This window comes from Pezoporus wallicus, unplaced genomic scaffold (assembly GCF_028554395.1).
Source record: "Pezoporus wallicus isolate ANWC-B61680 ecotype Strahan unplaced genomic scaffold, APGP_CSIRO_Pwel_v1 contig_8806, whole genome shotgun sequence".
Taxonomy (NCBI): domain Eukaryota; kingdom Metazoa; phylum Chordata; class Aves; order Psittaciformes; family Psittacidae; genus Pezoporus; species Pezoporus wallicus.
Window position 1 is genome coordinate 22,615 of NW_026641419.1, and position 144,179 is coordinate 166,793.

The window sequence follows — 144,179 nt, forward strand, 5'->3', positions numbered from 1 at the left end:
TACTGTGAGGATGGTGAGGCACTGGAATGGGTTGCCCAGGGAAGTTGTGCACCACCACCTCCATCCCTGGCAGTGTTCAATGCCCGGTTGTACGAGGCCTTGGGTGATATGATTTAGTGTCAGGTGTCCCTGCCCACAGCAGGCGGGTTGGAACTAGATGATCTTAAGGTCCTTTCCAACCCTAACTATTCTATGATTCTATGATTCTATACTACCTGCAATATGTCAATGAAAGAAGGAGCAGTGAGACAATGTAGCTCGTCTCACTGTGACAAACAGTGATCAGATCAGATGTCATATTTTAACCACATAAGGGGAATTTAGGGCTCATTTTTATTCTTTCTCCCAAGGGGAGCCCTGGGTCCCTGTATCACTGAAAGGCAGGCCAACAGCTTCACTCATCCATGCTGCTAACTTTTTTCATATTCAGACAGGTGTATACGGAATAAAGAGGTGTATCCACTATCGTCTAAACCATTAGGTACTAGTTATATGTCATTATTAGCAAAGTTTATTGTTGTAGTTTATTTGATAACATGTTTCTTTATTGTCCTTTCCATTCCTTTTTACCTCAGCTCCTACCTTTGCCCCTTATGTATATACTTATCCCTTTCCCTACTACAGTGGGTATTTTATTTAAACTTCCTTTAGTTTTAATTTCCTTTTCTTTCTTAACGGCTGGGACAGTACAGAAGCTGTATTTTAACGCAGTTTACCCATGGTGCAAAGCTTTATCAAAAGGCAAGTTGTGCACTGAAAATCCAATTTGATTCCAGAAAACATATAACTGAGGGCTTTAAATCCATCAGCTGAAAAAACAGGCCTATGGGCTGATTCTTAGCACTTATACAGTTTTTTTGTTGGCCACTCAGCACCAAATACATGCTGTTACATAAAAGAAGAAAAGAGATGGAAAAAAAAAAAAAAAAAGGACAACATTGAAGTCAATTCCAAAGTTGCTACTGAAGAAGATGGAGTGAGGATTTCATACTTAATCTGCAACACAGTGACCCTCTGATGATTCGTGTAACAGCTTACTTTTTTCTTCTCCAAATTTAAGGAACGGATGTTGCTAAAAACTCAGAAGAAATTTGGAGTTGCTGCTTCCCAAATAAGCTTCCTTCTTTTAAGCCACCACTTCTTGGCATCTTGCCTCATTGTGACTGCTGAGGATTGAACCCAGCAGGAACTCAGGCATAAGAGTTCTGTCAGATCATGCCTCACACAGGGCTCTTCCCGCAGCAAACACAACATTTTACTGCTGCTTCTGTGTAGGAAGGTGAAAAACAGAGTACCATGTCTTTTGGAAAATGTTACTGGTGCTCTAGAAGTGATGAGAAGAACAATTCAAAAAAGTTTCCTTTGGAAATGTCCAGGCCCTGATGGCACCCACAGGCCTTGATGGCCCTGACCAGCTTCACGTGGGTCCTCCCCTGCCCATGAGCCCATGAGCCCCATTTCAGCTTAGAGTGGGGCTATCCATCCCTGCCTGGTCTGGGCTGAAGAGGTTGTGCTGAATCTTCCACCTCTGACTCTGGCCCTGCCTCCTGGACCTATGCTGTGGGCAGCCTAACTCTTGAATGGCTTCTGTGGTCATAGGCTGCAGCTTGCTTCCAAGCCTGCCATGTTGTAACCTTGTCTCTAGTTGTGCCTCCAGCCCCTTCTGCTTTAGCTCCTGACAGGAGCCCTGAATGGCTCCTGGCCCTAGTTCTTCATTTCCATATCAGGGGCTCTGCCCACAGTGGTCAGACACACAGCAGTGAAGGCATGGCCTGAGCTGGGGTCACCCTCAGGACCCAGCTCACCCTCCCATTGGGAGTAAGCAGCTCTCATTGAGCTCTGACAAGTGAAAAAAGCAAGAAAACTATTTATATTTGATTATGAAGAGCTAGTCATGTTGATTCTTTATGATGTCTCTGAAGGAAGCTAAGGAGTAAGCTTACTTGAAGCAGCAAGACTGCTGTAGGAAGGACTTGCGGTGAGTGGCTAATGAGAAACGAGATGCTGTTAAGTCTCATTAGCATCTTTGCAGGTAATCTGTCACCACTGCTTGATATGGCACATTCCAGGCACAACCCAATCCACACCTTGAAAAACATTTTATAAGGCTCATCAGAGGAAAACTTATTTTATTTATCTCTGCATGCATAGAGTTCAACAATTTGGTTGAACTACAGAGAAGTGACAACTGTTTATACTCACTGGAAGGTACTGTGAGATTACAGCTCCTTGAGGATCATTAACGCTGTTGTCTCTACGCTGAACTTGCACTGTCTTGTTTTTCAGCCTTTATCACTCCACAGGTTACAGACTTGAGTTTAGACAGTAAATACCAAGGCTCCTGGAAGGAAGGAGAAGCACATATTATAACTTTCATTAAACCTTCACACTGAATGCTGGCAATCTACAGGTATGTAACTTTCTCTCAGGCTACCATGCCAACACTTTTTTTTCTATCTTTTCTTCTCTTCCCCAGTACGTGTTTGAGCAGCAATGACCTTTTCCATGTCTCTAAATACTGTCTTCAAACTGCTAGGAGCCAGCACATGAAATAACGTGGCTTTTTTGGGTACAGGACTCTTCCAGAGAGTATTCATCAGGCTGATGTGCTTTGCATTTTGAAAAGTAACTCTCAAATGTATTCTGCTTAGAATACCTTTCCCTAAACTGAATAAGGTGAGCAGATGCAACGCAAATGCACATCACAACATTCCCAGGGAAACTAAACAGAACCCGAATAAAAGCTGTATTAAAACTGAGCAAATCTAATGCAAGGTTTTTTGCTGCCCTAGGCAGATAAAAATTGCTGTCCTCTTTCCTTATCAGTACACACTCTCAAAATTTTCCACCCTGCTCTATGCAGCTGTTACCTCTTTGGGCTCTGACAGATGTCCTCTGGCAAATCTTGTATGGATATCTAAATCCTCAGATATCTGCACTGTCCCTGTGCCAGTAGCAGCAGTGGGAGAAGGGAAAGTGTGTTTATGTTTCTGCTGTCCTGATCAATAGCCGTAGGTATCAGTGTGAACCCGAGCAGTAGGCAGCCTAATAAACTGGAATTAACAACAAAGGAAAAGATTATGCCTCAAAAATTATAATATACTTGAAACACTGTTAAAAGCTTGCTCTTATTGGGTCAGTCCTTGTGCATTCAGTCTCTGACCCTCAGTGACCTCATTTACAGAATACACCCCTGACATGACTGTTGAGGAATGCCAGCCTTAGAACTGATGGAAGGAAAAGTGTCATGACACACATAGGACACATACAGATGTCAGACCTATGTATAGATTCTGGTTATATGAAACAGGCTCCCACTTGCATATCTGCAGACTCAAAACACAATGACTTTTTTTCCTGAGCTACCGCAGACTTCTCAGAAAAGTTCCTTGAAAACAAAACAGTTGATTTCTTCTGAAGCCTGCAGGGTCTTCATCAGAGACTCATTACAACACAAAGTAATGGATTTAAGCACAGGTATTACTGGCTGTGAAGAAGAGCAGAAGGGCAGTACATGCCTTCCACAAGCAACATGTCATGAAAAAAAATCAATTCTAATTCTGCCACATTTGTAATTTCAGTATTATTCATATTCTAAATACAGTCTGTAAGTCTGTGAGCTTAAAAGGCAATTGCAGATTTTATTTTCCAGTATTTCCTCTAAAAGTGTCAGTGGTTTGGGTTTTTTTCTATTATTCTTACCACATCTTGCAATTTTTTCAGAGTAACCCTATGGAAATTATTTTTAAATATGAATTTAGAAACAGCCTTAGGGAAATGTGTGGTTTAGAATGTGTGAGACAGTAAATACAAAGAAAATATTTCATCTTAAAATTCAGTATATATGTTTTCCTAGCAAAATGCACAACTCTTAAAAATACACATATTAAATTTGCTTTTCAGCATTATTTTGTACCAGGAATACACATAACAAGGAAGGATTTTCCTTTTCCTTTTTTTTTTTTTTTTTTTGTTTTATGCTTATTTACCGTTAAAATATTGTATATGCAATTTATTTATGTAAGTTTAGCATATGCATGTTTATGCATATCCATTGATGCTTTTTAAAAGAAGGCCTTACAGTACCAGGAAGACACATTAGTCACAGGATAGATTATCAGAAAATCTGACTTATTTAAAGCTGTCAGCTTTATGTTCAAGGCTGCATCTAGTTTTTGCCTGTAGACAGTGAGTCAGAAATACAGCCAAGCCTGCAGTCTGTATAAAGGTACACAGGTCACAGAACACTTTCCCTCCCAGGACAGCAAATCTCTCCTTTTGCTGTCATGTTGCTCAGTGGCTGACAGCGTTAAGTCTCACAGACTGAGGTGATAAGAGCTCAGAAAGGCAGACACATACTGTGTGGTTTTGGTGTGAACATTAACTTGTGCACAGACTACAGTCTTCTGTGCATTTCAGCAAGTCACTGAGGAACATGCTTCTCCTGGGTTAGTTACCTTTCAAGCTCAGAGGACATGGTCTATACCAGAGGCTCACAAGCTCTGACTCTGGGAAGAGAAAGCATCCAGCAGAACAGAGCAATTCGTGCAATGCAGAGCTCTTGTCTCCAGCTGCTTTCATTCCCATACCCTTTCATCTAACAGAGAAGACCTTTAAGTGAATAAACCACAGCAGCCTGAAAAGCAATCACTTAGCAGCTTAAACAAACCTAGATTGGGTGACTAGAAAGGAAGGTGGTTCAGGAGCTGGACCATTTGAAAGTTAAACTTGCTTAGTAAAAAAAACAGTAGATGTTTTTTGGCTGATCCCTGTACCAGTGAATTATGCGAATGCCTACTGGAAGGAGGTGCAGGAACGCATGTTCCTCTCTACCCAGGAGAGAAGACAGGACAGCAGCATCTTAGCCTAGGTAAGCTTTGACTGCCACAAAACAGTTTGACTTCCAAGATAATTTCAGACAACACAGATCTGATGCTGCTAGCTCACAAAGGGGAGATTAAAAATCCTGTGCCAAAGAAAAGAAAGGTGAGCGTGCAGATGGGGGAAGCAAAGAAATTCCATGGGACCATAACAGCACCAACCTAGCCTGACTTCAGTCGTTATGGAGTTGCACACTCAAGTTGTGGTTAAGTGAACACCTTAAGCCAGTAGAAATAGACACTGCTGACAAAAGCAGCAGCTCTGCTCACCACCCACCCCCTGCCCTGGTGCTGGCACAGACATTTCTGCTGCCCTCCAGCAACTCTTATCAAAGAATTGATCCAGGTCAAAAAAGCAACTTTTTTTCAAAACAACTTTTTTTTTGTACCAGAACATTTGCTGTATTTTTCATAATACAGTGCAAATTCAGTGCTGAGCTGTGGAATTTTTGGTACTTCTCTAATTTTGCACTATGTCTATGAAACGAGTACATTTACATGGCCTCCACAGCAAGAGCTCTGTGGCTAGAGTTGATAACAAAACTACATATAGAAGTAGTACCTTCCTGTCATGTGCAAGGAGCATCTTTTAAAGATTTTTTTAACATACATATCCTAAAATTTAACAGCAATTAAAAAAAAATCCATTTGGGTTTCTACATTAGAATGCAGTATTAAAAGATAAGACCACATGACATCAAACAACACAACTATGTATTTGCTATAACTGTAAGCATACTTAAGGCATTTTATACTGATTACTTAATCCTGTATACTTACACTAATTTCACTGTGTTAATGGTCCAGCACATTTATTACTTAGCTATACTCAGTTTCATTCCTCAAGAATGTACTTAAATAGTATTAACACAGTCTATGTACAACATATTTAATTTTTGTTATCTATACAATTCTCCTTAGGTAAAAAAGCAGGAGGTTAGGCAGTGAACTTTGAAATGAACTTGCACAAATAGGTGACCTATATTTGCCAGAAAGTTTTCATTGTTTCTTCTTTATCTACAGATAATTTTAGCATGTTCTGTACTTTCCACCTACGTGACTTCCACTCTGCAGGAAACAGTCCCACATAGGATCACAAGACATTATATTTTCTGTCTCAGATGTGTATGATATTACTTAATGGAATGTGCATAAATCAAATGGTACATGCTTATACGTACTGACAATAAGATGTGCTTTTCTTGATACCTTTGAATGTAAAGATATAATCTTCCTTATGCAGATGCAAAGGATTTTCCAATGGACCCTTTTTTTCCCTGTAGCCAGAGGCAGCTCTGAGGAGGAGCTCTGTAAACTTCAAACTTCTGCGTATGAACTCAGACTGGCTGCAGCTACCTGCTGCCTGCAGGTATTGAAGTCACCTCCACACAGCTGACAAGTGAGCACAGTGCCAGGCACACCTGATGAGTTTGCCCAGGAGCAGCCTCTAAGCAAGATACAAGCTGGTGGTCAAACAGTTGTATGGCGAGCTGGGAGGCACGGCATGCTTTATCTTCAGCCATGTCAGAGACCACTCTTTCTTCACAATATAGAATATAGAAGAACTTCATGCTTGATATAGATAGACATATAAATATATAACTCCATAACTATAAAACTTCACCTTGAATTTCTGTATCTCAGCTCCTCAAATTTTCAATATACTTTGGAAAAGTTACTAGGCACTTCGCAAAGTTCTCATAAAATCCTTCCAAGCTTCCTAACTCCTGTGATTTATAGCTGTATGATTGACCATTCTTTAAGGGTCTGAACTCCAAATGTAAGACCAACAAACCTTTTCACACTGGGTGGTTCATTAGTTTGAATAAACAGTTGAACTGTTTTGAAGTCTCATAGTATTAGCAAAGAGAAATAAATGTTCCTTTTAATAACAAAATACATTCTTTAAGACTATTTCATGCCACAATCTATTTTGCAATTTGGGCATCTTAACTGCATCTATACAGTCTGACATGCTCTTTAACTCTTAGTTTTAAAAAGTTGCAAGTTAGTTACAGTCAAAATCGTTATACCTATGACTGCATATCTATGTCTATTTGATGGCATTTCAACCATTCATAATCTCAGAAAATTACTGTTGTTATTGCTTAGTGTGTTTGAAGTCTTCCATTTGTTTGTTTATCATTCAGGCAAAATGTATACACACATTAACTTAAGCCATAGCTTCTTTTTTCCAGTAGTATGTCAGAAATCAAGTTGAGGCCCTTATCCATTATTGTCTTCTCTCTATGTATCAGATGTACAATTATCATAAGACACAAATTATGTGCATCAGCGAGAAAGTATGTTATTTCCTACAAAAATAGCTGTAAGTGGGTGGATGGCTTTAGCCATGACTGAACAAACTAATTTGTAGTATAGTATAGCACTGAGCAATCAAAGAGCAGATTTGGAAAGCCTCCAATTGTTTGTGCTAATGCTGCGTGGGCTGCCTCAGACTGGGGAGATATAGAGTCTGGAATTCATAAAAATTTGCTTTCTCTTCTCTATTTGGCTGCTTCTTTCAGATTTCAAATGAACCTGGTGGTTACTAGGCCTGACATAACACCATTTTAGAAACAGCATATGCTGGAAAGGTTTGGCGGTAATGAAGGCAGGAATAAGCAAGCCATGATGAGTTGTGGGATTCATTTCAGCCTTTCCAGCCATCATGTTTGCAGAGTGCTATCCATGCTGTAACAGGCATTTGCAGGATGCTCACACTTCGTTGTGATTAAGTAAAACATCTGAACTCCAATCATGAATCAGGAAATAATGCCCTTGAAAATCAACTACTGGTTAGTACAGTTATATCCAAGTACTCTGAGAGTGTCTGGCTGCTCCTGAGCCCCCACGGGCTAAATGGCTGTGCAGGCACAGGGAGCAAGCAGAGTGGCAGCTGTTCCACATGGGTAAACTGAAGAACCCACTATCCTAGAGCTATGCGGAATGGAAAGAGGTCATGGGAAGCTCTCCAAGTACTTAGAGAAATACAGAATCAACTAGGTTGGAAAAGATCTTTAAGATCATCAAGTCCAACCTTTGCCCCAGGATTGCCAAGACCACCACTAAACCATATCACAAAGGGCCCTGTCTGCATTGGTTTTGAGTACTTCCAGGGACGGTGATTCTATCACTTCCCTGGGCAGCCTGTTCCAATGCCTGACTTCCATTTCCATTAAGAAATGTTTCCTAATAGTCAGTCTAGTTCAGCATGAGGCTGTTACCTGTTGTCCTATCGCTTGTTACTTGGGAGAAAAGATCAACCCCCACCTCACTACAACTTCCTTTCAGGTAGTTGTAGAGAGCACTCAGCTCTCCCCTGAGCCTTCTCTTTTCCAGACTAAACAACCCCAGTTCCCTCAGCCATTCCTCATAAGACTGACTCTCCAGACGGTTCTCCAGCTTTGTTGCCCTTCTCTGGACCTGCTCCAGCACTTTGCTGTCTTTCTTGTAGTGAGGGGCCCAGAACTGAACACAGGATTTGTGGTGTGACCTCACAAGTGGATAATCACTGCCCTGGCCCTGCTGGCCACACTACTTCTGATACAGGCCAGGATGCTGTTGGCCTTCTTGGCACAAACTGGCTCATGTTCATCAGCTGTCAATCAGCACCTCCAGGTTCTTTCCCGCCGAGCAGCTTTCCAGCACTCTTCCCCAAGCCTGGAGCATTGCATGGGGGTGTTGTGGCCCAAATGCAGGACCCAGCAGTGAGCCTTGTTGAACCTCATATCATTGCCCACAGCACATCCCTCTGCAGAGCCTTCCTGTCCTTCAGCAGACCAACACTCCCACCCAGCTTGGTGTCATCTGCAAATTTACCACGGATGCACTCAATCCCCCCATCCAGATCATCAATTAAGATGTTAAACAACACTGGCCCTAACACCGAGCCCTGAGGGACACCACTAGTGACTGGTCGCCAACTAGATGTGATGCCATTTACCACCACTCTTTGGGCTCACCCATCCAGCCATTTCCAACCCATCGAAGAATGCACCTACCCAGGCCATGAGCAGCCAGTTTCTCCAGGAGAACGCTGTGGGAAGGAAGTGCTTTACGATGTCACGTAGGATCAGCTGCTCCATGAGCCCAGAGGAACATGTCAAGTTTCAGCAGACACCCCCCAGGGCGGCGGCTGACACCGAGGGTGCCCGGTCAGGTCTGCCCTAACAGCCGCCACACACCAACGGCCCCGCGCAGGACACAGCGCCGCCCCGCGCTCAGCCAGGAAGCAGCAGCGGCAGCACCTGCTGTGGGTGCGCGTGCGCGACTTGAGGCGGTCGGAGAGGCGCAGGGACCACGGGAGCCTGGCGGCGGGAGCGGCTTATAGCAACGGTCCAGGGCCGGCGGGGAGGTGGAGTTCTGGCGGGTCGGGGCCCTGGGTAGGGACGGGCAGTGGAGGGCAAGAGGCGGGTGTGTTTTTCCCCGCTGTTGTGCAGCGAGAGCCCGGAGCCTGGCACCGAGCCGAGTAGGAGGTCCCCTCTGCCCCCCCTCGCGGTGGCAACGCGTCCCGGCTTCAGCGATGAACCGCTCTCTTTGGACCTTTCTTGGAGAGGGCTGCGTTAGACAAGGACACAGAGGCAGCAACTGCCAGTGAAAGCTTGGGACGCTTGCAAGAAAGGGCTTATTTAAAAGTAACGATATTGGAACTGCACTTGTGCAATGAAGCCGTTAGCAGGAGTGGGATTCTGTGACACTGTGCTTCCCTGCATAATCAAACCTCACAAAGTTCCGTGCAGCATCTCCAGAGAGATTCTGTGGAAGGTAATTTTTCATTTTACTGCAGATGATGTGAGATGGCCTGTTCCCAGTGTGTGGGCTAACAGTGTTTGTTAGGATGTAACTCCTCTGTAGAAGCTTTTCTGTTATCCCAGGTCACCCCGTACAGAATATATGCAGGACAGAGCTAGAAAATTTCTCTTAAAGTTTTAAGTCTGGTTGAGAACTTTCATATTCATAAGCATCTTGAGAGTAAGGACTGAAACTAATGTGTGGCTTCATGAACAGTGTCAGGAACACAGAAAGGTTACTTTTACTCCTAATAGTCCCGGCCATGTATATGCTTTTCAGATTAGGATGTTTCCCAAATTGCTGGCTTCAGGTACCCAGCATTCCTGTGTGGACATAATGAAATTATTTTCTAGATTGAGTGAGTTCTGTAACCCGGGGTGCAATTTTTTTCTGCTACAGAAAATATGTTATTCATTGGTATAATGTGCAAAGAGCTCATGATGGTTAAAAATATATCCCATTTGCTTCTTTCTGTCCTCTTGATGGCAGTCATCCAACTGTTTGCTGTTAGGGTAGATGGACATGAGTATTACCTCCATCTCTGTGGTACCTGGGCTCAAGATCTGTCCACTTATGTTCACATAAAAATGATACAAAAGCAGACACTGAACCGAACTAAAGCAAGGAATGATCTTTCTGGAACTTTCCCAGGTATTCTTCACTGTGAAATGCCAAATGCTCTGCTCCTGGCTCCAAAGTTTTAGTGGACTACACATTAATATATAACCAGTCAAAAATGGGCATAAAATTTCCTAAAACATTTCCTTCTATTGTCAGTCAAAGAAAGAAATAATTCATTCACCACAGCCCAACAATGTTCACTGAGACACAGCAAAGACAGCCTCAGGTTACTGAAGCGACCTAGTTTCATCCTATATATTCATCACAGAGCAGCATTAAAAAATTCTCTGACAAGTCAAAGAAAGACTGAAATTGCAAGTGGTTAAGTAGGAAGTTTTACAGCAGGAGGAGGCAGCCCAAATAACACGATTGCTTTTTAAAAAATATATTTATTATGATAATATTTAACATTACAATATTTTATATTATAACATTTATATTTTATATAGTATAATATATATGGGGTTTGGGTATTTAGAACATGGGACTCAATTTGGAGTCCAGGTCTACTGGATGCTGGTGAAATAGACATGGGGAAGAGTGGTTTTGGTATGAGGCTTGCCAGGCTGGTCAAGAAAGCTTTAAACTAGATGTGCTGGGGAAGGGAGACATCATTCCATCCCAACACACCCAGTCAGTTGCCAGCACCTATAATAAGTGCTCAGAGCAAGGTAGAGATACTCCAGCTGCTCCAGCCAATGAGCCGGCTTCAGCTGGAGCTCGGCTCAGATGCCTCTGTGCAAACGCCTGTAGTATGGGGAACAAACAAGAGGAATTAGAGATGTGTGCACGTCTACAGGGATACAATAGGTGTCACAAAAACATGGTGGGATGGCTCCTGTGACTGGAGTGTTGGAATGGAAAATTACAGGCTCTTTAGAAAAGACAGGCCAGGCAGACGGGGAGGGGGAGTTGCTGTTTATGTTAGGGATAGGCTGGAGAGTATGGAACTATGTCTGGGGACAGGTGATCAGTTAAGAGTTTGTGGGTAAGGGTTAAAGGGAGAACAGCTATGGGGGATGTTACTGTGGGGATCTGTTACAGACCACCTGATCAAGAGGAATCTGTGGATGAAGCGCTCTGTAGACAGATAGGAACAGCCTCATGCTCGCAGGCCCTTGTCCTCATGGGTGACTTCAGCCATCCTGGTATCTGTTGGAGGGATGGTACGGCCTGGCACAAGCAATCCAGGAGGTTCCTCAATTGTGTCGAAGACAACTTCCTTCTGCAAGTAATAGAGGAGCCGACAAGGAGAGGTGCCATGCTTGACCTGCTGCTCACCAACAGGGAGCTCGTTGGAAATGTGATGCTCAAGGGCAGCCTTATTTGTAGTGACCATGAGATGACCTGCTTAGGAAGGTTCCATGGGATATAGCCCTAGAGGGCAGGGTGGCCCAGAACTGTTGGTTGATATTCAAGGATCACTGGCTGCAAGCTCAGGAGTGTTGCATCCCAACCAGAAGGAAGTGCAGCAGGAGGGCCAGGAAACCTCCTTGGATGGATAAGGAGCTGCTGAGGAAAATTCAAATGAAAAAAGAGGCTTATAAAAGGTGGAAGCAAGGACAGGTGGCCTGGGAAGAATACAGGGATGTTGTGCAGGAAGCTAGGGACCAGGTTAGGAAAGCTAAGGCCCAGTTAGAATTAAACTTGGCTAGGGATGTGAAAGATAACAGGAAGGGATTCTATAGGTACATTCCAAATAAAGGACAAACTAGGGACAACATGTGCCCTCTCCAGAAGCTATCAGGAGAATTGGCTACCCTGGATTTGGAGAAGGCTGAGGTTCTGAATGACTTCTTTGCCTCGGTCTTCACTGGCTAAGGCTCTGACCACACCACCCAAGTCTTGGAAGGCAGGTGCAGGGACTGTGAGAATGAAGACCTTAGTCCCATTGTATTAAAGGATCTGGTTCGAGACCATCTTAAGAACCTGAATGTGCACAGGTCCATGGGACCTGATGAAATCCATCTGCGGGTCCTGAAGGAGCTGTCAAATGAAGTTGCCAAGCCGTTGGGCATCATATTTGAAAAATCATGGCAGTCAGGTGAAGTTCCCAACAACTGGGAAAAGGGAAATATAACCCCCATTTTCAAGAAGGGGAAAGTGGATGACCCAGGGAGTTACAGACCAGTCAGTCTCACCTCTGTGCCTGGCAAAATCTTGGAGAGGATTCTCCTGGAAGGCATGCTAAGGCACATGAAAATCAACAAGGTGCTTGGTGACAGCCAGCATGGCTTCACTAAGGGGACATCCTGCCTGACCCATTTGGTAGCCTGCTATGATGGGGCTACAGAACTGATGGACAGGGGTAGAGCAGTTGATGTCATCTACCTGGACTTGTGCAAAGCGTTTGACACTGTCCCACATGACATCCTTGTCTCTAAATTGGAGCAACATCAATTTGATGGATGGAACACTCGGTGGATAAAGAACTGGCTGGATGGCTGCACACAGAGAGTTGTGGTCAATGGCTCAATGTCCATCTGGAGACCAGCAACGAGTGGCATCCCTCAGGGATTAGTGTTGGGACCGGTCTTGTTTAACATCTTTGTCGCTGACATGGACAGTGGGATTGAGTGCGCCCTCAGCAAGTTTGCCGATGACACCAAGCTGTGTGGTTCGGTTGATACGCTGGAGGGAAGGAATGCCATCCAGAGGGACCTTGACACACTTGTGAGGTGGGCTGATGCCAACCTAATGAAATATAACCATACCAAGTGCAAGGTCCTACACCTGGGTCGGAGCAGTCCCAGGCACAGCTACAGGTTGGGCAGAGAAGAGATTCAGAGCAGCCCTGCAGAGCCAGCTTCAGTGTGCGCTCACAGCCCAGAAAGCCAACCATATCCTGGGCTGCATCAAAAGGAGGGTGCCCAGCAGGTCGAAGGAGGTGATGCTGCCCCTCATGAGACCTCACTTGGAGTATTTTGTACAGTTCTGGTGTCCTCAACATAAAAAGGACATGGAACTGTTGGAACAAGTCCAGAGGAGGGCCACGAGGATGATCAGGGGACTGGAACACCTCCCGTATGAAGACAGGCTGAGAAAGTTGGGGGTGTTCAGCCTGGAGAAGAGAAGGCTGCGTGGAGACCTCATAGCAGCCTTCCAGTATCTGAAGGGGGCCTATAGGGATGCTGGGGATGGACTGTTCATTAGGGACTGTAGTGACATGACAAGGGGTAACGGGTTAAAACTTAAACAAGGGAAGTTTAGATTGGGTATAAGGAAGAAGCTCTTTACTGTGAGGATGGTGAGGCACTGGAATGAGTTGCCCAGGGAAGTTGTCCACCACCACCTCCATCCCTGGTAGTGTTCAAGGCCAGGTAGGACAAAGCCTTGGGTGATATGGCTTAGTGTGAGGTGTCTCTGCGCACGGCAGGGAAGTTGGAACTAGATGATCTTAAGGTCCTTTCCAGCCCTAACTATTCTATGATTCTATGATAATATATTGAAAAACCTTGAGTAGTTTTTATCACTGTGCTAGCAACGGACAGTTCATGAGTAAACAGTGGTTCCTTTACATACCTGCATGAACTGATTCTAGTTTGTATGGGAACCAGGAATGCAAGGCCGACACAGTGCCTTATCCAATGCCATCAGAATCATCCCAGCTACTTTGTATCCATATTTCTATCCTGAATTTCCTCTGCTAATACCTTAGGAAAACTGTCAAGCTGTAACCATTTTTGTACTGTACTGATGCAGATTTTAGTATGTTGGATAAACGCCATTACTAATATCCTTCTGAGGCAACCTGAAACGTATTTTTTGTTGGGGATTCTGCTATCATCCCAGCCTGTGAGCAGCTAAGACACGTCTGTGGTATAACCCTGAAAGTAGCTGTCTTGCTTCATAGCTGTATGCAGGTGAGGTTGTGGAGAGCCCTCTTGTAGTTCCACCCTGCACTTTTCTGTTGCCAAGAGAGAGCAGAACAGGTGACTTTCCTGGTATCTCTGCTGTGAAGGTTTGTTTAAGACAGTATTTTCATTATGAGAAAGATTATATGTTGGAAACTTTCATTTAAAGGCCTGGTTTAATCTTGTAGATTCTGGGCTGTCTAGCAAATATTATAAGGGCTATGAAGCAAGATCTCTATGGAAAGAGATATCTTTCATCTTATATGATGATTTTATGTGAAAGCATTTCTTGCCTTCCTGGTCAGGCTTTGCATCTGGAAGGGAAGCACTTTTTGTTATATAAAATTCTTTTGTGTTATATGTACAGAAGGAAATTTGTTTGAGAAAGAACTCTTCCCACATCTACCCACCTCCCACATAGATGGACTTCAAGGAAAAAGCTTTTAATAAAAGTTGATCTAATTGGAAAAAAAAAAAATCCATCTTTTCGTCCATTCTTCTTTTTCCTCAAACCCTGGCAATAGAATTACCTCAATTCTTAAACTGAGAAAAGCAAAGTCACAGATAATGGCTGTGTTTTGTTAAATTATTACTTTAAGGAGATCATCTGTTGTTTCAGATATTGCCCTTTGTTAGGAAAAGGGAATGTTTATCACTTAGGAGGATGAGTCAGGTAATACTAGATGTGCTAAAGACTGCAGGATAAATAGCATCTATACTGCTGGTTAACCTAATAGCTACTGAAAGCGGGGTTCAACTGGTCCTTTAGAATTGTTGTCCTAACAAAAGCAAGGAATCAGGGTAGGGACATATTGGATAACCCTTTAATAAAACCAAAACAAAAACCATAAACGGTGCAAGCCAGTGCCAGGGCTTTCTTTTGAAGCTATTCAGAACAGATTTGCAAATGCATTGTTAGAGTGTGTTCAACATGGAGAAGAGAAGGCTTAGGGGAATCTAACAGCAATGTGCTAATACCTACAAGGAGGTTATCAAGAAAACGGAACCTTGAAGTGGTGCATGGCAGAAGGATTTATGTCAGTGGCACAAATTGAAACAAGAGAGGTTCAAACTGGATGTAAGGAAAAACATGCTCCATGAGGACAGTCAGGCAGCGTGGCAGCAGGCTGCCTAGAGGAGTTATGCTGCCTCCGTTGTTGGGGATTTTCCAACCCTGATCAGACAAAGCTGAGCCTCACAGCTGAGCCTGTTTGGGGCAGGAGGTTGGACTAGAGACCCCCTGAGGTCCCTTCTAACCTGATTTACTCTAGGAATGCTTAGAATTACAAACTTATCCGGGTATGATTACTTTGTGTCGTAACAATTTAGCAGAAACATACTTGAAGTAAATTGTCTTTTAGCTTAATAAAAGGATTTTTAGCTGATGTGGGCTATTGACTTCATGTCCAACATCAAGTATTTGTGCAAAATATGTTAGTTTTTAAGCAGAGACAGTGGCATTACAGTAGAAATGTTGCAGAGGAGAAAAACAGCTTAGAAAGAAAATAATAATGAAAAATATATTTTAGAAGAAAACAATGGAAGACTGGTTCATTACCACTGTGATTTTTTTTTCTTTAATATACATGTGCAAGACTGAAAAGGGTGGAGTGACATTCTGTAGTACAGAGGCACTCCTGTACAGAGGCAGTGAAAATATCTCAGAGAGAATTAAAGGATCCAAGAAAAGAGAGAAATCTTTGCTTCATTATATAAAAGTGAGGTAGTAATACTTGGTGAACAAGTAATATAAAATTATTATAGGGATTTCTCACTTGTTAAGATGTCAAATTGATTAAATTGGTATTATGTAATTAGTGTCCTAGATCTGTTCTTCTTCTATACACTTGTCTTGGAATCGTAACATGAAACTGATACCAGAAAGAACTTCTGACAGCATTGTAAAATTAGTTTTCTCTAGGTGATACACATTGAACTGAAGATCCAAAACTGCATTTGAAAGAGAAGGGTGTTTGGTCCCACTAGCTACATTGGTATCCTGCCAAACAAAATATAACCATGTCGCCCATACTCTGAATTAGCTATGTGTTATTAGACCTACTTATTATTTGATGTGCCAGGTGTTAAAGGGGTTTGTCAGTGGCATTTTGTATCAAAAACAATGCTGACAGTTTATTTTTTTCCTTCTCTAGGAGGAAATGATGTTTGGCTAAGTGGATCCTCTAGCCCAAGACTAGGGTACCTGATGAAGCCAGCTTCACCATGGTGCTCACTGAGGAGGAATAAAAAGCAGAAGCTGCAGGAATTCATACAGGGGTGAATATTCTTCTCTTCAGCCATGTCAAACCCATTCCAATTTTGTACTTAGTTTCTCAAATATGGAAATAATTTGAGCTGCAGAAATAACGGTCACTCCTGAGTAAAGATGCAACTTTTTTGCACATGGCTTTCTCCTCTCTTTTGCATTTTTATAAAAATGGTGTGACAGAAGAACATGTTTGCAGCAGCACATTATATAAAATATTTAATTTTTTATAACTTGATTTTAAAATTACTTGGTGCTTGGCTTAACGTTCTTTTCTTTAGCACAGATCTCTTACCTGATACTGAGAAAGTCAGAAGAGTGCTATATAGCACACTAGAAATTCTAAGATATATGCATAGAAGTGATTTTGTGTTTATACAGAAGTACAATGTATAGTCAGCTGTAAACATTATTATTAAAAGAGAAATAGATTTAATTCAGCTCATAATTGAAGGCATTGCTAGCCCATTGATGGCATAGTATGTTTTTAAAAATCTTATACTTTCATAAGAGTAGTTGAACATACACATCTTAATATTCTTTCTAGTGTAAGTTCATTGATTATTTTTTTTTCCCCTAAATACTTGATCTGACAAGGCTAAGCAAGTTCTTTCAACTCCAAGTTGGAATTACATTTTTCTTTCTCCAAGGAGAAGTTTAGCATGGAAGTAAATACCATGATATATTCCCACTGAAATGGATTCTTCTTTTTCTACTGCTGAGGGGATGCACCTGCACGCTAATTTGGACTGTCTTAGTTATTGTGTAGTTTTTTAAATGACACCAAAATATTTACTACCCACCAACAAGAAATACCCAATTTAACTAAATATTTGTGGACTAACTAAATGAATTGAGGACTAGGATCAAAAATAGGCAGTTTGCTTCATTCTTATTGAAATGGACAATAAACGGAAGGTAATTTACAAAGCAAACACAGTGAGAAGTGCATGATAAGCCTTTAAGGCTGACTGATAATTCTGAAAGAGGTGTTTTGTGAAGAAAATTGAGTTTGAGTGGTGGGCATTATTTCTGAATCAGACACCTTTATCCCTGAGTGATGTTAGGTAAGAGTTGAGCAGCTGAATTATGTATTACTATCAAATAAATATTAATTTCTTGCATGAAGGACTAAAATACTCTTTTAATTAAAAACAAGATGTGTATAGATCTTCCAGTAGTTTTCATACTTTGCATATCTACCAGATGACAGCAATATTCTTTCCCCAAATACGATTTGCATCTTTTATTAGACTTTGATGTTCCAGATTTCTCAAAAATAGAATAAGGACTGTGCCACACTACTTTTACTACAAGATTTTTGGTTTAGTGTACAAGTATGGTATTCCTGTGCACATCAAGTAGGTTATAATGTAAACCTGTATATTTACATAGTATAAAATCACTGTTCTAATAAAGTAGCCTTCCATATAGATAAACAAAAGTCAGTGTTCTTCCCCCATATACATAAGGGTTATGTGGCCCTGAAGGTCACCTTTAACAGTAGTATATTACAGAGATTTATCTTTTAGAATCAAGGCCTTTTCTGCTATTTCTGCAGAAGATGATCTGAGCCTATTTTTATTACAGTTCCTATTCCATCAAATTTGACATCTCTCCAGAGTACACACTGTATGACAGCTACATGGAGCAGAATCAGTCCCTTACTTCTCAGCACCTGCTTGGCCTTGTGCTCTGTTTTGGGTAGATGCTAGATTGAGCACTACTTGCTTCTATGATGGACCCATTTATGCTGCAGAAGCTCTGGCTCAGAAAAAAAGCTTCTGAAAGGCAAATAATTTTTCCCTGAATTAAACCAAGTGTTAGAGACTTATGATGTCTTATGATGATTGATATGATTTATAATATAAGTATGTGAAGCTACCATACAGCCTTTTTCTCCAGGTCATTTCCCAAGATCCTCTCTAACCAGTCATAAACTAAGGCACTGCAGTCTGGCATCAAAAATCTGCTGTGGAAAATAGTGCAGAAGCCAGCTGCGCAGTGTTTTTCCATAGACATGGAGTTTATTCATTAAAGGAGATCTTTAAAGCAGTGATCTGTTTTTAGTGAATGAAAGGTTATCCTCAGTTACTATTGCATATGCACTATACTTACGGTTTTAAAATCTTGTGAACAGAAACCTTGCACTTGAATGTGCACCAGGTACTTCCTAAGATACTTTAAAACAAGGGAATTTTAAAGACAAACTGGACTGACATAAACATAAGAATTACTGGATTTTCTTCAAAGTTGGGTTTGAGTATTACACTTTAGAAGCCAACAGATTTTTAGATTAAAAAAGATTCAGGTGTAATTATTCCTAGTAACCCTGTTATGCTTTTTTGGATTTTCAGTCCCAAATATATCAACTGGTTCTGATAAACTTGGCAATAAAAACAAACAAACAAACAACACCTCAACACCTTTAAACTAAGATTAAACCTTCTGCATGTCATGCCTGAATGTTAGAGAAAGCTATGGATGAGTGAACTGTGGAGAAGTAATTCCCCTAATTAAAACCAAATAAAAAAACGCTTTTATTCTTCTATAAAGAAGTTGACAAATGGAATCTCTTTCTATTTAGTTTTGCTAAAAAATAACTCGGAAGAGGGCCCCTTGTAACTGAAAGAATGAATTATTCTTTATTTCTCTGACTGATTTCCATTCTAAAATTTTCAGAAAGTTATAGTAGGCTTGAAAAACTAGATAGCAAAAATAGCTGGTAGAACAACATTTATGCATTTGGCTGGTAGAGTTTGTGACAAGACTTTCATCAGGTGAACATTAATCTCAAAGAGATTAAATGAATAGTCAAAACCAACTATGCATCTGCTGTACTCAGTCTGTAACCACCACGCTTACTCTAACTGGGTGAATACTTATAGTGAATTCTTTTTACTGGCCTTCTGGTTTCCTACTTCAGAGATGCTACATTACTTTATAACAATCTTTGAGAAATTCTTTATGGCCTAACTCTTGATACTCATATGCTGGGGTTTATTACTTTCCTTGCTAATCATTGTAAATATTTTAGTTTTATCTAATTTTTCTAATCCTACAGATCAGGAAACTGTTAATGTTCAAAACATGGAATTATGTGAAAGTTGATTAACTGTGCTGTGAGCAACTAGCTCAGCATAAAAGAATGGTAATGACTTCAAAATGATTCTCTTAATATCTAACAGGATATGCTTATAAGCAAGTAAACTATATTTTATTATAGTAATTAGGGACACTTGTAACTAAGATGTAAAATAAAAATGAACAATGATGTAAAAAATGACTATCGGTTATATGTAATCTTTACAATTTTGCCCTACTGTTCATAAATTACAAAAGATGCTCAAGAGCATTTTATATGCTCTGTGTGGAAAAACAGAGCTCATAGTTGCTTTGTCTAAAATGCCTCTTAAACCTTATAAGCAATAATTTGTAAATTTGAAGACTGGTCATAAAAATAATCTCTATCTTTCACTGTCAAGAACATTTTTCAATAAATTATTTACAAGCTTTTTCCATTAATTAAAAATACTGACATTGCTTTGCTTATAAACTAGCTCGATTATGCACCAAATAGGATACTATGCCCTTTATGATAAATTTATATGCATGATATACTGAAATACAAGTTTATGCTAATTTTGGAAAGAATATATTTTAGCTTTCAAAGGAAGCCCACTCTCAAAGCAAATCTCTTACCTTGGTCCAGAACCAGGCCTGTCCAACGCTAATCCTGATCCCTTCCAAATTTTTAAATTCTGTTGAGGGGGCTGGGTTTCTGTCAAGAGCTGGGAATCCAGCATTCTGCTGAATGCTGGCTGTGTTGCCACTGATTTCAGGTTTGAGTATAACAGGACATTTTCAGGACCGATGAATTTAGTCCAGATTTCTGATGATCCTGTAGCCTTCATCAAATCTGATGGCTGGCAAACAGGTCACAAAACATCACCTCTGTGAATAATAACAGCACAGTCACCAAATAATAAACACAGACACCATAACTGACAGTTATAGCACATTATCTTATTCAGGGAAGATAAACTTTGATCTTTTTCCCTTAGCCCTGATGGTTTTAGTTGCTGTATCAGTTTCAACAGACTACACAACAATCAAGAGGTACACCTCTTGATTTTGACAGGGTAATTGAAGATCACTTATAAACTTAAAGTACTCTTCTTTATCGCCCCTTAACCACAATTTTTATGGAACACTTCTGTAAAATGGAACTTCTATAAAATGGAACTGTCAGCAACCTGTATATGCAAATTCATCTTCAAATATTGCAGGTTTTAATATGCTTAATTTCAAAAGAAGTCTTCAGTTGTTTGAAGGTAACAAAAAATTCACAAAAGCCATTTTTATTTGAATACTGACACTTGTAGAAAGCTTTCGGGGCTTCAACACAGTTTTAGCAAAAGCATAAATTCAGCAGTTAATTTTCTGGAAAGATGCCAGTCTATCATCTTCCTTCTTGAAGCATAACCAAAATCCTTTCAAGTCTCCAAATCTCTGTGCTCAAATCCCCCAAAATACATTGTCAAAATGCAGTGATTTGAATTCAAATGTGTCAAGGAATAGGCCAGCAATAACCAAGTGGACCAGAAAATCTTGAACCAGTGTTGGAGATTAGCCACGTTCAAAGTAAAACCCTTTAAGCAACCAATCTTTCCATTTCCAGTATAGTCATAGTGAGAAATACAGATTACAAATGTTGTCTCTGTTGCTCTGCAGAATGACCCTGAGGGCAGGATCAGAGCTACACCAACCATCTCTTTGAACTTGACTATTGCAGCATTTCTGTGGTTACTTCTAAGTGATCCCACTGGTACTAAAAGAAAAAGAAAACTGAAGCAGTCCTGGTGCTTTGGCACCTTTACCTGCACTGTAGATAAGATGTGCCAGTCAGTGAAGCTTCCCATCTGTCCCATCCAACCTTCCACTGATGACCTTAGGAATTAAAAAACCAATAATCTACATTTCATCCATTATGCCTGTTGCAAAATGGCTTGCAGTTTGAATGCTTGCATACATCAGACAATATGAATGCCAGCAAAGAAAGTAGTAAGCTAAATCCTTGCCCAACTTAAGTCTATACCAGTGCTCCTACAATGAATAGATCTAACATTTAATATGATGTTAGATCAAGCTGCTGAGAGCAGTGACACTTAAACTGGGGGCTGTTGCTAAAGCTGCTTTTTTCTACTGATGATTTTTTCCCCTAAAGATGCATAATAGATGTGGTAAATACCAGCTGGCAGTAACTATGCCAAAACCAAACAAACATCATCAGCCAGATCTTCCCAGGAAGGTCAGTGCTGTAAGTCTTCTTCTCAACCACAGTTGTTTAGCATTGTTTATCATATATTAATATTCTGAATTATTTTATCAGTCAGAATTATTTTTCTATTTTAGGCTATGAAGTTGCTTTTCCTCCAGAAAGAAAATAAGTGAATTACATTTATGTACAAGTCCAGCATATTTAAATACTTTCAGGACTGAGCCAAGCAAGTCATATTAAAATATCAAAACAACCTTTATCAGTTGCTTCTAGAAGGCCATGGCAGATTTCCTTGTATTTGTTTTCTTCCTAAATTCATTGTAACACTTGCATTAGAAATAACACAGCCCCACCCACAGCACTCCCATTTAATTCCAGCTTTACAGGTACACTTCAGAAGGTATAAAGTTTAATTAATGTGTCCCTGAAAGAAGCTTCAATGATATACCAAAGGTCACTGATGTTTTCAATAGGAATGCTTTCATCCTAATGAGAAGAAATATGAATGTATTAATTGAATTAACTGAAATACATTCATTGCTTACTCTGAACAGTCTCCTTGGTGAGTTATTGTCAGAGGAGCGCAGGAATGTAAGCGATCAACAGACTATGATAAAGAGCTTCAAATTCAACTGTTAATACATCAGTTTTTGTCCTATCTGCCATTTTGTCTATGAGCAAAATCACAAGCACTTTCCAACATCCTTAAATAAAAGTGTCCTAGGCAGCTGATTAAATTTATATCCCAGTGCAGGAAGCAAGATGGGATCCCACCCCTGCAGTAGGTAAGTAGGTAAGTCATAATAATAATAATAATAATGCTAAATTTAAAAGACATATGCCTACAACTTGAGTTTGAGCACAGAAATTAAATGAAGCTTTCTTTGAATCCCTAAATATATTTGTAGCATAAATTTAGAAAGATTGATTTGGAACACTAAAATCAGGATTTGGTCTGACATATTACAGGTAGTGGGAAACAAAGTTGATTTACACCAGTTGTGTAGGAATGGACAGTGGTCCTTTTAATGTCTGCCAAATACACAGGTACAAGTTGAGTGGAGATTCAGAGCAGCCCTGTGAAGAAGGACTTGGGAATATTGGTTGATGAGAAACTTAATATGAGCCGGCTTCAGTGTGCACTCACAGCCCAGAAAACCAACCATATCCTGGGCTGCATCTAAAGGAAGGTGACCAGCAGGTCGAAGGAGGTGATCCTGCCCCTCTACCCTGCTCTCATGAGACCTCACTTGGAGTATTTTGTACAGTTCTGGTGTCCTCAACATAAAAAGGACATGGAACTGTTGGAACAAGCCCAGAGGAGGGCCACAAGGATGATCAGAGGACTGGAATACCTCCTGTATGAAGACAGGCTGAGAAAGTTGGGGGTGTTCAGCCTGGAGAAGAGAAGGCTGCGTGGAGACCTCATAGCAGCCTTCCAGTATCTGAAGGCGGCCTATAGGGATGCTGGGGATGGACTATTCATTAGAGACTGTAGTGACAGGACAAGGGGTAATGGGTTGAAACTTACACAGGGGAAGTTTAGATTGGATATAAGGAAGAAGCTCTTTACTGTGAGGGTGGTGAGGCACTGGAATGAGTTGCCCAGGGAAGTTGTCCACCACCACCTCCATCCCTGGTAGTGTTCAAGGCCAGGTTGGACGAAGCCTTGGGCAACATGGTTTAGTGTGAGGTGTCTCTGTGCACGGCAGGGGGGTTGGAACTAAATGATCTTAAGGTCCTTTCCAACCCTAACTATTCTATGATTCTATGATAAGTCCCCCACTAAGGTCCTGCTTAGCAGACCTGCTTTGAAAACCAAGTTTCTTGTGTTCCTATTTCCCCATAAAGGCCAATCCTGCCCCAGATGACCCAAGTTTACAGGAGACCTCTATGCTCCCTTCTTCCTGTCCATTCACTACTACTCTCGAGTATTCACTCCCAGTTGAGTTGCCAGCTTCCCTGGTTTAAATATAATTTGTTTTTCCTACCTGAAAAAAAAATGCATAATTTATAAAAGGAGAACATAAAATGAGAAAACTTGCAAAGAAGCTTAGAGCAGGAGTTAACATGTTCAATTTTTGCAGGTGACTATAAGGACTATCATACCCTGTTTAAGGACTTTCTTGGCAATTTAGGGCAAATGCATACCATTTATATAAAAAAAAAAATCTTTGAGAAAAGGCAAAATTAAACATAAATCAAGAAAGGCTTTTTGCAGCAAATGCATTTTGTCAGCCAAAATGATGGCTCTAAGCTGGAAATGAAAGCCCTAATTACTAAAAGCTTGTTATCTGAGAGTTTCCATAGGGTTACATGCTACATCTTGATGCAGGTGGCTGGCACAAAATATTCTCTAAGGCTGCTATTAACACTTGCTTGAATTTTCAGCATGAATTCTGGCTTCATAATGACTAGTTGTCTTACTAATTTTCTATCCAGTGGCAAGCATTGATAGGTTTAATTCTCTATTTTGACAAGGAAAGCACAAGAATTGTTTTTTTTGTGTGTGTCTGGGTACTTTTTTGATGTTGGTAAATGCCTTCTGTCCTGGTAAATTAGAAAAGAACTAGACTGAAACAGAACTTTACGAAGAAAAAGTTATGAGAATTAACAGAAACACTAAGGTTCATACCTAACTGAGGATTCATCCAATTTTTTCCATCTGTGCAGCTAACGAGAACATAAATGTACTGGATAATTTTTTCTAAAGCAAGAGGAAAAATATTTTACACTAGGTAGACTCTTAAAGCTTTTTTACCCAGCTAAATCTCAGCAACTTTCAGAAAACCAGTGAGCAATACAACCAACACTTACTTCATGTGACTCCCATCTCTAAAGGACAGTCATGTGAGCAGTGGGACATTTTGCCGAGGCATTAGTTTTTCTTTGTTTCAACTTTTCCTGCTTTTTTTTTTTTCCCCTGTAAAACAGAACTATGTTTTATCTGTAATTTTTATTTTCTTTAAAAAAGAGCTCTGCTCAAAAAAAAAAGGTGGATCAACTGAAAAAATCAAAGTAAAAAAAAATTGTAAGACAATGGAGGTATTAAAAAGAGTGCTATATCAGAAGAAAGATAGAACCTCACACTTTTCATATTGGTCTTTTTTCTTTACACTGGATTTTTCCATCCTTAACTACTCATTTGTGCTTGAAATTAAAGTAATATACAAACCTTTACTGAATGAAAACAATTGATGTAAAAGAGTGGCCTAGTGGTAATTTTTCTAATAAAAAGCCACATGCCCTCAACCACGTTTCCAAGTGAGGATACAAATGTCATGCAAGAGAATACACAAGTGGATCTAAAGAAAAAAATATCTGGATATAATGGGTCACAGGAATTTTTCCGTGTGCTAGTTCACATCTCTACAGAATCTGGGAAATAAATTTCCGAAGAATCAGCAAAAATCCCAACCATTCGAATATGCTTGTTCACAGGCTGCAGCCGAAACTCTCTCTTCCATCATATCTTGACAGTAGTTCCATTTCAGACACATTCATGAGGCGGCAGCAATCCTTTTAGGTCTTGGTGACCTAATTTGTTTTCCACACATTAACAGTTTCCTAGATGGGCAACTAGATATAATAAAGGACACAGCAGCTTCATCATTATCAGATGTGTATTCACCATTCTTTGCCTACTTACTCGAAATGTTCAGCTTATGCCAAGTTTCACATACATATTAGTTCAAGACTTGCAGGAGCTGAGTCTTTCAAGCTTTGAAGACCAAGGCAGGGTACAGCCATAAAATCATAATACCCAAATGATCTAAGGCCCAAACATCTACAAGGTAGAGCCCTAAACCAGTATTTGTCACTGTGTATCTCTGGGTCATTACTGACTGAAAGCATACTTGCATACTTAAAGGCAATGGGGTAATTGTTTGGATTACTCAGAGGACTACGCTGCAACGTTGACCCGATTGTGTACCTTACATAACTCATAGTCTTGCTAACCCACAAACTAAAAGGTCACGACATTATTTCAAAGTTACTAGAACATTCAGTTTTTATTCCCCACCCCCACCCCCCCACCCCCCATCCTTCATGATGCAACCATAGCAAGGCAATTTTGGCTACTCCTCTGTTCTTTATAAATCTGAAAATATGCCCCTCTTTACATATTATCTGCAGCTAACAGACGAAGCCCTTGTTACTTGTACACTTTCAAAACAAAATTGTTTTATATGATTTCTTACACAGAAATCTCAGTATTGTAGATTAACCTCAGCCTTAGCAATGAGGTCTTTACGTTAAAGTAGGACATCATGGGCTTATTCAGTTATTATATTCCATCAGGTTTGTTTGGACCAAAAAATTAAAGCAGGAATGACAGATATGTTTAAGCTGTATTTTTGAGTATTTTATACTATTCTTTTTAATAGTGAGTTGTTTATTATAATAATTAAACCTGTGTATAAACTTAAGGTATGTATACAATAAATCATTAGTTTAGAATTCTGGTAGAAATTAGACATAGACATACGTAGACTTTTTCTTAAGAGTCTCCATATTATAATACTTGCATAATTCAACCATTCAAAGAAAATGAAAAAGAGAATTGTGATAAACACCTTTATTCATACACATTTGTAGAAAATTCAGGGTGGTAGCTGCAAGCTTACAAATTAAACAGCAGAAACCTGCAAAGACCAGGAGGTCAAATTTCTTGTTAACTGTCCTTTCAGTAAAAGCTGCCACTGACTTTCTGACATCTTCAGAGTTGTCAAAAGACATTATCACAAAGCAAGCCCAGCCCTTGCAACACGTTCTGTCTATGAAGAATCAGAGGGGGAGTTTTGTGCCTATGGCTGGAAAATGAGGCACACAGTGATTGCACACATTTATCTTAGTCAAAGCTGTGATGAGATAAATAAAAGGGTTTTCCGTACACATGGAAATCTGTAATCCATAATATTCCTTGCAGATTGAACATAAATAAAATTCTTTCCTGGGTTTGCAAACCTCAGTAACGGTATTTTATAATTTTAGAAAACATACACACATACCAGAACGTTTGAACAGCAAATAGCCACATAAACAGATAGGCAGTAAAATACAAAAAAAGCACGGGTAGATTTCCATGTAGGTGGTGTTGCTGATTTTATATCAGAAAAAAAGCAAATCCATAAAGTCATTGTATGTCTTGCACATATGCTGCTATATATGCATAGCAGATACATAAAAATGCAATGTTAGCGCATATATTCACCGATGATATTTTCAAATTTATAAAAAGATCTTCTGTATACATACACCAAGAGTATCCTGCACAGTGCCTATACTCACATGGACACTGGGTAGATACAAATTGATGTCCCTTACACAAGCCCCTGGTGATAGAGGCAATACAGGTTTCACTGTGCAGGTTTCATGGCAATGGCACGCTTCCAAGAACTGTGCCTCATCCCACTGCTTTCTGCACTCTTCAGCATTCCCTGAGCACTGTCTCCTCATTTGCTTCTGGATGGCCTCAGCTCAAGCCCTGGGAGACCTTTGGGCCTACATCTGCTGCTGTGCTGATGAGACATGAAATCCAACTAGGTCAAAAAGAGCACAAAGGTCCTTACTGTTCTGCTGGATAAAGCCTCTCTCTTTAAAACCTTAAAGAGAACAGGCTCTATGCTACATATGTAGACCTGAATGCAAAAGAGCTTAGCAGTCACCATCTGAGCTCTAAAGACATAAAATATGTAAAAAGCAGCTTGAAAAAAAGAAGTTAAATATGAAAACTACTACTAAAAGGCACATGAAATATTGACAATGAATATTTAATCACTTTTTTGATTTAAAAGCACCCAAACAAAACTTAGTATTTAGTAGCTCAGGAGACAAAAATTAAAAGTTTGACTGGTTTGTCCTAGCAGATATAAGTCACTTCAAAATGCTTCAAAACTGATTTGGGGCCAATATGAACCACAGCAAATATGGATATTCCTCAGAAGAAACTGAAAAAAAAAAAAAAGTGAGGTTTTGTGTAGCAGAAGAAATGTTGATAAATCCAAACCATTTTTTTTAAATAAATATCCAAAATATTTTATATGTGTAGATTAAAATTAAAAAACTTTCTCTAATTTTTGACATTTCTAGGAGCAATAATAAACTGAGCCAGCCATTCCTTAATATCAGAAGGATTATTAGGTACACTGATAGTCTCTTTCGCACAAGAATTAAGAAGCTTGCTTAAGGTTACACAGTCAGACACAACCATTATCTGTAACCAAGTCTTCACAATCAGTCTACTGCTTTAATTACTAGTTTGACCTTTCCAGATGTGACAAATCATGGTCTTCCCTGCTGCTGAATTATTTTTTAATTTGATAAAACTGAATTAACAGTGTGTGCTTTTCATGGATGTCATATATGGACACTGATTTGATACAGATGCTCTCAATATTCTTTCTTCCCCTTGTATTTCATCTGTATGAATCACTGCCTGGGTAGGCACCATCTGTCCTTTGTCCTCTGTTGCCAGAACGGGCCACTTCAGAGGGAAAAAATCACTTCCTAGACTCCTCGTTATTCAGAATAGTTTGGGTTTATTACAATTTTTTATACACGAGGCTTTTTACAGAACCACTTTAGTTCTTCTGGCCCTTTTTTGAACAACTTGCCAGTGTGCTGATGCATGGAAATTACAGACCCGAGACCTCCATACAAGTATTTCTCTTGTATTCTCACGATCTTTCAAAAAGTAGCAACATCTAATTGTACCTTCTGGATAGCATCCTGTCTGAAGAAGCTCATTTGCCCAGTGACCCGTGACTGCCAGTTTCCACTGGCAGCCAATGTTTAGTTGTTTCTCATACTATAAGCATGAATCTTTATTAGAAAGCAAGGCACATTGCTCTGTAATATGGATCTTTTCTTAGAATTTACTATTCCACCTACTTCTGTCCTTTGCAAATTCTAACTGATGCTTTTCTCCATACTCTTGCTGAGAACAACAGATTTAGCCACGTATTTTTGTACTTTACCCCTTTGGTAATTCTTCTGCCCACAAAGAATGCAAGCAAGGAGATCTGTAGAGCAGAAAAAAAAAACAAAAACAAAACAACAGAGAAAAGATAAACTACTCAACAGAGACTACCAAGGACTTTTAAAAAGATGAGTGCAGAGGCTGTTAATCAGAAAATCAAGTGTGTCCAACCACATTAATATATATATTCTCACAAGGCTAGAGCCTAGCAGAGATTTTAAATTGTTAAAGAGGGTGGCTATTCTCAAGAGTTGCGCGGGATGGAAATAGAAGAGAGCAGTCAAATCCAAGCTAAAGGGAAGAACAAATTCAGCTGTGAATTCTTTCTAGCAGAGACCTTTGTTCCATCCCACCAGGTCTCAAAGCGTGGTTTGCAGAGACTCTTCTGCAGCAATGGAGGAGACTGGCTGGCTCAAGCGGATGCTGCCTCTTCATCCGGCTGGACACCTCCCGATCTGTAGCCACTCTTCCTTCAAAACCTGAAGTAATTGGGCCATCAACTGTTTATCTAATTTACTAGCTACCCCCAGTTTTAAGACGCTATTTGCTCCTACCACCTACTTCCGTAAGGAAACGACACTTACTCCGCCGCAGACTAGTACACACCCAAGGGCCAGCAATACCTTACCCCCGTTACGTACCCATGCACACCGGGCTGTAGTGCCCCTGGCACCTTTCCAGGGCTGAAGAGCTCTGCCCTAGTCTCCTCGGCACCCACTGCATTTTCAGGGCTCCCCATGAGGAAAAGCCCTAGAGAGTTACCTCAGATGCCCCAAGCCCTGCCACAGAGGGGCAGCCCTACCTAAAGCCCGTACACTCACCCCGCTCCCCCTTGCCCGGAGCAGCGAGGCCGCCGGTAACAGATCCCAGCGCCAGCGGTCGGCGCAAGCGAGGCGGGGGAATGCAGCATAGCGCGCTCACACCTGCCGGGGTAAGGGGAAGGAACCGAGGCTCCTCGTGGCGGCGCGCGCGCTGTCGCCGTGTGGCGGTCGCGGCTCCGGCCCCTCCGGAGGCGGCGGGCGGGCCGGCCAGTGACGTGAGGGCTGCGCTGAGTAAACAGCCCGGCGGCAGCCCGGCAACCGGGCAGCGCCGCTCCCCCCGAGGGCCGGGTTGGCCTGGGCTCCCCGCCCGGTGTCGGGAAACGGACGGGGAGGAAAGGTTGGAGCCCCTTCGCTCAGCGGCCCCGGAAGGCAGTCGCCGCAGCCCGGCGTGGCTGGTGGGGGACGGTGGCAGTAGGGAGCAACCGAGGCTGGTCCTGAGGCGGGAGAAGCCGCCTCGGGCAGCGTTTCGCGTAGGGCCGGTGCCAGCGGAGCCCGATCAGCGGCGGCGGCCGGGCGGTGAAGATGGCGACCCCGGGGATGGGCTGGCAGCAACCACAGCACGGCTACAGCGGCGGCTCCGCGCCCGGCGCGGGAAAACTCGGCTCGGGCTCCGCGCAGCCGAGTCCGGGCGCTGAGCACAGCCCGGACCTGCATTTCAAAATGAGCAAGAAGATTGCCCAGCTCACCAAGGTGAGCTCCCGCCTCCAGGGAGGCGCGCCGGGTCCTGTGCCCCCTGAGCTTCTCCCTCTTATGCTCTGTTTCCCTTTGCTTCTCGCCGTCACCCGTGTGCCTGACGAGGCCGGCTCTCCTCGGGGGGGGGGGTGGGGGGGTGGGGGGGTGGTGTTTAAACCCGGGTGGGCTGCGGCAGGGATGTACCCGAAGGCCAGGCCCGCGGCTGCCGCCTTGCCCTGGCAGCGGCCCCGGGCCCAAAGATGAAGAGCGCCGAACCGGGGCCCTGCGGTGAGAGCTCCGGCCTGGCGCTGCGTGGGGGCAGCGGCCGCGCGGACAGGCCGGGCGCTGAAACCGCCGCAGTGCCGGTCCTCGGCTGGTTGTGTCCGAATCCGGCTGGCATGGCCGGGTACCGGGTTGTGCGGGAGGCGATCCCTGGCGCGCTTGCGGTTTATTCCATGAAAACTGTGGCTTCTCTTCTAATCCTTTAATGAGCAGTTCTCCGAGAACGGAGAAATAACGGATAAATAGAGAAATTCAAGTGATGCTTGCTGTCCTTTTGCTGAGGATAAATACCCTTATTTAAGGTATCTAGCAATATTTTAAAGCCTTAGGTGGTGAGAGCGAAGTGTTAAAATCTCTCTGATCTGTGCTTCTCACTGAACAGTTTTTCATTCTGTCATCCCCAGTATAAAAAAAAATACCTTGCATCTTTGTTAAAAGTTGGGATCAAACTACAAGGTGTTTTGAAAGCACAGTGTTAAGGCTGGTAGGCCCCATGTTTCAAATGTAGTCGTAGCTACGATTTACTTGGAATAGCTTAAAAAAATGCGTTGATGCTCTAATCTCTCTTTTGTGATGCTCAACCTGAATGTGAATAGCATTGTTTAGGAAATGAAAGACAGGCTTTCTTTGTTAAAGAGAAAGCAGAAGAAGTAATTTCTGTCAAGAATTACATGGTTAAAACATTTAAAGGTAATTTAAAAGCACTGTGGGAACTGCTGGTATTGTTCAAATATATGCAAAATGGATGAAAGTGACATTTCGTTGGAACAACTAAGAGTGAAGGCTGCTGGCAGTCTCGCAGTGGAGAAAGTTCATATTTATGCACAGTTGATGAACTGTTGACCAGTTAAAAGTAGTATTTATTGTGGCACACCTTGCACCTTAATATATTGGAAAGCTGATGACTGAGGGGTATTTTGTCTTTGAGTTCAGAGTCTAATTTCTTTATATATTAACATCACTGGAACAAAAGTTGTAATTTCATAAGAAGACAAGTAGAATTAAGATAAGATGAAGATTCTCTTCGTCTTTACTTCATGTCCACACAAGTGATTAATTAAAATATTGAAGATATTACTATAGACTTGTGCTTCCTGAAAGGTGCAAAAACCTCCTGGAGACCATAAATGTATCTTAGACTTACCTTAAGGCCTAGTGCATATGCAAAGTAATACTTTCAAAGAATATTTTTTATTTCTGTGTGTCCTTTGATATATTTCCTTTCCTTTCTCTAGGAACTTACTGAGCAGTTTATAGATGATTTCAGAAACAGAGTTCCACTTCACAACAGAAGTCATTTGTGTACACCCATGAGTTCCACATCACTTGGGCATGTGCCCTGTGCTCTTTCAGTTATTATGTGTCTAGTATCTTGAGGTGGATGAGAGTTAAATATGGATTTGGATGTGTGCTGTTGGACTATTTTGAACTTCTGTATTGGAAAACATGAAGAGAGTAAAAGTAAATACTGTTTTGTTTGGGGGTTTAATTTTTTTTTTATGGTGCATAGTAGAGTTCTAAAATTGTAGAAATTATGTTCATGTCTGTTCTGCCAAAGACTTCAGAGTGGTGCAAGTAAAAGCTATGAATTGTCTTCTGCTTATGTGTTTAAAATAACTGTAAACTATGTGTTTGTATGAAGAGTTTGTATGTGAATTAGGATTTTGCAGGATTGGAATATTGTATTTGTTTCCCAATGACTTGCAGATTCTGGTAAAGTTTTAGGGAGAAAACTTGGAAAATCAGCTGATCTTTGTACTGACTGATAGTCTGGAGCAAAGAATAGTATTTTTGGATGTGATACAGGGTGTGTAATAAAAATGCTTGTACCTATTGCAAGAATAAAATTAAGGGAAATAAAAAATATTCTATGACATTAATTTAATAGAGGTAGAAGTGCAAATTTTGACAAGTTTGTAGTTAGAGGGCTCAGGACCTACATTTCTGTTTACTTGACCTTTCAGAAAGGAAGGCTTAAAAGAAGTAGAGAAACTTCTGGGTAAAGTATAATCAAAACTTTCTAACCTGCCCTAGAATCTGAATCCTGATTTGATAATAGCTGCAGAAGTTAATCCTTGAGAAAGGATTCAAGCTACAGGGGGAAAATAGAAAAACAATGTTTAGTTTCTGTAAGCGAGAGTTAACTTTCAGAGAAGAATTAACTTCACTTTGCAGAAGATTTCTGGAAATAAGACCATGTGAAAAAAAATGTTAGGGTATTTGTGCTGTTCTAGCTTTGCCAAATGCTTGCTAACTTAGGTCTATAGTGTTTCACTTCAGTAATCTAGGAACTTCTTATCAAGAATGACACTTCTTAATCGTGCTTCTCAAATTGTTTAGTGTCTTATACATGACACGTCTCACACACCTTCAGTTGTTTTCCCTAATATTATTTTTCGTCTTCCAAGTCTTCCCTGTGACGGTCTTGAGGATATATTCAGTTTCTCAGTGGATTCAGAGTTCAAGTCAGGTGCTTTACCAGGTCAAAGCAAAACCACCAATATAGTATAGGAAAAGGAAATTGAAATATGCACTGCCAAAGGGATGTACATAGTTAAATTGCCCAGACAGCTTCAGTCTCTGACAAAAAAATTGTGACTCAATAGTTTATTTTTGCTCACCCTTGTATAGTTTGTATTACAAGCTGTGAGTAGCAGCAGAAGAAAATGCTTTCCCCACAGAAGATGCTGGTCACTCCTGAAGTAAATAAGAAAATTCACAATTAGGATTTCTCTGTTTTTCTAATGCTTTCACATTACTTAGAATCTGATGTTTCAGTGAAAACAATACAGGAACTCAAAGAAAAAGGTGAAATTTGTTCCATAGCCAGATTTAATCAGTGATTCAGAGGGAGGCAAAATAAGAAACAAATCCATTTCACTAAGCACAGCATTTCTGAGGTGCTTGACTATGCTGTAACTTCTGACAAGGAGGGGAAGACTTACTTGATTTAACTTTAATATGCTTGATTCACAGGGGAAGGTAAAACAAGTAGTTAGACATGCAGCTTTAAAAAAATAAGAAGATACTCTATGTCCTGTTTAAAGACTGTGGTAAATTGTAACTGAAGCAATTTTAGGTTTTCCTCTTCAGCATAAGCTCCTTAGTTTTAGGAGTTTTGAAAGATCTGTGTCCTGGTTTGGGGATAAAGTAGCATCTGACACAAAGATTAAAGCCAAAAAGAAATAAACTGTGATTATGAGATTGCATATATATGTTTCTGCCACTGCATGCTGGAGTGCTAATGCAGTGTTGAATTATGCCTGCCACAGATGAAAATATGCATATATATATTTAATTAGCTTGCATAAGACAACTGGAATAGAAAACAAAAAGTAAGTTGCTGCTATGCCTACATTAGTAGGGGAGAATGGGATTAGTTTTTGCAATTGCCAAAAGAGTACAAGTTCAGGTGTTTTTTTTTTTTTGGTGGTGGTTTTTTTTGTTTTTTTTTTTTGTGTGTGTGTGTGTGTGTGGTTTTGATGTTTGTTTTAGCTGTTGGTTGGTTTGGTTTGTTAGATTTTTGGTGGTGTGGGGTTTTTTTTCTTTTTTTTTCGCTGTAGTTTTGTAGTTTGCAGATCTAGCATTTGTGATTGCGAAATCCATATCCTAAATGTGTCTGCAAAATCTGTTGTGCAAGCCTTTTGACATCAACATAAATCTTTGACTTTTATGGAACACAGCTACATGATCCACATTGGGATTATGCAATGAGAATCTTCAGCATTGATTTGGTTGCATATTAGTTGCAGAAATTTTACATTAGCTGGAAGAAGAGTCTGCATCTTCTGCCTTGCAGATGATATGTACTTTACAGTGATCATTTCTATCTATTGAATAAAAATTAAAAAATGGTACAGAACTCCGATGTTTTCTCTTAGCTGAGAGCTGGAAGGTTTTGTTCTGGAAAGGTTCCAAAAAACTGGACTAGTTCAAAGGCTAAGGCAACAAAGTTATTCAAGGCTTGTTATAATTCAGTAAACAAGAAACTAGAATTTGGGACTCCTGGGACCAGAGTTCGGTTCTCAGCTCTGCCATCAGCTTGCTGTGTAAATTTGGGAAACTGTTTTTTTTTTTTTAACAGCAGCAACAAAAAATAATTTCTGCTTTGTTTTCCTGTCTTCCTCTGTTAGAGAGAATTACTTAGAGAATAGATGTCAGTGTAGTAGTTAACTGAGTTGAGTTGCTTGAAGATGTAGATAGTAAATCCATTTCAAGGAATAAAGAGCAAGTTTTATGATCTCTAATTCAGATGGTTATGCTTGTTATTGTGTGGAATTTTTGTCTGGAATAATTAAAGGTGTCCCTCAGCTATCACTGAATGCACTGCTATGGAAGTAAGAGCTATAGGGTTTAACTTACATTAACAATTCTTAACAAAATGTTTCCAGTGAAACTTCATCAGTTTTTATTTGGAAGTGTTTTACCTCAGGGATGCAGGAGGAGAAACCCAACTTAACCTCTTGCAGAATGTTCATTTTACATAGAATTGGAATAAAGCATAAAAGAAGAACGCTTAAAAACAGGGAAGAAATGAGTGTCTAAACCCCTTGTAAAACTGTTTTGATATTACCTGTCATCATGTGGTATTTGATGCCATTAACAGTTTCATGAAAACTTGGGGTTTTTCAAGCAGCCTTATGCTATCTCTCCAATGTGTGTTAACATTGGCAGTAGGCCAGTATTTGCTAACAGTTCTAGGATTGCATGAAAAGAGCTGAAATTTTGAGGCGGGAGTGATTTGAGTACATATTTGATTCCAAAATTTTTGCATATGCTTCTGACTGGTAATGTGGGAATAAATGTTATGTTTTATTGTTGCATAAAAGTAGTTTTCAGGGACCAGAAAAATATGAAAATATAGTATCAGATATTCAATTAATTTACATTTTTTCTGGAGATACTTAATTTTGGGTTCTGTTAATTATTCTAAAGGTAGCTGAAGTAAGCCCTCTAAGAAGGTAGAGACCTTCTAGGAGGAACTGAGAAAGTTCTGAAGTTTCTGAAGCGAGTATCTTAATATTTGGAGGTTTTAATATGCTAGAATAGGCTCTCCATCTTCCCTTTCTGGCTCTGTCCATGGGGTGTTTTGTGTCCTCATTCTGCAGTAGTTACGGTCTTCACAAGGGATATTCATGGAAGGGAAGTTTTCTGTACCCATGGTGGTATAAGGACAAAGGTGGGACAGAGTGAACATGGCATGTCTTTAATACCATCTGATATAGTTCAGATAAAATAAATAGGGCTTTCAGACTCTCAAAATCATCTTCGGACCTTAAAGACAATAACTGCTGATTTTATTATTCTGAATACTTGGTAGTTGAAGCACTTAAAATTACTTTAAAGCTGCTGTGGCTTCTAATTTGAACCTGAAGAGGTCTTTCTTACCTTCCATGTTTTGTAGGACAAGAATTATGGAATTTTATGTTACAGTTAATATGCTTTTTGTCTCTGAAAGAAGAGATCAGGGATCTTAAAAAATAGAAAAAAATTCATCAGTCCTATTATAAAGCCTGGGAACTCTTGTCTTATCATGGCTAGTTGTGAAAAGTTAATTGTTTCGATGCTTGAAGACCTTAGGACTGTGTATACCTCAGATGGTTCTTTGATTTGTTATCATTGCACATCTGTAATGTGAGACTTCAGGGGTGCTATATGGACCTGATATGGGTATCTTTTAGAGCTCAGTGTTGTGGTATGTGTGAATTAGGTCAATAACTTTACAGTCTGTTGTCACAAGACATCAAGAAGAAAGAAGTAGGACAAGAATTAAGTATTTTTAATATTAAAAAAATTACTCAAATTAGATACCTTTGCTCTCCACCTGCATAGTCTTAATGGTTGACTACAAAGTTGGAGTTCTTCTGAGACTGCTGACAGCTTAATGTTCTAAAGATATTTTCTGGATATGCATGTAATTGAAAGTGGGATGTTGTTGAAAAACTGTCTGATCGCACTTTTACATAAACTACGAGTCTAAAATGCCTCTTTAATATGGCTGTGCATATATTGGCTTCTCTGAGACTGCTGGGTGTGGTTTTTTTTGTGTTTTATTTGTTTGGGGTTTTTTGGGGGGGGGGGGGGGGGGTAGGGTGGAGGAAGGGTTGTTTGGTTGCTTTTTATCCCCACATTTGTGAGGCACTGGAAGAGATTTCACAGAGAAGTTATAGGTGCCCCATTCCTGGAAGTGTTCAAGGCCAGGTTGGACAGGGTTTGGAATAACCTGGTCTAGTGGAAGATGTCCCTGCCTGTGGCAGGATGGTTGGAACTAGATGATCTTTAAGATGAACCCAAACCATTTTATGATTCTATGAATAATCAAAATGAAGAGACAAATTAGGATAGAGGAGAAATAATACAATGTGGCACTGAGGGACATAGGTTAGTGGTTGACTTGGCAGTATTAGGTTTATAGTTTGATGGTCATAAGGGTCTTTTCCAGCCTAAACGATTCTATGATTCTATACGTATCCTCTTGCTCCATGCTTATACTTATTTATTGCTATGGTTGAATAATACATAGTTACAAAGAGCTGGAAAACTGTTAGATGTTATCGTCCTGATATGTACTTCAGCAGTTAAATCTGACATATCAGTGCATTAATGATGTTTAAAGACAACCTGAAAGACAGGGATTTTAGTACAAAGTTCAATGTTACTGACATGTCAGAATTAAAAATCTAAAGAAGAAAGAACATGCAGGCCATAAATGTATCCTGGTGGTGTAACATCCATAAAGTTTGAAATCTGTGACTCTTTAGCTGCTCTTTACATGCAATGATATAGAAGCTATGGAAAAAAAAAATAGAAATAGTTGAAAACTGGTTTGATTTTGTTTGTTTTGCTATTGTTATAGTTTTCAGTACTGCATTATTAAAGGAAGCTTTTGCTATTATCTTGATTCAGATAAGATCAAGAAAGTGTGAGTTCAGAGCTAAGAATATAATACTAAAATGCTTTCCTCCAGATGGGAAAGTTGTAAACAGGAGAGTCTTTATGTATATTTGGAAAAAAAAAAAATCAATGGTTGAACTCTGTGTGTTTGTACAACGTATTTATAGGTTAATTTTTTTGTGCATTTGCGAATTGCTTAAACCACGACACATGGACAGAGCACTTTGAAGTCCTCAATCCTGCCAGGAGATTTGATTTGTGAAGTCCTATAAAAAGTGTATCAACAAAAGACAGTTGGTTTTTTTTGGTATTGAATCCCATGAATGCATGAAGAAGTTGTTCTAAAATGATGAGTCTTATAGCTTCTTTAGAAAAAGTTAGATTGCAATTTAATTTTAGTTGTAGTGGTTCTGTACTCTCTTCAAACGCTGTAAAGCTGTATTTAGTTACAGTGTTGTGTTTGGATGTTTCTGTATTGTCATGCAACGTATTGGTCACACATTTTATTTTTTATATATATATCTGGAAGTACAGTTAGATGTATACTGCATCCAGTACATGTGTAGAATACATGTTATTTGTCATAAGTCATTGTGTTGGTGCAGTAACTTCCAGCCTTAAGTAGCTTCTAGCCGCTGAAATTCTTTCAATATCTCATTCTCTAAACTCAGGCTTTGGCTTTAATAAAAACAGTGTTGTCAGTGATCCCAGGGTTTCCCCACCCCTGCTAGTCTCCATTGAAAACTTTGCTCTCCTGTTAACTCCATGGACGAGGGGGGCATGCCTTGAGTAATTGCTACCTTTTTCTTACTGTTTGCAGGCCAATTGCTAAATAGATCCATCAAATCTCAACATAACATTATGAAATCAGATGTGTATGTCTTTTGGCTGATACAAATTTGGCAGTAGTAAGCCAGGTTTTTATGTATTCTTCTAATGACTGATGTCATACCAATAACCAAAGGCATTGCATTCTGCAAATAACCAGAAGAAACAAAATCAGTTTAAAGCTATTCACCATCTTGTCCTACTTAACATGTATTACCTGGTTCTGTTTCCTGAGTTGGGCTTTTTTAACTGAATCTAGAAGGCTGTGAGGAAGAGCAGCCTTTTGCTGATGTTGTTACTTGGCTGGGCTCAAAATGACAGCCTTTAAAAATAGCTACTATTAAAAAGCTCATGAAGTCCTTCCTGTTTACGATGCTCCTGTTAAATGAACAACAACCTTTTAGCTGAAAGAAGTAGTGTGAGGTAATCATACAAAATCCTTGCTCTCTATTTTCATTTTTATGAGACTACTTTAATCTTTCCAGACAGTTTCCTAAAATTTCATTTCTGGAAATATGACCTGTAATATGTTTAGAAAACAGGTGTGTTATAATCCAGAGATTTTTTTACTTCAGCAGTGGTTTTGTTCACAACACAACTGAAAGCTATAACTTTTAGTAAAGGGTGTCTGACACTGCCTTCTCAGATCTAGTATTTTGCAGTCTGAATGCTGATGTGTTTGGATAGGTTGTACTAAAATGTCTTTCAGTAATCTCCTATGACTGTCTTTGTCCTTTTAAAACTTGAGAAATGAATATAAGGGGAAATTATTTCTGTAATAAAGATTAGGGAAAACGACTTGACTTTTTTTTTTTTAATTTATCTGCTTTGTGTAGATATGTGTTTCACACTTTATAAAACAGTTTATTTGTAGCTGCTAGTAATAAATAATCAAGGATGTGTTTACAGATTAAAAAAATTTTTGAAACACCTTGAAATCTATGTACATTATTCTTTCCAGCATTAACCTGTATTGCCAACATAGTAATGTATACTGCTTACATATTTATTTAAAAAAATACTGTTTGTGTTTTGTCACCAAGTGGTAGAATTTACTTTTGAAATTTTTGATCCATTGTTTCGGTTGGGTTCTTTACTAACTTTCCATGTCGTATCTCAAATAGCATTAACATCTAGTTCCATTCAGTTCCTGTGCTATAAAAATCAGCCCTGCCCTTCTCCCACTCTTCACCTCCCTTCACTACCCACCTCCCCCACTCCCCTGGGTTTTGTTTTTTTGTTTTTTTTTTCTTTTTAAAAGCATATGGCCATTTGCTTTATGCTGAGATAGAATTTGCAAAAATATGTCCTCAAGCAGAGACTGGACTTTGACATGAAATCAGCTTACGTATTCTTTGAGCTGATCTAGTTATGAACTGTTCTCTCTACTCCCATGGTTCTTGTCTTGCCTTTCTATATTTCTGTGTTCTCCTTCACGCTTTGCCATGTATTTCTTTTCAGTCTACAGCGTAGACCATTCACAATTTGGTGTATTTAGTATATTCTTTACCTCCAAATACCTAATGCACAAGATGGTAATTCTTGTAATTTATGTTTGAGCAGGCAGTGTTTTACAAAGTATCTTTGTACCTTCTGTACAAGTGAAGAGCCTGAAGCAAGTTTATCTTCTGTTGGTTTTCATTGTTTCCCATAGCCAGGTGTTGGTACTCTGGAATAAACTATATTTGAAATCCCAGATTTTTTTTTTTTTTTAGTTTATTTTACAAAGCTGTTTATGTGATAGACATTATCCTCCAATGGCAATTGTAAAATGTTTTGGGTGTTTTTGCTGTTGGTGTTTTTTGCTGTTGTTGTGGTTTTTTGGGTTTTGCTTCTTTTTGGTTTTGTGTTTGTTTGTTTGTTTTCTTATAGGCATATGCTCACTGATCCTGAGGGAAACTGAATTTCCTGCTTTCAGAAAACTGCTAGTTTGGCAAAATGGGAGAGAAAAGTAACATGTCCTCTCAGTATATAATATCAAAAAAAATTACATGTTGATTATGAACTGTAGCTTCTGTATGTGCCTGTGTGAAATTCTGGTAAATGACCCTTGAAGAAAATCTTACTGAAGTCCTGACCGATACGCTGTATTTGACTTTAGATTTGCCACTAATCTTGAGCCTCTTCTTTTCTTATATATAGGAAAGGTATTCTTCTAGATTCTTACAGAAAAAGAAAGATTTTTTTTTTAAATGTGCAAAAAGAAAACTTTCTCATCTGGGAAGCATAAAAAAATCCCAGTAGTTTGGAAAAAAAAAAAAAAAAACAGGCAAAAAAAAAGAAAGCAGTAATTTCATCTCAGGACTGATTTGAACAAAGAATGGGATATGTATTTCAGTGAAGTCTGATGCTGTACGTGAATGTCTTGGAAGCCGTGTGAAGCGGAGCCTTGTCTGACGCTCTGCCTGTCGGTTGTATTGAACAGTTGTGAAGTTTTCCCTTGCCCTGTTTTGCTCTGTTGCCACAGAGGTGGAGAAAGCCGACGTCCTGCCGCTCTCCTTGGTGCTGAGCAGGGCTTGCCTTTGGGGCATCGTTTGTAGGTCTCCGTGGTGCTGAACGTGGGGCAGCCTCGGCGTTTTAGCTTAACTGGCACTGATGTCAAAAGCAAATAGGTTTCGCTTCCTGTTATGCAAATCAGTACGTTTCCCTACTAGCAAGATCTCTTGCCCAATTTACATAACTATAGTTTCCCAGTCCTTGTATGTAGTCAGTGTAGTGAGCTATAACTTTGATTACACTGAACACTATGGAGGCAAGTGCAGTTAATTATTTCTCTGAAAATGTGTGCCATGCCTTTTTGCAGTAGCTTCCCAAAGGCCTGACAAAAAGAGCAAGAAGTGAAAATTAAAACAAGCACTAGTATTTTTCTGGGTGTTCTGTCAGTTAGCAGATTACAAAATGCTCGAGAATATTTGAATGTGCAGCAGCACTTTATCCATATTGTCAGGAGTCTAAAAGAGGGGTTCAAGTTTGATTTCCCAAAGCTGACTTAGGGAATATACAATACACAACTTGATCATTTCTTTTAGGATTTATAATTGTTTTAGTTCTGTTCTTAAAATATAAGAATACAATTATTTCAGGGTTTTAAAAAGTAGGAGATGCAGCTGTCTTGTTATAAAATTAATTAAAGGTATGTATTCTATTTGCAAATGTTGCCCAAAGTATTTGAGATTCAAAAGCCCTTGTAGCCTCAAAAAGAAGAGGAAAATGCAACTTGGGTATTTTATACTGCTAAAAAAAAAATCTATTTTGGTGCTTAATCAAAAACAGTGATACAGATGTGTAAAGTTACTACCTTTTTCACCCTGTTTTTCCACATAGGTGTTACTACTTTTTGTTTTGGGAAACTCTGAATGTACTATCACTCTGCTGAGAGAATTTGTTTGTGTATGGAACAATTCTTGTAGAGTGAAGATCTTGCTATTTCATTTGTTTTGCCAAGAGCAAACTGCTGTTATTTTCTCAGTGCAAAATCAGTTGCTTAGCTCTGAGAATTTTCCAGTGCATTGTTTCACACCCAGAAACAGATGCAATACAAACATGCTACCTTACCTTCCTGTAGGGATCTCAGTATTACCTGAAAGACTAAAATATGCAAATATTCAACAAAAATCTGTAAGGAAATAAGCTTTGAAACTGAAACACAACTTGGAGTAGCCCTTTGGCCTATCCTGTTTTCCTTGCAGCAATTTAAGGTCTGGTCATATCACACACATATGACACATCATATAGCGGATGTGTCAACTATATTCTAGATAGATGATTAGAGGGTAAATGGGGTTCTTTCTCAACAGGAGGCAGATTGGGGAATTTGTACATCTGTCACTAAATCTTTTTTTTCCCCACTTTCTTAATTTCCTTCAGTATGCTTCTCAAGGTTTAACTGTTTGAGGAAATTGCCTAAAGCCAACTTTGCTACAGATTTGTAATGGTTGTTTCTGGCATAACCTGGTTGATAAAGGTTAACATCCCAGAACTGGAAAAGAGTTTTGACTGGGTGTTGGTACTGCCACATCTCTCACAGCACAAGGGTATTGAGTTGCAGTTACAGGTATATACTAAATCAGTCTGTAACAGGAGGAAACAGATGATTCAAGTTGTATGCAGAATGAATACCTGAACTGTTCCTGTTCATTAGAGGGCTGTGAAAGACACTTTCACAGTCTGTTTTTTATTACAGTGAAATTTAATGTTTTTTTTTTTTTTTGTCCATTAATGTCCGTAGTGTCATATGTCCTTTTTGGTCAATTCTCATATTCTTTTCTGTGAAAATAAGCAGACTTGAAGTAATTTGATTGATTTGACTTCCTAATTCAAGTCACTGATTTACTGCATGACAAGTTGAGGCTATAATGCATAGCTAGTCTTCTCCTACATGCTTACGTTTGCCCCTAAAAATGGTGGGTTACCTGCTATCTGAGTGTCCCAATAGGCTGTATCAGACGTTGAAACAGATGAGTTTCCTGTTGGTTACACCTATATCTCTGTTTATACCTTCCTTATGCTTGTTTTCTAAAGAAAATGGTTATTTTCAAAGAGAAATCATGTATGGTACATTGTGTAGCTTATTTTTAAATAATTTTTGTCTGTGCTTAGGCAACTGGGCCAAGGTGGAAGCTGAAGCTGCAATGCTGATTTTGGTTTTCAAAATGTAGATGATATGGGGGTGTGGATTAGAGGGCTTCTGCATTAACAGCTCATTTCATATCTTGTTTTCTGAGATATGGTATAGTATTACCAGACATGAATCTTCTGTATAATGTAGCTGAAAGGCCTTACGAGGCAGTTTGTATCACTTCCCTTGCAGATGTTCACAAAGCATTGAAAACTTTATTTTTCTTTTTTAATGTAGCCTGAAAAACTCAGATGATCAGGTTTCTTTAACTCATGTCACTGTTTTGTTTGTTTGTAGGTTTTTGTTTGTTTATGCATTTGTTTTGGTTTTTTATAATGGAGTAGAAAGTAAGTTTAATTCCTGGTAAGTGCCGGTGTGTGTGTGTGGTGAGTTTTAGTTTAGTACTTTGGTAATCAGTCCATTACTGTTTTTTGCCTCTCTTTGAAGTATATATGTTCAGGTTGGGGGGGGATATTCTTTCTTTATTGTGATTCACTGGTACCGTTAGTGTTCCACTTTAAAGGCACTTCAGTGAATTTGTTGGAAACTCTGCATTGAGTTCTAGTGTCTTTTATGTCCTCATTCCATGACTGAAGACTGTCCAAAATATAGGAGGCATATGAAGAACTTAATGAAAACCCAATGGCAAGCTAGCAAGTGCAAGCATTAATTTAACTTTTTATCTGTAAAAGGAAACTTTTCTGAAATATAGTTACCTCTGTTGATATGCATCAAGCTTAATTTTTAATGTTGGGGTTTTTTGTTTGTTTGTTATATATAACTTTATACCTTCGTGGGAAAGATGTTGTTTCAGAAGCAGCATTGTACACAGTCTTTTAATCCTTAAACTATAGGTAGGAAGCCATGGAAGTTCTCTTAAAGTGTAGATTAGAATTAGGGAGAGGATCTGCTAAAAGCAGAACAAAAATCTAGGTATCAAAATCTATCCTTTTTATCAGAACCTTTTCTAACCATGTTAGGAGGAGTGCATGAATTACTGGAGATACTTGGGCTTATATTTTGTTAAGAGTATTGTTGTTAAAAACAAAACAAAATAAAGACAAAATACAAAAAAGCCAAACAGGCAAACAAACAAAAACAACAAAATGAACCACAGCATAAACACTATTTGCTTGCTAAATTTGGAATTGAGCTTTGAAAAAATACTTGAAACTTCAGCAAATTTGTTGTCTGCTTATAAATGTTTTAAATTTGCAAAGCAAATTGTTCCATACTGTCTCTTAACAAGTTAAGAGTTCTGCAGATGTAAAATTGATGTATTGGAAGCTGCATTGTACATACAGTAGTCTTAAAATGTGCCTCAGAAGATTTTGTCAGTATTCTGTTCTATGAGTGTGAAAGAGAGATGGACATCCTGGAGCAAGCCCAGCAAATGCCCACCAAGATTATTAAAGGAGTGGACCATCTGTCATACTAGCAGAGGCAAAGAGCTGGGACTGTTTAGCCTGGTGAAGAGAAGGCTCAGGGGTTCTTATGAGTGTGTATGTGTGTGTGTGTGTGTGTGTGTGTGTGTACCAGATGGTAAGGAGTAAAGAGGACTGAGCAGGCATATTCTTAGTGGTGCCTCATGAAAAGACAAGGCAATAGGCAAAAACTGAAACAAAAGTAATTCCATTAAATGTAGAAAAATACATCTTTTGCTGTGAGAATTTTTCAGCTACTGGAACAGATTGCCCAGAGGGGTTCAGGAGTCTCCTTCTTTGGAGGTATTCGAAACTCATTTGAGCAAGGCCCAGTGTAGTCTGTTCTAGCCAACCCTGTTTTGAGCAGGGAATTTGGACTAGATGATCTCCAACGGGGCCTTCCAACCTCATCTCTTCTGTGATTCTGTATACATGTTGTTTCTATAATCAGTAAGGTGTTGAACCCTTAAGTTGTTGGTGTGAAATTACAAGACTAATAGCCAATATTGTGAAAATACTGAGATATAGCTAGAAATTATAAATATTTTCATTGTATGATAGATACCTGTAGGTTACTAGAAAGTATCCCAGTGGGCCACTGCAAACTTATTCTAGATTCATCTCAGGGTGAGCTTTGAGAATAAACTCGAACTGTCAAGTGATTTGATTTGAGCAAAAGTGACTGTGCCACCTTCTTTGCTTACCTTATGGTTTTGCTTTTATAACCTTAAAAAAAAAAAAAGAAAAAAATTAGTTAGTTATCAGTCCTCAGTTTGAACATCTTTTTTTTTTGTTGTTGTTTTTGGTTGAAATCTGGATCCTTTTTTTTTCCAGAGAAAAGGAAAGAAATTACTTCAACGTACTATGATATTTCTAGCTAGGTGGTCCAAAACCACCTATAGTTATTAAAAAATTCCATGAATAGACAAGTTTGTTTTTTTCATTGTGGAAAGTAAGCATTTACCATTAAACTTCCATTTGTAGTTAAGGCCTGCCAGAAAGTGAAAAATACTGTAGATAAACATACCAAACTGTGAGTCTTGTAGTGTATACTTTTCACTAATATTTCTTTCTTGCATAGCTGCATATTGTTTGGAAGGCTTCATACCTTTCCTTCTCTTAAACAAGCCTGGAAATTAGAGAGACGGTTATGAGCAAGGAATGGACTTGTTTTCCAGCATGCCATTCAAACCACTCATGAGGAATTGTTTGCTTCTTAGAGCATGGTACATTCTTGTCTGACTGGTCTCTTCTGCTGTGAGGAACCACTAGATACTGGAACTGTGTAGAATCTGCAGAAGTTCTTGGGGAAATGGAATGGAAATAGATCAAGTGTTGAGAAGAAAGGACCTGCAGGCAGAGAGAATGTGAAAATGAACTATGTTTTGATGGAGAAGAGAAACTGGGAAGACTTTCTCTGGCTTGTCATACAGTACTGCCATTTCTTTGGGGAGACAGAATGCAAGAAACCTTTTGCTAAAGTTTCATCATCTCAGTGCTCATCAGTAAGAATGAATAGCCTGTATAGGTGGTAATAATGCTGACTATGCCTTGCTTTCAGGTTTAAGCAAACTAGGAGGAAAAGAGATCATCTTTCTTTAATTTCAGCTTCATTTACAATTTATCCAAAAATACTTGTGGCATTTTCTGGTGATGACACTCAAAAGTATCACTTTGGATATCCTGTAGAGCAAATTTAGAAATGGAGATGCTTCATTTTACTTTACATTTTCACAGTAGTTGTTCTGTCTCTACCATCCCTGCTTCCTCCCACCTTGCCAAACAGAACTAAAAACAAATCCCTTAGGTTTTTAATTCTAGCTTCAGTTCCCAGTATTAGTGAGTACTTCCACAAAAATTAAATTTAAAGCAAGACAACTTGTCTTACATACTTTTAGTTACTTAAAAACTGTGTGTTTCTAGGTAGGCTGTGTATGGAGAAATCCAAAAACAGTCAATGGCCATACAGCTTTTCATCATATACATCTACTGAAAGCCAAATGTTTAAAGCCATGGCTCTTCAAACGGTAAAAGTTAATAGGAGGGTCAATTTGAAGATGGAATAGATTAAGATTTAAGAATAAGCTTTTAGTCTTGAATTATGATGAAAGTCAGCTTTAATGATAAAGCAGGGAAATAGATTTTGAATGAAGCAGGACAGCAATTTTTTGGATTTTGAGTCTTAGGACTTATTTTTCTGTCTAGGACAAATAACCACGTGACTTAATTATTTCTTTCTGATTAAAATAAAGTCAGTGAAAGTCCAAATGTGATTGTATCAGGAATAAATTAGCCACGTATAGTGGAAAAAAAAAAAAAAAAGGAAGACTTAAAATAGCAATTATGTTGACATAAATGATCCTGACTGTGTTAGACATTTTTATAGTGGCCTTTTCAAAACAAGGATTGATTTTTAGAACAAAATAGAGGAACTTGAGCTTTGCTTTCAGGCAATAAATGGAATCAGCTGACTAATATTACTCCTTTTATGTGGATGGTTTTTTTCACTCTAAATTAAGAATCTCTAAGTGTGATGGATTTGTTGAAATATTTTTGCATAAAATTTAAACTGTTCATCATTTTAGACTCTTGTCAGTTCAATATCAGTGAATGTCATCCTTTAAGCCATTTAATACCCACTGAAGAAAACTCACTTTTTAATTGCCATCTCTCATACATTTTACACCGAAAAGCTGGTTTTCTTTTCTTGCATGGATTGTCTTTTGGAGAGAAATATGAATTGCTTTTTATTAAAAAAAGGAAAATTTATGCAGTGATGAATTAGAAAATATGTTTTCCCTCAAAAAATATACAAATGCAGGGAGGAAGGGAGAGAAATTTCTGAATGAGATTAAGGGTGGGAAGAAAATTCCAGCTTCATTAACTGTGGTTTGAATAACCATTAAGATGTAATTTGATGATATAAAATACAGATACTGAAAAATGAAAGGAGCAACATACTGTGGCTAGCAGGTAATTAAAGCAGATGGAAATACTGTGTCTGTATTTTCTTCTGAAACAATGCTGATGATATAGGAAGAATCAAATAATTTTAAGTCATAGTGTTGAAGTAGCCTGAGAAGCTTTATGAAGAACTACTGTATTTTGATAACGTTTGTATAGAAGAGCTCTCCTTGTCAATTAGGCAAATAAATGGTTTAGGACTAGCTTGATTAGCTAGTGGTTTAGGTTTAGCTTGATTTACAGGTATTGGCCGAGTTAAAAAGTAAGTACTGGTTTCCAAGGAGCCTTTATAAAACAATTAAACTATTTCCTGCTGGTATTTGCTCCCATTCTGATTAACTCTTGAAGCAAATTTGCTATGAACATCCTGAAAACCAAGTTAGGATAATTTTCAGGATAGAAGGCCTGCATGTTGTATTTAATGCATGTTCTATCTAATATTTAATCTCCTTTTTTCTGTCTTTTTTATCTTCTTGTCTTAGTAGGAATAGCAATTTCACCTGTTCCCCAAAGTGACAATCTAAGTTGCATATTGGCAAGTAATATTTCCTCATTTTCCCTTCCATCAAACTTCAAGTGCCTTCCATAATTACTACCTTGTTTTCTGGAAGAGAAAAGCTAGAACTAGGGGCTCCTATTTTTTATTGTATTTTGCTAAATATTTGTAAGTGATATCTGCCCTTATCTCCTCTCTCTATTCTTCAGAAACCTACCTTATCTGGCATGCTTTAACTCACCACTGGTACAAATTCCTTTCCTCTGTTGTAATTTGTTGGGGTGAGGAAATGACTCCACTTGCCCGTTTTCTGCAGCACATCCAAGGATACCCATGTAAGGAAAAAAAAAAAAGAACTAACTGTAGCAGGATGCCATCTGTTCTGCAGTGGACCCCACCCATCTACTCAAAGACTTTGCTCTACTGAAAGGAATAGGGTTTCCCCCAAGCATCTGTTTCTCATGTATGCACTAAAGTCTCTGCCAAATCCCCTTTTGCCCCCTAAGGTAATATTTCACTTTTGAGACCCAGTCTTGAAGACACTCAACTGATAGAGCTGGAGCATCGTAGCCTGACTGCCTCCTGTGCCCATTGTAATGAGTGAAGTGTTTCTCAGTTCACCAGTAATTGCTGAAATCATTTGGAAGGTATCTGTTGCTGTCCCAGGCCAAAGACCTGAGGTCTAAACCACTCTGGACTCCTGGCAGCAGACTGCATGGCTGCTGAACTTGTGAACTCTGTCTTCCTGTTGTTGTTCAGCATGTTGGGCTATGAAGTGTAGTTCAGGTAATGTGCTCCCTTTGTTGAATCTTTGATTGTGGAGTGCTCTACAGCTGTAAATTTACCTGCTGGCATGCTTTTAATTTCTGTTACCTGGTGGGCTTGTAATGGCTATTCCTGTTCCTGGATTTGGTTGAAGTGCATATTTCCAGGATAGGCTATTATAACATAAAGGTCGTGATTAGTTCCCAGAAGGCCTGTCATTTGTTTTCTGGTACAGCTCTAGGAGAAGGATAAAAGGCAACAGTGAATGACCAAATTGGACACACTGGCCATTCTCTCCCTGTGCTGAGACATGCTCTGTATCTGTTCTTCAGGTGAGGAACGTGTTTAGAAGCATGAGGAAAGTGTCTTTAGGTGTATGTGCCACAGTGACACTATATGCCTTATGATATGGTACTTACCATCAAGAAATCTAAAAGTACAAAATAAGTATTTTTATTTTCTCCTTTCTAATTATCAGCTTAGAAGTTAGTGAGCAGAGCATATCTTCTGACTTATAAAGACTTCTCTTTTATAGAAAATTACACATAAATGTTTAGCAATAAGTGTGAAAGTGAGAAATAGTTGTCATTTGTTTTCATTCAAAGGTTGAAAGTTAGGTAGAAGTGGAAATCTGATAATGTTCTATTCCTGGAAACGAACTGTGTTGAAGTTCAACAGCAACAACATGGCATCATTCTGTAAATAATTAATTGTAAATAGAAGATATTAGAGAATACTTTGGAAAATTTGTTGCTATAATAAAAGTAATTCAGTATTTGTTTTGAGAGTTTCTAAAGGAATAAATTGAGCTAATGCATGAAGACTGTTGAACAGTTAAAGGATATTTGTAAAAGTAAATTTTCTGTGGAAATATATTTGCTTTGTAAAAATTCTCAAGTTCTTGCCATCTGTGGATTTTATCTCAAAGGAAGACTGGTATAGTTAGACCATCTTTTCTGGGGAGATGGTATTGGCAGGAGACACTACTTTTACAGCTGCAGACCATATTTGTCTCACCCCTGCTCATCATGCTGTGCCCCTAATGCACTGGCCCAAGCATTTAAGATGACTTGCAGTGAACCAGTTAACCAATCCTGGCCTAAAGTTCTAGGCTTGTTTCTGTTGTGTTGTCAGCAACACAAAAGACTGGATTGACAAAACACCTGTATTTGCACTATTTTTTGTAAGGGAATATAAGGTCTTTCTAGGAAAAGGGATTAAAAAAGAAAATAATGATTTTAAAAAGAAACATGGGCATACATAGTTATGGGGTTGGAATTTCTTTTTTTTTTGTATATATAATGTGTTTTTTTAAAGAGGAGTTTCAGATTTAGCAGTACCTTGGTTTTCCCCATAAATCCTCTGAGTAGAGTTGTCTCTTGATTAGAATTTAAGGAGGAAAAAGTCCTATTAAAAAAAATTAAACTTCAGAGATTATTATATGAAAGAAATCTTTAGAGCTTACCAAATGGTAGACAATGTCTGGCTGGTGATGCATGACAAGGAATGAAATGTGATGTTATAATTGGCTGTCTACTTTGTATGTAGTAGTGCAGTTGTGGGAATTGTAAGAATCACTCTGTGATTGTGGACAGGTTTCTAAAAGACTGTTTTGAATAACTTTGACATTTTTCCTATATTACTATGTTTCTATAATATAACAAGGAGCAAAATTTGTCCAGTAAAAACAAACGCTTTTTGGATTTTAAATTGGTTCATTTATTTTGTCTGAAATTGACCTTTCATTGATCATAATACATACATTTTAAATGCTTAAATATAGCATACTTCTCATTATTCAGTCAACAAGAAGAAAAGGGAAAAAATGAATGCAATACCTATTGTAACAGAAAATGTGATCATTCTGGAGTATAGGAGAGGATACATTTCTGCATAAAATTAATTCATAATAATGCCTGGGAGAACTTTGATGTTTCTTGTTGATGTTGTAAATTAAACTTTTCCATTTGCATCCCACTGTGTCTGTGGGATGTGACTTGTCCCTAGAAAAAACCTTATTACTGTTTCCCAGTATATCTTAATTCTTCCTGTGTCTAACAGTTCTTACCTACCCATAGATAGCAAGGGTAGGTCAGGCTCATTGGTTCATGTATTCCAAATCATTAACAGATTATGCATGAGTAACTCCTTGTTGGCACTGTAGTTTTGTAGTTCATTAAATAGGTGTGCGACACTCATGTAGTCTTAGGATGTCTCTGGAGGCTCTCGTGTTTCAGACTGATGGGTACAACAGCACCCTAGCAGCACCAAGAGCAAGACACTTCACCTGAAGTAGGCTGAATATAGTGCTCTGACCCAGGGTCCCACATGTTAAGTCTAAAACGAAGGTTTACCAGAGAGAAAATGTTAATATTTGTGTAAGATAATGTTGTGTTGGATTTGTTTTTTTTCCTCATAGGTATCGGTTCCTGTTTCCATGTAAAATTAGAGAGAATGAATCACATTTTTGGAGATATTTTCTGTACTGCAAAATATATTTGGCACATAATGCTAGTATTAGAGGTGAATTACACATTTTTAATTAGAAAAGCATTCCATCGTGACTAAATTGCTGGCAAAGCAGATCACCAGATTGCAGCTGACCACGCAAGAGTTGGTCAGCTCTCCAAACCGTAACATCTGATTTGGAGTAAAAACTATTTCTTCTCCAAATACTTGAACTTCTTCACCTTTCAGACAAAATGTTGAACACCAATGTTTTGGTTGTAGTCCATGTAGTTCAAGACACCAAAGCTAATGCAGCAGCAGACATGCTTAACCTTACCACATAGAATATAACTAAACACTCTAATAATTATTGGCATAAAAAAAGGTTGTTACTGTTACTAACTTACTGTGTTTTACTTCTTCAGACCAAGGCATATAGTATTCTAGTAGATTCTTATTAATAATTATATCACTGTTTTGCATTAAAAGTATTGCGGCCTTTAGCTGTCTCGTTCAGTATTCTTGGAGGCAATATGGTTCTGTCTGTACCTGTGGAATGATATGCTAATTGAAAATACAGTAAAGCACAATTTAACTTCTTTTTTTCTGTCATCTGGTAAGAATTGTTATGTGTATGATGCTGTCCTGGGTTCAGCAGTAGCAGTCATTTTTCCCCTTCTTGGTAACTGGTGCAGTGCTGTGTTTTGACTTTCGGCTTAGGAACAGAGCTGATAACAATGATGTTTTGGTTTGGCCAAGGACTTTGTGAGCCTCATGCTCTGCCAGGGAGGAGGGGAAGCCGGGAGGAAGCAGAGACAGGACACCTGACCCAAACTGACCCAAGAGGTATTCCATACCACAGCACGTCATGCCCAGGATGTAACTGGGAGTTACCCGGAAGGGCTGGGACTGCAGGGCTGGAGGAGGTATTGGTCAGTGCTTGGTCGGGCTGGGGGAGCGAGTTATCAGTCGGCTGGTGGTGAGGTGTTCTCTTCCCTTGTTACTTCCTCTATCATTGTTACTATTGGTGGTAGCAGTAGTGATTTGTGTTATACCTTAGTTACTAAACTGTTCTTATCTCAACCCGTGGGAGTTGCATTCTTTTCGATTCTCCTCTCTGTCCCTCTGGGAGCAGGGGGAGGGAAAGAAGGGGGGGTGTGAGTGAACGAGTTGCCTGACTGGATTTAAACCACGACAGATGCATTTAGAGTGGAGGTGGAAAAAAGGTGAATTGCTCAAATGGGAAGTTTATACTTCTGAGAAATATGCAGTTGTACTGGAAAAGCTACTGATACTAAAAGCATTTTAAGAAGCATATTTAGGAAATGGCTGATCCGCTGGTTTAAAAATAGAGAGTGCAAAACTTATTTTATCTGCCTGCCTCCAATTTTTTGCAACCTTAATGCCTTTCAGTTTTTGGAAACTTACTTGAGCAGGAACTATTTATTTCAACTAGTAGAACTTTAAATGTATTTCAGTTTCTGCTTTAATTTTGCTGAAATGCTGCTAGGCTGATTTTGGTTTAGAACAGGCTATTTTTTTAATATTTCTATGCTAACACAATGCATCAAATTTTCCATCTGATATAGCTATTCCATTACTTTTAAAATACTGAGATTTATAATAATTTGATAGAGCTGGAATTCAGGCTGCTGAAGAATGTATATTATGGCACCACATTCAGTTGCATGTTCCAATTTAATTTCATGCTGTAATGTGTACTTGGTGTGTGTTATACTCCAACAGAAGGCCTCTGTTCAGATTTCTTCGGCAATGCTTTTAATTCTTTTAAGTAAATGTTTTGTTTTTCAATGTGTTGAATGTAGTATTTACAGCAGCAACGTGTATATAAAGGCAAAACTTTCATGAGGAAAATCATAGGATTAAAAAGTATAGAAAACTATTCTACAAGATATATAAGGTTGTCATGACTAATACAGCATTTATGCAGTCACATTCATAATAATATTTGTTGATTTATTTGTATTATGAAATCATGTGAGATTGCCAAAGTAACTTTCAGAGTACCTAGGTGATTTTCTTACAATTTAACAGATAACCGGAATGTCTTTTCTCTAATATAATATTGTTTCATGTTTGTAGGTAATATATGCTTTGAACACTAAAAATGATGAACATGAAGCTGCTATCCAAGCCCTTAAAGATGCTCATGAAGAAGAAATTCAACAAATCCTTGCAGAGACCAGAGAGAAGATCTTACAATATAAAAGTAAAGTTGCAGAAGAAATGGATCTCAAGAGAAAGATCCAGGTTTTAGAAGAGTCACTGGAAGATCATAAAAAGATGAAACATCAGGCCTTGACAGAATTTGAAGCCTATAAGGACAGAGTTGAAGATATGCAGCTTTGTGCAGAAGCTCAGCATGTCCAACGTGTGGTGACCATGTCAAGAGAAGTGGAAGAAATCAGAAAGAAATTTGAGGAAAGGTTACGAAGTTTCATACAGCTGCAAGTGCAGTATGAGAAGGACAAGCGTACAGCTCTGGAAGACTTGAGAGCTGCCCACAGGCTTGAGATTCAAGAACTTCTGAAGAATCAACAGACTCAGAATGCTACTTTAAGTAAGGGTCAAGAAAAACTAGAGGAATTGCATAGGCTGGAGCTGGAAGACTTGAATAGTAAAGTTGAAGAATTAAGGCTGGAAAGAAAAAAACTCATTGAGGACTATGAAGGCAAACTCAGCAAAGCACAGTCCTTCTATGAGCATGAGCTTGATTCTTTGAAAAGATCTCAGCTTTTTACAGCAGAAAGTCTACATGCTTGCAAAGAAAAAGAAATGGAGTTAAGAAGAGAATTTCAAAACCAGGAAAGTATGTTACGGAAGAATCTGGGAAAGCTTAAAACTGAATTGCAAATGGTCCAGGATGAAGCTGCCAGTCTACGGGAAAAGTGCCAAAAACTTCAGGTGGCTCTTGGCACAGCAGAAAACAATGTTCAGGTGAGACTGATGATACGTTGTTCCCAAGATTATGAGTTTTCTGTTTCTATTTGTGCTGCATGTCCAAGAGGCTGGTAGTTTGAGGTCATTAGAATATGTAAAGTTAATTTTATGTCACTCATACTTGATTATCGTAATGTAAATTTCATTATTTATTTATATTTTGAAGTTACGTGTTTGGTTACGCTGACAAACTGAAATGCTTGCTAGAAAAGTTGACAAACTGCTTTACTGGACTGTACAGTTTCTTGCAGAAGTGTATTCGACAAGAATATCAAGTAACTGACAGTATAAATACAATGAATATTATGTATTCAGTGCAGTCTTGTTTGTAGAGTTCATTAGTGACTAACTTGCTTAACATGTTGGGTGTTAAGAAAAGGTTTGTAGGAGGTAAGAAAAAAAGATGGCTTTCTGAATGTTTTAACTTTTTTATTTTAACATCTTCAATTATATTTTTGCAAGCAGTAACAAATACTGCACACATTTTCACTTTTGGGCTGGGATAGAGTTAATTGCCTTCATAGTAGCTGGTTTGGGGCTATGCTTTGGATTTGTGCTGGAAACAGCATTGATAACTCAGAGATGTTTTCATTACTGCTGAGCAGCGCTTACACAGAATCAAGGTCTTTTCTGTTCTTCACACCACCCCATGAGCAAGTAGACTGGGGGTGCAGAAGAGGTTGGAAGTGGACATAGCTGGGACAGCTCACCCCAACTGACTAAAAGGATGTCCCATGCTGTATGACATCATGCCCAGCAATAAAAGCTGTGTGAAGAGTGATGGCATTTTGCTTCCCAAGTGGCATTACAAGTGATGGAGCTTTGCTTTCCTGGAGATGACTGAGCCTGCCGATGGGAAGGAGTAAATGAATTTCTTGTTTTGCTTTGCTTGCGTGCTGTCCTGGGTTCAGCAGTGCGTGGCTTGTGCTTTACCTGTTAAACTGTCTTTATCTCAACCCATGGGTTTTCTCACTTTTACCCTTCTCATTCTCTCCCCCATCCCGCTGGTGGGTAGGGAGTGAGCAGCTATGTGATACTTAGCTGCATACTGAGTTAAACCACAGCACAGTGTTATTTAGAAACAGAAGTTTCTTGTCCCTAAGAAAAGACATCAACTGATTTATTTTTTGTTTTTATTGTCAGCAAAAAGAAAAGGACTGGACATGCTGGACTTGAAGGAAAAGATTCTGTGAAAATTTTTGGTTTTTGATAGCTGTTCTGAGGCCTGAAGAACAGTAATTTCAGTGGATAAGCTTGAGTATTATCTTGTCTTTTGCATTTGTAGTAACTCGAGTTTCAAAGCCAGAAATACCTTAAATGTGCTGGTCATAGTAATTTTGGAAGCATCACTGGGTAGAGCTGAGATGGGCCATGAGTTTTTTCCATTTACAGTCTAATTCCAACCCATCTTTTGGGCTATCCTTCCTTTCTGTGTAAAGAGTACAGGGTATAGTGAAAGAAGACTGCTGCCTTTATCAGACGTTAAATTCAGAGTATCTTATTCCAGTTTCCCACGGGGCCTTCCAAAAGTTCATTCCAACTCTGTTCAGTTAACAAAGCAAAACTCTTGCCTTTCAATTGACTGCGTCAAGAAGATGAGTTTCTGGAGAGCTGCAGTGAAGAGGAAACCCACTGTATGTTGATCATACCTGCAATAATGGAGTTCCAAATAAGAGGAAGTCTAGTACAGTATTCGCAGCAGATTTTAAAAGTCAGATCCTACTCTAATGATTATGGATGAGGTGATGACATGCTTAATCTCACCACTTCTGGTGTCCATGTTTTATTACATGTTCTGTCCAGTGTTTTCCCCACTTCTGTTAATTGAAATGACTGCTATTCCAGTGACTTGAATGAAGAGAAATCTAGCTTTCCTTTTAAAGTGGAACAAGATTTCCTTTTCCTTCCTGCATGGCTGAGGACACATCAGCAGCAGCACACTACCCGAGATAAAACATTGTGAATCAGTACATCAGATTTAAAACATACAGAAACTTTGATTTAGCTAATTGCCTAGCTCTCGTTTTATGTATATCCATGTGCAGCTTAACTTGTGTTAGTAGTAAACTCAGTTGCAATGAAGGACACTGTAAACTTCTGTGAACACATAGTGTATTCTTCCATGTGAGGAAACTAGGTTTCTCACATTGACCCCCAAACTGTGTAGACCATTTTATTGTTTTTATTTTTCATGTAACTTTTTGAACATTGTTATATTTTTCTTGTGCATTCTTATCATGCTGTATATCCAGTATCTTGTAATGCTTCAACAATATTTTTGGAAAAACATGTAATACCAAATGAATGTTACAAGATTTCATCTTTTGGATGAATAAAACTTGTTTGCTGAAAGGTCTTTTCTGTACATTTTGACTTAATGCTCATTTAAATTTACACATGATTGTGTATGTAATGATAACAGCATTATATTATGCTTCCTCTAGGTTCTTCAAAAACAGCTAGATGATGTGAAGGAGGAGGAGATGTCATTGTTAAGCAAACACAAAGAAGTGGAAAGTGAGCTAGCAGCTGCTAGAGAGCGCTTACAGCAGCAGGCTGCTGATCTTGTTCTCAAAGCCAGTATGTATGTTAGTAACTTAATCTGAAAATGATTTTGTACTAGCCTTTCCTTTTTCTGTCTTGTGCAGGTTTAGAGTGCCTCAAGACTGTTCAGTTGTGGCCATAGAAATTTCTGACAAATCTGGGGGTTAACTGTTTTGATATTGCATGCATTGTACTTAAGACTCCTGGGTTTTTGTTTTTTTTTTTTGGGGGGGGGGGTTGTGTGCGTATGTGTGTACTTTTGTCCAAATATTCTACTTTGTGTGGCATGCATATACCTTCCAGGCCTTGGAATTTCTTAAGTGCACTTGTACAGAATGCTTCTGCTGTGTATCTATCTGTTCTCCACATAGTCATTGAGACATCCTTCCTGTTCCTCCATCCTGTCTCAGTTGCCTTGTCTTTTTTGCTAAGACTGTGGTACTTTGCTTTACACTTACTGTCAGAACACTTGCAGCTTACTGTATAATAAGTCCTTTAGGGTGTTCCTTATAGCTGTTTTCTTTGCTTCTCTGTGCTTGTTGGCATATGGAAAGGCATAGAAAACAGTTTAAAACTTGGCTGTACACATGCAGGTTTTCCCTCATTGGCATTGTGTCTCTTGTAAACTGCTTAGTAGTAGGGCATGGGCCCAGATACTTGAACTAGTATACTATAGGTAGGATTGCAGACTAAAAATAAGGCCCTGGCTTATCTTTGGCCTTGTTCAACTGCACCAATTTTAGAAATACCTGATTGTTTCCATTAATAATTAGCACTAGCCCAGGGCTCTTCCCAAAAGTCTGTTTGAATAAGATCACCTTGTTTTGAAGGCTGGGATGTTGCTAGACTGTGTCGGTCCACCATAGGAACAGACAATATTTTACAGCGTTAACTTGCTAATACTGTAATAGTTTACTATTTATATTATATACTATATGTAATATTGTATTATTACTGTATTAGCTTACTACTAGCTGGCTACACATGACCAGTTCACAAATTGGCTATGTGGATGTGGCCTATATGAAGGCGTTATTTGGGTCCTTCAAATAATGAAGCAGTTCTTACAGATAATATTCCATGTGCCAACAAGCATGGGGAAGTGAAGAAAACAGCTGTAAAGGAAACCCTAAAAGACCTATTAATAAAAAAATTATTCTGAGTAAACAATATATTTTTATCTGGCTGCTTTTTTAATGTGAAATTGTTAAGGATCTTTGTGTAATCCTTGGAAGTCTGTTTAGTTACCATTTCATTCTATCATATGATAATTTTTTTAAGGCATATTTCAAACATGCAGTTTATGAAACGGGTAGGTCTGGGTCATGCAATTCACAAAAAGGATAGTAAGGTTTTTCTATCAAAAGAATCCATTCCAATGGAATGTCAGCCCAGGTATGAATTCATGATGCTTCTAAAAAGATGTTAAAATAATGGGAGACTATCCTCTCTCGTCTTTTAATGAACAAAACTAGGAGAATCTTCTTTTCCAAAATAGTCTTCTATCCTCTCCTAAGGCTCTCCCAGAATAGCAAGAGTTTCACTACTATAGTTAGTTACCTAGTAGTAGTATTTTCAATAGTACAGATATAAGTTAAGAAGAACAGGGACAAAAATTGCTGAAGTTATAAACCTGTTTCCACTTGCGATGCTAAGGACAGGTGTTTATACTGTCTAGTTTTGTAGATATTTTTTTTAATATACGTAAAGAAATTAAAAGCAAGCCTCTAACCCGCAAGGCATTAGATCACACTTTAGAGAGAATGAGTTCTGTTACATCTCTTGGTCATATCCCTTTAGCAAAATTAAGTGTAATACCATAAGTTTTACATAGCTTTAGCTGCTACACCTGGCAAAATTATGAATTTGCTAAAACAATAACATCTTTACTATTGTATGTCAATGTTTTGCTTTCCACTGTGTAGCTTATACTGGGGAAAAAAAGATGCTGTTTTAGGTGGGGTAAGTTCTTCAGTGTAGGCTGTCCATATTCAAATTGTTACCTGTGTCTGCTTTCTTTTGGAGTCAGTGTTCAACTTTGAACCAGAAAAACAAACTAAAGGAGCCCCAGCACCAGGCACTCTACTGTTGCTGGGCATTTTACAATAAAATTAAAAAAGGGAAGAGTGGAGGGGAAGGTGGTCATTGCAGTGAAGATGATGGAGTTCGATATGAAAGCTTCCACTAGAGCTGTACTTCTAGAAGTCACTGAAGTATGAATTACATGAAACCAATGCTGTGAGCTTTTAAAGAGCTGTTTTGTTTCTAGGTCACATTGGAATGCTTCAAGCTACTCAAATGACTCAAGAAGTTACAATCAGAGACTTGGAATCAGAAAAGTCTAGATTAAAGGAAAAACTGTCCCAATTGGAAGAGGAAAGAAACTTACTACAAAGCAAAACACAGAGTCTGGATGAACGACAAAGGCAGCAAATTCTGGCCTTGGAGAAGGTTAAACGGCTTATTTGCTTCAGAAAAAAATAATTCAGTTTTGATTTTTGTTTTATATGACTGGATTAGGACCAGCAGTGTTATGTTCCAAGTATATCTCATGTAACAACGTAGGATGACTGTAGATAGAATGTACATATAATGTAGAGTCTAAAGTGAAAGTGGAAGGAGGTCAGATGATTCTCAGACTGCTTTGAACATATTTAACAATTTCATTGAAGACCTTGTAGTTGTAGCTGGATGTCTAGTATCTGAAGTAAAGAGACATGTGAAATGGTTAAAGAATAATTTAAAAAGCCATTCTCCGAAAATGTGCTTAACATGTTTGAAAATATTGAACTGAAATTTTCTACAGGCTTGATACCTTATTTCTATTTCCCCAGATTAAATAGAGCAAAAAGTATATTTTAAAAAGGATATATTGCTTTGCAGAGATATATTGAATCTACCCTTTTGGTTACTGAGTGATTTAGTCAGTGCTTAGTGTTTGCTCAATTTGTTTTATAGGGAAGTTAATTTTTGTAGATTTCTGCCATCAGTAATATTTTGTATTGCTACTGTTCTGAATTTTTACCATTTCATAGAAATTATTTTATTTTTGTTTTTTACAGAAAGTAAATGAAGCAAGAGAGTCACAACGTGAATATTACGAGAAGGAGCTGGTAAAATTGCAAGCAAGATTGGAAGGAGAGGCTGCACAGTTAAAAGAGGCTCATTCCAAGACCTTAGAAGAATTGGCATGGAAACATCATACTGCGATTGAGGCTGCGCACACTAATGCTAATAAGGATAAGAAAAAACTGCAGATGGTAGGTTTGTGTTTCCTTAGTAATAAAACGTACTTCAAAAAGCAGATGTTGCAGTTTGAACCTTGGACTGCATGGTTTTGTTGCATGGCCAGTTTTATTTGGAGTTACCTGCAGATCTGCTGGACCTCACTGAAGAAACTTCTCAGCCTTTATTTAAATAACATGTATCTTGTGGAATACAAAGAGCATTTGTACTGTCATTTGTCTGCATACAGAAGGGAAATTCTCAGATTACAGAACTTTCTTTTTCAGTAGAGTAGGTTGTGTTTCCCCAGGTTTTGTGAGCCATATTCAGAAGCCTTGGTATATCACTTCTGAAGGAGGTGAAAGATTATGTTACTCTGATATTTAATTTTTTAATAAACAGAAATACAGAAGTTATTATATTTGTACTTGGCTGCATGTATACTTAGACAACAACAGCTGTTCCTAACTTACCTTATTACATAAATTATGCTTACTGTGTATTGTCTATTTATTTACCTTTGACTGGAATGCTGCAACTGAAAGGCTTTCTTTGTTTCACAAAATTGGCCTCTTTTTGTTGGGATGAATGAGAGGACCAGTTTTGACTTATTATTTCCTAATCTGCTTGCATGTACCTGAGACATAATTTTTGCCTTATATAGTAAATACAGGCTAAAATTTAATTGTTTAATTTAAGGGTTTGTTATGCTGTTTAATTTAAGGGTTTGTTATCCTCCTCTGTTCACAGGAAATTATACTGAGAAACACAGCTGTAGTTAGAGGTGTGCATCTTAGACTGATTTTATTTTTTTAATTACTTTACTAGTGTGTTGCTTCTTAGTTTTATTTTGAGCAAATTCCAGTGAGTTTTTTCATGTCTCCCAGTAATGGAAGTAGTTCTCTGAGACATATATGCATTTGATCTTTCAGGTCTAGTTTCTCTGTAACTTTAAACATACCAGACATTAAAAAAAATGTCTCTTAAGGGTTTCTGGGAATGTTTTTCTTTATTCTTTTGTTATCATGTTAATCTAGAGAATAAACCAAAGGATACCACAGAATGTTTGTTCTTAATTAGTTAAAATAGGGAACACGTCTATAAACGTGACGCATGTGAAACTTGATTTTAGCGAGGGGAAAAATCAGCTATGAAAAGATATCAGGGACAAGATAACAGTAAATCTTCATCAGTGTACTGTCTCTTCTTGTCAAATGTATCTCACTAAGCACATTTTGTGTTATTTGAGTAATTCAAGTAAGAAACAGTAAGTCTCAAATGTAGAGAAGAGTTTAATATGAGGAAGAAGCATGGTACAAGGAGCCTTGGGATAGAGAACATGAGGATTTATTGGGACTGGAAGACTGGGAAAGGCATCTGGGGTTTGGAAAGGTTTTAAAAAATAGAAGAGAATTCTAAAGAATGAGAAAATGACTCAATGGATTAAATATATCTCTTTGCTTCAATTCTTCCATCTATAAAATGAACTGCAAAAATGGCATCAGTTCATAGGATTATGAAAATAGAGCTGCTAATAGTTTTGCAGTACTGCACAGCTGTACTGACAAGTATCATAAAAGAACTAATTACTTAGTTGTCAGAATAAGGTCTAAATAGCACTAGTGAAATTCTGCAGACAGCAGATTTCACAGTGCGAACAAGAAAAATTGAGCAAGTTGCATTAAGCAAGTATCATTTGTCTCGGGTGGTGATCTGGGCTTGGGAAAAAACATGCACTTGTTGAGTTACATTGTATAGCAGTGTATAACTGAAAGTACAGTAGCCCTCTCTTTTGTCACTGATCAACTTCTACCATGAACAGAGATTATGCAAGCAGTTTATACACAAATTATTTATCGGCTATTGCACACCCTAACAGGAGTGCTAGAGCAAGCTACTAAGCTTAATATGCTTACCACCCCCCGCAAAACACTTGAGGAGTCTCTTGGTTTGGTTGAGGAAGTGTTGGCCTCCGTTGTTTCTTGGATTGTATGTTGACACCAAGTTGCTGTCTTGTAGCTCCCCAGTTTTCCTGAGAGTTTTACACCTTTTCGTGACAGTCTTTTTCCTCTTGACTTCTTGAGCCTTTAACTCTCCTGCTATCTGCAACCTCAGTAATGCCTGTAGTTGTACTTTTTGTTCCATGTGTGGCTCTGGTCTCTGTTTTCATATCTGCTTCTGAGAGATTACTGATATCTCACATATTTGAGCTCAGGGCTACACAGTCACTGAATCGATGCTAAGCCTTAGGAAGGAATTAATAAAGAAACCTCTGTAGCTGCACAGAAAATCCTGTTGTATTACCTGGCTCTTACTGGAGCACCTTACTTAGCAGCCTTAATCTTCTTGAAGAAGACATTGTTGTGAAATAAGTTGTGTAGTATATTCCACTAAATATGTAATAATGCCTTTAATTTTAAAGTTTCATGTTACGTATTTTGTGACAGAAATTGTTATCCTGAAAATATATTCCAAATATTAGTAAAGCTGAAGCATGAATTTATAGTTTTCCTTAAAAAAAATTCTAAGAAATGCATGTACAACATAGGCTCATGTAAAAGAAATGTAATTTATCCAAAAGAGTTAATTTAAGAATTATGTTGTTACTCCATAGAGATTGAATCAAAACAGAGGTGGTATTTGATTCTTTGTGTGTAGTTGAACTTGAAGACTAATGGTTAATTTCTTTTGGTTCTGCATACATTTTATAGATATGGTGTGGGGCTTTCTTTCCTTTATTGTAACAGCTTGAAAAACTTCCCAAAGCTCAGTCTGGATTTTTAGGATTTACTGTTTTCTGTGGGGATTATGTGTAGGAGATGGATGAGTAAAGGCTGAAGGATAAGCATATTATCAATTTAATTCTATGAAAAGTGGAAACTTCTGCATTCTTTCAACTCAGATTGAAAACCTGTAAAAGCAGATGTAGTTTTAATGATTTGGTAAGTAAGTACAAAGTGAGACTAGTAATTGAAAAGAAAGCCCTGTTTGTCTTTACTTTGTGATTAATCAAGGCTGTTAGATTAGAAACTAATCAAGGAATAAAGTAGAAAATAAACTGAAAAGAATACTACCGCCACTGTGGAAGGAAATTTCATGTTTTAACACTTTAAAGAAAGGACAATTCTTAGTTGAAATCAGAAATGTTTATGCCAGGAGGAATAATTTTCACGTAGTACGCCTGTAGTTTGTGATGGCTGTATGACAAGAATTTAATATTTCTTCCATACTTTTTGTTTCTGAAGGAGTTGGAGCAGCAGTTTGAGAAAGAGAAACTACATTTGGAAGATGATAAGAATCAGCTCCGACAGCAGCTGGAAAACCTCAAGGAAGAACTGACAACAAAACTGACTTCTGCCAATCAGGAGGCAAGGGTTAACTTAATTGTATCAGCTAACAGTCGTGTGCACTAGACCACATTTTACCAATAACGATCTTGTGCTTAAAGTGGGGTATTCTTCATACATGATGTTACTTGACTGCTTCTGGGCAATGATTTTGTTGTCCTTTGCAAAATTAACAAAGCAAAAGAGACTGAGTTACAAAACAGTTGATGTAAACAACTTTTCTTGTGCTTATCTACTCATTAGGTACCCATACCTCTACACAAAATATATCAGGAGACAGAGGGAAAATTAACTATATTTAAACCTGTATTTGGTTACAGTTAGCATATTGTAAATTCTGGTCAGCTTCCTGACTTGCAGACGATCTTCATATATTTCTATGAAAAGTTGATTTGAAATACTTATTTCTGGTAAAACTTAAATTATTTGCAATGTTTTGATACATGCAGTCAATGTTAAACATATCATATCTCAATGCGGTTTTAATTTCTTGATTTTGAAATCACCACCTTTTCATAATGTGGTATTTTTAAAGTAGAAATACATCCATTCATCAAACCATCAGTCTGTTCTTGCCTGGAACTTTGGCTTTTCTTCAAGAAAATAGTTCATCAGTCTCTTTGTTCAGCAGGTCAGACATATGATTTCTGTGTGAGCTTTAGATGGACTCAAGCATTAAGTGATTTTTTGCAGCGGTACTTTTAATCGCCATTTTCTATACTGTACAAGTTCTGGAGATGGTGGCTGTTTGTTGAATTCTGGTGGCTTGCAAATTGCACAAATGTTAAACTTGCTTTGTTTTTACTAAAAACAAAACTTCTTGTTTTTAGTAAATGGGAAAGGTTGTCCTTCTGAAAGTATATATTGAATTATTACTATATTAAGGTATATGTTATATTGATATATACTGACATATTATTAGTATATCAATACATTACTATATTAATACACATATTAAGGTATTGAAATACATTAGATATATATTCTTAAAGTATGTATTAATATAGTTTCAGTATATTAAGATATACCACAAGAGTAGTTGAATCTACAGTCTTTAGAGCTCGGTGGCACTGCTGATCCGTCAGTCATGAGTACCTGTGAAACAGGAGACCATCCTTCCTTCTGATAGTTGTGAGTGCATTTGCTGATACTTGGAGATGGTGCAAAGTGAAGCTGGAACTGCTCTTGCTCTTTAACACTATGCTTGATGAAAATGTATTTGTTATGTATGTTAACAAAATCATACATAGGTTTATTTTTCATTTCAAAATTACAGAGTTTAGTTATTTCTTTTTAGCTTTCTCTGCTGTATGTTAACTTTCTTTGTTGCTAGAGAGATCTGAGAACACTATTGTCATTCAACACTGCAGGCTTTATTTAGTTTTACTAAATAAAGTTCTAAATTTAAATTTAGTTTTTACTTCTCTTTGGCTCGTGAGTCATAAACTTGTTCTTTCTTTGAAGGTAATCAAATGTTTTAACAATGAATTGTCATTATCTAACTGCTGTCAAGTTCAGGTGTGGAAAATTCATCAGCACACTAAATTCAAAAATGGGCATAGATAAGAAATGTATAACTGAAAAAAAACTAAAATAGGGAATTAGGGCCAGGTGCTATTCAGTATTTGAGCTTGTATACATTCTTATGTTCAGGATAAACGTATTACAGTGTATTTTGTATATTGAGAGAATGAGAGAAAGCATTTCTGGTGGTAAATTTAGAGTGTACTGTAAATCCACTCCATGTAGTGCAGAGGAGATGTGCTTTGTTTTATTACTATATTTATCTAAATCACATGAGAGAAGTGCTTCACTTGCAATTGTGGCTTACCATTTGAATCCCTATTGACAACTGACAGCAGTTTATCAATGCCTTCATTGATTTGGCAGAAACTTCCCTGTGAAATATCTGGCACATCTTTAGCTTAGCTCTCACGTTTTTACTGCTGCTTCCTTTTCTGTTTGTTTTGTTTAAAGTTGCAGATGTCAACAGTAGGCTTATATTTATTACTTTCTGCAGATGTTAGCTTAGTTCTAACTTCTCTGCTGAGAAAGCTGTTTTTGAACACATCCTATTCTCTTTTCTTCTTGACAGACTTTTTAACAGCAATTATCTTAGTATAAGGATGAGGAAGATTCAAGCCTCATTTGGCTTTTCCTAGTACAAAGCTATTTAAAAACAGTGTGATCTTAATTACTTGCCAGACACTTTTTTTTGAGAGTTCAGGTTAAGTCAAGATATTTTCTCACATGTATCTCAGGATGATAGGATGATACTGGCTGTTTACTCTCTAGGTTTGCTTCCTTTCACTGCAGACCAGCCAAGACCTTTTAGAAAGTCTCCATGTCACCTGACAGAGGAGTCTAAAGACTGGCCATCTCCATGCAAAGCATTTCCAATTACATTACTAAGGATCATTTTAAACAGCCTCCAGTGTTGCTTTGTCATCAGCAGAATAGACCTAAACCCTGTGAGAGGCATTTCTGCATGTTTTGTGTCCTTCAGATTGACAGGACTGCTGTTTATGTTCCATGCAATAGTGCGCTGCAACCAAATACACAGATTCTCCTTAAGGTAGTTGTGTTTTGTAGGGAATTGCTAGTTGTCTGTATATAGAATCATAGAATAGAATAGGACCTTAAGATCATCTAGTTCCAATGGGCAGGTACACCTCACACTAAACCATGTCACCCAAGGCTCTGTCCAACCTGGCCTTGATGGAGCAACTGCCAGGGATGGAGCATTCACAACTTCCCTGGGCAACCCATTCCAGTGCTTCACCACCTTTACTGTGAAGAACTTCCTCCTTATATCCAATCTAAACTTCCCCTGTTCTCAAGATTACATTAGATTTCTCTGCAATCTGTCTTCCAAAGAAATTTGGAATTCCTTACTGAGAGGCAAAGAGTCTTTTTTGTAAACACTTTATGGGTTGCATACAGAGGGAGAGAGTTCTGGGAGAGCATGTGTGTGCACCTGTGTATGTTATAAACACTGTTTGCATATAATTATGCTAATAAGCAGAAAGAGTAGTTATAACTGTTACCTGCTCATACCTGCAAACGAAAGGTTAGTCTTTTCTTGCAATGAATAAACTCAGTGTGAATGAATTTATCTCAACATACAAACGAAATGGCATAGACTTTTACTAATGCCTGAAAAGCTTCAGTTCCCCTTAGCTGTTGTCCTTTGGTCCCCCTGCCTCCAGTTATTCTGTTTTTACCAGCCTATGTATTTAAAAAGTTTTCCACCTATAGCTGGTGAACAATGCTCAATCTCTAATATTTTTACTTGAAAGAAAAAAATACAGTATCATTATTTTATAGATGGGGAGCTGAAGCGCAAACAGATAGAAAAAGGTGTATTGTTGTACAATACACTGGAAGAAAATGAAGCCAGGATGACTTAGCTGCCATTATTAATAAGTATGGAAATCACGTTTATTTTTTTTAATGTCATAGGTGTCTCGTCTGCAAGACCTAGTACGAAAAAGTGAGCAAGGCCTTGGTACTGCAGAAGGGCATATTTCCAGTCTTCAGGAAGCTCAGGAGATACTGCAGAAAGAACTGGAATTAACTAGAGCAAGACTGCGAGAGACCACAGATTCATTGTATAGTGTTGAGGTAACCATAATGTTGGAGAATAAATTGTGCAAAGTACAGTCATGGTGATTTTGGTCTTCTTTTTAAAATGGCAAGAAGTATTATAGTGTACATGTTATTGAAAGAACTTCATATGGCTTTGTTAAAAAAGAGATTTCTCTTTATTTTAAGAGAAGAGAGAAAGAAATGGAAAATTAAGATGGGCTGGTTTGGGGGTTGGTTTTTGTGTTGGTTGGTTTGGGGTGGGTGGATTTGGGTTTTGTTTGTTTTCAGAACACTTCTAGTATTTAATGGGTGTTGCTGCAAGCACATCTTTCTGTGGTTAATATGAATTGTGCTAAAGTGTGTCCAAAGAAAATAAATCCAGAGGTGGATTTTTCAGAATTTCCTGAGAATGTAAAAAATATCTCTGTTAGACCAGTGCTATTCCAGACAGTTTCATGGTTTTGTGAAAAGCAAGATCCAGAGCTCACTAGCTCTAGATTCATTTTTATGCGCCATGTTTTCCTCAAGTAATGAGCATGGTCTTCATTTCAGGATCAAATCTAGAATTTCGGAAAATGCTCAAGAGTGCTTTAAAGATATCTATTATTATATCTTGAAAGATAGCAGACTGTCATCCAGAAAATATGACCACTTTGTTTAAGCAGAAATATATTGCTGTTTCAGTTGGCCTAGGTGGAACTGGAACTGTCAGTTAATCTGTCAGTAGCTCATTCAATTGAAGTATAACCTTTCCTTTTTCTTTCCTCACTAAACAATGTACATTTACAAGATCACAGCAATGTTTGAAGTAGAGCAGCAAATATTAAAAGAAATAATAATAGTAAATCCCTGGATCTGTTTTCATACTGGTGATATTTTCTTAACAAAACCAACCTGAAACAGAATATTTTGGGGTTTGTTTGTTTGGGGTTTTTTTGGTTGTGGGTTTTTTATTATTATTCATTTCTGTGGCTATGGTCAGTAGGTGGGCACCCTATTGCAGTTTGTATTTCCTCTGTATTTTTTATAATTTCTCTAAGTGTCTTTATAACCTAATGAGTTCTTCTCTCTTCATCTATTATAACATTTAAATATTCACATATAGCAGGTTACAGGCAATAACATTTATCTTAATGGATTTTAAAATCCATCCATGAAAAATCCTACAAAAAAAAATCACTTTAAAAAGCCTTAATTAAATGTAGAGGGCCATGTTTGCTTCTCATGGATGAAGCAAGCACTACTGAGAAACATTCATGTAAGTATGGTTTCTAGGTAGTACCTAATACTGTTCTAGTAAAATTTGACAGAAATTGATAGGAATTTTGTATTTTTTTTTTCTGTGTTCAGACTATGAAACTGTGTTTCTAGCAGGTTTGCCCAGTCAAGGAACATAAAGAAGGTACATGAACTTTATATCAAATCCAGGTAGCCCAAGGTTTGAAATTCAAATACTGAATATTTGCTGCTTTAAAAAAAATAATTCAGATCATGCTTGCCAAAGAAGCTGAGCAATTCTGAAGTTAGTCCTGCAGTGAACAGGACTTAATGACCTTTTGAGGTTCCTTCCAACCCACATTATTCTGTGATTCAGTGTAACCGTATTTGAAAAGATTCATTCCAGAATGACTTATTGGAAAATTGCTTGTTATAGATTTTTATAGGAGTGCATAATTCTGTTCTACAAGTAAGAAATATCATCAGATGTATAGGCATTGATTGTGCGTAATTAGGAACCACACACACTGAAAAAGTTCAAGTTTTACAAGCCAGCTGTAACTGACACTTTTATTATAAATACACTTATTTAAGGTTTGAAATACCTTTTTGCTGCTGATCAGTCTCTATTGTGAAGTTTGTGTTTTCAGGGAGAACTAGATCAGGAGAGACAACAGCATGAGGCAATGATTGCTAGCATGAGAGAAGAGGAAAAGTTCAAAGTTGACAGAATGGCTCGTGACTTGGAAGTAAAATGGACAGAAAATCTTCGGCAAGTATTGATTTTTTTCATTTTACTCTTTAATAAGAAATGAAGTATGTATTACACGCAAATGTAATAGGAAAGGAAATGTAAAGGAAGGGCTTCTGTTACTACCTAAAATTTTCCAATTATTACAGAGTTCTTAATTCTCCCTCATTTCTTGCACAAGTTCCACTGCATTTTAGTTATTTCACCTTTGCTTTTAGACAGGAATGTAATAAGCTTCGTGAAGAGCTGAGGCTGCAGCATGAAGAGGATAAGAAGGCAGCCATGACTCAGCTGCTGCAGCTAAAAGAACGTGAAAAAAAAGCAGCAAGGGATGGATGGCAAAAAAAAGTTGAAGATCTTCTAGACCAGGTAACTATGGTTTCTTTGAGAATTAGAAGTTACAGTTTAGTTGCTGGTGGTTTATTACCGATTAACAACATGAAATTGGCTGTGACATCTGTCTTTGAAATGTAATTTGTTAGCATAATGCTTTTTAAACCTAATAATTATCAAACTTTAAAAGTAATATAGCAAATTGCTTTAAAATAACTATGCCCTTTCTTTACACTAAATGTGAATAGAACCTTTTACAGTTTTGTTTGATGCAGTGGGAGGGTGTTGGCAGTTTCACCTCTTCATTTATAAGATTTGTTTATCTGGTTATTTATTTTATTCTTTGTCTGCTTACCTATTCTATTGTAAATATTTACCAATTCTAATTGTTTGCACTTAGAGGTATCCCTTATCTTTGCAATAAAAACACTGCACAAGTCACTGAAAGTCAAAATGTCCCTCGGGTTCTACATGTTTGTTGCAGCTATGTCTGCTCTTAAGTGATTTTGAACATTATTTTGGGTTAATTTTTTGTAAGTACTGAGTTTGTTAATTGCAACTCATGTTTATAAACACAGTTATGTTAGCTAATTCACAGAAAATACTTGCTTTGTACTTTTTCCGAACCATAAATGCTATAGAACTGGTTTCATTGACTACAATTTGGAAGAATAGTTGATAATGAGCAAATACATTTTAAAGAAAGAGAAACAGATTTTGAAACTCTTTAAATGACTGCAGTTTCAGGGTGTTATTGTGGGATGGTTTTAATTTGCTGTCTAATTTGAGAAGTCTAATAACAGAGCATGTGCTTGATTATACAGTTTCTTACAGCAGCATAACAATTTATTTTGTTGACAAGGGAATTTAAGATTGTAAAATCTTGTGGCTTAGGCTCATAAAAGCTAAAGGCTTTCAAAGTTCTTGGTCTGTTACTTTTTACAACATGAATGCAGTAAGACTTTGACTCTGATTTTACGTTTCTCTTACTGCCTTTACTCAAGCTTCATTTACTCTGTTCAAGTGTACCTATAAATATCATTTTCTCCATGAAAGTACAATTTGAAAGGTATGTGTTAAGCTTTCTGTGGTTTTAAACTTTTAAAATACTTATGGTAGCCTCTGTGAGCTGCACTGACCTGAATTATAGAATCAATGACTGACTTATTTTGAAAAAGAGCTCAGGAGGTCATCTAGTACAGCCTCCTGTTCAAAGCAGTCAACACTGATTTTAAACAAGGTTGCTTAGGGCTTTGTCCAGTCAGGTCTTGAATAACCTGCAAGAATAAAGATTCCACAGCCTCTCTGAATAATTTGAGTGCTTATTATCTTCATAGTGAGATTTTTATTTATATTTAGACAGAACCTCTTCTGTTTTCATTTATGGTCATTGTCTCTCATTATCGTTTTGTGCATCACTGTGATGAGGCTGGGTCACTTCCTCTGTTACCACCGCATAGCTACTGCAAAGCTATTAAGTACCAGAAAACCTTCTCCTCTTTAAGACTAAATAAACCTGATTCCGTCAGAAGGATATATGCTCAGCCTTAGCAATCTTGGTAGTAGCTCTCCACTGAAGAAGTTCAAGCTTATCAATGTTTGTCTTGTACTGGGGCAACCAAAGCTGAATGAACTGGAGGAGGAAACAGAATGTGCTCCCCCTAAGGTGATGTACACCAAGTGCCAAGTCAAAGGAACTGATCCCTTCCCTCAAACTACTGGTTGTTGCTTCAGCCTAGTATACTGCCAGACTACACTGCAGATTCATGCTTAGCCTACCATTAACTAGGTTATGCAAAGCATATATTTAACTCAGTATGAACTAGTGCAGGGGTTTAGTACATCGCATGTAAAGGACTTTGCATTTGTTCTTGTTGATTTTTGTGGCAAAAACTTTAAAAAAATAAAAATCCTAAATAAAAAAATTTATGCCTACAAAGTGTACTAAAAACTGGCTTGTTTTTGTTTTTGTTTTATTCTGTTATAGTAATCTGCAAATTTCTTCCCTCTAGTTGTGCACATTTAGTAGGTGAGATCTAGCTTTTGCACAACAAGGAAATGTTTTTACTTTTGTACCAGTAATGCTAAGTGACCCCTCATATTATGCATGTAGGATTATTGTTATTCTAACGGTATAGCTTTATTATGAGTAAAATAATTCTCTTGAGAGAAAATGCTATTCAGCTGATTCAGTGCTTAAACACATTCTTACTAGTTGCAAAGCATCACTTACTATCTACAGTTAAATGTGGTTGGTAGGTTAACTAGATCAGTATCTAGAGACCAAGTGTGTAGTTTTTATCCCTGATAGGAGAAATTATTCTAGAAGACATAAAAAGAAGTGCTTTCCCATTTTTTCATGTAAATTTCTAAATCCATGTGAGAGTTTCTTCATGAAATATGAATTCAGGTGAGCTAGCTCTTCTCCATTTCTTTTAGCTGTGTAATGGGTTTTTAACGCTTTTCCTAACAACATTTTACTGCTGAGAGGGCTTCAGCCATGGACAATATAGCAGGAATCTTCTTTTTTAAAGCAGCTTGTCTGTGTTGCACAACTGAAATGTACAGGTTAAGACCTGTATTAATTTCAGTTAGTGCTCTATGCCTATGTGGAGGTGCTTATTGCAGAGCTGACACGCATCCACATTTGCAGAACTGGAACACCCTACTTTCTTTCCCCAGCACAAGGATTACTAGCCTGTTCCACAGCCTGTGTAATCCTTGCTTTAGAAGATTTGCTGTCAAATGGATTCTTGAAATTTCTATGAGAAGTAACTTGCACATACCCTAGATCAGTTTCCTGAAAGGAGATTAACTCTCAGCACAGAATCATTTTACTCTGCCTCCTGTCACTTTATATTGTCCTGAACACACTGTCTATCAGAAAGAGAGAGGAGGTAAATTTCAAGTAACATCCCCTTCCCACCCAAATTCTCTTTCATTAGTCTTGTATTCAACAATACTGGTAAGGCTACTGTGACATCTAGTGGATAGTAAGGGATTTTGGGCAAGATTTAAAAAGCGCTTTGAAATCTAAAATGCTGAAATGCAAAAGAATGAAAAGAAAAAATGTACCAAAGAGGGAGCAAAGAATAGAGACCTGGAATGCAGCTGAGGGTAAGGTTTTATGCTTTTTCTTTCATCTGTAAGTATTTGTTGCTTTTCCAAAGGAGCACAAATTTCTGCAGCTCTTGGAAACTTTCACAAGTGACTACAGTTCTCAAAACTGTGTTCTTAATGGGACTGTGCTCCTGCAGGCCTCACAGAGAACTGGGGACCTTTGTGAGTTTCTGCCTAGATCCAGTGTCCACACTCATCCTGCCACTCACCGCTGATTTAAAAGAATTAGTACCCCTGTATTCCAATGGGGAAGCCTAAGCTTTAAGCAAGTCAAAAACTATTATACATGAGCATGTGAATAATCATGTAGTCCAGAGTCACTGCAGCCCTCAGAGGGCCGACTACTGAGGGTGCTTCACCCTGTTTCATGACTGTCCATAGTTCTTAATAAAGAATCCCCCTTGTTCTGGGTTCCCTTGTCTATGCAGAGATGTGATCCTGAAGATTTGTTCTACCTACATTGGTTGTTGTAGTTTTGTCTGAAGCTTGAGCATGAAAACAAATGCCTAGCGTTCAGCTCCACTATCTCTTTTACTGAGCTTTTAGTTATGGTGAGCCCATTCAGCTCATACTGTGCTCTCTTCATTATGTTACTCTTTGTTTAAAATATTCTGAATGTAATGGAGGCAATTAATTAAAGACCATTTATAATTAAGGGTTACTCAGCAATTCAGACAAACAAAAGCAACAGAACAAATGGAGTTTTCTAGGTGTTTCCAGTAGGATACATTAGGAATACTAACAAATGTTAGCTTTGTTCTTTTTCATTTCTCTTTTAGTTTCTTCATTTAGTTTTCTTTTCTCTCATGGTGTTGTGTTTAATTAAATTTAAAAATACATCTAGACTGATGTTTGAGGTTACAGTATCTTCATATCAAAAAAACTTGTCTCTCTGATTATAAACTTCTAATTGGAATTTTATATTACCAGGTTTTGTTTGACAGTGTTTCAGTTAGTAAATCTGGATAAGGCTGAAAGACCTTTTAATTCCACCTGTCAATGGGTGGAAAAGAACATTAAATTCTTGGTACAGTATGTAATTAATGATGCCTGAGTCAGAAAAGAGTTTAATTTGATGTTTGGAGTTAAGGTTATACTTCTAAAAATGGTAAATAGAAACCTAAGCCAAATCCAACAGTTACACCATTGCCCAAATAAAATTATATTCCTATATCAGTACATGTTTTCCCCTTAAATGTAAGGTAAAAACTCTGGCAAGAATCTAGTTTTAAAACATTACCCTTAGTCTCTTTGCTGTGGCAGATAGTTGCTCAAGTAGCTTTGGCATAGGTCCAAAACAAATTATAACAGTGGACCCTGGAAGGAGTGAGACATAACTTAATTAAGTGGGGCAAAATTTGTTTGAGATTCATCAGATCAATAAAATTCTAGATTAAGGGCACTTCCTGAGCTCCAGGAAGGATTAGCCAAGATAAATAGTCTTTAAAGTCCTGACAGCATTATGACAAATAAGTAAAATTAAATGCAGCTTTAGTACCATTCCAGAAACTTTAAAAAATATTGGGAGATTCAAATGATAGTCTCCTCCCCAACCACTGAACCTGAAGTTTGTCAGATTAAAAACATATAATCCAAAACCCAAATAGGTTAAAATGTCAGAATACATAGGCATTTTGCCTAGCAGTTTGATAGACTTCTACAATTGGAAAAAAAACTCATCTTTTTAAAGCAACAGGGTAAGTACCCTACCCTATGATAGCCCGGACACAGCACCTTTACTCAAGGTTGCTACAAAACCGTGAGGAAATCAGGACCAATTAGATTCCAGAGATAGTTACACATTTCAGAACACCTGATACATAATTCATTTTCCTCAGTAGAAAACTGTTGGGTTTTGAGAGAAAGGGAAGGGGCTCCAAATGCTGCTTTTCCTTACCAGAGATGGCAAACTTTGATGCAGCTTTTCCATTCCAAGCCTCAAGCCAAGTACAAAACATTGTAGTGGGAAACAGCTGCTTTCGAAATCTCTCCAGGGTCATCTTGTCACATAAGCAGCCAGAGACAGTACATCTGCTGACAAATCAGTCTTTCTCTTCAAAACAAAGACATATCTTGAGGGAGTGTTTTGGGGAAGTTGTTGTTGTTAGCTGGATAAAATGGACCTATGCCAGTGGTCCTCCAGCTTTTTCAGTCAGCATCTTGGAAACATTTTTATACTAGCATGTGATGGATACACGTTTTCTTCTTCAGAAAGGTTAGCAGTCTTTGCTGGAGATCATTCTTAAAATGAGGCAAAGACTGCATAGCAATCTAGATCTGCTTTGATACAACAGATAAAGCTGGACTTTCCCCATTTAGGGTCTAGGGTATTAAACAAGAACACAGTTCCTGTTAGCCAGGAGTAATTTGAAAATTCAGTAAATTGTATACTGAAGTCAGATCTTGATACAATCAATCTTTTGAATAGCGATACGATGTTTAGACTTCAAAGTACTTGTATTTAAAGTTTTGTTAAAAATCAGTAAGTTGTATTTACTGTATGTTCAACATTTCTGTGTGTGGCTTTAGAACACAATGGAATGTCAAATAAGTAAGTCCAACTTTATTGAAAAATAACCTTTTTTCTTTTTGCCAATAAGATCCAAGCATTTAATAGTTAATTTTTTTGCACAAGATAATTATGGTTCTCTCGCAATCAGGAAATGTGGATTGCAGAAAGATTGCTCTGAGTGAAGTAGCCTAAGAAATCAGTAACAAACTGAATACTGAACTTAACTGGAGGGTTTTAGTGCAGGACCTTCAATCAAAAGTTCATTTTGATTCCATCTGGTTTTCGTGTCTCTGGAAAACTTTTAAGTTTGGTGAAATCACATATATTAAAACTGATTACCCCATCTTAGTATTTTTAATTATTAGATTAGTTTGTTTCTTGGTGAAAGCAATCTGTTACTCTGCAAGTAGCATGGGGCAATTCTCACTTTCATAAATGGCCTTTTTAATAGGGTAGACTTTGGAATCTAGTTTCCAAAAAAGTATTTTTACTCAGAATTTCTTTTAGGTGTAGAACACTACTAACCTTACTTCTACAATTGTAAAATCTAAATATTTCTTAGTTGTATTACAGTGGTGCCTAGATACGTCTGTCAACATTAAGTCCCACAAGTTCTTGAAACTGAACATTTATTTAGCAAGAGATCATTTCTGCATTTAACAGTTCCCCCCCCTAAACAAACCAGACAGATGGGAACAGAAGCACATTAGAAAACAGGTGGATTTGTTCAGATTGGCAATGTTGAAATCTGGTGTTGAAATCGGAGCTGTTAGGTGCTGGTCTGTCTTGTCAGGTGAAGTAGGGTGCCTCCTAGTGTTACGCCCTTGCGTAGAAAATTGTTGCTTGTAACCTACTTGTGGTGTTAATTACAGACCTTTGGATATACCACAGTAATGTATTTTTGTGTCGTGCCTTCTTGTAGATTCAGGAGAATGAATAATAATTTCCATTTGTTTTTTGACAAAGTATTATCTAAAAGTTCCTAACTGTAGGCTTCCAAGCTGATGCCAGAATACCTGCTGTCTCCTGGGGAAGGCCATCTTCTTGACTGATCTGTGGCAAAAGTGGAAATTGGTCATGCTGGATTTGAAATTGCTCTCACTTCATTTCTGATGACTCTATTCTGTGCATGTATGATTCGTATGATCAATAATATTTCATGTGGAACATTTACTTGGTAATATGTTTTTATATTTTGTTTTACATTACTAATCAACTATAGTGTAAGTGGTACATGAAGGTTTTTTGCTGGAGACTTTCAGGAAGAGTCTTTTATGTAACCATCTAATTCTGAATTTAAATTTAAGAAGAATAAATGAAGTGTTTTAATATAAATCTGTCTTCACTACAGACTAAATTTGTTTTCTGCCTATTAGCAGTGAAATTTAATCTTTAATATGTGTTTAATATGCTTGTGATATTTCAGAGACACAACTGACTGATATAGTCCTTACACGACATATTTTCTAATAGTAATGCAAATGGGTGTACTGAATGATTTCTTCCCAAAATTATTTGTCATACAGGAGAAGAGGAAACAGTTGGGTAATTTGAAAACATTTCAGCTGCATAATATATGAGTAAAGAGTAACATTATGTTGAAGAGATAATGCTATCCTGGATGTTTTCAAAACATAACATAGGAAAACACATAATTCGTTCCGTGTTCAATAGTATATATATATATATAGATACTAAACCAAAGCAGCATATTTGTATTTTTTCCAGATAGTTTGCAACGTAGTTTTCCCTGATGAAATTATAATTAATGTTCTATGTTTTACTCTCCCTTCCTTATCCTTTTTTTTTTTTTTACTTAGCTGATTTCTGAATGTTTCCCTTTATTCCTGTGATCTTTTCTTCATAGCGGCACTGTCTCGGTGAAGCTTTGCATAAGTCTATCAGCAATGTAAGTGATTTGCACTTACAGCTTGTGAACAGGGCATGTTTGCACTAATAAAACTGCATATCCTATAGTACTGCTTTAAAGCTTTAGCCTATGAAACAATACATGGTAATACTTGAGAGGAGAACGTTTGCCGCTAGTTATCAAAAGCTTGTGTACCGCATCCATTCATCTGTGTAAATGTGTATATATCCCTGGACATCAAACACTATGTACATGGTCATAATATAAGCAGCATTTTTATGTCATTGTTTAAGCAAGCAAGCTTGTGGGCAGTGCAAATGTGTATTGCAGAGCTTTCCTTAAAGCATGAGGTTGATGTATTATAATTTGCAGTTTTGCAGTGCAAGTCATAATTGTAGCCAAAATATTCTTTCTTTCTATACTTATTTATTAATTTACTTATTTATTACATTCTTACCAATGTTTTTAGTGTCCTGAAAACCTTGGATAAAAACACTGACATTTCAGAGAATAATGAATGTTTAGAGCTGTTTTCTTTTGAGTACTCAGTTCAGGACTATATATAAGGGATGAGCCAAAGACTTGCAAAGGGAGGCACTAATGTTCTCAAAATTGTGCCCTTAAGTATATCAGTTTATGTACTGAATAATGAGAATAGTGTTAAATTATGTACTCTTCTAAAAATAACTCAGATTTTTAATACTTGATGTACTTTCAACCAAAAAAAGAAACCGAACCCACGTATTATGAGAAGGGTAGACTAATCCGATTTGCTTGTTAGAATCACTTAATTCTCATTGTCCTTTATTTTCTGTACAGTCTATTGATGCAAATAGGCATCTCCAGACACTGACTCACTTCAGGCTCTGGTTTTGCAGTCACTTTAATCTGGTGGAAGTATGAACTGCTCTTGGGAAAGGTATTCCTGATCTCTTCTAAGATGGCTTCCTGGCCAGATGTCAGACTTATCTTGATCATCTCAATTAAAATGTTTCCTGCATTTCCAAGAAAGAAATTGAAATTGTTTTGCCCTTGGCTTATGCTAAAAACGTTTATAAATTTTATAGTGAGAACTGTCAGAATTTGGAGCAGGACTTTAAGTGAGAGACTGATAGAACTTCAAGCAAAAATACATTTTTCCATGTCATCTTAATAGAAAATTGGCTAAGATTCCATGGTTGACTCCATTTGAATGTTACTATTGAAAGGCTTTTTAGAGTATAATGTTTATATTACCTGAAATTCTGCAGGACTGAACAGGACTTTCTCCCAGAGAAGTTCTGGGGCTTCTGAGGAAACAAGAACTTCACAATATGAGAGGAATGTTTTTGTATAAGTAACTGGTTGAAAAATAGGTATGAAATACAGTGTTATCAGCATGCAGGTAGATTATCGGTGAAGTTATACTGATGTTCAGCGTATTTTCTTTTTGCAAGCTGTTTGTGAATAGGTAAAGTAGGAAAGTTTGCACCTTATAAAAAGTTATTTAGAGTGGAAAGGGCAAAGACTGTCTGGAGAGTTACAGAATAGCTGTAAAAAGTCAAGGGACTGAGCAGTAAGAAAAGGGGACTGCTTTTGGCTCCTTTCCATTACAAGTATTAGAGGTCATCATGTCCAAGTGGTACACCTATATGAAACTTACCACAGGACACTGGATACTAAAAGCTTCTATAGATTCACATAGTGATTGTATTTAATTAATGTTTCCATGAATTTACCCCAAAATACCTCTTCTGATGTAAAAAAGATTTCTGGATGATCGGTATCTTCAAAGTCAAGATCCCTACCTTTATGCCTTGGTTTTGTTTACCCTGGGTAACCTGGGTTGGCCATTTCTGGAGGCAGAACCAGAGATCAGACAAACCTTTGTTCTGACACTGTACAATTTGTGTGTGATGTTTATATTTTATGTACTTAGTAAAAGATTTTACATGAATAGTACAGATTACAGAAAGTAGTATAGGCCTTCACTATACTCCTTCAATTGTAACTAATCTGTTTCAAAGGTACCTGAAGTAAAATACTGTTGATAAAGTACACTTAGAAGGCAGAGTATAAATGCCCAGACACAAAGACCTGGTGAATTTGAAATGCAATGAGCCATGCTCATTTCATTCAAATTAATTTGCTTATTGTGTTTTAGTGCTAATTTTCTTTTGTGTAGCTTTTTTTCTTTCAAATCTGCTTAAGCTGTGCCCTTCTGAAAAAGAAAAGCCATATGTTTGACATTAATGTTCATGCTGCAAGTTGTCCTCGGTATGCTGCTATTAATTTTTTGTTACGTGGTGGGTGTTAATGTTCTGTAAATCAAGAAATTGATGTGCAATGTAGTTATTAATTTGTAATAATTAATTTTATGATATGCTGAATCAAATGACACTATCAGACTGTCATTTATAATTCAATTATATGTAATGCTCTGAGGCTTGAAAAAGTATCCTTACTGATTCAAATTCTTCATTTCATGGCAATTTTATTTTTCCTTCTTTTGAGTTACTGTAGCAAAATTCTCTTTGGTTAAATCTTGTTTTTAAAACTGGAGGGTTTATCTCTTGTGTTTGTCTCAAAAGGGAATACTGGTTTAGTATTTTCAGTCTGAAAAGATGCTGAAAATATGCAAAAAAGATTTGAAGAACAAATATTATTAATATAATAACATTAGTATAAAATGTGACTTTTTCAAGGATTACAGAGCATTCTAATGTATTGAAATGCTTGTTGGGTGAAAAGCATAATTTGTGAAATCACGTATTTCTAAGAAAATAAGTATTTGTGTCTCAGATTACTTAGATCTTGAAAACCAGCAGAGAAATCACTCTCATAGCATTACTGAGCTAAGAAAAAATGTGTGTGTGTGGAAATCCATCAAGTGTAACATTTTATTTGTGATGTAGAGTGGTATGCTACCATTTCTTTTTAAATAAAAAAACTTATCAGTAAGATAGTACCATATTGTATCAAAAGATACAAAAATCCATCAATCTGGATGTCACAGTCTGTCCTTCCCTGTCAGCTGCAGGATTTTCCTTACAGAACTGATGTGATATTCCGCTGAAAATAGTTTAACAATCAAGTGTTTGATTTCGAACCTTGATAGTGTCATTTTAATTGAACTTCATGCAAAACCTAGAAATAAATTTTGATTATTGAGCCATGAAAAATTGTGTTATAGGTAGTGCTATAGTGCAATCTGACACATACAGTAACCCTTACATAACTATTTAAAGCTAATTATTATATCTCTGAGATATAATATTAACCACAAGTTCAGTAGATGGATGGCATTGCTTGTCTGTCTTTTAGTAAATGTTCTGGCTTTAAAATTTCAAGTGTTTTCTTCTTTTGAATGGTTTTTCTTCGGAGTTGATGTTAGTATGAATGACTAATGGATATTTGCTGTTCTGTTGTGGGTTAGATCTCCTTACTGAAGCAGAATCTGGAGATGCAGCTTTCCCAGTCACAGAGCTCTTTGCAACAGCTACAAGCACAGTTCAGTCAGGAGCGACAGAGGCTGACTCAGGAGATCCAGGAATTAGAAGAGGAGCACCAGCAAAGGCATAAGTCACTTCAGGAAGCCCATATCCTTGCCTTTCAAAACATGGAAGAAACAAAAGAGCAAGAGCAAAAGGCATGTTTATCTGAACAAATTGCCATTTCAGCAATTTGTGTAAAGTATCTGCATAACTACTAAGTTTCCTTTCAGCTGATGTCCGACAGTAACATTTTTGTTCAGCTAAAACTGATTAAGACATTTTGAAAAGCATCTCTAATACTGGCATTGTTTCATGTCTTGCTTTAAACTCTACCAGTATATGCATATACATACACACACATATATATATGTGTAAAATTATCAACACATGTTGCTTTACAGTAGTTTGACATAGTTATCCATAACATGATATTCTAGTTATGATTTGCAATAGGTTTCTCTGTATTTTCCATTATAGTTAAATAATTTCACATTTGTTTCCTGGTATTTCCTGTCAATTTACTCCTTTTATAATATATTTTTGTTATGTTAAAATTTGTGTAAACTATGTTCTGCAACTTGCAGGATAGTGTTCATGTCCAGAACAGTATCACACCCAAGATATTTTTTTAAAACCTTGCCTAAACCAGCTTTAGAACTGAAATTTTGGCAATGTATAGTACTTAAGATGGTGTGTATCGTAAGCTTTTTTTAAAAATTCAGATCTAGAATGTACCTTCGCAATCAGTTTTTCCATTGCCTCCACCTGATGGGGACAAAAGTCCCCAAATGCATATTGTGTGCACACTAAACCCATCTATGAATTGTACCTATCACATTGCTTGCTATTGTAAATATATCAATAGATTGCTGCGTTTTTTTTCTCTTTTCCAACTGTGAGCAGAACGAGGGTTTGTGCACAGGTAATCTTGATAACCATCAGCCACTACAAAGAAAAAGCATAGTGGGATAACTTAGAGAAGAAAATAAGAGCAATATTTGTGCATTTTTAACAATTTTTGGAGTATGCTGATGCCTGTTTTTTGTTGCTAGTTCTTTTTTGTTTAATATTATATAAATTCCCTAAGCTGTTATGGATATTTTTTTTCCAAATTTGATTTCATAGGAATTAGAAGAACGTTTGCAACAGAAGCACTCGGAAGAACTTCAGGCACTGAAAGAAACACATAAGCAAGCCATGGAAGGTTTCAAATTGGAGATGGAACAGGAACTTCAGACTTTACGATTTGAGCTGGAGGATGAAGGAAAAGCTATGTTAGGTATACTACTTTCAAATTGCAAACAGGTCCAAAACCATTATTTCTACTCATACAAACATATATGCACATGCATGTATGTATGTGTGCGTATTGTAACACTGTAGTGTATCCTCTTAAAATCAGTATATGTTTTAACAGGTAACACCACATTGTTCACTTCTGAAAAATCTTATCCATAAGTTTTTGGGGTTTTGGTATTTTTTATTTCTTTTTGGAAGGACTAAGCAACCAAAGCACATGATGGAGAATGTTTCAGAAAGCAGCAGGAATAAAATGACAGGACAGTTGCTTGGCTGATGTAAGCTGTGTGTGTTTCCTCAGTGGCAGTATTTGAGGGAGCTGGACTGTTATTGTTAATCAATGTAAACATTTGCAAATCAACTGTTCTTTCTGTTCACGGTAACTAGCTTCCTTGCGCTCAGAGCTAAATCATCAACATGCAGCAGCAATTGACCAGCTAAGGCACAACCATCAGCAAGAACTGGTAGCTGCCAAAATGGAGCTTGAAAGAAGTATAGAGCTCGGCAGGCGACAGGTAGGTGGCATTGCTGCAACTTACTGTAAAACTGCATAATCAGTATTCACTCTCTCTTAGCTGGAGGCAGGAACCCTTGTGAACAATCAACATATAATCCTTCAAGGTCAGCCAGCGCCAGCAGATAATGCATCCCTACTTGTTCACCTAAACTTCCTTGCTTAGCTTTTTCTTCCTTCAGCAAACTTCATTCAAGCCTAGTAATGTCTCCCATATCAAGGCACCTTCCTCTCAGAATTGTGTGGTTGCCTGGGAGCACACTAGACTGTGTAAAGTGCTGATTCTTACAAAGTACTGCTTGTCCTCAGCTGCCCTCAGGACTTAAAAAGGAAAAAGCTGTTTATCTCTGAAGCCTAAGTGATACAGCTGAGAAGTGGTTGCTTAAAACCAAATGATTCTTCAAACTCAGGAGGTACCCAAGTTGGTGGTTTTTTTTGTGGGTTTGTTTTTTTTCAGGAGGCAAATTGGAAAAGATAAACAAACATCTCAATAAAGCAAAGGTGATCTAACATCTTGCAGCTGCTTCTTATAAAAAACACACTCAAAGCCCAAAACAAGCCCCCAAAGCCAGTATGAACTTCCTTTGCTTTCAGCAGCAAAGTGATTCACTCACTTTTATATTTCATTTTTCACTTCATGCACAATCAGTTTTTCCAGTAATAACTAAAAATTTAAAGCTTGATCTCTATTGAAAGGAAGCCAGATTCTTGGAAATAAGATGATCAGGAAATTACTTCTTTATTTGCCTATACAATAGGCTTTTTAGGATTAATTTACTGATAGCCCAGCACCAGGGAGGTGGAACAGTTTTAGAAGTATGTTAACAGAGGAAAGAGAGGAAACAAGTTTAGTTGGATATGGCCTTTACACAAATAGTCAACGGTGAGACCTTCTTTTTCTCTTCCCTGCTGGTGTGAAAGTGGCTAGAGGCAGAAATGTGGTGCTCACGGCAGGGAATGAAAACATGCAGGATCTGGGAGGATACAGATAGTTTCAGTTGTGTGTTGCTTAAGCCTAGAGTGACACACCTAAAGGAGATGTCAGAAAAAGAAGTTTAAGTTACAAGACTGAGTCTTTGATCCAGCCACAAATTCCATGTACTTTTGGCCTCTGTACAATGATCTGCTAAGCATAAGCTTTAGTTGTACTGAGGGCAAAGCAATTAATTGTGTTTTCCTGTGTTTGAATGCTCATCAGTTCACAGGGTCAGAGCTGAACTGGATACAGCGAGTTCTGAGCAGGATGATAATATTTGCTTATATTGATGATGAGCAGGATGATTATATTGAAAAATATTTAAATATGTGGGTATAAATTTTCCACTGCTTTTCTTACAACTTTAATATAGCCTTCCTATAGGGAGCTAGAGTTATTTTTAAAGGTCTATTCTTAAAGATGTCCTATAAAAATTGTACCTTAGTATATGTTTATATTTCCTGGGTGCCTGAAGGCACAAAACACATAAACATACACATAAAACTACTTTGAAATATCTGCTGATTTTCTATCTGTGCAAACTATATGGTCATCAATTATTGTGGAACTCTAAGAAGTGGAATAGATGGAAATGGAAAGCTGAAAAAAGGTCAATTTTATTACAGTCTTTTTCTAAACTGAGGAGATTCATTAATAAAACCATTGGGATGGGTTACAGATAAGTTTCCCAGATATTTGGAATTATGCAAAAAGAATTATTTTTATTGATTTAATGGACACAACAGAAATATTATGTGAACTATCGTCTACATATTCTGCTATGAGATATTTATGACGCTTATATATACCTAAATTAGGAGCCTTCTGAAGCACTTACTTGTGCAGGGCATATATCTTGAGTTATTTTGTCCCATTTGTAGGAGCCTGCAAAGGGGAAAACAGTTTATGCTGTGTGTTGAAGAGGTAGAAAGTCCTGAATGACCTGGTTCTTAGTGATGATACCTGTTTTTTTGTTGTATGTGTCATCAAAAGGAAAATGTGATGAGCTATAGAAACTTTTAATAGGCAATGACAGGTTTTAAATGTTCTCATAAATGGAAATTGTTTGTTACAAAATTAAGATTTCTTCTTTATTTGTACATGTATGCAATTAAAAAAAAAAAAACAGTTTTAATTATAACTTGTGTCAGCATCAAAAACTGAAAAAAATTGTCCATTGAGTGGAAAATTCTGCTCAGCTGTTACCTCCCAAAAGCAAGTATTGTGCTTTTGAGAGACAAGTCTATTTAAAATACTTTTTGCTGCTGCTACTTATATCATAGGAGAAAGAATTTTTATGCCGAATATCAGATCTACAAGATGAACTGAGACACCGAGACCATCATATAGCTGAACTGGACAAAGAGATTCTGCATCTTCATGAAAATATAAGTGCATTGACCAAGGAATTAGAGTTTAAAGGGAAAGAAGTTCTCAGAATACGCAGTGAATCCAACCAACAGATCAGGTGTGAATTTTTCTGAACAAAAATGTGCATTTTTACATGTACTGTTTTACTTAAGAGATTTTACCATTTTCAGCTTCTAATTTATCCTCTTAATCAAGTGATGTTATAGATCATGTAGTCATCTTTAGAAAATGCTGTGTCCATTAGTAGTTAAGTTAGTGAATATTACCATACGGTGAAGCTGTACCTCAGTGATACATTTTGGCATGTTTTAGTAACAGGGTTAGGTTTTGCTTTTTGGTTTTGTTTTATTCATTGTTTCTTTATTTTAAAAAAGCATTAAAGGAGATGCATTTTCCATGAAAAAAGCTAGAAGGTTGGAGGACACTAAGTAGTGGAGTTCGATTAATCAGTAAATCCTTCTGTGTTGTTTGATACTGTGTAAAAGCCATTAGAAGCATGGCAGGAAATCATGATGAGCAAACAAGTCTGATTTTAGAATAACTCTCTTTTTAACAAAAAATAAATTAAACAGGATGCATGAGCAAGATTTAAGCAAGAAACATGAGAAAGAGCTGGATGTCTTGACAGCAGATCACATCAGAGAGAAACAAAGCATGATGGCAGATTTTAATAAGACCCAAGAGCTGCTCAAGGAAATTAATTCAGCTTTACAATTTTCGTAAGTTTTGTTGCATTAAAAAAATTGTGTGTAGCTCCGTTGATTGAATAATTCATTCTGGTGTCCATAAGTTTCTGAAGGTATTGCAGAGATGCAGATGTGCAAAAATCTCAGTCAAGTATGGGGCCTAACCTTGCATTCTTTAGGCAACACAATTCTATAAGCTTTAGGAGAATTTAGTAAGTTACACTGTTAGGGATTTGAGACAAAAACAATGCAAGTAGGAAAGATATTAAATCTGTGCAGTTTGTAGGAAATTGGAGAAAACATTGTTTCAAGTGCTTTTTCTCAAACTTTAATACATCTTTCTTGAGAACACAAGAGTTTCTTCAACAGGTTTATGAGCAGTATTTGCTATTAAGAAGTCTGATTATAGCATGAGTGATGCAAACATTTTCAGGTTTGCTAGCATAAGGAAAATTAGTGTCTGAAATGGATTATGTGAGCATAATTATAACAGCATACTTAGAGTGTCTCTCAGTGAAAATGCCACTTGGGGTTAGACCACCTCTGGGCAAAAATGCCTCTGGGCATGTCATCTAGCCAGTGTTTTCCTGTCTTCCACATCTTTACCTCTTGTTTGTGATACGCCATTTTTGGTCAGGGTTTCTGGCTGAGGTTCCATAGCACATTGAAGGCTTCCTGACACAAAATTGTCACTGAAGCATTTCTATTTGCAGTATAAAAGATTTATGGCAGAGAAAATAATTGGTCCTAAGTATACGATAGAAATCTTTTACAGTTAAATATCAATGTAAAATGGACAATAAAGCCCAAATGGATCTAATTCTTTCTTGATAATAAGCAATCAAAAATTGTCTTCAGATAAGATGGGTATAAAATTCTCGTTCTTACTCCCTTGTAATCATCCAGATGCACACTGTTGTGCCCTGATAAATATGATAACTTGCCCTTTGGTAAATTAGGCATACCTCTTGACTGCTGCATTCATCTTGTACAAGAAACATGCCTGCAGGCTGCCACCAGAACTAGGTTTTGGAACTGTTTACCCCAACTTTTTCTCCCATGAAGTTGTTGGGTTTTCAGTGTCCTGAAATTTTCTGAGTTTAGTTATTTTTCCCAGCTCCTGGTTCTTGCTCAACTTAGGACTATGAGGAAGCAACCACTGGCCTAAAGCGAGCAAATGTTCCGCTCTGCCTTTCGCTGTGTTCTCTCTCTCCTTAAACTAAAGCAGGGTACTGCCAAAACAGGAAACAGTGTTAAAAAAACCTCACAAAGTAGTTTTATGCAGCCATTCCTTAAGTAACTCTTTCTCCAGGTTCAGCCTTACGTAAGGCATGGCCTTGTGAACATTTATGAAATGGAGAATCTCTCTTACAGTAGTTGAGAGTGGGTATCATTAATTAGGCTCTACAACCAGAGTCTTGAAATTACATATTATCTCTTTGAAACATTAAAACCCCACAATTCTCTGAAATATCTGAAAATAAAATGACAGCTGTGTGTAACCATGCACTATTCTCTGGGGATCTGTATACAATAGCTTAAGCCAGCAGAAAATGTATACACAAAATTAACCCAGCTGAGCATATTTCTGTTCTGCTGAGTCAAATGCCTTTTCTGCAAATAAAGCCATGTTGTTCACATTCATGTTTTATGTAAATACATTATATAATCTACTCAGGTTACATACAGGTTACTTGAAGATTATAAATGTAATTTAATGTGAACTGTTTCTTCAGATGTAACTCAGTAAAAAATCACATAGCTGCTTCTGAAGGGAAAACATTTACCTGAAGTAAGAAAATATGTCTACTTCTGAGTGTCTGGTGGAATTAAGTCTGAGCTGATTTAGACACCTTAAATTCATAGATTTTTTGAGAGTTTGGGACTTCTTTTTTTTTTTTTTAATAATTCCTTTTTCATTGTATTTGTTAAATTTCCTGAATCTATTCTGATGCTTGGTTCATGAATCCATGCGAGAGCTGAATATGTGAGAAAAGTATTTTAGTAATTTTCTTTTGAACATTATTTAGCATCATGAGCATTATATTTATGTTTTAAGGAGACGCAACCATTTTAAATCATCCTGTTCTCAAAAGTTGTTCTTCCAGAAGAAGCAAGGGTATTTATGTAGTTACTTGTACAATTCCTCTCTCAGTTGGCTTATTTCACTTCTCTCCTTTAATGCTTTTCCACCAGGCATTTAAAATTTCCTCATATTTTTTCAAATATTATTAATTGTTACATTTCTCTTAATCCAGATATCCCAATATCCAAGTGTTATTGCTTTTCTTTTGCTCATTCCTTTATTTCATCTCTAGTGTACTAAGTTGCCTTTGTGGAGAGGAATTATTTACCTATTAGTCTTTGCTGTTCTTGGATATCTTTGTTCCAGTACTTTCCACATGAACTGAGGAAGACTGTGCCAGCCTTGGCTGTCTATCCAATTTCTCCAGTCTCATAAGCATTCATTAAGAACAGTCATCTATTACAAAATATATATACTGTTTGTTTTCTTCATCAAGAAAGCAAATGGCCAGCTTTCAACATTTTTGTCAATATTAAATGTAAGACAATGTAGTCCCTATATTTTACATAAGAATCCATCTTAGCTATGTCACCTGTAATTCTCCTGTCTGTATGATAGTATTGAGCACCTGATTTTCAGTCTGACTTCCCAGAGGCCTTTTTTCAAACCTATAATACTACATGACCAAGAGGAATGCTAAGGTTTTAGACTTTTGCCCAGGTTATTAGTTACTTGAGCAAAAGTTATGGTCAGTGTTGAATTCATTTTTTTTCAATAACTAGGTAAAGCTGAATGGTAACATAGAAATTGATTTACTTCAAGGTTATAAGAAAACCATCTTCTGTTTTTTCTCCCTGAACAATTTTATACTAATCAAAGATGTGACTATTCACTCATCATTTTACACTGGATCAGGCTAAAGGGGGTATTCTTCTCTCCTATAAAGTTTAGAAGAAATGGAAGAAAAATATAAAAACAGAGAATCAAGACCAGAAGACTTGCAGCTTATTTCAGAACTGAAAGACCTAATTGCAGAGCGGGACCAACTCATAAAGAAATTGATCGTAAGACTTTTGTGCTCTCTTGGTTTAATATCTCAACATATACAAAAGTTAATCTAATTCAAAGTGTTTGAAATGTATTTAAAGAACCAGTCCTGCTAGCATGTTATTCGTGTTCTTTATCACATTACTTCTGTGGTTCTAATAACTCATAATGGTTAAACTAATTAGATACCTAGAAGTTTACAGTCAAGCATAATATCATATTACAAAAACATATTTCGATATGACCTTGATAAGACGTCTCACATCTCCTGTCCTGAATTAAGCCAGCCATGTAAGCCATATAAGAAATAGTTTCCTCTGTGAGGTTTCTAAGCTTCCCAAATTCAGAGCACAACACAACAATCATATGAATCTGATTAGGTCCTGATTCAAAAGCAAGAAGGAATGAGGAGATCAGAAGTCAGCCATACTGAATTTCCCAGTGCATAATCCATTAGGCTAAGCTCACTTTCAGGAACATATAACTGCAACAGAACTGCAAAAATAGAAATTATTTAGATTATTGCATATAATAACATATATAACATTAAGTATAAAATGCAGGTTTTAGAGTTACCAGTTTCTTTTAAAATGTAAACATAAATTTATTTGAGATCAGTTGTAGGCAGATTTGGCCGCTAACATTGAAAACGCATAAAAAGAAGTTTCTATTTTTTCTTCTTTTTAGGAAGACAAAAAGTTCTATCAGCTGGAGCTAGTTAACAGGGAGACTAACTACAACAAAATGTTTAATGCAAGCCCTAATGTTGGTGTTATTAATCCATTGGTCAAGGTATGTTCCATGGACTTCATTGCTAAAGTGAAGAAAAAGAAATCTAAACTTAGGATATTGTAAAAGAAGAAATATAGGTGTGTGTGTCTGTGTGTATACATAAATCACTCTTAAAAAACATGTTCAAAACAAGGAACATAGTTTTCCATTTGTCTCTGTTTTTGTGTAGGTTTGTTTATTTTGTGTTGTTAAGAGATCCATTGATATTGTTGCCCTGGCTTGCTGGACATGTATGACATAAACCAGTTCCTTCTCACAAAACTGCAAAATCAAAATGGAAAAGTGAAACAAAGGCAAGAGAGGGCTGGACTGTAGTGTATAGTGAAAAACAGTGATATCTGCGAACAGTGGTAGATTCCTAATTTTTCTTGGCTATTTTGGAAGGTGCAAAGGCAATTTCACTTTGCAGGTGGTGCTTGGGATGGAAAAGCATTAGAAAGGGAGAGGGAGAGAGGACACTAAAGGAAGAAAATAAAGGTAAAAAAAGGAAGAGTGTGAGAAGGGCATGGAATGAGTCTGAATGGAGAAAGACACAGTAATTCTGGAGAACTGAAGTGACAAAACAGGTATGAACTGTGGGGACAGCAGGAGATAGAAGTCAGACTCTAGCCTTCTCAGTTACTGTTACCGTCTGTACAAGTGACAACACTTCAGCAGCAGCCTTTTCCAGCTCTCTCATCCTGCTGAGTAGCAGCCAGTGAAGGCTACTGTACATGCAGGTGTAGTGCCTCCCTGTCACTTCAAAAGCCAGCATCATTTCTCCATGAGGAACGTGTATAGACTGCAGTAGGGTACCTTAATTTTATGTCTTTTCACCACTTCAGGAGTAAGATTGAGTCCTCTGACATTTCCTTCCTCCTTGTGATAACCCATAGGTTGTTTCACCTGCATGGAAAGGGAAGAGATTTGTCCCAGCTGTAGAGGCAGAAGAACTCAGGAAGGTTCTGAAGCAAAGGGTAACCCAAGGGGCACAACACGAGCAGCTCAGATGCCCGAGAGCTCCAGTGATCAAGGTCCAGGCTCTGTTATCTGAGATCAGGCTGCAATTTAGCTAAACCTCATTGTAGTTTCACATCAGATGAGTGTACTTCCCACTTTTGCACAAACTCTGCTGTAAATTGTCAATATTCCGCTGTGCCTTTCAGCAGCCTAGCAGCTCCCACAGGCTTATATGCAGCTGCCTGACTTTTATGCTAACTGTATAAAAGACCTTAGCTTGGGCCCAGTAGAAACAATACCAGGATGGCTGGATACAATTTGAATGTTTTGTTTTTATATGATAAAGGTTGCTGGAAAATTCTGAAAGTTTGACTGAGCCACTCTTTTTATAAAGATGTGAAATGTAACCATCAAGTATATATGCCTGTGTTTTGTGTGAAATCTGAAGCAATTGGGAAAAGTACATCATCAGATTTCCATGGTGATAATTCATATATTTTTATAATATGCTTCCATCACTTAAAACTGTTTGGACTTTAAAACTGTCTTGTATGCCGAAACATTTTAATCTCTCATTTCATGAGTTGTGGACTATGTTACTTTATTTTGTCAAAGCACATACTGTGTTACTGGAGAATGAATTACAAAGAAACTGAAAAACTCATTCTCTTTTATTTTTTGTGATGAAAAGACAGAACATGAGTTACTACAGGCTTTGCATATTAATTACACCCATTGCAGTATCCATTATGGCTTCTCTAATTTGTGCAATGGATCTGTTTAGTATTACATTGTTACATCTGAAGTTTCTTAATACTTTGCGTGAATTTCATGGAATTATACACACAATTTTGTCTCTCCAGATTTGACTGCTTCGGAAGCATAGATTGTTTTACAGAGAATAAGATAGAAACTGTAGGGTTTTTCTAAGCATTTATGTGGCTAATACACATTTTCCAAAAATGAGCCGCCTGTGGAGCAGAGAGATTTAACTACAGTGTGTTGAACACACCATGTTAATTACAGTGTATATTACCTTGAAGATGTAAAAAGATGGTTTTACATAGTTGGTTACTTTTACCAAATTATTTTTTTCCACCATAATGTTATTTCTTGCTTCTTCAGCTCCTACAGAAGAAGTGAAGTGTGTGGGGCAGTCTTGGTTTAACCCTTAGTTTGACGATCTTTCACTGTAATGCTTATAAGACTTGTTTTTTCTATTATAGCTTTCTCTTAAATCCACAAATGTGTCTCCAATTAGTAGCATTCACATCTGCGAACCCCAAAAAGGTCAAACAATGAAACCAAAGCTAGAAGAGAGAGCTAGAGAAGTACAAACAACAGGACTCACGTCTGCCTCTGTTTGAATTCATGCCCACCCTTGAATAGAGCAGCTCTCCTGTTTCAAGTGGAATTCTGGTGAAAAATGCTCTAGCAAAACAACATGAGATTCCACTTATTTTTCACTTTATTTAGTTCAAATTTGTGTAGTCCACAAGCCCTTGAGAGGTTTTATCCAAGATGCTTTGTTAGGGTTGCATATATGTATTTGAATGAAAGTATTTATTATATATTCAAATAATGCATAATTCAGGAGAACAAGTGAATCCATTAATTCAAAAATCCTATTTTTGGAAATAAGGTTTTTAAAATATTAATGTTTTATTGTGGACGTGGAATATTTGATAGAAGGTAGAAAGTACACATGGTCTCCTGTCACACAGCTGTTTTTAAAAAGCTATCAAATTCTTTGAAGCATCCGTCTACATTGGAATATCTAGAAAGGCAGAGAGAGTAAATACTGATTCCTTTCTATGATGTGTTATGGAGAGTTAAATAGTGATATAAAATTCTTCAGTTTTTGGAGTCGCTTGAAGTACAGGCAGTAGAGCATGGAGCGTTATCAAGAAAAGAAAAATGCTCAGTTGTGCCATCTGGTGCCTAGAAGTGGTAGCTGGATTAGCATCAGAAGACAGCTAAGAGGCCTTTTCCTTGTGCAAGAAAATGAGCTCCTGTACAGTACTCTTTTTGTCTTTAGCAGTATTACTGTAACACTTGCAACTATGAGGGCTTAATTACTGTAAGAGAGATGTAGCTGCTTTTCTAGCTTCCACGTTCCAGTTACCAAAATGTGCCTCAGTGATGGGGTGAAACCTGTTGGAGAGATTCACTTTTTTGTCTCATTGAAATTTGCTGCAGTTACAGTTAACAGCAGACCTGTGTCACTGATACCAAGAAATGATTTAAGTACAAATGAAAAATTGAACAGATTAATTGACAATTTAGTGAAAAATTTCCTATCTCCAATGTCTTAAACAGTGCAAAATGTTACATTGGAAGATCTCATAAAATATACAGAGTGATTATTAAACTAAGTCTCAATAACTTAATCATCTTGATCAGAAATTTGATTTTTCTGCAAAAATTCGTGGTGTTCAGGTCTGATGAAAGCAAACAGTAAAACTACGACTGGAAAAAAAAGAGCCTGATCTGTCCCTATTGCTCTCCTTCATAAAAACCCCAAACCTGCCATCAGGTAAAACTTTTACATTTGCAAATGTCCTCATCTGTCCTGGTGCCAGATGCCTTCCTTACATTTGTTATTTTTAATGCAGCAAAAGAAGAAGAATGATAAATCAGCAAACAGGTTTGTGAGTGTCCCCAATCTAAGTGCTCTGGAATCTAGCGGAGTGGTGGGCAATGGACATCCTAACCGCCTGGAGCCCATTCCTAACTCACCCATCCACGATATTGAGTTCAACAGCAGCAAACCACTACCACAGCCAGTGCCACCCAAAGAGCCCAAGACGTTTTTGAGGTGAGCACTGCCTCACCAGTCTTTTTTTTAATTCTTTTTGCTTTTGCTTATGTCAGGAAAATTTTGCATTCCCATTGAGCTGAACCTCACTTGCTTTATGAACCTTTCAGAGGTACAAGTACTCTGATGGCATTTTTAATTTTTACATTGCATTTGTAACCTCTTTATAGTATTCCTTTTTATTGCAGACCTGATTGAAATGTGAAGTATTCTTTCACTTTTTTATAAGTCTTGAACTTGGAAAACCTCTTTAGAGCCTTTAACAGAATTCATGTGCTTCCAGTTGTTTACATATACGAACAATTGTTTTAAATGTTTGTGTTACTTGCTGATTGTCATTCAGGAATTGCACAGAATTTCTGTTATTCAGTATTATGTGATAATGGTTTTTATGTACGAAAACTATTTTATGTGCTATGTGAATGTTTTACGTTTTTCCCCTTTCCTCACCTAGATCAGATTGTTTCATAGGAGTTACTACTAACCTTACTATAGCAACAGGAAACTTCCATTCTTGGATGCTTAATGCCGAGACTCTAGCAATCAAAACTAGCATTAAAGTCTCAAGTAATTCTCTCACAAAATAATATAGTGAGCTGAATAACTTAAAAATGGATTTTTGGAGCCAGGATTTTAATCTTTTGGCTTTATGTGCTTGCATATTAGATACACTGAAGTGCTGCACTCTTATTTAGTGGGTGCTGAACTCTTACCTCTAAGTTGGCAACAAAGCAATGTGTAATTATCAGTTCCATATATGGTTGTTTACTCTCTTCTTTGGTTTAATGTGAAAAGCCACATGCCTAGCAACTACATTAGTAAAAGGAAACAAATAATAGAATCTAAAACAGATAAGGGAAAACAATCTATTTCAAGAAAACAATCCTTAAAAGAAAACCAAACAAGTGCTGTTGCTCGTTTTTTTTCCTGAGCATGTGATGTGCATGAGTGTGCTCAGATATCTCTTAACATGCATGTGCATGGACTCGTGGACTTTGATGCCAGAGTTTCCATTCCAAATAGTTTTGTGCTCTGTACTATCCAGTAATAGTAGGAATTATTTTTTTACTGATTTTTATTGATAAAGGAACTTAGCTGTGTAGTTGAATTTCAATTATTCTCTCTTGCTCATTTTGTGAGACTTTTAAGTGTTCAAGGGGGAACCAAATCTTGTTTTGCAGTGCGGCAGTTTCTCTTTTCCTGGTATTTTAAACGTGTGCATGAACGACGACACAAGTGATATCTGTGATCAGTGTCAAGTATTAAAACTGTGTATTTCTGTTCAGTTGCCAACCAGTCTTTGTGAGCACATGTCTACAAATATGATGCTCGCATCATATTTCTGAAAATGAACTTTACCACAGGAAAAGGATGCTAAAAGAGGACCTTCTGCAGTCACGCTTTTCCAAGAAAGCCCTTTTTGTTCTTTCTGAAACCTACAGCTATTGATGAGATTTTAAATTGTTTTCCAAAACATTCATTGCCCACCCTGTTAATGTGGCTTCCAAACTGACTTGTCTGTGCTGCTGATGCTCTCCAATGGAGTGGATGATCACAGATTCTATAGGGAGACAGTCATGTCCTGAGGCACACTGATAATTAATCCATGGAAAAACAGACTGTGTTCCTTACTGCATATTCACTGTGATTTGGGTTTTTTTTCTTCCCAACATTTGTACTTTGTGTGTAGTTGTGGGATAATTGTGTTGTGTTTTTTTTTTCCTTTCTGTAACTTTAGCCCTCCTCAGACTGATGCTTCACCAGTGGCTTCACCAGATCCCCAGCGCCAGGAGTGGCTTGCCCGGTACTTCACGTTCTGAGAGACGATTTGTTTTTGTGGCACAGCGTGATGTGGACTGTTTATAAGAGCATGACCTTAAGTAAACCCCCATGTGAACAAGCATTCCTGTAATTTGTCAAACACTGTGAATGAGAAAGTATTTGTCTTTCTGATTTGAAACTGCACTGTATTTCATGTTATATTTGTTGGAATCACTTGACATGGTACTATATAATGTGTGTAATTATAACTATTATTTTTATTTAAAATGGAAGAATCTTTAAACTTTGTAACTACTACATAATAAATTTTGGTAGAACAAACATAACACTTTCCCCCTTTTTCCTATAAATGTGTTTTCTTTGATTTCAGGTAAGGCTTTTCCCCCCAAAAATAACATAATTGCATGGTTACTATAAATACAATTTAAATTGTTAAAGAAAAGTGTATCTCTCTCTCTCTTCCCCAGTTTGGGCAGGATGTTTAATGCATCCCCATTTATATTCTGTTACTTTGTAGCAGTTTAAAAATTGTCTCTTTTTAACACCTAAGAGGAATGTAAAGTAAAGCCAGGGTAGCTGCTAGCTTTCAGAGCAGAGGGATTTGGAGGAGAGATGAAGACAGCCACAATGCAGAAGCTGTTCATTGGGGTGGGGGTTTGACTCCTTAATCTGCTGCTCATGAGACTTTGCCATCTAGTTATAATCAAACATTTTCTCGTTAAGCAGAAACTGTTTCTACAAGTTATGTATTTCTTTTTTGAATATTAACAAAAACAAACGCCTGTCATATTTCGAATAATGTACCAAGTATCTCTGCATAAATTGAAAATCTACATTTGGAGCAAATAGTCCTGCTTTGGATAAAATTCATGTCTGAAATGAAAGGGAAGAAAAAAGAACAAACAAAAAACCACCCAACTTTTTCCCATTTATACATACTACAGATACAGATCTTTGTTAAAACTTAATTACCCTCCCTTGTCTATATTAAAGTTTTTTCTTCTTCTGAAATTGATATATGGCAATGTTTTTTTCAGCTAGTGAGCATGATTCTCCAATCTACACCTTTCATGATGCCAGTTTTACTCAAGAAATGTGCTGCACCATATAGAAAACTAGAACTTACTGTCTTCTTTTTTTTATATAATTTTTTCATTCAAAGATTACCACAAAATAACTCACACTGGTAGTCTCAGGGAGAAAACTGTCTCTTTGTTTTATGAATGTATTTTTAAGCTGAATCTCTTCATCTTTTAAAAGCAGGAAAAAATGTTCAAGTTATTTGAATAAGATTTTAGCATATACAAAGGTCTGAACTTTAATATTTCATCTGAAGCCCTAACTACATTCTTTTTTTGCTATATGCACAAAGGTAAATACCCAGATTAAGATACTTGCTAATTACAAGGAGTTTTATATTTAGTATATGTATAAATGAAAAATTTGTATGTTTTCATATAAACAATATAAAATCTTCTAAATGAACATTTTAAAACTTACTATTTTAAAACTTTATCTTCTAATTCAGCTTGAAAACGCCACTGAAAGCTGTACTCTGGTGATGCTGCCATGGATTAAAGATGTATACAGCATAATTTCTGTAGCTGGTGGACTCAACTGGAGGTATATGGAACTTTTTAATTTTAGAAGAAAGCCATATTGGGCAAAATGTCAGATTTCTTGGCTGTTACCCAAAATAAAATACACTAGCTCGTTTTGTTATAATGCTCTGGAGTGAGTGTTGTGTATTTTTTCTTGCATGCTTTGCAAGGGCTCAGCCTTTTTCTATCATCCTCCATGTCATTTGTACATTTTTACATACGGAATTAATAACAGTAATGTGAAGATGGTAATATCTGCATTTATTTATTCAGTAAAAGGTATGCCCCTTGGTTTTTTACTAGTAATCGCTTGCCTTTCGGAAGCGACTCAGTCACTGTATCTGCCACAGTCAGCAGCTGTTCCATTATTGAATCAGGCTCTAAAGACCAACCAAACAAAGGGAGTCCCAAACCAACCAGAAGTAACTAGGAAAAAAAACTTGATTTTCTCACAAATGTTACAGAGAACTCCGTAAAATGTATTCATAAAAAAAAAAAAAAAAGTTAATATCTGGCATTTGGGATTGGAGCTGGCATTACTGCAATACCATGGTGTTCCTGGTATTTGCAGTATCTGGTATTCTGGAAAACTCAGCTATGCAGAGTTCTGCAGAGCCTCTGTTCACACATGCATTTGCTCTTTCCTGGCTCAACAGACAACTGAGTAAGGAGGTAAAGAATTATCCTGAAGATGCATAGTATGATTTACAATGGTGGGAAAATCTTTTGGCTCTCAGGAGCTCCCTCTCTGCGCTCTGACACATTAAATCTCATTATCAGCACTTGAAGTAACTAATTCCTTTGACCCTTTACATTTATTGAGAAAAAAAAAACAATAAAAGGTCAAAGAGCAAATAGTAAAGAAAAAAATATTTGAACCTTTGCTGTGTTTTCCTGTGGAAGAATGAAGTAACAGGCTATACGCAATACAGGGCAGAGAAACAGGTTGCCCAGAGAAGCTGTGGCTGCCCCATCCCTGGCTGAGTTCAAGGTGAGGCTGGATGGGGCTTTGAACAGCCTGGTCTAGTGGAGGAGGCCCTGCGCAGGGCAGGGGGGTTGGAACCAGGTGATTTTTAAGATCAGTTCCAACCCAAACCAGCCTGTGATTCTATGAAAATGCAGAAGAATCCTTCATTTCAGAAGAACAGCATTGTAATAATCAGTCTGTACTTCAGCATATGTGTACTACATTTACCTGAGGCTGCAAGGAAAACACTAGTCCTATGAGAAGTACTGGCAATAAATTACATGGGTCAATGTTACGGAATTTTTAGCATTCTTATTTTTTCTAAATAATTTTTCACTTCTGCTTTTCTCATGATCTGTTATTTTGGAAGAATAAACTTGGACTATTTTCTAATTGGTTTGAGTAGTTCTACATTTAAAATATCTAAATTAAAATTAAATGTCTTAGATTTGTAAACTTTGATCACTTCAGAGTAAGAATACAGATGTATTATAAAACTGAAGTAAATAGAATAGGTTGTTTTTTTTAGGATATACTTATCACCTTTTCTTCCTAAATGTTTCTGTAATGCTGCAATAATTTTGTTTTCATTCTTAGATTGTAATTTTTTCACTCTTGATGTAGGTGGTCTCTGGACTTTATTGCTCTTTGAGACTAGAAAACTCTTTCCAACAAAGGACCTTTTTGATGAGTTGTACTTCAAAACTGAAAGCAGCCGTTTCTTAGGGAAAAAAATGCTTCTGTTCCTGTAACTGAACATGGAGGGATTTTGAACAACAGCCCATGTTGCAGCACTTGCCTTTCTGGTGTGGCAGCTGAAGAACACGGGGGTTCTTTTCTATAAATTGTTAACAAATACACTGCCTCACTAACCATAGCTAGAAAATCACAATGGTAATTTTGGACTAATGGTCACTCGCTTTTTTTCAAGTTTTAGTCTTACTCTGAAACTCTATTTAAAAACTGTAGGACATAAGGAATTCCTAATGAGTATCAGGAGACTTCACTGTTAATATTAGAAGTCAGACCTGATCATGGTGTCAGAGCAACCCCTTGCTTGTTTAAGGTATAAGTTATATGTGAATTTTGTTACATGATCCCAGTGCTATGTACAGGTAAATGTCACTATTTCTGCATTGAGAAAATGAGACCCCAAGTTTTTCTCCTTTGTGGTAATTTACTTCCTTTAGAAAGGGAATGGCTGAGTCACATCACTTAAGAAAATAGTGATCTTCAACCTCCTCTGCAGTCAACAGACTGCTTCTCTCGTGATTGCATGAAGACTTCAGAGCAGCAACAAATTAAGTGCCTTGGTTGCCTTACATGTAGGTGTGAGGAACCCAGCCAGGAATTTTATTTTTATAATTTTTATTAACCAACATTTGTAAAAATATATCAGCTTTGAAAGATACAACTGACTTTCCTTACAAGAGCTGTGTTGCTTATTTCCTGGTATGTTCAATGTAGTCCAGTACTGTTACTATTCTTCATGGGCAAATGCTAAACCTTTTTTTACTATAATGAAGGCAAATCTCTAATTCATAGTACTGTTGCTCAGCTGATTTTGGGTGTTGGGCATTGTATCAGTTTTACTTAGGTATACATTCCTTGGCAAAAAGCTTTAAATGGAAATATGACTTATTTCCATGTACAGTTACACAGAGAAATCAGCTAATTTACTTTGCAGTGCATTTTGGTCATATAAACACACACATCCATTTCTTTACATATGCTATAGTCATTGGAAGTACCTGTGGGATCCCAGAACAAAACCAGGCAGACAAACTGAACCAGAACTTTTCAGTGACAGACCACTGAACTCCATTTCTCTCAATGTACCAGCCACCCTGACCACAGCATTAGCAGGCAGTTCTCATACTCTCCTAGGACTCTGCCAAATATATAAACGGGGGGAGTCACCCGGAAGGCCCAGATCGCTGCTCGGGTCAGGCTGGGTATCTGTCAGACAGTGGTGAGCAATTGCACTGTGCACCACTGTTGTTTGTGGGGCTTTTTCTGGTTTATACATTTTCTTTAGTTTCCCTTTTCATTATTATTAGTTGTAGCAGCACAGGTAATATTATACCTTACTGTAATTATTAAACTGTTCTTATCTCAACCATGGGGTTTACTATTTTTCTGATTCTCCTCCCCATCCCAGTGTGTGAGGGAGTGTTTGTGAGTGGCTCCCATGGTATTCAGTTGTCAGCAGGTGTTAAACCATGACAGAGGGCATTTGGTTATTCTCTGTGATACCACAACACTCAAATGGATATATGAAAAACGTATTCAAATATACTATCAGAGGTATTGAGAAAATACATGTAGTAATCCAGAAGACAGCTTACTTACACTGAACTCAGTGGGGGCAAAATTCACACTTAACTGGAAGAGCACACACATGCTGCAAAGTAACCAAAGCGAAAAGCAACAGGCATACTTCTGGGGCCACTGGAATCCAGCTCCACTCCATATGCCTGGAACTCAATTTTGAAACAGAATTAATTATTTAAAAGATAAAAATATTTCACATAGTTAAGGCACATCACTGGGTTGTAATACATGCTCAGAGAAAACATACAGATATGAAACTATTCAAAACAACACCACTGTAAATTCCAGACAAAAGCGAAAGCCTCCAGCAAACCCTATTTTCTAGCTACATTAGAAATAAAAATTCCCAAACTCCCCAAGACTTTGCTGTGATCTACCCTCCTGGAGAAGACGGAACTGACTGCTTTGTTAGGCAGCTCGCTTTAAAGAGGCCAAATTTAGATTGAACGGGATCTGTAAATTGCGCAGCGGTTGGTTGCAGGAAGCATCAACAAATAGGAGCTTCGGGTACCTTGGGGCTACCCAGCTGCGCAACACCCGTCTTTCGCAACACCCGCAATCCTGCCGTATTGCACACGGGAGCAGGGTCCCTTTGTAACGGGGGAAGGAGACAGAGACGTTTCGGCAACAAACACCGTGCAGCACCGTTGAAACAAGAACCTTCTGTTCGCGAGCAGCAGATCACCCGAGACACCCCCGTCCCCACGGAGCACCCTACTCCACCCGCAGGGCTCCGCGCTGCTCGGCGGGCAGCCAAGTCCGCCGCCCTCCACCTACTCCCGGGCGTCCGGCCCTCCGCGGTAGCCCGGCGGCAGGGGCCGTCAAGGCACCGGAGGGAAGCGCCACCGCTACCCCACCGGGCCCGGCCCCGCATGCAGGCGGCTCCGCTGCCGCCCCTCCCTCCACTGCCCCGCTCGGGGACCGCCGGGCCCGGGCGTGAAGCGGCGCGTAGGGGGCGGGGACCGAGGCTCTTCTGCTGGGTGAGGAAGCTGCAGCGGGAGCCCGGCTGGAGGATCAGCAGCGTCCCGTGCTGCAGGTACTGAGCGAGAGCAGGACGGCCGCGGAGCCCTGCCTACGTCGGCCTGGGGTAGACTGGGCCGCCGATGCAGGCGCTTGGAGTGCCGCCGCATCCAGCGCTGCCCGGAGGCGGCCCGGGACGCGCCGGGGGCAGCGCTCAGCAGGCGGGCGGGCGGGCGGGAGAGGCAGCGCAATGTCGGCTCGGCCCCACCTCCCTCCCGCGCAGCGCGGGACATTGCCGTTCAAACCTTGCCGTGCTGGTGGCGGCTTGGGTGGGAGCGGGGGGCCTGGCTCCGCGCTGCAGAGCCCCACGCCTGCTACCGCTTGGGGACGGGTGGGGTAAGTCGCTGCAGTGCCCCCAGGCCCGCCTCCGTGCGAGGGGATGGCCGGGCGGTTGCACTTTCTGGCCTGAGGGCAGGGGAGACCCCGCCCGATGCCGCCCTCCCCCGCGCGCCACGGCGGGCGAGCTTGCGGAGCGCGTCACCGCCGCCGGGACGGACTGACGGACTGACTGACGGGGTCAGGCGGCGGGGCGGCGAGGGTGACTGACAGGCGGCGGGAGGAGCTGATTGGCTGGCTGGGACAGACCGGGGCGGAGCGGCTGGTTGGCGGGAGCTGTCTGAGAGCGGCGGCGGCGGCTGTGGCGTGCGCCCGGCGGCCGGTGCGGTCCCGTCGCTCACCCGCCAGCAGGTCGTGAGCGGGCGGCAACGAGGGGCCCCGCGCTGGGCTTTTCCCGAGTGGGACAAACGCAAATTTCCCGTTCGGCTGTGCCCTCAGCACCGGTGCCCGCCGTGTCTCGCAGGCGCACCATGGTGCTGGGCGCGGATCAGGTGAACCTCGTCGGTCAGGTGTTCGAGTCCTACGTGCTGGAGCACCACAGGGACGACATCCTGGGCATCCTGAGGGAGGCCGACGATGAGGCGCACTACCCTGTGGTCGTTGACGCCTTGACGCTCTTTGAGACCAACATGGAGATCGGGGAGTATTTCAACGCCTTCCCCAGCGAGGTACTCACGGTTTTTGACAGCGCGCTGCGCCGGGCGGCCCTGGCAGCGCTGCAGGATGCTGCTGCCGGCTCTCCGCAGCTCAGCCTGAAGCAGAACCTCCACGCCAGGGTGTCCGGTGAGTGGCCGTGACTGCCGAATGTCCGTACGCCATAATAAAGTGTGGGGATGTCACGGGAAGGAGCAAGTTTCATTCAAGGCCAGGCAGGAGGGGGCTTTTAGCAGCCTGGTCTAGTGGAAGGTGTCCCTGCACGTGGCAGAGGGATCAAGAGCTAGATAACCTTAAGGTTCCAACCAAAACCGTTCTAGGAGTCTATGATTCTAATGCTTGTGGTTTGGTAGGGAATGCATAGTGTTTATTAAACAGAAAAGAACACGTGCAAACACACAAAGTTGTGCAGACCAACCTGGGAAAAGTCTGTGGCCAGCCCCAGTGGCATGTGTGCAATGGCTGGCATTGGATCAGTACTCATACCAAAGCCTATCCATGGCATAAGGACTCCTCAAATCAGTGGCTGGTCTCACACGATTCCTCTTCTAGCTAGAAGGTCTAAAGGAAAAAAAGCTTTAGTGAAAGATACGTAGTTCATGGACCTTCCTGCAGCTTGACTTCTTTACTGTGTCACTTGGTTCATAGTCCTTACTGGCTCCAGCCATCTCCCAGAAGAAGCAAAGTCTGAATTCTGAGTTGTCTTGTAACAATTCCATCTGAAATTGTCAAATTTTGCGCTTAACTAATTGTTCTAAAATTTCTTGTTATAAAATGGGAATGAACTGTAGAAACAATTGATCTTTATTAGAGGATTTTGTCCTTTTTTTTTCACTACAAGATGATATGCCGTTATTCTTTATTATTAGGAAGCCTTTAGTAGTTTTGAGGTATAGTAAGTGTGGGGTGCAGGTTCTGGGGTTAAAATGCCTGTTTTGCCTGTTGTAGGGTGGCACAGTGGTGGCACTGGTGACCTTACCAGTCACTTCTGGTCATAGCTATTTGAAGCAATAGTCTGCAAAACTAGGAGCTGGCAACTTCTGTTTCCTTCCTCTGCCCTGTGTTGGAGTGGTTAATGATCATTCAGTCTCTTGACAGCTTGAACTTGGATGAATCACAGTTGTTAAACAGGCCTGTGTTTCATCCAAGTAAATTTATTAAAAATATTGTCACAAAAACACATCAGAAATTTAATCAGCCTGCATCTCTCATAGTGCTACCTTCTCCAGGGTTTTAGGGAAAGACTTGCTACCAACTCATGTGTTAAGGAGCTTGTACAAAACAGCTGAATATGTGGTGTACAAGGATGGCTTCTTTGTTGTACTAGAAGTTGAAATGTTGGGCATCAACCTGTACCTACAAAAGTAGGAGTAGTGTTCTAGGATGCATTTTCATCATTCAGGCCTTCAGCATGAAAACAGGGTTATTTATATTCAAAGTATGATTAGTTCATAAGCTACCAGGAAGTATTAAAAAGGAGTACAAGAAGGGGAAGACAATCACTGCATGAGTAGTGGTGGCTTTAAGACATTCTTGCTCCTGTTATCAACCTGCTACTGGAGCTGACCGTTCCTCCCAGAGTGATGTTTTGTCTGAATATTCCCTAATCTACCTCAGGCAAAACTTGCCATGTTTGGTCAAATAGTTTTAAGAACTGATAAAAACAAGTCTGACTAGTGATTGATGAAAGAAGTTAATCAGCAGACTCACACATTACTCCACCACTAAACCAGAGGGAAACTGATAAAGAACAGAGGGTGGTTATCCTTGTGTAGTCCTGCTGGATCAAAGTGACATCTGTCCCTGTAGTTTGGTTTATGTTCCGTACCACTGGAAGGCCGGCTCCTGAAAAAGCAAAAGCAGTAAGATGAATGATCTGTAGGCTTTTTTTTCTGCCAAGATTTTCCCATGCTACTGTTATCTTGTTAAGTGGATGTTGGGTTCTGATTACCTTCAGGATTCTCATCTTGGAGTGCCACTTCCCAATCCTATGTCCAACAGGAATGAGGAGAAGGTGATGCACTTTTCTCAGTGGGAGGAGCAGGCAACTACCTGGAGTGGGGCTGAGGGTTTCTGCATGTCAGGCTTGGACTGAAGTGAGGAAGTGTTTTTTCTTGTGCTAGGTATAAGAGTGGATTCTGAGCATGCTCATGCCAATACGGACAGGGCGTCTGGGATTTCAAGGAAGGATTTGGGGAGTCTGAATATGCAGTGATTAATAATGGATGATTTCCCCAGGTTTGCTGAAGAAAGTAAAAGATGAAGTTCTTTGCCTGAATTAGCACTGTAGAAATTGACTGTATAATTTCTCCTTTTGCTACAAATCTATTAAAAGATTTTCCCTTACTCACCATTAGCCTGAGCACTGCTGTGTCTGTTACTGATGGCCAAGCAGCTTCTAATAGTTATTTGTTATTATTAATACAGTAGAGCTAATGCAAAGAGGGACATACTCAGTTAAAGAATTTGTCAAAGAGTCTGATATGACCGGAATGAAGGCTCTTTGTTTTCCGCTCAGACGGTGGGCTCTTCAGTAGTCACAGAGATGATGTAACCTATGTCCTGACAACAGTGCTGCAGCTCTCTCTATTGTGAGATGTGTTGTATTTTGCAAAGGTTGTTGACCTGCACCAATACTGAGCTAGGAAAAAAGATTTTTAATTTTTTTTTTTTTTTAATACAAACCTGTGGGAGAAAAAGAATTTTCAGCAGGTTTGGTAAAATATGTCACCAGCTTTGTCACAATCAACCAGAAAAATCTGTTTGCAGTTCTACATAATACCTCATTTCTTTTCCAGAATATTTCATTCCTTTCTACTTTTCTGTTTCCCTTTTTTACTTTATTCTTTTACCTTTTAAAATTAGCTCAATATTTTAAAATATTTTCTTTAAACAAAAGCAGAAGTTCAAACAATTGGCTTAAAAGAATCAAAATGAAATGTTTCAGCATGCCTGAAATCATATAGAAATAGAAGCATAGAATGGTTTGGGTTTGAAAGGACCTTAAGATCATCTAATTCCAACCTCCCTGCCCTGAGCAGGGACACCTCACACGAAATCATGTCACGCAAGGCTCTATCTAGCCTGGCCTTGAACACTGCCAGGGATGGAGCATTCACAACTTCTTTGGGCAGCCTGTGCCAGTGCCTCACCACCCTTATAAAACATTTGGTTTTGGAAACACCGAAATAATTACATGTTGTCCTTTTTTTAGCAGACAAGGCTACTGAGAAGATTTGACTTAAATACACAAATAGTTTTGGTCCCATTAGAAACATTATTTTGGAAGTAAAGCTAAGAAATTATTTTAAGAGAAGGCAGTGTCTTTTTAAGTTGATAATCTTTAGTATCTTGTAGCTCATATACTAACTTATGAAGAGGCAATATTTTGATGCTATCCTCAGGTGTGCATTTCAGGGATCATTTATTTTCATAAAGACTTTGTAGGCTGTTGAGGTGGATGAACCTTCCTGAGGATTTCAGTCGCTGTGGTGGCCACACAGGTGAATGCTGGAGTGGGATGGGTACACTATAGAGCTGACTGCTGGGGTGGAATTAAAGGAGAGCAAGTGGAAAGTGTTCTGTTGCTGTTCATTTGATCGTAAAGTGAATTTGCTTTTGTTGCATTCGTAGCCTCTTTATATTCTTTTTATGCCATCTTCCTTGTGCTTGAGGTTTACTGGTATGCAGGGTCCCTTCCAACCCAAACCATTCTATGATTTAAGGTCAGATGCTCACAGACTAGGAACTTTAGATTTGCCTAGACCTGAGAATTCACATAAAATGAAGAGTTACACTTGTTTAACTGCGGGAATAACACTGAACCACAATTAAGTACCATAACTGAAATGTTGCAATTCAGATAAACCAGTTGCAGAATAAATGGTATTTGTCTAAATATCATTTAAATTAATTAATAGATCTGAGAACATCAGTATCTCTTTCCATGACTGGAAACTCTTCGTGACTATTCAGCCCTTGGCAAGAGTATTGTGTCCAGTTCTGGGCCCCTCAGTTCAAGAAGGACAGGGAGCTGCTGGAGAGAGTCCAGCGCAGGGCAACTAAGATGATTAAGGGAGTGGAGCATCTCCCTTATGAGGAAAGACTGAGGGAGCTGGGTCTCTATAGTTTGGAGAAGAGGAGACTGAGGGGTGACCTTATAAGTGTCTATAAATATATAAAGGGGGAGTGTCACGAGGACGGAGCCAGGCTCTACTCAGTGGCAAACAATGATAGGACAAGGGGTAATGGGTACAAACTGGAACACAAGAGGTTCCACTTAAACTTGAGAAGAAACTTCTTCTCAGTGAGGGTGACGGAACACTGGAACAGGCTGCCCAGGGAGGTTGTGGAGTCTCCTTCCCTGGAGACATTCAAAACCCGCCTGGACGCATTCCTGTGTAACATTATCTAGGTGTTCCTGCTCCGGCAGGGGGATTGGACTAGATGATCTTTCGAGGTCCCTTCCAATCTCTAACATACTGTGATACTGTGATACTGTGAAGAGTAGGAGGGTAAAATAGCAACATTTTCTGTTAGTGCTCAGTGCCTGATGATTTTCACTGAGGCCAGTGAATCAGATTTATTTTACAACAGATGAATTGTTGAATCACATTTATGAAACAGCAATAACAATGCCTACTGTTAATATGTCTGGCATTTTTCCTAGTCTTTCTGTTTAACTGCCTTATAACTCCATGTTTTATAAGCATAGCCTTATGGTGCATTTATTTTTATTTAACAGGTTTGCCTGTTTGCCCAGAGCTGACTCGAGAGCACATTCCTAAAGCCAGGGATGTGGGTCACTTTTTGTCTGTTACTGGGACTGTCATACGTACCAGTTTGGTGAAAGTTTTGGAGTTTGAACGGAGTTATATCTGCAATAAGTGCAAGCATGTGTTTGCTGTCAAGGCTGACTTTGAGCAGTACTACACATTCTGTCGTCCATCAGCCTGTCTGAATGAAGAAGGCTGCAACTCAACCAAGTTCACCTGTCTCTCTGGAACAACCTCTTCTCCTGCTTGCTGCAGAGACTATCAAGAAATCAAAATTCAGGAGCAGGTAAAAAAAAAAAAAAAAAAAAAAAAAGGGGGAGGGGGGGAAGAGGAGGATATTAAGGTATAGGTGTGCCAAGTACAAAGAGAATTAACTCAGGGAGGCATTTGAGGGCTCATTATTTTAGTGATACTGTTGGTGCTTATGTCAGAATTAAATTTATCCCATTTCCACTGGAAAGTTTTACATGCTAAGAGAAGCAGAAAAATTTTACAGGTTCTGTTGCTGTTTAAAACAAATGCCTGAGAAAACCGAGAGAAGCCAGATAGCCTGCTGGTCAGAGATCTCCAGTCAGAGTTAAAAATGTTAACTAGACTTGCATTATTAGGTAACTCCATTAAATACTGTATGAAACACCCAGGGTCAGTGCTTAGATGAAATTTCCATGTCAAATCCTTACAACACCAAGTGTGCATTGTTTCTCTAAGTGTTTATAGTATACGATGCTGATGTTCAATGCTGCTTTTAAGGACTAAAGCTGGCCCAGTGGTAGCCAAGTCCAGCTGTGGTGCAGTGTGGTCAGTACATGGTATCTGCAAATGTCTGTTCCCTTCAGCCAGTACTGAGTTCAACAATTATTGAATATGTGAACCTTACAGAATTTGCATTCATTTTTCTGAAGGTAGCCCTGGGTGAAAGTACAGCTAAGCTGGAGGAGAAAGAAACAATTGGGCCTCTTCTTACAGTAGTGCATAAGTGAGATAAAACTGGCACATGAAAATCTACACTGTATGAATATTGAGAATAAGCAGGCTATATTGCAGGCAACGTTTCTGGTTTTAATGTGCTCAGTATCTCTTTCATAAACCTTTTCTAAGATATTTTCAGTTGTTTCAGGGTTTTAGTTTTATAGATTAAGAGGATAGTGTTGCCAATCTACATGCAATGTATGTATGAGAACAGAAATGTATGAAATTCAAAATGAAGCTCTTAAAAGTTCAGAATAGCAAAAAAATAAGGGAATAAAACTCTTTCTAGTAAACAAGCCCCATGTTACATGTTCATATAATGATTTTTTCTGACATATGGTTTCTAGACCATTTCTTTTTTGGTTTTCTGTGTGACACACAGATCTCTATGATGGGAAGGATTTTCAGCAGCATGGGCTTATTAAGCACAGTAAAGTTAAACCTGGAATGAATTTCACTTGTGCCTCCTGTTGAGCTCTGCAAGTATCTGTGTATATGCCACCAGTACTGACAATGATGTGAACTATTTGTGGCCATTTAGATAATATACAAGGGGAAAATTAACCTTCCTAGGCCCTAGGGAGTGAATAAATCTAGAATTCTAGCATGTATGACCATGTGCTGCAGCATGAAAAGGTACTTCTTATTGTTGTAATTGTGCAGTGAATACTGTAAAAACTATTGCAGCCTTTAAGTGTAAATGGAAAGATTGCTAGCTGGAAATAGATGGTGACAAGACTGTATAGATTTTGCCCCGGAGAAAAGAAAGAGAATTACAGGTCTTACTGGCACATTTGTCAATACACGTTTTTCTGGTTGTGTGTGATTTTCCTTTTCTGTTGTTGATTTAATCCTTGACACCCAGGTGTAAAGTTACATCTCAGGCTGTCAAATTATGGTTAAGCACCAGAAAGATACATAGAATAATCTTTCAGTATATACTTCAGTGAAAGGTTATTCTAACCCATGGATGTGCTTCAGCACCCAAAGTAAACTTTGCATATTGAACAGGTACCTAAAACTATCTCAAATTATTAAAAAAAAAACAAACCAAACCAACCCCCCACCTCTTTCAGATGAGTTTGTTTAGTGAGCTTTCTTCAGCAAGATATTGAAATAACACAGCACCTCCCAGGTTTAAGCACCTTCAGCTAATTTAATACCCAATCCTGTTCTCATTAACGTAAGCGTTAAGCTTCTGTCAGTAAGTTCATGGCAGCAGTGGCATGTATACTGTGCATACTGTGTAAATTTTCTGAGAAAAAAATGGGGCCTGACCTCAGTTTCAGGAAAGGAACGTAGGTCCTGAAGCCAGAGCAGCTATAAATGGCTTTTGAAAGGTGCTGTTTTTAAAAAGTGCTTTTCCTTCCATTTCCTAGGTTCAAAGACTGTCTGTTGGAAGCATCCCTCGTTGCATGGTGGTTGTTCTAGAAGATGACCTAGTGGACAGTTGCAAATCTGGTGAGGATACAGCATGTATCTCATATGTTTGTACTATACACATTTTTATGTTTGAGGTGAATCTTTGCCAAGTAGGCTGTCAGTGCTGAGGGCTTCTTGAGTGAGCTATGTTCATTTCTCACATTGCTATTTCAGCTTGGATGTTAGCATGGCAGTTGAATAGTACTACAGAAAGTGTCATACATCCCCATGTTACATCTTGACTGTTTGACAGACCAGTTTCAGTAAGTAATGTGTTGTGCCATACAGAAAGTATATTAAATCTTGTTAGTATGGAAACACCAAACCTCTTGAGGAGATTGGTCCACATTGTCACACAGCATGTGGTGTGTCTCTGTAGGCTGGAGAGCTAGGTAACCTGACCTCCTATCTAAGGAGTGCTGCAGGTGGAGAAAGCTACTTGGCATTCAAAAAGGAAGCTAATTGTCAGGAGGATGTATGAAGAAGTGACAAAAACCTCTCAGATAGGCACATCCTCAGAAGAAATTAATTTCTGGTTGTGCTTTCTCAGAAGAACACTGTAGCCAGAATGTTAATGAGTGATTCTGGAATTCATTACTGAAGTTACCAGAAGTCAAGTAAATTTTGATTAAAATTTTTTATAATAAATCTAATTGAAAGAAGAGCTTCTACAGTTTACCATGAATTCCTCTTTTCTAAAAGAGGAAACAAGCAGAGCTATACCTTTAAGTATTCACCTCCCTTAAACAGAAGTAAAAACACATAGCAGCTTCCTACTGTAGACACAAGCAAGCTGCTTAATGTTTTAGACTTGCAGTAACTGCAGGTTTGCTTTTTCTTGATCTTTTTAACCTTATTAACTGTAACAAGAGGATCTCAATTGCATTGCTGTGCACTGCAGCTCATACATCTATGTACCTCAAGTCAGGTGTTATTTTACTAATTTCTGTTGTTACTTCCAGGAGATGACATCACAGTGTATGGAGTGGTAATGCAGAGGTGGAAACCTTTCCATGAGGGTGCACGCTGTGACTTGGAGCTTGTTTTGAAAGCCAACTATGTTAAAGTAAACAATGAGCAGCTGGCAGGGGTTGTAATAGATGAAGAAGTCCGCAAGGAATTTGAAGACTTCTGGGAAAGGCATAGGAATGATCCCTTAGCAGGTTAGTAGGTGAAAGCCTTTAAGTAGGACACATGATCAGATAGAGATTAAATCAAGAGTGAAAATACAGAAACTAAACTCATTTTTCCCCCATTATTGTATCCCACAACTCATTCATCCGGTAATATATTTTTCCCAGTATGGGAATATGGGAATATGAAATTCTTACTGGAAAAAAAATACCAAACATACTGCATTGATCTTCCATCTTTTGAGACTTCTAGTCAGGTGTTTTGTGAAACATTTATTAACAAGAAATGAGAAATAATATATTGATCAGGGAAAAAAAAGAAAAGCATTTTTTAATCAAGAAAGAAGCAGCATGCCTTTTAGAAGAAATAGCGTGGACTGGATCTGCTTTTAGTCAGACTAATCTGACTGGGTCTGCTGTTGACTCTGGGGCAAGACATCTGACTCACTGTCTCTGCATCACAAATTAAGCGGTGAATCTTCACCAGAGAGCTTAGTACATCTCATCTTTAACCTAACTCTTGGATGCCTAAACCTTTGACTTAGGTGCTGCAGAGCCTTCTATCAAATATGGCGTCTTCCAATTCACAATGGCTTCCAGAACATCCAGAGTGTTTAGTGTGCCGGTTCCTAAACTTACCATGGTCTGCAGTTAAACACCTGAGAGTTAGTATGAGTTGTGCCTGGAACTCTGTCCCTCTCCATAATCTTGAGTGCTTCCTCCTGAACAGCATGGAAGTTTGATGGATTTCTGCCACTAACCTGTCTCAGGCTAACACTGTCTTTTAAAACCCTGAAAAGGGCTCAGTCTTCCTTCCTAAAAGACAAACAGGAGGAAAAGTAGGTGAGAATGTTCCCCATGTCAGCTTAAAAATTAGTACACTCGCATAAGAAATTGGAGATCGTGTCAATGACAAAGATTCTTTCCTGGAAATGCAGTTTAATTTCCTGGAAAGCAATTTAATTGCTAGCTTCCTGCTGTTTGGAACAAGAACATTTCTTCTTCCTGCTGTTTGGAATGAGAACATTTCTTATCACCATGGATAGAACTGTTCAGAAAGTAGTTCAGGATCCTCTTTGAAGGTCCTATTTAATCTTCAGTTCTCAGGACAATTTTTGGAAGCCTGGAGGGAGCAATGTGGGTTTAGGCAATATTACCCATTCAGAATAAAAAAAATAATATGAGGTGGCTACCAGAAAACTGAGGTGGAAATTGGAAAGACCCTGGCTGCCCAAGATGTCTGTTTCAGGCTGTTTGTCTGAATTAATGTTGAAACTGAGGGCAAGATCAAATTTGACTAAGGAGTTAAGGTATAGGCCATTTCACAACAGGATGTGTGTACATTTACTGTTTTTCAAGAGATAATAGTAGCTACTACTGCATTTTGTGTCAATCAGTTCATGATGCTGTGTATTCGATGTCCTGAAAAAGACTTCTACGGCAGGCCTCTGAGAGTACTTATGCAAGTGACTATTTTTCCTGCATACTATCTAGGAAGAAGCAGATAAGCTGCTCAGCAATCACAAGGCAAATGAATCTGAAGTAAAACAGAGGCAACTGGGGAGTTAAATCTCAAGTTACACTGTGGCTGAGTGAAGTTTTTTAAATCTCATTTTTGGACAAAGATGTTAAATCCTTCAGAATATCTCCACAATAAATACATACGCCTCGAGTCATCTTTTAGGTGCCTACATATTTTGCCAGTACCATGTACTTGCATCTAAATTTAAAACATGAAGTTAACAACTCAAAAGTGGTCACTCTGTTTATTCCCTAGCAATGGGAGTTATGTATAGCATTGAATCTGTGATTCCTTACCGTGCTGCTAGTGTCAGAATCTCAAAGGACAGAACTAATTCTGTCACAGACCTTCTAAGTCAACATCATTATGGTAGAAGACTGAAATACTGTGTTGCTGGGAAGAGACACAGAAGGGTGGGAAAAAGGAACATTTGACACAGAAGAGACAAAGAAGGAAATTCAAGATGATGAGAAAATGAGCTATGCTATGGGTGTACAGGTTTAGGGCAAAGCTCTTCAAGTGTTAGAAGGTTTTTTAGTTTTCTTGAATGCACCAATACACTGGTATTCAAGGAGATATTTTGAAGTCTGGAAGATTTTGTTTTATTCTTTATAGACCCTACACTTGATCTGTGAAACAAAAGAATTTGCATGATGGCATTTTGTTAGTGCCTTTCCTCATGATGTCGAGACCATAGATTCCTTAAACTGTGATAGGATTGGCTTTGCTGCTTGTGACTGTGGAAGACTTAGCTCTGATATAATGAAGGAAGTTTGGATCAAACAACTGCTTTGGGTCCAGTTTCCAAAAAAAAAACCAAAACCCCAAAATCTCCTCCCTGCCCTGTTGCTCTTGTTCAGGAAGCAGGAAGCAGACCCAAATTATTTCTGAGTGTACACAGAACTGTGGACATAGGGCAGTTATTTGATAGTGTACATAGGAGAAACCGAATTTTACTCGTGGGGCAGTGCTGAGTGCCATTTTTTGTTCTGTTTTAGGGAGAAATGAAATTTTGGCTAGCTTGTGTCCTCAAGTTTTTGGATTGTACCTGGTGAAGTTGGCTGTAGCCATGGTGCTTGCTGGTGGTGTGCAGAGGGCTGATGCTACCGGAACTCGAATCAGAGGTTAGTATTGTTTCCAATAGTACCATATCTTTTCTAACAGTTGTTTCCATCACTGCCTTCTCTCACATGCCTCCCCCCTCCAAAATCAAACCAGTGGGGTTTGGAGCATGATCATCCCATTTACTTGAGTGAGAGCAATTTTTGATTAATGCTGAGTATTATTCCAGAATTTCAGAGAAATCAAGTGGGTGTCTAGACTTCCTCTTTTTATTTTAATTTTTCCCAACTAAAAGTAGGCATTCAGGTTTCCATTAAGTAGAATATTAAAGGCAGTTGTTTTAGATAAAACAGAAACTCACTTTTTATTGTATAAGTAACGTTTTGAAATGATTTCTAGTAGAATATTCCCGGCAGTATTTGGCACCGAAGGATAGAATATTAATGTTTCCTTAATGTGGCTCACTATACTATATTGAAAGGAAAAATTAAAGGATTCATTTTACTTCCTAATGCCAGACTCTTCCATCTGTGATTGTCAGCACATCTCACTTAGCTCTGTTATTCTATGTTATCTGCCTGCTGATTCTCCTTCTGTTGTTATTAGATCGCAAATATGCCATGTGCCAGGTGGTATGCAGGTTGTAATCAATGTAGGTCATAATGATTCTGAAACAGTATGTCAGTATATACAGATACAGGATTTTCTGAATGCTCCAGCAGCTAAGTAAAGTTATAGACTTTATGTCTGAATTGAAGTTGTATTAATATTTTGTGGAAGACAGTGAAATCATTGTAGAGCACTTCAGTGAGTTTGTTGTAGCCAAATTACTCACTTCTGTAATTTCGTTGTTTTGAAATTATTGAGTTGTGTAACCATTGGCAGTGTAACAGAATTAGTTAAGAAAAACAACCTGCTGGTTTTATTAGTCCTTTTTGCAATAATTCAAGTAACTGAATAGTGGAAGGATAACTAAAACCTGGTATCCTTTTGTTTCATGTTGAAGAGTAAGTTGAGCCTGAGAAATATGTACTCTAACATGTAAGAACTGACATTACAGATGTACATCAAATTCCTGCTGCTACTTTTAAAATATTTCATTGTAAATATTTGGTTTGGATGCAGCAATATGACTACATCCTTTTATTAAACAATATATTTATCACACCAAATAAATAGTGCAGTCTTAAACAGGATATTATATATATAAAATATGGGATTATTATAATATGTATATTGTAATGCATATGTAGTGCTAAACGTTAGGTGAACAATGAAAAGTATTATTTGATTCTGAGCATTCTGTGTATATCTTTCTCTGTATATGAACTGTCTACTCCTACATCAACATTTTCCCCCAAGGTGAATCGCATCTTCTGTTGGTTGGAGACCCAGGTACAGGGAAATCTCAGTTTCTCAAGTATGCAGTAAAGATCACACCACGCTCTGTGCTTACTGCAGGAATTGGATCTACAAGTGCAGGTATGTGCCTCTTCAGCTGGAGCGTTTTTTTCACACGAGTATGTTTATACAGAGGCCTTCTAAATACATGAACATATGTGCTCAGGTTGTATGAACACAGCTGAAGCAACAAATTGGTGTGGAGGCATATGAAGCCTGATTGGATTCTATGCAGAAGGACAGTCCTGCCCCTTCTTCTGTATCAGTAGAGCAGTGTGATGAGCTTCTAATAGGGAACCTTAAAAGCCTCATCCAGAGGTACCTCACACTGCTTTGCCAGCAGAGGATGATCTGGACCTGTATTTTTAGTGTTCTTCACAGTTATGACAAATACGACATCTTTCCAGAGCTCATACTGTGATGGGCTAGCATCATTTGGTTTCTCCTGAACAGATACTTTGCTTTCTTCTGCTATATGTTCTGGTCAGGTGCCAGTTTGATTTCTGCTCACTTTCTGGAAATTCACTCCCATGCTGAGGAATTATTTCTGGCTTATAAAGATGGTTTCAGGATGGTTTCAGAGAGCAAGCTTTCTGTTTGTTTGTTTGTTTAATGTAGGCATGGCCCAGCTGGCTCTGAATACCAGGTATCTTTACAAACTCTTCTGGGGACAATGTGCAAGCTGTCCCTAGACTACACCTGCAAATGACTTTATTTGGGCAAATGACTATATTACTAGTACATTCAAAATCACAAACTAATTAGGGACAGACCCCAGTGTCTCAGCTAGCATGTGTACCTTGAATGTTTCTCGCATAGCGAGTGCTGCTTTTCATTTTATGTCTGGGAAGCAGCATTATTTGTACGTGGGAACAGCAGAGGATAAATCCTTCCCAGTTCTGTAGCTATGTGTACATGTGTGTAACTGGGTCTTTTGTAGCTGCAGAATTGGAACGTGATGTTGAACATGTACCCTTATGTGCAGGTAACTTGTTAAAAAACAAGTTTGATTTTCCATTCAAACTGTTGACAAATAGGTCTGGAGGGAAGCCAAAGAGAACATTTTGGCTCAACATAACCTTTCTGTTCTTTATAAGAACTGGATTATTTAAGTTTTGCTAGGGGACAGTTACCTGGAGTGAAATTCTGCCATGCATTTCAATGTAACTTTGCCCACTTTTGCCAGTAGTAACCTCCCTGTGTCAGCTGCTCTTGGCCTCTGATATTGCTGTTGTCTCCTTCACTTCATCTCCCTCCTGTGCTTCATTTTCCATGTGATGTGGTTTCCAGCTCAGCCGTGATAGCCATATTCAAAGACATTTCCCTTCCTGAAAACCAGTACTGCAGTTTACAAGCTTACTGGGTCTTCAGATCGTCTACATTTCACTTAAATATTCCTTACATTTAAAAGATCTTTTGCTTCCCTCTTTTCTCCCTTCCCTCCAGATCTGACAGCAGGTGCATCAAATTTCTGCCTTAAAATTCTTTAGGACCCTTATCACAAGTGAAACTTGAGTCTCTAGCAAGAAATCTTATTAACCCTAATTTAACTTCAGGGAGTCTTTCCATGGAACTTTTCCATTAGAACTGCTGGACTAAAGCATTAATTTCTAGCTGCCTGCTTGCTGCAGATAGCCTTACAAAGGACCAATAATCTGTTCTCTGGTTTGGAAAAACAGAACTTTACCTCCACTCCCTGGATAGCGTTCCTGAATTTCCTTATTTTATTAGGCTGCCTTTCTTGCAAACAGTAGAAATTTTCTGTTAGGAGTCCTCTGCAAGTTTAGGACTTCTATGATGATTTGTTCCTCCCACATCTCTTTAATGAAAGTTGGCAGCCCACATTCAACAACTTATTTGACCACTATAGGACTGTTTTGTAAATAGAAGATGGGGGAACCATCTGTCCCGTTGTCTGGTTCTGTCTACAGTGTTCAGTTATTTTAAAGGCCTGGTTCACTCTCCCCCACTAGTCTCTCAACTGAGAATCACAGGGAGTCATTTGAGTACACTGACTTTATAGAAGTTGGTAAGAGTTTTCCAGAAAGGTAGAGACTTAGTGAGGTTTAACAAAATCTTTCTGTGGATTCCCACCTTCCTCGTGAATTTAACTTGTTCTTAAGTGTTCTGCAGTCCCCAGAGCTATAGTGCTGCTTGTGCATATTTGGATGAGGTAATCACTAGTAAGAAAGTATTTAATCCACCCCCAGAGCTTGAGATCTGCAGTGATCAGTTGAGCGGTGTGTTTGACTCCGTAAGGATGGGAACCAACACATGCGTGCTGCCGACACTTGTGGACATCTGGGCCAGAGTCATTCTGCTGCTTGCTGGTGCACGTTTGGCTGTTCACATTTCTGCAAAGTTGTGCTTGGTGCTGTGTCCCTCCACAGATGGATGCTTAATGCTGCTTAAAGAATTTTCTGAACTGCATTTACAACAGCTTGTCTAAAAATCTGGGAGATGATCAGCTGTTTCTCCAGCTCTCCAGTTCTGTACAATATGCCTTCCTGAGGTGTATGAAGTGCAGCCTTCTGGCCCCTCCATAGAGAGCTTCTATTACAGAGTCTTGAGGGTACTGCCTTTTGCTGACATTTTGCAATGTGTAAGGTTGTCCGTATCATGCCAACAGCACTTTGCTACTATGTTTTTTTTTCTTGTTTCATTGAAGGCAACTAGCTCAAGGGGAAAGGGACATTTTTCACAATAAACCTTTCCCTGCTAAGCAGGCTTCAGGTGCTAACAGTTACCTCTCTTCTGATCCATTAGAAACCGAAGTGGCTGATGTGAGCCATCCAGCCATGAATATCAATAGAGTACATGGTGTCAGTATCCTGAGGTACTCAAGACACTGAAACTAGAGACCTTTTTCTCTGTTTGTAGCTTCCTCAAACTGTCCCTGGGCATTCCCTAGTCCATACAGGCCAAGGAGATGCCAGGGAACAGTTTTCCACCGTGGATCCATACTCTTGCCCTGATAAAATTATTAGTAGAGATACAGCCTTTAGCCCATTCTTCTTGCATCTTCACTTCTACCACATTCTTACTTTTTTCCCTAAACAATCATAATTATATATGAAGTATTTGCTATCAGCATGTACCTTGAAAATAGTTTTCTGAGAGCATGACTTCATTGGCTGTTCCTTAAACAGCTGGGCCTCAAGTTGAAGATGCCTTAACTCTGTAGAAACTGTGTTAGACTCCTTAAAGGAATGAATTTTGAAGCTGTGATCAAACTCTTCAGAGATACATCTGTAACAATGTCTTGTCTCTTGTAGATACTCGAGTTCTCCCTCAATTTCCTCTCAGTAATGCTGCTCCAAGATGGCTTTGTCCTGAGACGTAGCTTACCATAACTACCTGCATGCAACAGATTATATAGTCAAGTAGGGATCTATCTTTGGAAATATTGCTCTGTTCTTTCATCTATATTTGAAGACCTGTAGTTAGGATGGACAAGGAATTCTGCAGGAGCATAATCTTTGCAATGTTGATTGGAGGTCTCAGGTCTTGCGCACATGTGGCAAAATACATCCAGGCAGGCCTTCATCAGACTTTTTTATCCTGCTGCTGAAATGGCAGGCATTTCAAGCAGTTGATTTCTTGGATAGATATCACATGTCTTCAGAATTCCTTTTACCATATCATAAAGCCCCTGCTTCTTCCCAGGTCATCTCAGTGCAGGTCTGCCAAACCTTTCTAGTGAGATAGGACAAAAAGGAGAACCCCCTTATGCTGAAAATTAGGCCTCTTCATCTCATGGTCCAGGAGTGTTAAAAATGTTCCTGACATTTCAGCCAGTTCATAGTGCTGCTAACACATAGCTGTCATCTCTTATATCTGTTATAGCCCTTCTGCAGCAAACACACCTCCTTCCTCCGATTTTCTGTCTTCAGGAAACCCAGTCACATCCCTCAAGCCACAGACAATGAGTACGCAGCCATGCCTCCAAATTAGCATAAACAGAAGTTGGAAATGTTGAGGTGTATCCTCACTCCATCCCCTCCTGAGGGCCTCTTTCCTTTTGAAATTCCAGATAGAAACCTGGGGTTTGCCTTTAACAAAGCCTCCCTAGCGACTTCAGCTCTAATATCACACACTGCAAAACCAGCTCTTTTAAGAAGCAGAACTTTAACTGGAAACATAAACACAATGGGATGGCCTAGTATGAAGACTCCCACATACACTGCCAGCCCTTACATACAGTTGTCAGTTTTGTTGCATCTTCCCTGTTGGCACTGAGTAGAGCTCCCCAGCTAGCAACAACAGCCACAATTAACCCATCATCTCTGGACCAGTATTCTGTGGCTCTCACAAAAATGAGAGAATCTGCAGGCTTGCAGATCATTTTCAGATGGCAGTGGCCACTCTTTTTCTAGCTGCAAGTGGCCAGCCTCCAACCTGAGCCGACTTCCAGAAAATCAGCAGTTGAGTCCCTACAAAGAAAATAACACTGTCAGATCATCAGATTTCTTTGTGACTTTGTCACTCAGATCTCAGGAATACACATAGCCTGCTGAGCTAGAAACTCATATATGGTGGTTATTGTGGAAAAGTTGAGTTGCTGCAGCCTTGAAGATCGGTGGCAAAGATTGGCTTGTTCAGTGCATTTTTGTAGAGCCACTGAAAAGGTTAAATTTCGCCAGCCTCCATTACGATGGCGCTTCAGCCTTTTTAGTTCCTTCAAACTCATAGTAATTCAAACCAAAGGTGATGCATGAACAAATCACAATGACTGTAAAAGGGACAAATTTGTTTTCAAGCTAGATATACAAAATCCCACCTGTGTTTTTCATCCATAAATGTTACCTTGACCAATCTGTCCACTTCTTTATACAATAACCTGAAAAGTGTTACGACAATCTTCTCCTGGAACTGAGTCTATCATCTGATGTAAAAATACAGTGAGATGCATCATCAGTCCTGCCAGTAGGAGTTGTAGCACTCCCCTGTGTCTCGGTGGTCTCTGCAAGTGAAGGTTCGTGGGAAGGTGAACTCATCTTTGAAACTGTAATACTGTGCTGTCTGCACCAGCTGCCACTATGTCATATGTACAGTCTCCCGTTTCAAAACTTTCAAGACATGAGGGACAAGTCTCTACAGAGATGCCTTATATGCACTGTATCTTTTAATACCACTAAGTCTGTGCTGTGATGTTGCCTGCTGATCAGACCTGAAGCCTCTGGAGTACTAGAATTTGATTTCTCTAATTCCATGTCTTGGAATGTGATTTTGCCAGGAAATGTGATATTCAGAAGACACCGTGTAGGGCCTGCTAAGATCTGTACATATGCGTGTAAGACTGAGAGGCATCCAGTCTTTCAAAAAGCAAAGACAGACCATTTCTGTTGCAAAGATCATGAGGTGCTCTCCTGAGGTACAGGTGTCCTCCAGTTTCACCAAGCACAGCAGGGTGATTCTCTTCCCTGTAATTAGTGGGCCAACTGTATCTAGGATGTGTTAGCGTTAACAGGTGATGTGGTGCCGAATGCTACTGCAGCCTCATGCACAGGTGATTCTTCTTCCTTCTAAACAGAAGAACAGATCTTCACTTTCTGATTAATTGGTTTGCTGGGTGACAGTTTTGCCGACTGTATTTTGTAGTTGATTCTACAATAGCAGTAATAGCAGTAATGGAAGCAGTTTACTTTCATCACTTTGTGGCATATGCTTTTAAGAAACCTTCATGCATGAATTCTGGTTACAGCTTGCACTTGCTTCATGTTTTCATTTGAACCTTCAATAGGTGCAAGGGTTTGAAATACTACCACAATAGCCTTAGCTCAAGGCACACTTCATTAGCCTGCCAAACTTTAGGCAGATAACCAAGTTATTTACATGCTTATATTTAAGAGATATCTTAGATTTACAAGTAGAACAATAAAGTGCATGAAAAATCTCAAAAATGTCACTTTACACCTTAAAGTTGCAATATAACTGAAAATCAGAAGATCTTTCTTAAAAGTCCACATAATTTTAACCCTCAAGTGAAGCAACTGCTGTTTTGCTGGACCAGTTGTGTTGTTATACAGATATTGGAGTGTTAATATTTCTGAATTGCTAATCATCACTTTAAACAATTAGAGAGATTTGTAAGAGCACACATTAGAACTAAGGTTCCAAATATTAATGGGTTTCATTCAGTCAGCTACCATAGGTACTACTGGGTTTCCAAAGAAGAAACAAAACATGTGCAAGTACATGTATATTCAGATCAGGTCATTCCTTTCCAATTTAAAAAATATACATGTTAGAAATGAAGACAATTTCACTAATGACATGGAAAGACAGAAGTGCTAACTGCTTGGAATGTCTTCATTCCTATTACAGAAGGCAAAAAGGGCTCTGTTCACAGCTATACTGTTAGTCATATGAAATCTCCCTCATTTTTTTTAAGGGTCTGGAACCTCCAAGGGTTCACAGTTTGGGTGGCTACTAGTAACTAGCAGAACTATATTCCTGTATCTGACATGACAGATCACAATTTTAAATGCACAGTCACAGTAAATGCATGAGGCTAAGGAGGACTGGAATGAATAAATTCTTAGTGTCATAATTATGTCTGAAGTCTTTACAATTTACTGCTTAGCTCATTTTATCTTCAAGGATGCCTCAGGTACTAGGGTGTCTCTGCAAGAACTTCAGGGCAGGCAACATAATCTAGAGTGTGTCATGCCTGCCACAACAGAGTTCGCATTTTGATTTTTACCAATGCATAGGATTGCCTTAGAGGGTAGAGAAAAAACAGAAAAGCATTAAATTTCAGATGTTTCAAAAAAACAGAAAGCAAGCATCTAACTTCCTTATTACTGAAAAAAAACTACAGGAATAAAGCACACCTGAAAATAAATTTACCAATCTGCAGTCACACACAATCTTACATAAGAGCTTTTTTTTTTTTCCATTTGTGCTACTCCTTTATGCTGCTTCAATTTTCCAGTAATTGCTTGAACCCTTTCACCAAATGGTGTATGGTATTAGGGTGGCTGAAAAGGGTTCTTTCCTGAGATACTTGCCCAAATCCACGTGAAACACTGTCCTTAATGAACCACAGTTTGACTAAGCAGCAGCAGGATATATCCAAGATAGCAGATGGTAAATCTCAACTTGCATGCTTTAAGTAACAAGTATGTGCCTTGAAAGGAGAAGAAGCTTGCACCTAAAATTACACTGTGTGTCTGCTTTCACAGCAAAAGGACATTTTTGGATTTTTTTAAATGAGATACTTCTTTCTTTGAACTCCATCTAATGATGGTTTTGTTCTTAAGCTGCTATTAAACAGCACTTTATATTTGGCAATCTGTGTATCAGAGCTGAGGACACAGCATTATTCCTTCATTTTGCCTGAATGCTTTAACTTTCAGTGTTTTTTTAGCCTTTAACAGTGCTTACAAAGTAAAGGGGGAGGGGGGACAATATGTATACTTTAATCAAGTTTGGTTTAGACCACATAGAATAACACATTAGAGAAAAAAGGCAATTACTTAAAAATAGTTGTATTTATATTCCACAATTTGTTCAAATATTGTTTGTTTTCTTTTTTTTTAATATAAACTTTCTACAGGATGTTTTAAAACAAGTTCTTCACATTGCATGTCAACTATGTACTTATGGAATTTGAGGGAAATAGTTCTGGTTGTTTTTACAGTTTAACACATGTACAGTACCAAAATGATGGTGGTTAGTCACATGCAGTCCATATGAGATTCTAACATAACATTTAATGAATTTTCTGATGTTGACCACCCCTTTGATGCTGAAGGTAATGCATCTGTAGAAAGCAGTGACTGTAGATTTGGGTTACTGCTCTCTGCATCTTCCAGTTTTTCAGAGTTGTCTTCCCAATTAATGTGGAATCTTGTGACTCTGGGATTAGATGCCAAAATATTCCTTTGAAGCTGGGAGAGAAGAAAATATATGGATTATGTAATGTGTACATCTTAAAGTGAAGTTCACATGTATATAGATTTTTTGCCTTTTACTCTCTCCATAGCCTTGTATGCGTAAAAAGAAAAGGTAATTCACGTAAACCTGAATCTACAGCTATCATTGGGTCAGAAACACACCACTTGTTCATTTACTCTAACATCCTACTCAGAAAAATAACTGCTTTCTTGAGAAGGTATTTTAACTGTTCAGTGAGTTCAAGGCTGTATGACAGCTCTGCAAGTAAAGTGCAACTGTTTATTATTTTAGCCAGCTTTTAGTAAAGCAAATTACCCCCACAAAGATTTTACAACCACAGTACTTCACAAAATTTCACATTGACTTTATGGTGCTTGCAATAATTGTACCAATTCCACCAGCAGGCAGTCTTCATTTAGGATCAACAACCCCTCCTTATATGAGATTATCATACCATGCTTTATATTAACTAACTGAATTTTAATTTGTCTACTAAAGTTTTAAAAGTAGAAACATTACCTAGATTTAGAAGATATTTATACTGTGGCAGTGGACATGCTTAGACATTAGTCACATTTTATTATCATGACTGGCCTTCCTCCTCCTTTGAAAACATGTTGTATTTATGTATGCAGCAAAAAGGAAAACACTTTCTCTTAATCTTTCACCATTTTCAAGATAATACATAGCTAACTGGAGGATGGTACCTTATCACCATTATGAAGGTTAAGATTGATCACAGGAAAAGTTTGCTTTGGTAGTAATGCCGATTTTGTTCTCCAAGGAAGCACACTCTCAGTAAATACTTCCCAATCACTTAGGCAAACTAACAAGTCCAGCCAAGGCTTCAAGACAGTGGAAGCTGTTGTAGGTTTCAAGATGTTCTGCATGTCACCTGTAGCTTGTTCCCCCAGTCTTTTCCATTATTTGATGCCTCATTTCATGCACTTTATGGGATCACTTGGGATTTGGCTTCATTTCTTAAAAGCCTCTTTCTGTAAGCATACCTTTGTATTACTAGAACAAAACATGTCTTACCTTAGAAAAGTCAGGCTTTACTGGTGGGTTCTCTCTCAGTTCTGTTTCAGTATATTCATTGTTTACATAGTAGCCGACTCTAATAAATTCTTGACCTCGATAGGTGCATGTAATTAGCACAACTGTTACACCTACTGCATCTGCATCTGGAATAAGCCCTGGGTTAGGTGCATCCGCCTGGATGTGAAAGGGGAAGATGGATTAAAATAAAATTGATACCACATACCTATCTAGCAGGTGAATCTTAAGTATTTGTCTTAACAGTTGAGTAAGGACTGTATTCAAAATTATTCTTCAAGTTAACCAGACAATATACCTGCTCTCACAACATTAACCCTGAATTTAGGACACCATACCCTAGAGACAGAATTACTTGGAATACAGTAAGTGTGCTGACATTTCTCATACATGATTACAGTTTTGATACAAATCTGCTTTTAAATACATCATCAGTTGAACTGTTGTTTGAGCAAGTGTACTAACTCACTGTTCTCCAGCCTGTCTTGTAATTTAGTAAAGTAGGATTATTTTTTTTTTTGGTTGAATATGTCTGCTGCATGTGTTTTTAAAAAGACTAAAGCCTTCAAAATATAGAATGTAACTTATACTTCAGTAAGAAAAGCAGGAGCAGGCTATGATGAGGCTTGAGCTTTCTCAGAGAGTTCTAGGAAAGGAATAAACTACTCTCTCTCACCTCCTTCCACTTGCCTACATTTGTTAAAATGTATGCAGTTAAATGCATCATCACAGAGACATCTGACATTTCCAGCCAAGATGAAATACTAATCAATAGACAACTTTTATAATCTTCCTCAGTTACTTAACCCATGGCTTGGCAGTTACTAATAATAAAAATTGCCTTGTAAACATGGCTCACAGTCCCTTAAAATCCTTCCAACTACACATTTTTGATAAAATGTGATGCCTCATTCTCCTACAGGATTTAAAGTAGCAGCAATCTAAGCACAAATGAAAGAGCTTCATGTTTACAATTTTACATGAATCTATGAAACCAACAATGAACACCTGTGTTGCAAGTACAAGTTGGTATTAACAATGTATGTTAGAGTGGTTTGAGTGTAACAAATCTTAGCTAAGGAGAGAGGACAAATACGATTGATTCCTGCTGCCCCTCTCATCCATAGTTTTCTGTAGTCTTTATATGCTCCAGCACTGTGAAACTGGGAAGCTAGTGGTCATGCAGCATTGCCTTCTGCTCGTTACTACCTCAATTCTAAGCCTCCAAACCAGTCTAGCTTTTGATAAGAAGCTGTAGGCACTTTGCAGAATTAGATGACTCAGACCTCTTAGACTAGTGGGAGAAGCAACCAGGGAATCAGGTAGAACACAACTTCCTCCACCCCAAAGGGAAAGAAAGTGACCAAGTAGCTTTACCTCTCACATAAGGGAATAGAAAAGATGACCAAGGAACAAGGCAAATATAGAAGCTTGAAGAAATCACAAGAACTGCCAATCCACATTAAATCACTATTCTAGTTAAGTAGTCTTGTTCTAACAGTGCCTGGGACCATTTGATTACCTTAAATTCCACAGTGGGCAGTTACAGACTAATACATTGCAAGAGGATACTGTTCCATTTAACCCCCCTGGAACTCAACTCGCTCCCTAACAGTGACTGTAGTTCTTCCAGGTTCCTACTGGCATCAATTCTATGATACAGTAGTGAACCCAAGGAAATACTCTGTTTTAATTCTGCTTAACTACCAAGTATTGTTTTGCTGAGTGGAAAAGACACTGAACACTGTTTGAAACCATTTTCTCAAATTTTGAACTTCCTGCCTTTGACATCAAACTTATTAATTGAATAGGGAACAAATGATCATACACAGGTGGGAGAAAAATAATATGACATTGATATGATAAAGTGGTAAGTCAGCAGCTGCAAACTTCTTGGTAGGCAAAAAGACAGTAGATTAACTTTTGCATAAAAACCCTGTCTTAATGTCATTCTTATTCTAGAAATTACTTAGGAATTTTATGAAATCACTCAATATATTCGTCTTGAATTCTCTTGCTTTTCCACAATACAATTATTCACATACCTATTACTGCAGTGTAGGTAGCTAACATCATATCCCCACTTAAAGATAGTAAGTTACTTATATGCTTATATTCTCAAAGAGAAGTTTCTGTGAAAATCCTCAAGTGCACAAAGAGAAAAAATAAGGTTTCACTACTGATATATCTTGGTATTTAGAAACAGAAAGGCCAAGCTCTGGGCCTTTAATTGAACCTTTTTTTTTAATATTTAAAAATATGATTGTTTTAAGTCTGAAAGCACAATGATTTTCCATCTTTTCTGTATGTAAGGCTGACTTCCCAACCTGATACACAGCTTCTTTTCAAGAGACAGTTTTATTATCCCTGGGATTTTATCTGTGTGAAACTCCATTTTACTTGCCATTTCAGCAATTTTCCTATTTAGAAAAATATACCGTGTACATATTAGCTGGAAATTTTATACACCTCTGCAAGGGTCCTTTTCTTGTGCTATCCCTAGTGAGCACAATCTCTTTATATTATATGCCTCCTGCAGTTCTGTGCTTTGCCCCATTCTGCCTTCCCTTGCTAGCTCTCTCCATCTCCCAGGCTGCTTCAGTTTGGTGAATAAAACAGCTTCAGTCATCAGCAAAGACTTATTGCATCCCTGTTTTGGTGGTCTCCTGTGTATATATTAGCAGAGTCCTACCCTCACCTAAAATCCACTGCTCTTGAAGTCTAGGATACTTCGACCAACAGTACTTCCATAAGAAATAAAAGGGATACTTTATTAATATAACACAGGAGTACTGACTCTTATAGGACTTACTCCAATCTAAGCAAAAAGTCCTCATGTCGACTCTCAATTTAGCTGTAGTGTCATCTATAACAGGGATACAATTGATAAATCTATCCTACATGCCTTTTTAGGCACCTGCCTCCTGCTCCTTCCCATCACCATCGAGTCCTCGTAACTTTGAGAACAGTGCATCTTTTAAATTAGAAATGTTAACACCAGCTGATTTTTCTGGATATAGTGCTACAAGATAGCCCTTCTGAGGGCAACAGAGGATCACCTATTTCCAACCAATTAATGCCACAAGATTTAACAGCTTGATAATGGAAGAACTGTTAATAAATGATGCATTTGTTACACATCTCCTTCACTTGCAGTGTAGAAAAATTTGGCCCAGTGCCAAGCCCAAACAGAAGTGTTTCAAGACCAATTTGCGCGCATGTGGTTAATAAATGTAACCTCCAGCCTAATCCTGTTCCTTTAGCCTGGCCTCTAAGGAAAAACAACAAACCATTTCCTTGAATTTACAGGATTAATCAAGATGGCTCAAAAAACACTGATACTGTTTTAAAACTGTTACAGTAACTGAGAAATACGGAAGTGTATTCATTAGCAATTTTTAATGCTCATACTTCCTTCATGCATTTACCATTAGTCAAGTGAATTTATAGCATTTAGTTAGTCGAGTGGTTCTTATACAATAAATCATACTTAAGTTTCAATCTTATTTTTCTGCTGATAGATTTTGCTCTCAGTTTACAATACTGGTATTTGATAAATACAGAAAAAAAGTGAGCCAAATCATAATTTTGGTTAAAAAAAAACAACAAAAAACCCCAAACAAACAACAAAAGACCCACTTCTTTAGAATTTAGGCAGGTCTATTTCAGTTCTTCCCCCCCCCCCCCGGACTTAAAATGGAAACCAGAATAGGCCAGTAAGCCACCTTACTACTGCTCTTTTCCTGTTCTCCTTCCTCCTTCCCTTCATTATTTCTTCTTAGTAATTTTTAGCTTTAACAGCAGTATTTCACAGGACTGTCATATGCTCCAGTTTGTTGGACAGTCTTGATCTACACACTTGTATCCCAAATGCCTGCTACCTACTGTTGGCATTCTGTTTTATCTTACAAATTGCTGTATTTTTATGTAATTTAGCATGCTTAGCCAAATATAATGGTTGAACATTTACTCCACCAAACAGGAATGAACTCTTTACTGTTCTAGTTGAGTTTTAAAATTAGTTTGTTGGCCTGATCTTCTAAAGGTGTTGTCTACCTTAACATAGTGCTCCTCATTGTCTCAAAACTGCCACCAGCTGCAGTAGAGTTAAGCCTGATGGTGCTGGTGTAAAACAGGTTAACAAGTACTCTTGATTACAGACTGATCTAGAATACATTTATAAACCAGACTGGCCAAAGTTACCAGTAGCTACAGGAACACTACTTATACCACTGTCTCTAATTATTGATGCCACAAGTGAAAGTATTACCATGGAAATACCAGGAGCAAGAAATAGCAGCTCATGAACAGATCTTAAAGGAAAGTGTATCATACCTGAAGAGCTGACTGAAATACTCTTCTAGCTTACCCTTATTTTTCAAGTGCCTCTTAGTTTGATAGTCATCTTTAAACAAATTAACACAACCGTTTTAGGAAAGAGTTAAACTAAACTTACCTGAAATACAAACATGTGTCTGCCTGCAGGAACAGGTCCTACTAAAACAGAGTCTAACACCTGGTCATACTCTTCACTTTCAGCTGAACCCACATAAATTATTTTCCATTCCAAATCTAGAACAAAACAAACAAAACCAAAAGCTACCATTATTTATCATGACAGTCAAGGGTACTCCATTCTTTCCTGTCTACAGTGTTGCATAACCTAAAATCAGTTCTTTGACAATAGGCCTAAAATAACAAGGACCTGTCTTCACTGGGGAAATTTATCAGTGCCTGCCCCATTCCTCATGGACCATCCCACCATCTCTCAGCAGGCAGGCAGTACTGCAGGAATCCCTCCATTTTCATAGGTTAATTTTCAAGAGGACAGGGCCCATTTACTTGTTGGAAGCTGTGTTCAGCATCTTCTCAAAGTCTGACAGAATGGCTGCAATACAGCAATGATGCCTCTATACGCCTGTAACACACTGCACACCTTGAATACCAACTCACCTCCCCAAAAGAAATTCTCACCTTCCATGTATACACCTCACAGCTTAAGGTAGTAAACAGAATAAGAAAACTCACTGTGCAAGCACCAGGCATACACTAGTGTATGCCTCCATTCCTTCACATGTAACCTGCATAACCTGAGAAGTATGTAAAATTGTGATAGCATGATTAGATCATATTCTCAAACATATTGGTGCTTGGATTTTATTCACATCCTGAAATAGATCTACAGGAAAGAAAAAAAAGAAGTAGCATTTTGCTTCTTAAAATAATGCATCAAAATCAAACATTTCTTATAATTCAGAGGGTTTTTTGTAACTCACCCTCTCCACCACAGGTGTTTGAAAGCTGAAACTACAAATGCTGAAACTACAAAAGCTGGGCCAGCTTTTCCCTTTCACTTTTTGATTAAAAATCACATGTATAAGTACACAAAGAAATCTAATCTTAAATACAGATTTTTGTGTTTTGGGTTTTTTTTAAACCAGAGGAAGGGAAGATCACCATTACAGAAAACTATAACTGACTTTTTTTTAATTACTGTTTAAAAACTGTGTCTTAAATAACTTACATAGTATATTTTTTCCCCCCTTATGAACAATGCCCCGATTGTCTATGCAAAAGCACAAACCTGGACCTTATTACATCTACTTTATTACTATGCTCTGCAAAATCCAAAAGTCTGCATTATGGTTTCTTGACACAGAAATGGAACTTAAGCATAGAAAAAAAAAATGCACTTTAACTTGAATTCTTCTTGCTTATCATGTTTATCATCAATGCAGGTTTGGGGGCTTAAGGAATGTAATTAACAGGGCTTGGGAAGAAATCTTACTCCTTTATACAGCACAGTGAAATTGGTCTGGTACTGTATTGGAGGTTTTATTTACCTTTTAAGCATGCAGTACTAGCTACTGCAAGTACTAGTAGTACTAGCTACTGCAAGTACTGCAGGCCACTTCCCCAGGACAATTAAGGACCTCTTTTGTCAGCATCTTCGAGTAAGTTAGTACTTACAAGAAGCGAAGATTTTTAGGCTAAACTGTTTAAGATTATCACACCATCCTGTGCCATTAATCTAGAACAGTGTAAAGTTCATTATAAACCAGTAGTATTTAGTAATAAAAATGGACTTTCTAAAAATAAGTTTTAAATCATACATTTAACGTTGGTTAAGTACCTTGATACTGAACAACAACTTTTAAAAAAAAAAAAACAATATGGCTGGAGTTCAGTAATTTGGGGTCAGTGGTGTACAGGACTGGCTGAAAAGAAAACAGCACAGTAAACAAATGAAGGCTAAGGCAATGACAGCAAATTTTTCATGGAGTATACACAGGCAATGTTTAACCTTATTTTTAAATGTGAAAGATAGCAGTGCTCATCCTGAATTTATCCTGTAGTCTAATCTGCTTTTAGGTGGGGGCAAGAAACTGAAAATTTTGCATTAGACCATCTAGAATTCTTGTCATCCCGACTGTCCCAGATTAACCCCAACATAAATCCAGAGAGTGAGAGGCACGGCACATACAGCTGTGCACAACTAGAAAGAAAGGCATAACGCCTTGTGCGGAGCCTATGTGACAGGCTCTGTCGCCTCCCACAGCGGTTGCCATCGAGGGGTCTGATACGGTATCTCAGATGAAGCCAGACTGACTAGAGATCCAGTCAGCTACCTGGAGATGGGCACGAAGCACATCCTGGTACAGATAGCTCCGACTAACGTCTCGGCCGGTTGTAAAGGCGCATGAGACTAGCGGCAGAAGCCTAGAGGAAATCCCAGGCTCAGACGGGACTTCCTATGAAGTTCCCGCCAGCGCTACCGTCCCTCCCAAGGGCGATGGAATAGAGCAAGCCAAGACGTTCCACCGAGCGCGCTGTCACAGGCCGCCGGCACCCACAACTATAAACTGCTACAGAGACAGGCAGGGTGAAGCAAGTTTAACCACAACGCCAGACAGCCTGCCAGGTGTTATCACTCGCCAACTCCGGTTTTCTGTTTGCCTCCCCTCGCCCCTCAGGCCGCTGGGGCTGCCCGGCGAGCAGGCGGCGCTGGTCTCCGCCGGGGACCAGGCAGCTTCCCTCTTCCGCTCGCAAGCAGCCCCAGCAGTGCGGCCTCGGCTACCAGGAGCTCCCCACTTGCCCTCCCGGGCCGCCGCCGCCACCTTCCTCACCCCGAGCCGGGGCGTTCAAAATTCCCGCCCGAGGGGCGACGCGCGGCCTCTCGGGGCGACTCTCGCGGAGAGCCGCGGCGCGGCCTACCGGCGGCCCGGAGGCGGCGCTGCCGAGCGCCGCCGAGACGAAGGCGGTTCGCGGCCCGCCCGGCTGAGGGGAAGGCGGGAGGAAGCCCGCCGGCGGCGTGGCGCGCCCCTCAACAGGGAGCAGGGCCGGCACCCCGGACACCGGAGGGGGGTCGCCGCGGGGCGGCGCCGCCGGGGCCACCCCCTTCCTCCGGCGGCTGCCAGTAACTTTCGAGTGACTTCCAAAAATAGTGGCTGGCGGCCGGCCCCCTCCCCCACCGGCAGGGCTCCCGCAGCCAACGTGCCGTGCCATACAGTACCGCGCTGTGCCACCGGTCCCCCGCACCTACCGCGCCGCACCCCGCCTCGGCAGGCAGCTGCCGGCACCCGGGGGCGAGCCCGGCCGCCCATACCTCCCCACAGCCGTAAAAAAAAAATTAAAATAATTAAGTATTAAAATGGAGAGTGAGGCAAATGAACCGCTGTCGGCGGAGCGTCTTCCGCGCTTTGAGTAGCGTAGGGGCGCCGGCCGCGGAGCAGCCCCTCTCCCCGCGGGTGCGGGGACGCGCGGCGGCCGAGCCCGGTTAACCCTCTCCCTGTCGCGCTCCCCCCCCCCACGCACACACAAAGCTGGCAACATGGCTACCACCACTCAAACAAGTTCCTCGCAACTTGAGGCTCGGCTCGCCGATGGCGCGGCGGGGAGAGGAGAGACGGCCCAGAGTCGGCGGCTAGGGCGGGCGAACGCCGCCAACTTTCCCCGCCGGGCTCGGCGAGAGCGGTTTTCCGGCGGCGGCTCGGGCCAGCCCATCCATCCCTTCGCCTCGGCACGGCGATGCGGCGAAGGAGAAACTGGTAAATTGTAGAAGCAGGCCTGAGCAAAGTTTAAGCCTTAAAACCCCTGAAACGCAGAGCCCGGGGTTACAAAATCCGTATCGGGAAAAACGTACTCACCTTCAGACAGGTCCTCTATGCACTCAAATGTGATTTCGAATTGGAAAGGATTGTAGAAAGGAGACGGATTATCCAACACCACTACATTGTTCACCTGAACCTTTGCCATATTTTGAAAAAACACAAACAATAGGAAGAGCGTGCTAACGCAGCACAATAAAGTCCAGTGTGTTGGGCTTTTGCGACGCACAACCCCCCGCGCCGCTGCCCGAGCGAGGCTGCAAAGCTGCGACTTGCAGAAACTTTTCTTTTCCCCCTTTTATTTACACCGGGAGCACTCCACACTGTTTGCAGCTTTCCTATTTCACTAAACTACAGCCCATTCTGCCCTGCTCGCCGCCAGCGCCCGCCCGGATTGGCCGCACGCCGGCCTAGGGCCCTCCTCCCCGAGCGCGGCCGACGAGCGGCAGCAAGATGGGCCTCGCCGCTCCCGCTCCGACCGCGCCTCCTCGCGGCGGCGCCCCCGCCCGGCGCGAGGCGGAAACGGCCTCACAACGGCCTCGCCGGGCGGGCGGGGCTGTGCCAGGGCGGCCGAGCCCAGCCAGGCGGAGCCGGGGCGGGCGGGACTGACGCCGCGGCCCTAGACTCTCCGCGGTTTTGGGAGCTGCGCCGTGTTCTGTGGGGTTGTCGCGAAGGGTGGTGTTTCTTTAAGACTTTTATTCCCCCCCCCCCCCCCTCTTTTTTTTTCCCTTTTCCCGTTTTCTGTTCCCAGAGGTGGCCCAGGTTTCACGCTGGGTCAGAGTGTTGAAGGGGCTCTGGGCTCTCCGGGGATGTTCATCTCACAAGAGCCCAACCCCTCAGGGGGGCTGCACTGTCCTGGTCAGCACCATGGCACCCAGCACTTGTCTGAAGGCAGTGTGCCCAGAGGCAGTGTAACAGCACTTTGCTCGCTGGGGTACACCCCAAATAAAGAAGGGTCTGCTAGTGGGGTGCCCTGGCTCCCTGCATGGGCCACAGTTCTGCTATGAATGCACCTTGCTGCTGCTCCAGAGGCCACCCACAGAGGGGCTGTGTAGGGACCAAAGCGTGTCTTTTACACAGCTGTGCTGTCAAGAAGCCATTGCATTCCTGTATTTGCAAAGAAAGGCTTAAATAGCTTAATAAACTACGAAAGAACACATATCCCTGTGCAGCAGGAGGCCCAGTGGGAAGACCACCCTGTGCAGCAGCATGAGGGCCATAGAAGAAGCCATCTTGTGTGGCAGCAGGAGGCCCTTGGAAGAGGCCATCTTGTGGCTGCCATGCATAAGGGATAGGGAGGAGTGGCAGCACTGTGTAGCACCGGTTTTCATTCCTCATGTTTCTGTAGCGAAAGAGCAGAAGGTGCTCGGTACTCATGGGGTGTGGGTTGTGTACCGTCACCACAAGAGAAGATTCTGTGTGGAAATAAACACACAGCTAGGCACCAGTACTGGCTGCAGGGAACCCTTGACCGCAGTGGAATATGCACTGCAGAAAGGCATGTAGGAGTCATCTTTCCACCTGCGTGGGAAGGCAGAGCCCTGCTGGTGGGAGCAGAATGCTGCCAGCTCTGCAGCAAGTGAGAGCGCAGGGCTGAGGCACAGGGGCCTTTGGCCTTCAGCAAATCCCATGCAAGGTTTGGACAGGTGATGACGCTTTTGGTTATTTACAGAGAAATGTCATTGTCAGACACTTGCCTGATCTCTTGCTTGCTATGCTTTTTAACAGCATTCTCCACATCTGGCACAAGGCTAGAGGTTATTTTTCATTTTTATTATTATGTCATATGACTGACTGCCCAAGCTGTTCAGTGCAGAGGCCAGGAAGCCAAGAAAGATTGGATGCAGTGGAGTAGATTCCTCACGACAATCTAAAGTACGTGTTGTGTTATCAGGAAGCATCTATTTCAAATAACTTTTTGCTGGCCATTTATGAACAAGTGGCTACTCTGGTGGGCTGCACAGTGATGAGAAGGCTTCTGCAGACTGTCCTCCCCGAAACGAACAAAGCTGGCTGGTGGGGGGAGTATTCTTGGGCAGGGTTTACTGTAGCATTCAAGGAGATTTTTGGCTGGTTGCAGCTTGTCAACTACTAGGATATTTTCATCTGAACACTGGAGTAGAAAAGAAGGGCTAAAGATAGAGAAGAAGCTGGGAAATAGGAAATAAGTTTGAAAGGATCTGCACATCCTTAATAATGAGTGGCCATTCTCATAGTTGTGCAAAGTTTTTGAGCTGCCATGCTCCCAGAGTTGTGTATCATGTGTAGATTTACTGGGATTAAAAGTGAGAATTTGTCTTGCACTTCCTGGGGCCAGGTGTTAAAAGACACTCAAAATATTTTATTCCCGCCCCCCCCCCCAACTTTGTTTTGCAACTCCAAAATTTTGGTCTGTTTTAGTAGTTGGTGGGGAGGAGTTGCTAAATGTCATTTGCCCTAATTTTCAGTTGTATCTGGTAGGTTTAGTCTTCTTACCCTAATCTGTTTTGTAATCTCTTTTGCTCAATTAGCAAAGTCCTAAAACAAGTCACTATCGAGCATGGGAAGCTTAACAGAGTCTGCTCCACAGGTCCAGGCTAACCTGCCAAACACCAGTGGGATTTCTTACCAATAGGTGTAAAGTGAGTTACATGGCAGAGGTGTGTGGTGGAGTTAACCTGCTGTTTTGACATCTGTCCATGGCACAAGCCAGTGGACTGGGTCCTGGGTCCCTTTCTTTCAATCAAGAGCATTCCTGCATGTTAAGGAAAAGACTGACTGAAGTAATTGATTCTTCAGGTCTGACAGTGACTGCTGTGAAGGACTTTGGGGAGTGGAACTTGGAAGCTGGAGCACTGGTACTTGCAGATGGAGGCCTTTGTTGCATTGATGAGTTCAGTAGTATCAAAGAACATGACAGAACCAGTATCCATGAAGCAATGGAGCAACAAACCATCAGTGTTGCAAAGGCAGGGTAAGTCGGATGTTAACGTGATAAAAATGTAAGATGTTTCTCTTGTATTTACAAGTTGGAGGGAGGTTTGTCATGCTGATTAAATATATCTGTTTTCTTTGCTGTACTTAATAGTTTTGTTCTTAGCAGTATTATTAAACTAGATGAGTCAACATTTCAAAGAACACTAGACCAGAGACTGCAAGTGATCAGAATGAATACATACCCATTTCACTGTTCGGTTTTCAACCTACCACTGTAGGCCAGGGCACGTTCCTAAGAAGGCTTGGTGTTCTTTTTGTTGTCCTTTACTGAAAGTGCTCATAATAATCATATGTGAAATGAGGAACTCTGTGGATTTTTTATTGCAACTTGGGAAGTAGGACTTAATTTCTCTAAAATCCAGAATATTGCATGGTAACAAAAGAAGACCAAGAGATTTCCAGGCTGGTGAATTTTCTGTGTTGCGCATGACATAAACTCCTGCTTACTTTAAGTTCTTTGCTTTCTTTTTCAAAGTAGTGTGTGTTCAAGTCTGCTGTTTCCTTCCCTGCCACTTTGATTTCATATCTTACTCTGTCAATCATACACAGCTCTTGTCCAGTTCCATGTCGTTTCCTGGCTAGTATTTCTGGAATTGCTGCTCAAACAGCATCATCCTTTCCATATTCCACCTTGTCACCTTTAACTCAGTTCTTACTCCAATCACATCTTCTTGGTTTCTGTAACTGATCATGTCCTTCCTCTATTCTGAGCATGTCCAGTGGAGCTCTCTTTACCCTCTTTGACAGACAGCAGACAAGTCATGTCTCACTCACCTTAGTGATTATTAGCCCAGTAATGCAGCTGGGGATAAATACTTGGAATCAGCACGGTCCTATCTACTTAATAAGATGAGGATGTATTTTAGCTGTGTTCTTTGTTGCAGTTGGCTTGGTTTTATAGACCTCAAAGCACAGTTTGCTAACTTGCACATGTAGCCTCAGTTGCTCACTTTTAAGGACTACATGTGTTGAGGATTTTTTTAGTAGTAACTTTGCACAGACAGGTTAAGCGCTTTGTTGATTTAGGTCTTATTTTGATGCATAGGAGATAAGACAAGGTTGTATTTTTTTCCCCACTGTTTAATAGAAGATCTGTAGTCCTTCCTCTCAGTTATAGAAGAATACAGGATGTGAGGGAGCAGTTACTCAGGAGCTGACTAGAAATAGCTCAGTGGCAAACCAAAGTTAGAATACCTCTGCTGCTGCCTTAACCAAAAAGATTACATTTGGACTACTAGAATAAAAATAACCTCTCCCTACATCTAGAAACACATTCCAGGATAGCATGGTTAGGAGGAAAATGGCTGTTTCCCTGGAGGAACAGTTGATATGGCTGCCATCATCTGGTTTGGTTCATATTCATAACATGTTTATATACAGGAATCACAGTTTATATTACACTTTATTTTGCTTTCTTAAAATATACGTCAAGGTAAAATGTTGCTTTCCAGCACTAAAATGCGTTTCTATACTGTATAAATAAAGTAATACTTATTTCTGAAAAGTTATGTTAGATTTTACTATTTAAGGACCAGAGAAGTTGTGAATGCTCCATCCCTGGCGGTGTTCAAGGCCAGGTTGGACAGAGCCATGGGTGACATGTTTTAGTGTGAGGTGTCCCTGCCCATGGCAGGGGGCGCGGAACTAGATGATGTTAAGGTCTTTTCCAACCCTAGCTATTCTATGATTCTATGATAGCTGTGTATAAAGATTACTCATGGCAATATTGCCTAGGTACTTTTGGCATCCTGATAATTGTCTTTCTGTATAGTTTCTATTCTCTGAGGAATGCTGTATATGTTATATATTAATACAATAATTGTGTATATTGTTTAGCTCTTATGATCTTTAAGGTAAGATGTGCTCTTTATAACATAAAAATGTGATCCTTTTTAACACTTTAGAATCATTCTCCTACCCAATTTAATTCAGCCATAACGTTCACCATACTTTCCTCTAGCTTGGTCTGCAAGCTTAATACAAGGACAACTATCCTGGCAGCAACAAACCCAAAAGGCCATTATGACTCTAATGAGTCTGTCTCTGTCAACATAGCTCTTGGCAGTCCCCTGTTGAGCAGATTTGACCTGGTCTTAGTATTGTTAGATACAAAGAACGAGGAATGGGACCGCATCGTTTCATCCTTCATTTTGCAGAATAAAGGTAAAAGTAGTCTTTTTAAATTATAAGTAGTTGGGGGAGTGGAGTGATTTGGGGGGGGTATGCTTTTTTTTTTTTTTTTATAACTTTCCCCATTTTTCAGTTTAGTTGGTTGTTCTTGAGTCTTTCATACTAATCAGTGCCTAACATTTTTGCTATGCTAGTTGCCTGTGGTATGGTTGTTTTTCAAGTAGGAATAAGATAGATACCACTAATTAATTAACAGCAGTGAACTGAGAACACTTTATGATCATTTACAAGAGATTTTGGCCTGGACTGCTCAGTAAGTAGATAGTTTCCATCTTGCACTTTTACATTGCTTCATATGCAGATCCTACACACCATGCAATTGTACAAACTGTTAATAGGAAACTTAATTCAGACAGAACAAATCTGAGCTGCATGTGCTTCATGGCTCAAAGAATGAACAGTAGTGTTCCCTATATGGAGCTCTGTGCTTTGGAATTAAGGAAGGCAGTGTGATACAATTTTAACCAGCTCCTTCTCCGTCCACTTCAGCAACATGGCCTTGATCTGTGTTTGGCAAGAAGTGATTAGAGGAAACTTCTTCAGCTAGCTTCCTTTGCTTCCCAAATGTTTCCCTACAAAAATGTTCAGAATATGGCAGGTAGCTTTTGGCTCCTACAAAGTAGAACACCCAGAGGAGATACATGCATTCAGTGTAGCATTTTAACATTTTAAGGAATGCTGGAGCACTTGGTATTGATTGTACCATCTGGTGGGCAGTAAGTCTGACAGCAGTTCTGTTGAAATTACTGGAGGCTTTACTGTAGATTTTGATAGGAGAGGAATTGGATGCTGTGTAAAATTCCACACTGGAATTTGACCAAGTCCTTGAAGGCAAGTGTACAGACAACTCAGTATGCCCCAGAAATACGGTAATGCGTCTTTTATAGTCACCTGTCCATTTAACATGAATTCTTAGGAAAAAGCTTAATGTCTATTGTTACAGAATTAATGACTAGACAGTTGTAACACAGGTTGCCCAAGCAAATCCGAAAAGCTCTGGAGCATGGAAAAGATGAAAACCTATTTCTGCCTTATCAAAAATATACAGCCAAAATTGTCTGGTGAGAGCAACCTGATCCTTGTACGCTACTATCAAATGCAGCGTCAGAGTGACTGCAGAAATGCTGCCCGAACTACCATTCGCTTACTAGAGAGTTTGATCCGTCTTGCAGAAGGTAAAGTGGTGGCAGTTTTATTTTTAGGCAAACAATTAACCTTCATAAAATGAATAGATGTGGAGTATAATTACATCCAGTAAGCAGAGTAGCAGCTTTTCCATGGAGGTAGAGATAGGTGAGTCTTGTATTGTTTTATCTTTCTAACGTAAAGAGACTTGGGGAAGGGTATTGCATTTAGATTATCAAAATCAGTTTTAATTTTGCTGTTCTCACACCCATAGTAAAAACTAAAACCACTGGAAAAAATCGTACTTGAGAGAAAAATCTCAGAAGTTATTTGTATTGATGAAAAGCAGTCTCAGGATTTAGTTTACTTCATTTGAGCTAAGTATTTGCTTCTATCCTCAAATTGATAAAACATCAAAAATAACATCTTTTTGTTTTCTAAAGAGTCAATAATCAAGTCGGTATTTTGCAGTGACTTAAGCATTTCCAACTCTTGAATTCAAATCATATTTCAGTTATATGAACAAAAACAAAGGAAGCAGTAAGTCTGTGTCTTAACATGACTTTGTCTTATGAAATGGCATGTAAACTATTTTCAGGATGAATTGAAAAGAATGTACTGTATTTTTGTATAGCAATCATAAATGGTCTTTATACTTTTGTATGCCAGTCAGCAATGTGATGCTTCCTGCATCAGATATTTACATTTTGTTCTCCATTTGGGGGGAGAAATTATTTAAGCGGCATTCCTGACTTTTAGGGATTCACATGCTATTTTCACGTTCGGTGTTTCTTCTATTCTTATGTGTTCACATGATTGGGGCTTTTAGTAGCATTTAGTTCTTTCGAAGTATTATATAGATAGTATTAACTAACCTGCCTTTCTCTTACTGATAAAGAACTGTGTGTGTTTCTACAGCCACTTAGGAGGAGAGCCTCGTAGAGTAAATTCTTTGCATTATGTCCATTTACAAAAATCTGTTTTGTTTGGTGACTTAAGGAAGGAAGAAGAAATAAAATTATTGTAGGGAAAAACATTTTAATACAAAATATGTAATAATATAATATGAAATTTGTGATTCAGACCAATTAGAGGAAATCAGACTTTTTCTGACCTGTGATGAAAATTAGACTGAATTTTTTACTTTATCATGATGATATGTACCTATGTAGATAGAGGTGTTTTATATCACACTCTCTGTTTCATTTATTTTCGATAGCTCATGCCCGGCTGATGTTTAGGGATACTGTGACTGTGGAAGATGCTGTAACTGTGGTATCAGTGATGGAATCTTCTATGCAGGTAAGGTTTCTTGCAGACATTGCCATTGCTGCAGTACCACATTTATACGATTCAGTTTATCATGTAGATATATGACAGTCCTCTTTTTCTCTCATGGAAAGTAGGTCATCAGAGACCTTGACAAGTCATTTTCAGTCCATCTTGATTACTAAAATTCTTAAACTAAAAAATCTGGATTGATGATAAAGGCCTGGTACCTTTCTTTTAATAGACTGCAGTCTAAACGAAGTTTTGGCATCCTATTGACTTTCATTAATTTACATTTTAAAGACCTTTAGAGGCAGAAATTGTGTCTATGTCACTGTGTTTAATAGCCTTTTATGGGCTTTTCTTCCATGATTTTATCTTGTCACTCATTAACTAGGTGTGAGAGAACCAAATCATTTTTTGGAGCATGTTTCAAACAGTTGCCAAGATCATTTTAAAATATGCCACTGGTGATACTAAAACTAAGAAATTTTAGAAGACTATTTTACCCTGAGAAACCTTAAAATTCCAAAACTTTGGTTGCACTGAAAGTTGTGCATTCCAATTATCGCATGGATTTGTGTAGTGTTTCTATGTAAAAAGGCATTGAAAAAATGTGGAAGGTTAGATTTTAGTTTAACATTATTAGGGTGTTGAATGTAAAGAAAAAACAACACATTAATAAATTAAAATCGAGTGGATGCTATTGTTAATGGAAACGCAGAAAATAATACAGACACTATTACTTCAGATAGGATACTTTTAAGGGAAATAAATCTTCATGCTTTGGAACTGAAAAAAAAAAAAAAAATTACCTGGAGCAGATTATCCAAAGTTTTGGATGAGGTTTTCTAGTATGTCTGAAGTATTTGGTTTTGGCTCTGTCAGAGATGGTGTACTCCACTGCGCAGATGACTGGTCTGATCCAAAATGGTATTTCCTATGTTTCTGTATAGGTTGATATGAATATAATCAAATTAAAACAGTTTTATATAGCACCTGTTAGCTCAGTGGACCTGAAAGACCTTTGCAGGAGTAGATATGACAAAGTCACATGGCAGGTAGGCACTTGTGATCTCCCTTGTTCTTTCAATGAGAGTTGAGAGACTAATTGCAGCTCGTGCCACAAGTAATGCACTGCACAGTATTGCAAATGGAATTTGTCTCAAAAATTCTGCAGAGCCTGACCTTATTAAGTAGCAAAAGATTATTTCACTGTCTGCTGCAATTCATCTTGCACTGTTGTGAAGAGCTAAGCTTCTCAATGACAGCACTGCATCCAAGTTAAAGAAGCAGTGCTAATATACCCAGTTGAAATAGCAGAAGATATCACTTAAGTGTTCATTAACTGTAATTAAAACTGTAATTAGCTACGTGGGAATTTGATGGGATGGTGGTTTCAAAGCAATATGGGTTTGGATGTAAGAAATCTGTTTCATAACTGTTCAAAAAGTGGAATGTATGTATATAATAGTTATGAATATGTATTGTCATCTGTGTATCTCTCTACCTCATCAGAGTGAATAAATGTAAAAGAATTGGTTTAACTGTGGGTCACTTTTTCATATTTATGCAGCCCTGCCCTGAAGGGCTGCAGTTTGCATAACAAGCATCAATCTAATAAGAGTCAGTAAGAAATCTGCCTGAATTATGACTGCAGAAGACTACCTGGGAGTAGTTGTTATGCTTGTCATATTTGCTCCACTCTTTGCTATTCATGAGCAAGTAGACAATTGTGTTCATTTTTGCTAGGAATTTGAGATCTATTTGAGGCCAAATTCTACTTTCCTCCTGGAAAGTATGAACAAATCACCAAAGCAGTTTCTTTTTCAAGGAAGTAATTTAACACTAAAACAATAGAAGTAAGATGCAAAAGTCCGGTCTAATTGTCAGTCTGTAGAATGAAGTTGTAAATGGGGAAGTATCAATGCCATTCTTGAAGGACTGGCTGCTCAGCAAACCCTACCTTCAACATGTCTTTTCAACGTCTACAAGATGTCATATTCCAATATGCCAATAGAAAATAAAAGTTCACAGTTCTTAGGTCAAGTATTTCTTTTGAGCCACCTTGGGAGGAAATACTATCACATTTTCATCACCAGCCTAGGTTATTGCGGGGTTTTGTTTCATCCTCCAATTCACTCTTATTTTTGTCTTTCCTAACTTGGCTTTGTGAGTATATTCTATTTTCCCCTGGCTTGATCTTTTCATTTCCCTCATTTCCTTTTTGTAGACATTGTCTCCTCTCTCTCCTTCTCTTGGTCATGTTTTGATCCTTGTTTTATTCCCTTTCCAGTCCCTCTCCTTTTACTCCCATTTTACATTTTACTGGAACAAGTTGCCCAGGGAGGTGGTGGATGTGCTATCCTTGGAGACATTTAAGGCCAGACTGGATGTGGTTCTGGGAAAGCTGCTCTAGTTGAAGATGTCCCTGCTCATTGCAGGAGGGTTGGATTAGATGGCATTTGAAGGTCCCTTCCAAGCCAAACTATTCTATGATTTTGTTTTCCCATCCTTAGGCACTTTTACACTCTTACTTTCTGGTAACTGTCACTGTAATACTTTATTCTGTGTCTCTGTTATAGATCTTCTGCCCTCAGTTCCACAGCATGTGGATTTGTCGTATGGCTGCCTTCCTCTATTCAAAATCGTATCTCAGAGGGACAGATATCTCAGAGACATAAGCAACAGCATAGAAATGAAACTTTACAGACACCTTAGGCCCATCCCACTTAGAATTTCACACACACACAAAAGAATATATGAAAGAAACTCATTGTGGTGGCCAAGTAAAGCAATGAAAAGTCAGTGATGGCAAGATGTAGTTGTACCCCTTAGGTGCATATCTCAAGGTATATAATAATGTATTCCTTTTTTTTTTTTTTTTTCCATTGGATCCTTAGGTCACAGGTTGACAGTACTCGAGCCAAATGCAAATCCTATGTTAGTGTTTTGTTCAATGTTTTGTTTATTATCTGCTGTCGTAAAGGTGGAATTCTCAATTTCTTCATTGTTTTTTCTATGGAATTCATCTCCAGTGCACTTGAGTATTTCAGAAGTATCAATTCACTTATCTTCATGCAGTCCTCAAGAAGTGGTGGAATGGTGCTACTCCTGTTCTAAATTTGGAGCTGAATTATTACTTGTCCTGAACAAATTGTCTGCTGGAGCATACCCCATGAGAGACTGTCATGGTTTAAGCTTAAACCATGACAGAGATGGTTAGGGCCCCAGTTTCAGAGTAATAGTAGCTCTTGGAGTATTTGAGCACATTTCCTGTTGACTGCAGTTTTCTTCTTTGCACACACCGCATCAGGATTCCAGTTACAGCTTTATTGCCTTTCAAAACCTTTGCTTAACTGGCTCATTCTGAATCACAAGAACTAGAAGTTGGTGTCAGAGAGAGTATCTAGTTCTCTTTGGCTGTTTTCAGGTGTCCTAACCAAGAGACTAGACTTTCTGCAGTCCCTGCATCACTAACTATGAATCTTCTGGTCCTAAAAACAAATATGACAAGAGGTTCTACAGCAACCTTTTCCATGGCTACAGACTAATGTTTCTATGTTGAACAGATCTCTCATGTTCCTGAAGTGATACGAGTTAAAAAAACAACAAAAACTTCAGTACAATGCATTAATGGTTACATGGACAGCCTTAATTTTAGCACTGTGTAGTTCTAGAGGGCTTTCATTAGCCACCAGAATAATGTTTATTCAATGTTGGGTTGATTTTTTTTTTTTAATTCAAAATTTTAAAATTTCAAAATGGAAGAACCAGAAATTGCCATAAATGAAAATAAAATTTCATAAAATGAAAAGGAATTATTTACTGTGAGGGTGGTGAGGCACTGGAATGGGTTGCCCAAGGAAGTTGTGAATGCTCCATCCCTGGCGGTGTTCAAGGCCAGGCTGCACAGAGTCTTGGGTGACATGGTTTAGTGTGAGGTGTCCCTGCCCATGGCAGGGGGGTTGGAACTAGATGATCTTAAGGTCCTTTCCAACCCTAACTGTTCTATGATTCTATTCTCTGATTTCTATTATAGCAATTTCTGGTTCTAGAGACTCCACTGACTTTCACTATTGCTCTCATGGCGCTTGATACGCGTCCTGTTCATTAGTTGTGTTGAGCCTTATGGATTAGACAGGCATGGTAAAGGCTAGCCAGTCTGTGGCAAAATAGAGGGTTTGTGCTGTGGTTTGTTGTTTTTTTTTTTCCCAAAGAGCGATTATCTGCAATACTATTCTAGATTATTTATTGTGGAATTAATCATTTTGTGCAGATGCTCTGTTCAAAATACTTAATTTTCACAAGACAGAGCAAATTTGTCCCAGATTAAAATCACTTGCTTTCTAGAGTTATTCCTGAACAGGTAGTTACCCTTAAAGAGCTATTCAGAAATATTTTTGCTGGTCAATTTAACCTGTGCTGACAAGTCTTAATACCCAGGTCTTTCAATTTAAATAATTAGACAAAGCTAATGAAGGCTTTCAACAGTCAGAACTTCTTCAGTTATAAAAGTTGCTCATGTGGCAGAATTTTGACAAGGTATTTGGAAAACTAATTCAATACTAATTTCCATTTTTAGTTCTGATGTTCTCAAGACTTAGGTGGATTTTCCATTTTTTGTATGAATAAAAATAAACCAGTGCTTGTAAACTGTAGATTTGATAATATAATTAATTGCTTTATGTGTATGACTAGCTTTGCCTATGTGGGCAGCCCTAACAGTGTGAATAAAGTTATTCAGTAAATACTTGATCATTTAAGCTTTAAAAAATCCGGGGAAGAATTTTTTGTGAAGTGGCCTCTGCTGTTAAAATTTGGCACTGATTTATAAAGATAGCTTCTTTTTATTATTTTTTTTAATATATATCTTTTTGGTGACATAGGGTTGTGCACTTCTCGGAGGCATCAATGCCTTACACACCTCATTCCCTGAAGATCCAATGGCTCAGTACCGTATACAATGTGAACTCATATTGGAGCGATTGGAGTTGCAAGGTCTTCTGCACAAAGAGCTACAAAGACTTGACAGGTATAATGTGCAAAGCAACAAAATAATTCAATAGCAAAGAATGATTGTTTGACAATAGTATCTGGAGAGGGTCTAAAAGTAGAATCTGACATTGGGAAGGGACTTATTCTTTAGGGGACATGCATAAGCAGGGAGAGTGTTTTAAAGTAGCACTCAGATCATTGCAGGATCATTTCTCCTTCTGGGTTATGGAATTTATAAAGAATTTAAGGATGTTTCAGTCAGTTCCCAACTCATATCTCAATTCTGTGCTCGGATAAATTTCAGCGGAGCTTCTTAGGGTCAAAAATGCCAGATTCTGTAGCTGAGCAAATAATTTTATATAACCTTTTGTTACCTGCTTGATAAAATACAACAGATCTGCTTCATATTTTTTAAGCTGCCTTCTGTGTTGAGCAGGTCAGGCTGCTTCCCTTTCTGTTAGTGGAAAATATAAGCCTGATTCAAAGTTCGCTTCTTTTGATCTTTCCTTTCTATACACTGGAAGTTCTCCCTGTCTGCTCCTTAGTTTTCAGGTCACAGCAATAATCTTTAGAAAGTCTATGAAAATGTCATGAAATGAGATTAGGCTCTACATGAACTCATACTTCTCATTGTTAAAGGAAAAGATGAATATTATCAAAGCTAATGCAAACACCTGGGAAAGTACACTTTTCCTTTAAATATTTTTCAGACTTATTTTGTAACTCATAATAATATTTTAAATAACCACAGAGGCAGTAAAAGCAGATCAAAGTGGGATATCTCTAACAGACAGACAAAAGCTGATTTTAGTAAAAACAGAGGTGTTCATAAGAGATCATAGGTAGGATGGTATTGGGGGTCATATAGCAGAGGAACTGTTTACAGTGCATAGGAATCATTTCACCTACACTAATGCAGTCACTTTTGGAATGGAAAGTGACTGTTCTTCCCTCATGAGTAGAATCACTGTTTAGCAAGAAGTAAAATGCTATCTCCCTTGGAAATCATATGTTTAGGTACATATAATAGATAGAATATCAGCTATACTGAGATTGGAGAACCCTTATTCTAGCACCTCTGTTGTTTTGGAGGGCCCTGAGGACATTAATAGCCACAGACAGTGATAATTAAGTTTTGTAGGTAATCTGTGGTGTTTTTCCTCTTATCACGTGGAGGTTTTGATATGTTGAGTCCATAGTGATAACGAGAGAAAACCACCAGCAACCACAATTCCAAGTAATACCTAGGTTTTCCATTCTGATAACTCATATAAGGC

At 38.8% G+C, this 144,179-nt stretch overlaps 3 protein-coding genes across 7 annotated transcripts in view; 2 read left to right on the top strand and 1 right to left on the bottom strand.

The window, feature by feature from the left end:
- Positions 1-29,875: 29,875 nt before the first annotated feature.
- Positions 29,876-94,408, top strand: FAM184A (family with sequence similarity 184 member A). The gene is made up of 18 exons (XM_057423603.1): positions 29,876-30,189; positions 52,994-53,848; positions 56,296-56,431; positions 58,665-58,846; positions 59,458-59,655; positions 62,866-62,988; positions 66,430-66,591; positions 68,424-68,549; positions 68,747-68,893; positions 79,775-79,987; positions 80,958-81,111; positions 81,519-81,646; positions 83,905-84,089; positions 84,565-84,711; positions 87,651-87,768; positions 88,439-88,543; positions 92,098-92,300; positions 94,039-94,408. The coding sequence occupies exons 1-18, from the start codon at positions 30,022-30,024 to the stop codon at positions 94,118-94,120; spliced, it is 3,432 nt and encodes a 1,143-aa protein (XP_057279586.1). The 5' UTR covers positions 29,876-30,021; the 3' UTR covers positions 94,121-94,408.
- Positions 94,409-100,786: 6,378 nt separating this feature from the next.
- The window catches only part of MCM9 (minichromosome maintenance 9 homologous recombination repair factor), a 45,951-nt gene continuing 2,558 nt past the window's right edge, over positions 100,787-144,179 (top strand). The window contains exons 1-11 of one of the 3 annotated variants that reach the window (XM_057423597.1): positions 100,787-101,123; positions 105,739-106,055; positions 108,118-108,199; positions 109,123-109,323; positions 111,814-111,939; positions 113,240-113,359; positions 133,123-133,297; positions 135,281-135,483; positions 136,482-136,685; positions 137,855-137,937; positions 142,794-142,939. In XM_057423597.1, coding sequence (XP_057279580.1) covers positions 100,811-101,123; positions 105,739-106,055; positions 108,118-108,199; positions 109,123-109,323; positions 111,814-111,939; positions 113,240-113,359; positions 133,123-133,297; positions 135,281-135,483; positions 136,482-136,685; positions 137,855-137,937; positions 142,794-142,939 — 1,970 coding nt within the window. In that variant the 5' untranslated portion in view covers positions 100,787-100,810. Of the gene's footprint in view, positions 101,124-105,738; positions 106,056-108,117; positions 108,200-109,122; positions 109,324-111,813; positions 111,940-113,239; positions 113,360-125,149; positions 125,344-125,392; positions 125,775-133,122; positions 133,298-135,280; positions 135,484-136,481; positions 136,686-137,854; positions 137,938-142,793; positions 142,940-144,179 lie in introns of those variants that run through there. The other 2 variants (XM_057423599.1, XM_057423598.1) reach the window with 2 other exon arrangements.
- Positions 120,756-130,856, bottom strand: ASF1A (anti-silencing function 1A histone chaperone). Of its 3 annotated transcripts, none has more exons than XM_057423602.1 (4): positions 130,384-130,856; positions 126,693-126,808; positions 122,219-122,395; positions 120,756-121,173 (listed from the first exon to the last, which is right to left on the bottom strand). In XM_057423602.1, exons 1-4 carry the CDS (start codon positions 130,490-130,492, stop codon positions 120,961-120,963), a joined length of 615 nt encoding a protein of 204 aa, XP_057279585.1. In that variant the 5' UTR covers positions 130,493-130,856; the 3' UTR covers positions 120,756-120,960. The 3 variants fall into 3 exon arrangements, with proteins under 3 accessions (XP_057279585.1, XP_057279584.1, XP_057279583.1); XM_057423601.1 differs by lacking the exon at positions 130,384-130,856 and adding an exon at positions 129,910-130,222; XM_057423600.1 differs by lacking the exon at positions 130,384-130,856 and adding an exon at positions 129,364-129,757.

Coding starts and splice junctions, on each gene's coding strand:
- ASF1A (XM_057423600.1), bottom strand. CDS start 129,742: ATGGCACGGCACGTTGGCTGCGGGAGCCCTGCCGGTGGGGGAGGGGGC. Junction 126,809..129,363: donor TTTGAACGCCCCGGCTCGGG/GTGAGGAAGGTG, acceptor GTTTTGTTCTAG/ATTTGGAATGGAAAATAATT. Junction 121,174..122,218: donor TAAAGCCTGACTTTTCTAAG/GTAAGACATGTT, acceptor CTTCTCTCCCAG/CTTCAAAGGAATATTTTGGC.
- FAM184A (XM_057423603.1), top strand. CDS start 30,022: ATGGCGACCCCGGGGATGGGCTGGCAGCAACCACAGCACGGCTACAGC. Junction 30,190..52,993: donor AGATTGCCCAGCTCACCAAG/GTGAGCTCCCGC, acceptor TCATGTTTGTAG/GTAATATATGCTTTGAACAC. Junction 84,712..87,650: donor AATTCAGCTTTACAATTTTC/GTAAGTTTTGTT, acceptor TCTCCTATAAAG/TTTAGAAGAAATGGAAGAAA.